This window comes from Nothobranchius furzeri, chromosome 9 (assembly GCF_043380555.1).
Source record: "Nothobranchius furzeri strain GRZ-AD chromosome 9, NfurGRZ-RIMD1, whole genome shotgun sequence".
Classification (NCBI taxonomy): Eukaryota; Metazoa; Chordata; class Actinopteri; order Cyprinodontiformes; family Nothobranchiidae; genus Nothobranchius; species Nothobranchius furzeri.
The window spans coordinates 25,720,383-25,849,627 of NC_091749.1; the positions used below are offsets into that span (position 1 = coordinate 25,720,383).

At 42.6% G+C, this 129,245-nt stretch overlaps 2 protein-coding genes and 1 long non-coding RNA gene across 3 annotated transcripts; 1 reads left to right on the forward strand and 2 right to left on the reverse strand.

Annotated features, from left to right (window-relative positions):
* Positions 1-25,468: 25,468 nt before the first annotated feature.
* On the reverse strand, positions 25,469-28,866 carry LOC107373641 (high choriolytic enzyme 1-like). Its single transcript, XM_054732579.2, has 2 exons — positions 28,740-28,866; positions 25,469-26,249 (listed from the first exon to the last, which is right to left on the reverse strand). The coding sequence occupies exons 1-2, from the start codon at positions 28,849-28,851 to the stop codon at positions 25,558-25,560; spliced, it is 804 nt and encodes a 267-aa protein (XP_054588554.1). The 5' UTR covers positions 28,852-28,866; the 3' UTR covers positions 25,469-25,557.
* A 19,586-nt stretch (positions 28,867-48,452) lies between these two features.
* LOC107381979 (solute carrier organic anion transporter family member 3A1) lies at positions 48,453-109,737 on the forward strand. The gene is made up of 10 exons (XM_054732577.2): positions 48,453-48,986; positions 50,863-51,322; positions 99,875-99,973; positions 100,071-100,337; positions 100,415-100,579; positions 101,818-102,016; positions 102,151-102,286; positions 102,388-102,560; positions 103,980-104,044; positions 104,259-109,737. The coding sequence occupies exons 1-10, from the start codon at positions 48,828-48,830 to the stop codon at positions 104,633-104,635; spliced, it is 2,100 nt and encodes a 699-aa protein (XP_054588552.1). The 5' UTR covers positions 48,453-48,827; the 3' UTR covers positions 104,636-109,737.
* Positions 67,888-72,821, reverse strand: LOC139071749 (uncharacterized). The gene is made up of 3 exons (XR_011521568.1): positions 72,187-72,821; positions 70,497-70,656; positions 67,888-69,380 (listed from the first exon to the last, which is right to left on the reverse strand). It is a non-coding gene; the product is annotated as an uncharacterized lncRNA (long non-coding RNA).
* Positions 109,738-129,245: the final 19,508 nt, after the last annotated feature.

Here is a 129,245-nt window from a genome sequence, read left to right on the forward strand (position 1 = left end):
ATTTTTGTTTTTAGTTTACACAATGCTTCTCTTCCTAGTAGATTAACTGGAGTTTGGTCTGAAATCAGAATTGGGATTACGATTTCACTGTCATCAACTGCTAGTCTTACTGGAGCTGTTAAGGGGTTTATTTGTTTTGCTCCCGAGAACCCTGTTGTCTTTACGCTTTTCTCAGACATGTGGAGATGAGTTGCATAATTTGATTTTATGCATGAGTAGGTTGCCCCAGTATCAACTAACATTGGGACCGATTTGCCTTCTATTTTAACATTGATCACTGGTTCTTTATTGGCGTTAGCTATTAAAATTGGTAAAGCTTTCACACTTGCACAGAGATAAGAAAAACACACTTCAAAGCAATTTGACACCAAAGCAACATTTTATGCCACACACTCAACACGCATAAACATTATTATTTATTTATTAATCATAATCTATATTTCTCATATTTCACATTAACCAGCTGGTAAAAATAGTTACCAAGCTTGTGCACTTCAGCATATATTTTTATTTATATATATGTCACTCTAAAAACTTATTATTTTAACTTCTGGTTTTCTGTTTAAAGACTAATCAGACCAAGATCACAGACTTTGAAATTTGTATAACATTAAACATCAAAATTTAGCACTGCAGTGAATAATATTGATTTGTTTTACACCGTTTTTAAAGCTTCTCCTAGGTTTTTCTCCTTTGTTTTTCTTTTTTCCTCCTCTAATTCTCTGGCGCCTGACACACCCCATTCATCTCACACACCCACTTCTCAACTCGCACACACGCTTATCTCCTCCACATACACACGCTTATCTCACACGCCTGTCCCACACACAAAACTTCTCTCACAAACACACACACACACAAACAATTTCTCCAGCACATGCAGAACTTGAGCTCCAGAGTTGTTTACAGCCACTTTGCTGCAAAATATGACGTCAACACATGCCTTTGCCAAAAACTCATGAAATTTACCAATCCCCGAGGATTCAACCGAATTACTGGCAAGCTTATCTGTCACAACTTCAGCGCTTTTTCTCAGATCCCAGTCTTAGCCCGGCTTCACCGAGGCACCCTACTGGATCTCAATTGTCGACCTTTTTCACTTGTCCTCCCTGGACTTTTTATCAGCTGTCAAATTCTATTCCAATTCTCGCTGTCCCAGCTTTTAATTTGTCACTTAAACTTTGTCCGTCATCAAAATGACTCAGCTGACTTCACACATGTGTGAATATTTATCACCGCTGTTCTGGACAAACGCCTCTTCTTGTTATTATAACTTCTAATTTATGAGAAGGTCATGTTTTTTCTCTCAGACCAGTTCTCAATCCACGGAATAACTCCAAAATTGAACAAAAACTGTTCTTACCTAGGGCCCAGAAGTTTAAATTCCGTGGACTGCGAAACGATCCGAAGAGCACGCCTCTTCTGTCCCTTCGTGGTCGCCAAATGTGGTTCTTTTTCCTTATCAAAAACAAGAGAGAGACAAGTTTTGTCCAAACTCAGCGTGGGGCGTTTATTTACACTACTCATCCATACATCACCAACACTTCATGGGGACAGCGTCCAGCTTCGATCTAGCACCTCGGCTGGAGATCCTTCCGCAAAAGCCCACGTTCTCCTACACCACGCAGCATCATATACTCTTCAACCCCCACCTCTGAGAAATGATGGGGTGCTACTTCCACCTCCTAATATGGTCAAAAGTAGTTGAGACTTACATAAGCTGGACAGATCAACATGTTTTGGAGCATGTACTCAGCAGCTGGGCTGCCTGATAAATGGCTGGTATTGATAAGCAACATGTCAACATGCACGTACAAAAAACACTGCTTTTAGCTCCTACATTACTCTCAGACTAACGGACAATGCGAACGTATGAACCAGGAGCTAGGAGCCATGCTGCGTTGTGTCTATTCCTCACACCCTTCCTCCTGGAGCACCCACTTTTGAATCCTCCCTTGGTTACCAACCCTCACTTTTTCCCCAGCAGGCCCCGGTTTCTTCATCCATTCCACAATTCCTCCGCGGTGCCAGGCGCGCCTGGTCTACCACTAGGGCGGCGCTGGATCGTACAGCACAACGGAACAAACAGTTGGCAGATCGCCGGCGGCACCCGTCTCCGGTCTATGCCCCTGGTCAGAGTGTCTGGTTGTCCTCAAAAGATATCCCTCTGAAAGCGACCACCCACAAGTTGTCCCTGCGATTCATTGGTCCCTTCAAGATCTTGGATGTCCCCACTCCCACCACTGTTCATTTGGACCTTCCCCACTCCCTACATGTGCATCCAGTCTTCCATTTGTCCCTGGTCAAGCCTGTGGTCTCCAGTCCACTCTGTCCCGCTCCTGCGCCCCCTCATCCGGCTCGTCTGTACAAAGGGTGGCTTAGTTACACTGTGAACAAGATCCTGGACTCTCGTCCCCGTGGCCGGGGAATCCAGTATCTCGTGGACTGGGAGGGGTACGGTCCCAAGGAACGGTCTTGGGTTCCTCGCTCCATCGAGGACCCGTCCCTGATCCAGGAGTTCGAGGCTGCTTCGGCTAGGATGCCAGGGGGCATCCATTGGGGGGGGGGGGGGGGGGGTTACTGTCATGAGCCGGGGTGAGTACTCTTCTCACTTTTCACAATCTCTGAGTGTTTGGTTGCAGGAGAGGGAATGACAGATGCACCTCGTCAGCTAATCAGCGGGTCTGCTTCATAAGGAGGATGATTACTACTGACAGGTAGTCTCTTGCCCTCGAAACTCGTCTCTAGTTTTTGTACTCTTGTGTGTGTCATTTCTGACCTCGACTAACCACTGGTGTTTATTTGGATCGCTCACCTCAGGTTTGGTTTATTTTCAGGATTTCCATCCAACTCCATAGGACCTCACACCGGCTCTGCTTCCTGGTTCACCATCTACCCGCCCGGACCGACCCGCTCTCCACTGCACCCCGCTCCCTCTCCAACCCCACATCGTCCTCTCGGAAACATCCTTTCTCACCTTCTCGGATTGCTCGCCATTCATCTCCTGGACTATTACCCCGGCTCATCCCCTCCCCAGCTCTTCAGGTCTCCTCGAACCCGTAAGTCCCTCCTTCAGTTTCCCTCATTGGACTACAACTCCCAGTACTCACCTCTGTTTGCTCTCCCCTCTAGACGCTGCTTCCCATTTTCCTCACCCGCTGGATCTCCAGTGCACCCTTAGTTCCTCGTTAAATAAAATATTTATTTTTTCCCGTCTCCTGATTCTGCATGTCTTGGGTTAGACATTTGCCCCAGAACATGACAACTAATTGTCATTTGTCACATGAAAGGAAAACAGAATAACTGAAGTTTTCCATAAAACTAAAGATGAGGGCTGTATAATGAATGAGTTTTGATGTAAATTCACTCCACAAATCCCAATAATGTTAAAGATACAAAAAAAAATCATGTTTGTCAGTCCATTGCTGCCTCTCACAGCTTTACGCTCAACCTTTAAAAATGCTCTTTAGTTCTTAAATATTTTATTTCCTCTGTGAAGAAACATGCATTTTGTTAACACAGCCTATCTTTTGTTTGCTATGCTGTTGACCAGCTTCCCTGTTTAATTACTTACCTCATTACTAAGAATAATCACTGCAGTACCAGTTTTTCCTTTTCATCCTTTCATTCTCAAACGATTCTCCAAAATCACAAAGACTAAACTAAAGCTCAGATAAAACCTCCCGATGAGCCAGGCATAAAAAAGAGACCAAATAATGAGTGAAAAGTGTACAAAACCATGAAGATAAATAAGTGAACCATCCTGAGAACTGTAGAGAGTGAAATTATGCAGGAAATTCAGTTGCAACACAAGTCTGGCGAATGAATTTAGACCTGCACTGTTATCTTTCTTTTTTTCTGCATATTCCCACAAATGATTAAACTTTTGAAGAAAGCTGCAGAGAAAATTGTAGATTTTTTTTGCTTTAGGATATGGCCTTTTGTTTTCACATAAAACTGTTTTAGTAAACGTTAGAGACACTTATTGAGACAGGTGCCGCAGCAGGAAGTAGAGCTGGTTCAAGCTCTTCTTCTACAGTTTAATGCAACAGAATCTAAAAGAAACATGTCCTTCTTTCGTAGAAGAAAAATAACCAAATATGGCTTGATGCAAAAATTTGTTTCCTATCTTTAGATTTTCTCTTTTGACTGAGATAATTTACTCTTACATGGAATCTAGTCAAATTAAATGTGTCAAATTAGAAATATATTTCAGCTTCTGGCCATTTCATATAACTAACTCTAACCACATCTCAAAACTGCCTTCTTTATTTACTTAATGTCCATGGATTCATCATTGAAGTCATCATAGCTGTCAGCAACTGTTTTGCTGCCATCTAGTGGGAACCATCTTTCATTTCTCCTGCACAAATAAGAACATCAGAGATGGTTGACTTCAACAGCTTTAAATTGTCATGTGTATCATTCAGGATTTTTATTTACATTTTTAGGGTTATTTTCAACTAACTAACCGACCGACTGACTAACAAAAATAATTATCTCATCTAGAATTATCTTTTCTGTGTGTAGTTTTTAGGCCATTTGTCTGTGTTGATGGAAATAGCTCGTCCCATCAGGTCTTCACAGTCACAGCAGAGTCTGCCAACTCTCCCCCCTTCATGGTGGGGAGCGTTGGCAGGCACACAGCTAAGAGGAGAGGTGCCAACAGGAAAGATGAAGACACATGGAAAAAACAGAGGCATCCTCTCACTGGGGTAAAGAGTTACACGAAATAATAAAATTACTACCACTCACACTATTGGAAGACAAATACTATTCTCAATGTGAAAGCTGATATTTGTCATTTAGAGCAGCAGATGGCAGTCCCCTTACACACATCACACTTCCACCAAGCAATAAGGTCTGAAGACCTTTTTATTACATTTTATTACAACTGTTTTCTTCTGTGCTATACAGTTTAACATTTATAGGAATGATAAAGATTGTTAAGTTATGCACTTAATGATTTCAGGACAATTATAGTTTACTGCTTATATGAAAAATTAAAAATCTCCTGTGGTGTGTGACGTACGCTGCTCAGCGCTGATTGGCTCAGTTAGAATTATCAAGGGGCGGGGTTGTTTAAATAGTAGAGTTCCCAGACCCGTTCTCCGCAGAATTAAACAGAGGAGGAGTCTGGCAGGCCAGGCTAGAAAATAACTACAATTCCAAAATGATCATTATTCCCTTCTTCATATGAGCAGTTTTACAAATTCACATTTCTAATTTGCAGAGAAGTAAACTAATAATAATATTAATAGTCAAATACAGAAGCCTGAGCCTTTAAGAGCAACTGCAGACAATTTCAGTTCAATTCAGTTTGTTTATATTGTGCCATGTCACAACACGACTAATTGCGAGGTACTTCACAAAGTCAACAGTCCAGTTGAAACTACTTATCAGTGCAGTCAGTTCAGTTCATGGAAAGTTTCCTACGTTAGGAAACCCAGCAGATTGAGTTGAGTCACTAACTTGTTGTGTCAGACTTTAAAGCAGGGGTCTGCAACCTTTTGGAGACCATGAGCTGCTTTTACACAGTGAAAGTATTAAATGAAAGTTTAGCTAGTTTCCAGGCTTCATCACGCTTTTTGATAAGAGAAATTAATTCCCGGGAGATCCAAGACAAATGACTGGCCTTAACTTTTACACTGACTCAGCGGGTATGTTCGTGAAGAACCTGCAGAAACTCAAGACGTCCACATTGTAAAAAAAAAAAAAAAAAAAAAAAAGTAAAAGTAAAATAGTGACGCTCATGTTTTGAAACAACTAAATGAAACTTATTTGTTTTTTAAATAATCGGATACTTTCAGATGATGAAATACAAATCTACTCTGTGTGAATAATTTGACATTTGTTTTTAGACTTTTTGCGCACATGAACAGCTAACCGGTTCCTGTTCAATCCCTGATGCTGTGTCCAGACCAGAGGATAAGCAGCAGTCAGTTTTCATAGTGTTCAGCTGTTTTGTAATAAATTTAATGTTTTTTAACCCTCGCGGGTCTCCATGACATCCTGGATTAGTGCAAACAACGAGTTGAGCTAAGGAGTTACTCCAGCATCAGGAGGATTTATTCTGGTAAATTGTCGGTTAAATATTTTCCAGAGTTATGTCAATAAATACACACAGCAGTAAAACTGTAGATTACTGAACTATTTTGGGACACATGATGGAGCTAAGACCAGCTGAAAACTCATCAGCTTAGAGCTCCCAGTGGAGCACAGAAATGAAATATTTAAGAAAAGTAAAACAAACTGTATCAATTTTGGTTCTGAAGATGAACAGAATCCTTCTCTATGTCCAAATCGTGTCGCAGGTCTTCTGAGTCAAACTGTCTTAAACATGTCTGCACCTCTGGTAGTGATATCCAGCTGGCGGGGTCGGAGTTCGGTTGAACTTCTCCGGTAATCCAATATCCGTTCTCGTCGCCGTTTCCCAGAGAAAAAACAAATCTGACCGACTAGTAGAGGCTTCAGAAGCTACATCTGATTGATGACACATTGTTCTCTGCTATAACGCTAACGCAGAAACACCAGAGTCAGGCGTTGTTTACTACAGCTGTTTCAGCAGAGCTCCATGTGAAACGTCACCAGCTGCCCAGGGCTTAGACCGGAAGTTAGTTTCTGTTTTTCCCTCGCCGGTCACAAACATCAGATTTTCTTACGATTCCAGACGTCAAAATCCAAAAAATCTTTTTCATCTGAGGTTTTAATACACATTCACACATGCTGTTCAAACGAATTTAGCCTCTGGCTGATATCTTTAAATGAGTGAGTGAACCCACCACCAAGGATAAACTCTGCTAACTTTAAAAATCAGCTGCTCTAAATAAGCATGAAGGTCAGAGAGGAGCTCTAGGATGGACATGGATAAAGGAACTGTAATGTAGAGGTAAAGTAGGGCAGGGCCAACGTTAGCAGCTGTCATACGGTCCATCTGAAATGTTTGACTTTCATTTAGCTTGTTATGTGACAGGTTAGAGCACAGTCTCATGTTAGAGTTTTGTCATGAGAACATTGAGATACCTCACATACTGATGGCATCTAAAAATTAACTTTTTTGTTTCAAAATAAAGAATAAATTTAATCACAATTGAAACGTACAATCCTAGAAAAACCTCGTCCAATCAATGGGCACGTCCTGTTCTCACTGATTGGATAGAAATCCTTCCATCAAACTGTGTGTGTGTCCGTGTGTGTGCGTGCACACAGGAGCATGTTGTGAACTGGTGTTGTGGTTTTGCACTGATGTAACCATCTTTACGCTGACAAAAATGTAACTAAGTAACTTTTACTTTCAGTACATTTTATTTACAATACTTTTTACTTTTACTTGAGTAAAAATGTAGGCAAGTACTTTTACTTGTACTTGAGTAAAAAATTATCAAAGTACTGGTACTCGTACTTAAGTAGGAAATTTTAGTACTCTTTCCACCTCTGCTGGTACATAATAACACCAATGAAATATTCAGTATGTGTTCAATATTTGTGCAATACCGGATTTACATGGTATGTCTGTCCTTACAGCATGCTGCATAGTTCTGGAACCCAAGTTTTTCATTTTTATTTGTAGTTTTTAGTGGTCGAAGGTTACAATAATAGCTTACTGCATATTTGTTATTATTTCTCTTCAAATTATTCTGGTGAGTGCTGGTGCTGCTGTAACAAGTGAATTTCCCCACTGTGGGGTCAATAAAGTCTCTTCTATTCTATTCTATTCTATTCTATTCTATATTAACAATCGCTCTCTGCTATGATTAATAATGTATCTTCCTTCAGTGCATGTAACAACTCTGGGGTGGTTTTTGATTAAAACATTTCATAAACAAGTTGATTCATGAGTCAAGTAGTTTTCATACCTCCGGATTTTAGCTAAAGTTAAGCTCAGCTTTCAGTAGGTGAGTCCAACAGGTTCCAGCCGAGAGCTGTTTTTATGTTTTGGTAACAATAACCAGCACAAATCATCACTTTGGAAAAGTCACACCAGGCAATCTAGAAATCTGATGGAGGACATGCAAGTGAAACTGGAAAAATGTAAATATTGTGTAAAAGTCCATCTATTTCAGTAATTCAACTTAGACTGAGAGACCAAGAGTGTGCCACCCCGATTATGTTGCCATGACATGTCGAGATGTGCAGCAAAACATGAAGTTACGAGTCACAAAAATATTGACTAAAGGAAAAAAACATGTTTCAAAAGTAAAACTTACTATCTGAATCAACTTCTTAAAATGAGTAACAAAGTATGTTTCCTTTTTCTGTTTGCCTCTATGTGTTTTTGTTATCAATTTCCTTAGTTTCTTTCTCGCTGCTCACAGCTTTGCTCTCACTACCACTTTGCACTTACACTTTCTGGCCTTCTCCTTTGCAATCCCTGAGTTTTTGGTTGCAATTCTGACACAACCCTTTCGGGTGGGTGGGACTTCTGAGAAGTCCTCGCCCATAGGACAGTGGTTTCTCTTGAGTGACAGTTCAGTGACCTGGAAGTGATGTAGCCTCGAAGACATTTTTTTCCCACCTGGTCAAGAACATGAATTTTGAGCCCCAAACACATTATTTATGCTGTTTGTGGTGTCTACTGAGGACCTAAAGTGAGTAATGATAATATATTTTATCATTTCTTAGTTAATCTGTAAGTTAAACCACTTTTTAAGTTGATTTTAACCAGATGTTAGCTCACTAGCTAGCTGCTAAGCAAGCCATTGTGCTAGCCTCAGGACAATGGTCTATTGTTCCAGAGAGACGTATTAAAAACTAATCTTTACATATTCATTACTGGTTTCATGGGATTAATTATTGCAGTTTATGTTAATAAGTTTGCTAATTTTTCAGGAACCTGTGGAACATCAGAGACTTTGCAGCTATTGGAGCTAACCTGTGTACTGCTAACTTGCTACAGAGGAAGCAGCAGAAAGCTGAGCTAACAGGCTGTTTTGCAGGTAAATACTCTTTTAGTGAAATTGCAGGATTTTTATGGTATAACTCAGACAGAATCCACATGAGCTATTGTGGGAAGACTTTTAAACTACATTTACATACAGATATATGCATTTTTTATGCCATGTTACTTGGATGGGCTAAACAAGTTCATAGTTTTGTCTGCTCCTTTTTCAGTGAAACAAATGGATTTTATCATATCATCATATCATCAGTGTTGCCAACTGTTTTTGACTGAAAGTAGCTGAAGTTCCCCCCAAAAGTCACTAGATGTCGCCAGATGACGTCACGTGCTTATTTACATATTGATGATGTCATCACGCCACATTAGTGTTCGTTTTCTCTATGGCATCTAATATATATATATATATATATATATATATATATATATATATATATATATATATATATATATATATATAATAGGACTAAAAGGGAGGAAAATAAATACTATGTTATATGTTAAAGTTATTAATTAGTATGATTAAAATGGCCCAAATTGCTTTGATATGTACAATAAATTCCAAAACTACCAATAAAGTGGCATTAAAACAGATATGGTGTGGTGATCCAAACAGTTCTGTTGTAGGATATAACTCAGACCTCCTGCTCTTCATTCTCACAGACATTTTCCTAAAAAGCTGTTTTTTTACACCTCATAGTTTCTCAACTTCTCTGTTGTGTATCCTCTCCATCGTGATAATAACGGCGCTCCGAGCAAAAGGGAGTGGGTGTCTCAAAGTATAACCATCCCTGTGTCACTGAAGGAAATTCAGATGAGCCACAGAGCTGCGTGTGTAAACGGGACGGTAGTTGAAACTCCCGATGACTTTATTTGCCAAATGCAGGAAAAACCAAAGTGTCTGACGGCTGCAGAACCAGAGATGGCAGGTTGACGCCCGCGCCGTCTCTAGTAGAAGCGTGAGCCTGCAGCAATATGAAAGCAGCAGACGTAAATCGGCGGTCTCCAGCTCTGCAGCTTCAGCGAATCAGACCGGCCGAAAACGGTTTATGATTGGTCAGTCCTCGTGCACATGCGCAGATTATCGTTCTCTTTCCTTACTCCCGGAAGAACGGTTCAGAGTGCAAACGGTTTCTTTGTTGCTAATCTGTAGGGAATATCTACATGAAAGTTCTACAGAAAGTAGCAACGGGTCCTGAGAAATGTCGCTAAGTTTGTCGCTAGGCGCTTTTTGGAAAAAAAGTCGTTGAGGGGGGTCAAAAAGTCGTTAGGAACAGTGACAAAGTCGCCAAGTTGGCAACACTGCATATCATACAACCCTATGTAAAGAGGACTTGATTATGACTTGAAAATTCAAAGTTAAGGACATGGGCTTGACTTGGACTTCCACATCATTGACTTTGGACTCGAGTTGGGCTTGATTGTCTTTGACTTGGACACGACTCGAGACTTGACTGGAAAGACTTGTGACTTACTTGTGACGTGCAAAGCAATGACTTGGTCACACCTCTGCAGCTTTCACACCCTGGTTTTCAACATCAGTCTAGCCATTTCTGCCCACCTTTGTTTGTTCCATCACATGTAGTTAATCCCATTCTGTTTAGTCAGTGGGAAGCAATCTTAGCTGTTTCATTTAAATTCCACAGCTTTTGGTTGTTGGTTGACTTGTTTCTTTTGTTCACCCTTCTAGTTTTATCTTCCAGTTTCATCTTAGTTTACTGTATAAAATTTTTGTCCCATTTATATCCAGTTTAGTTACTGGTCCCACTCTACTCATTTATCTTACCTGCCTCCCATTCAGTAATAACTCCTACACACCTGCTCCCTGATCACTCCTTTCTGTGTATTTAAACCCTGGTCTTGTCTTTCTGTTTGTTGTGTGTGTCTTGTCAGGTTTTGTTGTTACCTCTTGTGCTCTATAATCCTGAGTTTTGTGTCCTGCGTGTGCTCCCCAGGCTTTCTTGAGCCTTTTTGGATTTTGCTTCACTGGTCCAAAATTAAGACTTTTTATTTTTTCAACAACTCGGTCTCTGTGCCGTTCCTGTATACTGCACTTGGATCCTAACAACCTTCAAAATAGTTACATATATTCATGCTCTGAATGTTTTAGACTAAGATTTATTGTGGACAGCAATGAATGAAAATTTTGTTAATTGTTTGAAAGAAAAAAATATGTAGCCCCAACAACGACTGGTATCCCGGCACAATTTGTGGTTGATGATGCAACGGCCACTGTTCCAGTTTGGCACACAGAAGACTGTAGGGCACAATGCGAGTATTGGTATTGTGTCAGGTTTGGAAGGCTGAGCTGACGTGGAGCAAAAGTTTGCTTGTGGCGTGGCTGTGTGATCCAGATGTGGAGTTACTGGTGTTGGGTTGGACAGAGGACGCAACTTTAATCTAGGAACGGTGACGCAGCACTCGGAGAGAGCCGACACTGAGAGGCGGTTCCAGATAAACAAAAGAGCTGACTTACTGGTGGTAGGCAGCGTGGAAGGATGTCTTCCTTGGTTAGGATGTTCTGGAGAGCCTGAGAACTCGGTTCAGTGTTCGGAACAAACAACGGCTGAGTGACAATTCAGTGGTGGCACTTCCGTAAATAGACTCTGGGTGATGACGTCATCGGCCGACGGCCGCGCCGTTGATGAGGATACTGGGTAGTGTGGTTCTCAGGCTAGTTGAGTCCGTGAGGGGTGGTCAGGAGTCGGAGTTCGTGATATATTGGGCCTTGGGCAAAGTGCGCACTTGAGGATCGGGACACCCTATGCACTCTCACCCCTGAACAGTGTAGCGTAATGGTTCTTGGCTCTTTTATGTAAGATGAACCATTCTACATAATAATCTGGAATATTAATTTTAACAAATTAATAACCAAATGTTATAGAGATAAAAAGACTCAAAGGTTGTTTTCATCGATAAACTGACGATCATATCCGTTTGTCTGTGTTTCAGTTCAATGAAAAGGCAAGTTTAAATTTTAAGAGATTTATTTCTTCAATTTAAACTAACGATTTGAAATGACAATCATAGGAAAAACAGTCAACATTGGCAACCTTTTTGGACAATCGTTAACAGTTGAAATTTTAAGCTTGCTCAAATAGACCTTGTGTTGGATGTGCTAAGATTGAGGATGATGGAATTATGAATGCGTGCATGCAGGTGTCTGAGATTGCTTCAGGGAGAGGGAAGGTGAACTGAGTGAAAAATGATGTTTTGCAATTAAACTGAACTGAGTGAAAAATTATGTTTTGCAATTAAACTTTAGTTCTTATTAGAAAAACAGCATCAGAACGCTATCTGGTCATGTTCTGCCTCACCGCACTTAGGACCCTCTTTTAGATCCGGACCTCAGGAGGAGGTGTTCTCCAGATGACACCTTGACTGACAGAGAAGACAAAGGTGTGCGATGGTCCAGTCCAGAGTTGACCTCGGTACACATTGCTGAAGCGTTGGGCAGATGCGCTTTCTCATGTTTAAATTAACTCAGAAATCAAAAGACTCTGGGACGAGTCTGCGTTAGTGGGTTGCATTTCAGCTATTCTGTCTGGCTTGACAGAAATAGCGTGGTGGGAGAACAGGAGCCTGCAGGGCTCCTTTCCCCGTGGCGTTCGTTCCGCACTTCAGCTCTCTTCCGTTCTGCCTCCTTACCGCAAAACTTCTCTTCCCAAAGCAAACTTGTTGTGCGTCAGAGCAAATGTGTTTTGAAGTTACTGTGGATCCGGACCTGTATGAGCAGGTGTGAAGGTCATCGCTAAAAACATTATTTAATTAAGTATACTGATTCATTATAGTTCATTATGATTACCCAAAGCATAATAATCATTCATTTGATTAAAATACATTTATAATGAGCAAAGTGATCAAATGATTATTTAACATTAATAAAATAAAGAAAGCTTAAGACTGTTTTATTATGACTAGACTATGTGTGAAGTCCTTCTTGTGGAGAGCAGGTGTTCGGATGTTGTGGAGTCCTTCAGACTTGCTGGCGGCTTAGGTCTTAATCTGTGGGTGAAGGTGCTGCGTGACCCAGCTTTGACCCAGCCGGGCAAATACGACCTTTGGCACAGAACCCATACTTCCTCACGTTACAACAGGAACACGTAATTGAAGGAGCACAAGGGTAAAAGTGCAAGTATTGGGATTGTGCCTATACCTGGTGGATGCACGCTGGATCCTCCTCCAACACAAAGAATAGGAGAGCCTTTGGCGGCATAGGTTTGCGACCGAAACGAGTCTCGGCTCAGATCGGGATGTTCACCTGGAATTAAAACTTTCCACAGTTCACTGTTTTATTATTATTTGTTTGTTTGTTTTTTTTAGCTTCACTTATTCTTTGTGCGTTTTAGAGATATTGAGTACACCTCATGGAGTTTTTTTTAATATGGAGAATTGGAAAATTATGGAATGTTGCTGCAGGTAAAAAAGTGGAATTTCTTTTATGCAACAGGGTGAGCATCCTGTCACTGTATCCTGATTGATCATGCGGGCATATCCCTTTGGTTGACTGGATAGCGCGCATGACTCTCACCCGGGGATCAAATCCCCCGGGCCCTCGTTTCTCCACCTTGCCTCATTTACTATAACTGTCATGATCCTGAGTGATCTAACCATACTCACCTGTTGCCTGCCTACTCTTGTTTTCCTGTCTAATAATCTCCGCCTGTGCTCTCCGGGATATAAGCTTCCTCCAGCCTGAGCTCTATGCCAGTATGCGGGGGCTTGGTGGCCAGGTGTGGTCTGAATGTTATGAGGTGTCAGGTGGCGGCTTTGAGGGTGTGCACTGTGGCATTTCAGACGATCCTGGTGGCTGCCCTCTTTGTTGAGGCGAGGGACATATCTTTGGAGTTTCGGCGGGTCAAGTTGGGGTTCGGTTACCAGCTGAAGATCAAGGGCTTGGGGGAGTCTGCCCTTGCGATGGCTCTGTTGGGCCGTCATTAGGAGTTTGAGGGGTCGAGCTGGGGGGTGGGGGTGGATTCCCAAATCAACTAAGGGGGCAGACAGTGGGGTTGGGCTTCCTCGAGTGGCCTATGAGCTCCCACTTGGTTTGGACTGAGGTTCCGCCCTGGCTTTTGCCTGAGACTGTGGTGGATTTTTCTTTCTTAGCTCAGGGGCGCGGTGCTGGGAGGCAGGGGCGCCATAAAGGGGTGAAAGATTAGGAATATTCTAAGGGCCCACAGCTGTCAGGGGCCCAAAAAGTTTCAAAGTTCAATAAAAAAAAATTTAAGTTTAAAAATCACAAGTACTTTACTTTGCAGTATTTTTTCTCATTTAAGACATTAAACAATCTTTTAGTCTTTATGAAATGTATATTTATTCAGAGGTCCCTACTTTATTTTGACCAATCAATTTGAACCCCCCTACCCCCCACCCCACCCCCCACCCAACGGCATAAAATGGTACAGTCCACCTGGCCGAGGGACGCGTAGCAGCCAAGGCCAGCTCACGCGGCAGTCAGACAGCAGAGTGTGCCAAGGCTGCAGTAAAAATATGTCTGCAAAAACAAAGTCTGGGTCACAGAAAAGGAAAGAAATAAAGGAGAAAGAGGACAGGCAGAAGACAGGGCGTCAGTATGTCACACAGTTTTTCTCAAAGAAAGGTCTCAAAGAAAGGTGGGTTTAGTTAGTGAGTGGTTAAATTCAACCTGTTTGCTAGCTCTGATATCCACAGTGAGAGGAACTATGGGTGTGTCCGAATCCACAGGAAGGATGCTTATGAGTACGGGTCCTCGCCGGTCTAGCAAGGCCGGGCCCTTGAAGACCGCAAAAACCGGAAGTCAGCGGCTCTGAATTCGGACAGTCTAGCCTTCACCTCTACGGTGGCCCGTAGGTCCCGTCACAGCCGTGGCGGCAACTACACGCAAAGGAAAAATGCTAAAACTAGCGAAAATGGAGCAGGAATATTAAGGAGCTACAGCAGCTTCACGTCCATCAGCAGCGTTTGTTCACAACCGTTTTCAGGTAAAGTAACTTTGTTTATTCTAGAAGCTTTCAGAACTTACATGTTAACTTTAGATGGTTTTATGTATGTTTTAAGCGACAGAATAAACTTGTTAAACGTGCACAACACATTTCTACAGAGTATTATCATGTAGGTAATTAATATAAACCAAATGCATTATAAATGATGAATGCAGTAGGAAGTTTTGTAATGTAAATTGAACCTTAGAACTTATTTAGCATCAAATGGGGGTAAAACGTTTTTAAAAAACAGGCTTTTTAATAAAATAGCATTGAAGTGTTGTCAATGTGCATTTGTTTATTCAACTTAAGCCTAATAATGATTAGATCTGTCTTAAAAATGTAAATTCTCTGCTGCTTTTCTTTAAACTGATCAGAACCAGTGTACTGCAGGTTATGTTTTGTTTTACATTTTTCAATAAAAAAAACTCTTATTTAATCTGTTACAGGTCAGCATGCACTGTGCTGCACATCTGCCTCTGTGCTGGTGAAGTTGTGGGTCTGGAGGATGAGCCTGAGGAAGATGTGTGTGGAGGAGGTCAGTGGTGCTCTGTCCTGGAGGAGGTACCAGCAGACCACCACTACTGTTAACAGGCAAGTCATTCATAGAGTTGTAACAGCCGTCGTCTGAGCCAGCCCAGCAGATGGACGATGGAGTGGACAGTGAGAGGAAGCGTCCCAAAGCTCTCTCTGCAGACCGATGATGTTCCTCTGGCCAGAAACGTCCAGCCACGGGTCTGCTCCAGCCCTCCATCCACGTCTGGATCCTCCTGCAGCAGATCCAGCTGCACTGTTAAAGACTTCCTGCTCACTCAGTTGAAATAAATGATCCAGGAAGAGTCGCCCAGGTTAATCCTGCTTTAACCGTACATAACTGGTCCATACTGGTTTTGATCTGTAAATAAGTGTAACCTATTATAAATAATCTTGTCTCCTTACCATCTTTTCATTTTCTGTTCATGTAACATGTTCAAAAACATCTAATAAAATTGGTGATAAAATCAATGACCAGAAAGAGTTATCAGTTAGTATTTGTTTTAATAAACGTGTTCAAATATCAAACAGCTAAATATCATTAACATGATGACAGTAGAAGGCCTTTCTCCCAGGATGACAACCAGGTGAAGCCTCTCCTGATCCTGGACACCTGCAGTCCTAAACAGAGGAATCAGAGACCACAGGTAACAAAAAGGCAATAAACACATTTTTACATTTATCCACATGAGAAGATAAAAATTATATTCTTCACACAAACACGTTTTACTTCATTTTAACGTGTCAGCTGTGTAAATCCCTGAATGTAAAACTACTTTTCACAGAAGAACTTCTGTAGTTGTGTGTAAACAGCTTCACTCTTCACCTCTAAGCTTAATAAAAACGCTTCTTTGCTCCGTTGTCCTTAAAACAAATGAAAAGTTTAATTTGCTACACACACACACACACACACGGAAATAACTGGGACCCGCAAAACAAACACGTACTGGCTGATTTCTGCCTAAAATGTAATTTAAAAAAACAAATATACAAACGAAAATGTCTATAAACTGAACCGCTTTAAGCTTTTTAGGTTTCTACGGCTAGTTTTTAACAAACTTACGTTTAAAACTTTGTAGCTGTCCCCATTTTCTCTTCTTATTGAAAATCCACAGCCGGCGCGCAAAGCATGCTGGGATAGCCTTGTTCTGTGAGGATACAACAGACCCATCCTCAAAATGTGGGTGGAGCGAGGACGCATTTGAGGACGCGAGAATGAGTATTCTTGGAATTCGGACAGTACTCGTTGCTGCGCTGTGACGTCATCACACTCTTACAAGCATCCTTCCCGTGGATTCGGACACATACTATGTTTCATCTAATTATGGTAAATGGGTGTTTGTCCTTGTCCCTATAGAATCAGCAGCTGGTGATATGTCAGCAGGTGTCCCCTCACAACCCAATGAACCTGAAGAAGGTGAGCAATGTAGCGTGTTAGCTAGCAGCCTCATTTAAGGGGGTCTGTGGGAGTCACTTAAGGCTCTCTTCTCTATCAGTACTATTACAAAGGAATATAAAAAGGCTAATTTTGGTGATAAACACATTGATATATATAATTATCATTAAGTGGAAAAACAATCAGTAAAAATGTATGGTTTTGGATGCTGGGCTGGTTGAAGTATTGTTATTTAGTCTGTTAATGTAACATAAATTACTGTGAGATTATTACTGTGAAGCACCTTTTTGAAGGAACCATACAAGAAAAAAAAACCTCTTCATCTACTAAATACCTTGAAATGAAATGTTTTGAATCTGACTGAATTATGGGAGGTTTTACAAGATGTAATTTGTTTATGTAGCTTTTAGAACACAAACCAAAAATCAATCATTTCCAAATAATTCATCAGAGAGTAGAAATGAAACAAAAGCTGTTAATAATTGTAATAAATAAACAATATAACATTGAACACAATAAAATATGAAATCTAGCATTGATCGTTATTGAGCATTATTAATTGTATCACTGTAAATAATACATCATGCTGTGTACAATCAAGGCTGAATATATTTTAGCAGTTTTTTTGTTGTTGTTGAGAAAAATGGGTTTCTAGAGACTTATATACGTATTCATGCAAAGTTGTCCAGCTTTAAAATTTTATGTAACCCTAACTGACTCCGGTTTGAACTGTGTGCTTATTCATTTTGTGTCTATGATGAAGCCATGGAGACTTAATAAAGAAGTCACCTTGTGAGCAGTGAATCCTTAATTTTTGTCAGTCATACAGAAATACTTGATTTCAAGAGGAAAGACAGCTGAAAATGTAGTTATGTAAAGCTTTGACACAACATGGAAATTTAATTAGGTATCCAAATTTGAATTTTATCATCAAGTAAAATTTTAGAATAAATAAACACATTTTAAGGGAGTAATAGGGAAAAGGAGATTAACACCTTTCAGCATGTGTATTTCCTGCTTTTTCCAGCAGTGATATTGCTAATTCTGTTGAAGGAAATTCACTGTTTAATGAGAGCCAGCTAGTGAAAATGATATGTAAATAAGTAAGAATGCATGTAGACCTACATAATTAAGCAAAACTGAAACACTAATATAAAGTATATATATTACTTTTTTTTCTCCGTTCGAATCTGGTAGGGTGGAACCCCAGCTCCAGCTATGGACGAGCCCCCAGGGGGCCCAACTTGATATTTTTTCATGGGGCCCAAAATCTCTGGCAGCCCCCCTGCTGGGAAGGCTGGGGATTTAATGTTTTTTTGGGGGGACGGTTTGGGGTTATAAATCTTGGTGTTATCATTGACTCAGACCTGGGCTTCTCTGGACAAATTAAGGCTATAACTAAATCAGCGTTTTATCACCTCCATGAAATATCAAGAGTCAGAGTTTTCATGTCCAGACCAGACGTGGAGAAACTCATTAATGCTTTTATTTCCAGCCAGCGTGTACTACAATGGTCTCCTAACTGGTCTTCCCAAAAAAGCTGTGAAACCGCTTGTTCAGAATGCTGCTGCTAGAGTTTTAACAAGAACTAAGAGAACAGGAGCACATCACCCCTGTTCTTAGATCCCTACACTGGTTACCAGTAAACTACAGAATATATTTCAAAGTGCTTAAATCACTCAATGGCATGGAGCTAAAATACATGTCAGATCTCATTCCTGTATAGACACTAGGGCTGCAACTAACGATTATTTTCATAATCAATTAATCTGTTGATTATTTTTTCGATTAATCGATTAATCGGTTTGTTATTGTTTAGCTATTTAACCTATACAAGTGATGAATACATTTCAGTTAAGAAAAAGAAAAATATAAGAGAATTGTGCAGTTGACTGCAATCTATTTTATGGCACATGAACACAGTCAGCGGTGTAAAATGAGCTAAACAGTGCAAAATATCAGTCCAGAATAATTTTTTGGCATCAAAATATAAGAGGTAATAAGAGGTCCATAAAAAATATTGTAGCATCTAGAATAGAGTTTGTAAGTGGTATGCATTGCTGGGGGGTGAGTGTCTTGTTCCCCATGTAGTTGTCCATCGTTGCTTGTTTTTTTCTGCATAAGAAACACAAATAGACTGAAATAAGTACACATATAAAATAAAGCAGCACACACACTACAACACTAAATCAATATTACATTATTTGAATTAATTAACAATATACAGTGATCATTTATTTTGACAAAAATGTGTTGTGAGGCGTTTTACAGTGTTAGACAGTAAAACAGCCTTTTAATAGTAAAAAAAAATGACTTTCTGAATTTCTCCTGTATTTAAAAATTGAAAGCGTACAACTATGCCGCGTTATATTCACCTGGACACAGCTCGTCTGTATATTTTTCTCCGCGGAGTTGTCCTTTTTTGAACCGGACTTTCCTCTGCTGCATCAGCCCCCACATGTTTTTGTCTCAAATGTTCACTTAGGGACGTCGTGCTTCCGTGCCATGCTAGATGGTTTTTGCATATTTTGCAGGTCACCCGTCTTTTCATGGCATCTAGAGTGAAGTGCTCCCATACTCGTGAGGTTTTTGTCCGGGGTTTCTCTTGTTTTGTCGCTTCTATTTTTCATCCGTATTTCTTCTTGTTCTTCCATCTCTCACAGCAAGATGAGCGTCAGTAACGTGTTATGTCGTGAAAACCGAGGGCACTTATTGGCTCGTTTCTTCTTCTACGGCTCCACTGGTAGATCAGTGGCTCATTACTGCCACACACTGGCGGCAAATTTAACAGATTGTAACCGATGTCAGATTGTGGTAAAAATAGACTTTATGCGGTAAAATGTGATTATTAAACAACTAATCGATGACTAAAAAAGTTGTTAACTATTTTAATAATTGATTATAATCGATTAAATCGATTAGTTGTTTCAGCTCTAGACACCCAATAGGGCTCTGAGATCCTTAGGTGGCAATCAGTTGGTAGAACCACGGGTCAGAACCAAACAGGGTGAAGATGCTTTTAGCTATTATGCTGCTCACATATGGAATCAGCTCCCCCTGAACTTCAGATCTGCCCCAACTCTAGTGTTGTTTAAATCAAAACTTAAAACCCTAATGTACTCATCAGCCTTTGAATGAATTGTTTCTTATGCTCCATCGTCTCCACTGTAATTGCTTAACCTTAATTCTGTCTTTTCCTTTTAGCTCTAAATTATAATTTTATTTCTGTATATTTTAATTTGTGCTCTAATGTTCGTTGTTGTGCCATTTCATGCTAATTGTAAAGCACATTGAATTGCCCTGTGTTTGAAATGTGCCATATAAATAAAGATGCCTTGCCTTATTTGCAGTTGTTTACGGATGGCTAGAAGGACCCAAAGACTGGCAGGGTGGGGGTGCAGGATGGCTGTTCAGTATTCACGGCTGAGTTGGTGGCGATTATGTGTGTTCTGCATTGTGTAACGATTTGTAATTGGTTACTTTTAATAAATTGTCAATAGAATATAAAGGTATTCAGTAAAATATAATATTCCATAAAAATATGAATAATCAATAATATAGAGCCTTTTCAATTGATGATGAAACTAGGTAATGTGGGTATGCCAGGCAACCAACACTTTATAATAATTTGACAAAGAGACAAAATATAGTTTATAAAAATTTATTACTATATTAATGATGATGAAGGCAAATGAATTATGAATGATGATTCACAGTGATATTAAATGAGACAATGAATGAACTCTGATTAAACATGACCTTGTTTAAAGACTTTCACTAAGTGACTCAGAAAGGTGTGATTTCTGGGTTTGTAAACTGAATTTGGCTGTTTAATGTAAATTAACAAGTTATCAAATGAATTTTAACCACACCATTGGATAGTCTAGCAAGTGAGTGGGCTTCTGATGTATGTATCTGAAGATCGACTGGTCAAAAAATACTTTCCAAGTGACTTCTGGTGGACGGTTTCACATCTGATGAGCGAGTGGTGGATTGAGCAAATAATTGATTGATTCAAAAAGAGTGATGTTCTTTGAGCCAATTAAAATTATTCCACTGAAAAATCTGGTTGGTTCCCTACAAGATGGTCATTTAGCATGAACTGTGATCTTTGGCTGAGCTTGGAGCTCTGGCTGGAACTGGGAAAAATGGGAAGTGAAATCACTTTTAACCCTCCCAGGCTCAAAATAAGTTTTGATAAAGGGACGAACAACTAAGTCCTTCAGGAGTACTTCTGAGTTAAAAAATGCTCATGAAATACGTATGTGGATTAACCAGGTGGGTAGGTTTTAACGTTGCAAATCTGCAACGCCTGCCTCCAGAGGGTTAAGCAATGTTTGTTTATAAACTTTGACCAACCAGATCTGATCAATTTGAATAGAGCTCTCAAACACTTCCTTTCCTGAGACGCTTAGAAAGCTTCTTTAATTTAATGTATGAAGTAAATCTGTTAAACATTAACTTGTTAATTCACTGATAGACTCTTCTCATGCATACAAATGTGGAATGACCTACAAAGCACTACAAGAACAGAGGCTTCCTTTTCGACTTTCAAGAAACTCCTGAAGACCCTGCTCTTCAGAGAGCATCTTCTTAACTAGCACCCTCCCTGCACCAGTCCCCCCTCTCTACTGTCCACTCCTTGTTCCCTCCTCTCCATGATTCATCATGCTGCCTCACTGCCACCTACGACTGACTGGAAATTGTTTGTTGTTTTTGTTATTGTTGTTGTTAGCCTCAAGGGCAACATGCCGATTATAACTTGTAAGTCGCTTTGGACAAAAGCGTCTGCTAAAAACAAACATATTAATATGTGAATGTACCTGATAATACATCATTATTAAAACATCAAGTAGACTCATTTAGTGTATTTAGGATCTGAAATAAGTCATGGAATAATAAACATTTATGGTGATTAATTAATTAGTTAAAGCTTGTTTCCAGAGTATTTCTCTCATCCCATGGCACCATCTAGTGGCTGACAAGCATATCAAACAAAAACTCAGTTTCTCCGTTATTTTAAGATGGCGACTAGGGATGAGCGAGTACACCACTATCTGTATCTGTTCAACGAACTAAATTATCTGTATCTGTACTCGGAAGTGGGCGTGGTTTAACCGGAAGTGGGTGTGGTTTACATCAATATATTATTTTAAGTCTGAAATTGGTATGGATTGATCAAAAGTTGATATGTGTGTGGTTTATTTGAAAACTATTTACAGAGCGGCCTCAGAATAGAGATTAAATATTTTTGATCACAATAGTAAAGGAACTATTTCAAAACAAGTGTTTCAATAAAATCAGAACGTTAATATTTAAGTGCATGGATTAATACATCTGAACTCATGCAGTAGGAACTAGGAAATATGAAATGCTAGAACCAGACACAACTTTATATATATTTTTGAATTTTAATTTGATTAAACAGATTTTTTTCTTAACGTTCTTGGCATTTTCCCACACAAAGTTAAACAAAACAATGTTGATTGAGGTGTGTGTGTGTGTGTGTGTGTGTGTGTGTGTGTGTGTGTGTGTGTGTGTGTGTGAGAGAGAGAGAGAGAGAGAGAGATAGAGAGGGAGAGAGAGGGAGTTAAATAAAATAGAAAAACCCGACTGGAGCGGAGGTAGAGACACAGCACGTCAGCTCTGTCTTGTCAAATGCACCATGTAAGTTACGAAAAAAGTTACTTTAAATATTCAACCGAAAAAGAGGCGAGCTGAAGAAAACCTAGGGAAAACTGAAGAAACGTGAGCAACAGTGAAGCAATCACAGCGAGATTCGTTACTGTGTGTGTGTGCGTGGATGAGCCGGACGGACTGAGCTCCCCGCCGGCTAGAGAGTTTTGTGTGTAGGGAGGGGCGGGCGCTCTATGTGACTGGCCAATCACAGAGCGTGAAGACAGTCAGTTACCCAATGAGGATTTTCCTTCAGCACGATTACAGATATTTACGAGGTTTACTCGTGTCATGCTCGTATTCGTCAAAAATGCTTTATCCCTAATGGCGACTTAACGTTTCTGTTTATATATGTGCTTCTGTAGCCGACAAACTGAGCTAAAACACGCTGTTTTACAAGTATTATTCTCATGTCATGCTGTGTTCTCATATATTTATATTTTAGAGACTTTCTTGTCCGTGAAAAGTTCATCAACTCTGCATCAGCTGAGGTATTCCTTAAATTTGAAGCACGTAAGCGGTAGTCTAACGCTATTGGTTACTTCTGGTCGGCGCTCGGTTTCCGATTGCACGGAGCTCTGCGGGGCAGGGTGCGTGCTTAGGAAAAAAAACAAAAAAAAAAAAACCAGACGTATCGCTTACATTTTATCACAGTACATGATAAGATAATCGCTTTTACGGATTTCTGACAAATTTCTGAAAGGGGAAAACTCCGGAAAGCAGCTTTAATTATTAAATCCCTTTAGATAGAACGTTCATTGTTGATAACACAGAATTTGATTATAAACCTGTAGATTGAAAGATATTATTCTATGACACCAAAATAAGAATCATTTCATAAGGAGAGTAAAAGTCTCGACGTCCGTATTAGACCTTAGAGTTGCAGCTTCTTGTAAACTGCGGAGTTTACAAGACGACTCTCCCTTGCCCTGCCTCCAACATGCCTCCATCTAAAAGGCCAGGTTATCCAGAGTTATCTCTGTAGTTATGCTGCTATAGGCTTAGACTGCTGGAGGACATACTGACCACTTTCCACACTTGACTACTTTCTTCTACAACTTGCTCTTTCACTGCATTATTTCCTGCTACTTCAGCTGTTAACTTTATTTTTTCTCTGTTTTTCTCCCCAGAAGAAGCTACAGTGATGTTCTGCTGGGCTGTGGTGCCCTCATGGAGGGGGGCATTGGCTCGAACACTGTTGCTAACCACTTAAAAATGGTAAATGGAGTAGAAAGTGACGCCACCATCAGCGTCAGCTCTGAGGAAGTATGCAGCAGCGAACAAAACTGTCAGCAAGGTAAAGAGAAACCTTTCCTGTGTTTTAAAAAAGAACCAAAAATGGATTTGGAGGGAGAAAGTCAATCAGGGCCCTGGTGGCTTTCTTTAAAAAGCTTACCTGGGCAAGTGCCACTGTTTCTCATTGCTGCCACACCGAAGGCGAAGATGCAGGAGACAGGAGGAGTCCAAGACCCCACTTGACTGATACATTTACACACAAACACAGTCACACACTCCCACCCTCATACTCACACACAAACACATTCAACCTGAAGACACACAAGAATGTATGTCATACACCCACTCACGCTCCCCATACACACCCTACTCACTCTGGTCCTGGTACTGCTCCACAGAAGGCACAACCATTCCCAGACACCAGAGCTGGTCCCATTCTTACGGCAGTACTGATAAGAAGGCAACCACGCCAAATGCAAAGCAAAGCGACCTACCAGCCCAGATCTCAACTGGACAGCCAGCTCCCACTAGCAAACATGCTCTTTTGGGTTGGGTTAACAACTGTTAAAATGTGCCTAACCAAACCAAAATTCACCAGTAATTACATTTTATTTGCGCAGCACTCATCACAGATAGAAAATCACAAAGTGCTTCACATAGATAACAAAGCATAAAGTCCTAAAATCATAACGAGCTTAAAACTGAAATAGATTAACATCAGAACAACAAAGTCATAAAATTATAAAATATCATAAAACAAATGAAAGATTACAAATTTGAGTTAAAAATATGTACATAACAGATTTAGGTAAAAGCACGTCTAGAAGGTTCTGGTGTGTGGACCTGAGGGCTCGGGTTGGAGCATAAGGCTTTAACAGTTCAGTAATAAAGGAAGAAGCCTAATCATGTAGAGCCCTAAAAGTTATAGTCAGGATTCTAAAATGAACTCAAGTTAATGGGTAACCAGTGCAGAGACATTAGAATAGGAGTGATGTGTGCTCTTCTGTTTGCTCCAGTTAGGAGCCTCGCTGCAGAGTTCTGGACCAACTGAAGGAGGTCAAGGGCTTTTTTGTTAAAACATGTGAAGAGTGTGTTACAGTCATCTAGACGGGAGGAGATGAAGACATGGAGAACCATTTCAAGTTCATGTTTTGACACCAACCTTCACAGTTTGGAGACATTTCTTAAGGGATAAAAACAGTTTAGGACCAATGTTTTTGAGTGGCCTTCAAGAAACATTGATTGGTCAAAAACAACACCCAAATTCATCAAGTTTGACTTGACAGAAGAAGATAAATGACAAAGTTGTTGACTAATCAGGGGAACCATGCTCTCAAGGGTAATGATCAGACATTCATTCTTTTGAGTTTAACTGAGAGAAGCTATCTTCTAGCCAGCTGGTGATAGCTGATAGACACTCTAGTAATTCAGACAGTTTACAGAACTCAGAATCCTTAAAGGAGCAGCACAGCTGAATGTCATCTGCATATAGGTGATAAGAAACATTATGAAAAGAATCAAGTATCTGTCCAAGAGGGTGTATGTACAGTAGAAACAACAGTGGGCCCAAAACAGAGTCTTGGGGTACCCCACAAAACATATCAGTAGAATATGACATGATTTGGGCTATACAGACACTGTAGTTTCTGTTAGAAAGGTACGATCTAAACCAGTCTAGAACACTTCCAGCCGCCACTGGATTTGAGTGAACCAACGCCACATCTTTGTTGGCTCAGAACTTCTCATATAAACAAATACAAAGGAGACAAGTCAGTTTGCTGCAGATTTATTAAGATCTTTAGAAAATTTTCAGTAATGCATTCTGCTAGTTCAACATTTAACATTTTATTCATTTGTTGTTAGCAGTGATACAGCAGGTTGATCCTTTGGATGTCCCAGTAGGAAAACCCATTCCTCTGACCGATTGGGGCGTTGGGGTTGGGGATGGGGGTGATGGTGTCCCTTCCATAGCCGATGGAGAAAGCATCTCTTCCGTACTGCATGATGGAGCTGTAGTCATAGGGAGTGTTCAGGTTGTTGGTGTCTGCTTTGTAGAAGTTGTAAGCACTGCCTGGTGTGATGTTCTGCCAGTTGATCCTGACGTAGTTGTCTCGGTCACTCCTGACCTGCTCGTGCTGGAAGCCCAGAGCGTGGTTCATCTCATGCTGGGCAACTCCAGTGTAGAGGCAGCCAGCCCTGTTGAGAGATAGCTCCTGCACACCTCCCACTTTTCCCAGAGAGGAGTAGCATCCAGCTTTATTCACAATGTAGACATAGTCGCTCTCATAGGTACGAGGGACGTAGCGGATGCAGGTAGAGCGACCAAAGGCATTTGCAGCGCCCTGGATTATCTGTCTCTCATAATAGTTGAAGTCGTTGCTGATGACGTAGGGAACCCTCACTAAGCCATCTGGGCCTTTTCCCCACAGGCATTGGGCGTAGAAACACTTGATGGCATTTCTGTGTTTGGGAACCAACAGGTCTCCCTCAATCAGATCTTCATCAGAAAATTTATTGGCTCTCAGAATCCTGGTGCTGATGTCCACACGTTGTGTTTGTCTATGTTTGACCCCATCATGGACTTTGTCATCATCTTGGTGTCCTTTATTCTCTTGTTCATCATCTAGGTCTCCTTTATTCTTTTGTTCATCATCTTGTTCATCATCTAGGTCTCCTTTATTCTCTTGTTCATCATCTTGTTCTCCTTTATTCTCTTGTTCATCATCTTGTTCATCATCTTGGTCTCCTTTATTCTCTTGTTCATCATCTAGGTGTCCTTTATTCTCTTGTTCATCATCTTGTTCTCCTTTATTCTCTTGTTCATCATCTTGTTCTCCTTTATTCTCTTGTTCATCATCTTGTTCATCATCTAGGTCTCCTTTATTCTCTTGTTCATCTTCTTGTTCATCATCTTGGTCATCATCTTGTTCATCATCTTGGTCTCCTTTATTCTCTTGTTCATCATCTTGTTCTCCTTTATTCTCTTGTTCATCATCTTGTTCATCATCTAGGTCTCCTTTTTTCTCTTGTTCATCTTCTTGTTCATCATCTTGTTCATCATCTTGTTCATCATCTAGGTCTCCTTTATTCTCTTGTTCATCATCTTGTTCATCATCTAGGTCTCCTTTATTCTCTTGTTCATCTTCTTGTTCATCATCTTGGTCATCATCTTGTTCATCATCTTGGTCTCCTTTATTCTCTTGTTCATCTTCTTGTTCATCATCTTGGTCATCATCTTGTTCATCATCTTGTTCATCATCTAGGTGTCCTTTATTCTCTTGTTCATCTTCTTGTTCATCATCTTGTTCATCATCTTGTTCATCATCTAGGTGTCCTTTAGTCTCTTGTTCATCTTCTTGTTCATCATCTTGGTCATCATCTTGTTCATCATCTTGTTCATCATCTAGGTCTCCTTTATTCTCTTGTTCATCTTCTTGTTCATCATCTTGGTCATCATCTTGTTCATCATCTTGTTCATCTTCTTGTTCATCATCTTGTTCATCATCTTGTTCATCATCTAGGTGTCCTTTATTCTCTTGTTCATCTTCTTGTTCATCATCTTGTTCATCATCTAGGTGTCCTTTAGTCTCTTGTTCATCTTCTTGTTCATCATCTTGGTCATCATCTTGTTCATCATCTTGTTCATCATCTAGGTCTCCTTTATTCTCTTGTTCATCTTCTTGTTCATCATCTTGGTCATCATCTTGTTCATCATCTTGTTCATCTTCTTGTTCATCATCTTGTTCATCATCTAGGTGTCCTTTATTCTCTTGTTCATCTTCTTGTTCATCATCTTGTTCATCATCTTGTTCATCATCTAGGTGTCCTTTAGTCTCTTGTTCATCTTCTTGTTCATCGTCTTGATCATCATCTTGTTCATCATCTTGTTCATCATCTTGGTCATCATCTTGTTCATCATCTTGTTCATCTTCTTGTTCATCATCTTGTTCATCATCTAGGTGTCCTTTAGTCTCTTGTTCATCTTCTTGTTCATCGTCTTGGTCATCATCTTGTTCATCATCTTGTTCATCATCTTGTTCATCATCTTGTTCATCTTCTTGTTCATCATCTTGTTCATCATCTAGGTGTCCTTTATTCTCTTGTTCATCTTCTTGTTCATCATCTTGTTCATCATCTAGGTGTCCTTTAGTCTCTTGTTCATCTTCTTGTTCATCGTCTTGGTCATCATCTTGTTCATCATCTTGTTCATCATCTTGTTCATCTTCTTGTTCATCATCTTGTTCATCATCTAGGTGTCCTTTATTCTCTTGTTCATCTTCTTGTTCATCATCTTGTTCATCATCTAGGTGTCCTTTATTCTCTTGTTCATCTTCTTGTTCATCATCTTGGTCATCATCTTGTTCATCATCTTGTTCATCATCTAGGTGTCCTTTATTATCTTGTTCATCTTCTTGTTCATCATCTTGGTCATCATCTTGTTCATCATCTAGGTCTCCTTTATTCTCTTGTTCATCTTCTTGTTCATCATCTTGGTCATCATCTTGTTCATCATCTAGGTCTCCTTTATTCTCTTGTTCGTCAGCTTGGTCATCATCTTGTTCATCATGTAGGTGTCCTTTATTCTCTTGTTCATCATCTTGGTCATCATCTTGTTCATCTTCTTGTTCATCATCTTGGTCATCATCTTGTTCATCATCTAGGTGTCCTTTATTCTCTTGTTCATCATCTTGGTCATCATCTTGTTCATCATCTTGTTCATCTTCTTGTTCATCATCTTGGTCATCATCTTGTTCATCATCTAGGTCTCCTTTATTCTCTTGTTCGTCATCTTGGTCATCGTCTTGTTCATCATCTAGGTGTCCTTTATTCTCTTGTTCATCATCTTGGTCATCATCTTGTTCATCATCTTGTTCATCTTCTTGTTCATCTTCTTGTTCATCATCTTGGTCATCATCTAGGTCTCCTTTATTCTCTTGTTCATCTTCTTGTTCATCATCTTGTTCATCATCTAGGTGTCCTTTATTCTCTTGTTCATCATCTTGTTCATCATCTAGGCCTCCTTTAATCTCTCTTTCTCCATCTGGTTTGTCATCTAGGTCTCCTTTATACTCTCTGTCTCTTTCTTCATGGAGAGGAAGAGCATGAGAGAGGCCAAGCAAGAGCAGCAGCAGCAGGCTGGCAGAGGGAGACATCTCTAGGGTCCCTTTGGAGGCTGAGGAGCGTCTGTAGAGCTGCTGAGGAGAAACCCTTGAAGCAGGATGCCTGACTCCAGCCAGTCCAAGGTCTTTATACTGTCCAGTACAGGTGTGTCCGTAGCAGGATTATGGGTTGGGGTCCGCACTTCTGAGACCTAAAACAAACCTCCTTAGGGAGGACTCTGAAGACAAACCTGCTTTGTAAACATGGTTTGTTATGTCTGGCTGTTGAATAGTCTTTAGGAAAAAAGACCTTAAAATAAGCCACAGGTAGGCAACACGGTGAAATGTTCTAAATAATGTTTCTTTAGTTTTTTGAAAGAAATAAACTACACTGGATTGTTTAATTAATGCACAAATGTCTTTGAACAGAACTAGTCAACAATCTGTGTGTCAAATTGTTACAAATAGGACATTTTACTAGCTGACTGTTAGATTTCATTTATGTTACTAGACAGGAGTATATAACAGAAAATATAAAAAACAAGAAGAAAGAAAAATATCTCTAATAATAACACTTATCATTACCAGTAATGGTCATTAATATTTACATGTTTAAAAAGAGCATTGATACAATAATTAGTTAATTAACTCCATTTGCTGCATCCTACAAAAATGTTTCTTATAGCATGGTGTCAATATTTTTACAGCCCAGTCTGCAAATCCCCTTTGCAGCATATTTACATGATTAGATGTACATTAGATCTTTACAATAAATAAACACTAACTACACCCGCTGAATAAAGTTGGTGTTTCAGCACAATGCCCTCTTCGTTCCTGTACCCTCTGGATGGATGGATGGATGGATGGAATTTTATACTACCCAACACATTTTAATGCTAATGTACAGAATAAGCTTGAAACAAACTTGAATGGAGGATAGAGACAAACCTGCTTTGTTACCTCTGCTCATTGAATGTTTAACTTTCCTGGAATGGTCTTGTTTAGGTAGACTCGTAGGCTCTTAAGCTAACAAAAAGTCTTTAGCCTTCAGATAAACAACACACCTTCATATTCAAAGAAAGGCTTCACAGCTTTCAGAATTATTTTCTACTACTGTGCTATGTGTCTGGATAGATGGATACCATACTATATCATACCAGTTTATTTGTAACAGCGCATCTCAACAAAGCATGAGAGCTGACCAAAGCACCTTAGAAAGCCATAAAAAACTGTATTAAAACTGTTCAATAAAATATTCAGTCAAATCAAGAAGTAAAAACAAGGCACACCAGCAGAGGTGGTCCTAGACCGTTTGGTGCCCTAGGCAAGCTCAGGCAGTACAGAAATTTGTGATATCTGGGTTGTAAAATCAGTCTTACTGTAAGGTTTAACAAGCTATCAAGATATATATATATATATATATATATATATATATATATATATATATATATATATATATATATATATATATATATACATATATATATATATATATATATATATATATATACATATATATATATATATATATATATATATATACATATATATATATATATATATATATATATATATATATATATATATATATATATATATATATTTTAGGGGTGGGCCGTTATTGGCGTTAACGCGCTGCGGCAAAGCCAGACTCTTATCGCGCGATAAAAAAAATGACGCCGTTAATCTATTCTCAAAGTTGGGTTGGGATCTGGGTCTATACTAAGTAAACTATGATGACTTTCACATTGCGCGGATGGATACCTGGTTGGCGCGGATGTGTACTCAGCGCGAATCATCGTACGCATGGACGGACGCCTGGCTCGCGGAGTTTAATGTTCCCCATGCAGCCGAACAGTCGCACCGTCGCCACCAGCAGCGCTTCTCCCATCTCATCGCGCGGGACAAGTAAATAATTTATGTACTTTAACCAGAGTTTAATCCATAAATCCGACTTTCATTCTTTTTATTTTGTTTTGTTTACCTCCGACATTTCCAGCCGGGCTTTCCCCGGGCCACACTTCACCGTCCGCGGCCGAAGCAGCGCTCGGATGTGAGAAAACCGAGACAAGACTTTCTCAGACAGGTACGGTTTCCAACTAAGTTTAGCTCTTTTAGCAGCTGTTTATTGTGATAAAGTGTTTCTACAGGTCGTTGTTCATGTGGCTTCGACTCAAATTTACCTGTAATAATAAACGTTTTACTCATAAATTCTTATATTTCCATGCTTTTCGTTCTTTTTTAAACACAGAAACAGTTTTGTTTACCTGTTTGTAGCTACGGTTTCGCCGACAGCTGCCGGCTTCTTCAGGCTGACGCTGATGGTGGCGCGTCACTTCCTTCTCCGTTTATCTGCGGGCAGCAGAGGACGTTGTCGCCCTCTACTGCCCGCTCTCCCCTCTCCGACGATGCAGTCCCATGCGTGGTCCAGCGTGTAAACTCCGTCGTCCCTGTTCATGGTCCCACATCCACGTCTCCTTATCTCTATTGCTTCCTTGATCCATCTTTTGTATTTTTGTTGTTCAGTGGTTATGATCCGTGTGCTGTCCCAGTCCATTATATGGTTTTCTCTTAAGCAATGATCTGTTACGGCTGACTTTTTTATTGTACTTTCTGCTTCTTCTTTTGCTGCTCTTGTGTGTTTACGATTTGCCTCTTTGTCGCACTCCTTTCTGTGTTCTATTGTCCGTGTATTGAGTTGGCGTCCGGTTTCTCCTATGTATGTTTTATTGCATATTTTGCATGGGATTTCGTAGATGACTCCACATTTTTGTCCAGCTGATATTTTGTCTTTTGGGTGTACTAATCTGTTTCTAACTGTTGTGTATGGCTTTGTTGGTGTGTTTATGTTGTGTTTTTTCATTGTTGCTCTTATTTTTTCCGTTATGCCTCTGATGTATGGTAGGGTTATCACTGGTTTTGGTTCTTGTCTTTCTGGGTTTCTGGTTCTTTTTTTGGGTTGTTCTTTGCTTTCTGTTTTTGTTTGTTGTTTTCCTTTGTTTATTGCCCATGTCGGGTATCTGCAGGTCTTTAAAGCGTGTTGTATGTGTTTGTCCTCTTGTTTACGGTCTCTCTCTTCTGTTATTATGTTTGCTCGGTGATATAATGTTCTGATTACTGACATTTTGTGTATGGTGGGGTGTTCTGATGTCCATAATAGATATTGGTCTGTGTGTGTTGGTTTCCTGTATGTGTTTATGTTTAGGGTCCCGTCGGTCTGCCTGGTGATTTTCATGTCCATAAATGCTATGCTGCCTTCTGTTTCTAACTCATAAGTGAATTTTATGTTGCCCGTGTCGTCAATATTGTTTAAGTGTTGTGTTAGTGTTTCTGTTTGACCTATTGGTATGATTTCCAGTATGTCGTCTACGTAGCGTTTCCATAGTTTTATTTTGCAGTTTGGGGGGGCGGTGGCTATGGCTTTTTGTTCCAGGTCTTCCATGAAAAACTCGCACAGGGTGGCTGATAACGGGTTACCCATGGCGAAGCCTTCCAGTTGTTTGTATATTGTGTTGTCGTATGTGAAGTAAGTGGAGTTAGCTACCAGTGCTATCAGTTGTGCTATGTCGTCTGCTGTGAGGTTTGTTCTTTTGTGTAAAGTTTTGTCTTGTCTGATTCTGTTAACTACTATGTCTATGGTTTTTTGGGTTGGTGTTTTTGTGAACTGGGATGTGACGTCATGTGAGATGAGTATGTCGTTGTCTTCTATTGTAATTTCCTTTAGTTCTTTTGCCAATTCTATGCTATTTTTGCAGTGTTGGTCTGTATTTCCTAATAACGGGCTGATGATTCTGCTGATATCTTTTGCCATGTTGTATGTTGGTGTACCTATGCTGTCAACTATTGGTCTAAGTGGGGTGTTTTGTTTATGTATTTTTGGTGTTCCATATATTCTTGGTGTTATGTTTGCTGTAGGAATCCAGTGTTTGTACATTTTTTCTGTTATTTTGCCTTTTTCGTGCAGTGGCTTCAGTAATTTTTTCATGTTTTTCTTAATGTTTTCTGTTGGATCTTTTTTAAGTATTTCATATGTATTTTTGTCTTCTAGCATCTGTTTCATCTGTTGTTTATATTTTTCTCTGTCCATAACTACTGTGGTTCTTCCTTTATCTGCCGGTAGAATAATTATCTGTTCATTTTTGGATAAAGCTGTCATGGCTGATTGCTCTTCTTTTGTAATATTGCTGTGTTGAATTTGGCTGTTTTTTAATATCCCAACTACGTTATTTTTATTATTTTGTTTCTGTGTTTAAAAAAGAATGAAAAGCATGGATTTACAAAGACACAGCAAGAACACACCTAAGAAATTCTTATATTTATTTAGAAAAGTTGAGCTAGGATAACTCCCCTTGCCATTTTCAGAGGCAACAACAGCAACAGTTGGCTTCTGCTCATACAGGTGAGCTGTGGCATCATTTCCAGCTCTCGCTCCTATTCACCAGAGGCGATCCTACATGCAAACTAAAGGGGGGCATTGGAAGGGCACCCCAGAAATTTAACCCCCTCCCCAGGCCAGATAGTTTCTGTGTGTGTGTGTATGTATGTCTGTATGTATGTATGTATGTATGTGTGTGTGTGTGTGTGTGTGTGTGTGTGTGTGTGTGTGTGTGTGTGTGTGTGTGTGTGTGTGTGTGTGTGTGTGTGTATCTACTGTATATACTTTTTTTCTTTAGCAGGCCATATTGTGTAGAAGAGAAGAACTAGTTTGTCACCAGACAATGTGAACAAGCTGGTCTGCTTGAGTGACTGGTGGAAGAAGGAGAAATAGAGCTTGGACTGATTTACCAAATGCTACTAACTGTAAATAGTTAATCATGACCTATTCTGTTGACCTACAGTGCAGAATTTGTTGAACTGAATAAACAGCTATTAAACACAAATACTTATTGATCATTATTTATTTTCACCATCAGTTATCGTAGTAAAACTGCTTTATCAGTCTGTGATGCATTACTGAAACAAGAAATACTCCTCCATTCTCAACGACTTGCTTTTATTCATTATCTAGGTAGCACACACATATGCCTTTGGCAGAATTTGAATGTGCCATTTTAATCTAGATTAATCTAGATTAATTCCAAGATTACAGTGAGATTAATCTAGATTTAAAAAATTAATCAATGCCCACCACTAATATATATATATATATATATATATATATATATATATATATATATATATATATATATACATACATATATCGGGGAGCTTCAAGATAGTCAGCTGAAATGGTTTTCCAACAGTCTTGAAGGCACTCTAAATACCGTAAATCCTCTAATACAGGCCGGTATTCAATTAAAGGCCGGGTCTCCAATTTTGGCCGGTGTCGGAGTCGGCGGAGGCGAATAATGGCCGGTCTCTTATTGTGGCCGGTTGGAATGTGGTAACAAGCAAGTACGGGGGCGGTTGTGTCATCGTCTCACTTTTGATTTGCGAGTGATAGACCGCGAGGGTAACTTTAACCGTGCGGAGACGAAGAGGAGGCGAAAATTTGATATCAAGTTCAAAGAGAACGTGCGCTGCAGAACACTCTGGGGAGCAATAGGGGTTGTATGAACCAGTCGACTTCACTATAGTGACTTTTTATGCCTGTCGTCGACTAGTCGCTGTCACATTATAATTACCGGCAAGATGCAGCCCTCGGAAAAGACAGCAGCCTGCTGTCAGCAGGTGACAAGCTCCTGCGCTCGGGGGGGGGGGGGGTGGGGGGGGGGGGGGTGGTGGATATGGGGGGGGCAACGCGCCTTGCCAGAGTGTCGGTACTGACACGCGATCATTCATGTCGGTTCATTTCCTTTAATGTTTTCTGTCTTTTATTTGCGCCTGATGCGTTTTGCTGTGGAGCGGGGCGCATCAACTTGTCATCCGGTGACGCACCGATCACTGATGCGGCCGGCAAGCAGCAAGCACTCAGCTGATTTTGCGGTCGGTAATCTGCCTCCTGAGCATGGCCACAGTATCAATCAGGTGTTGCCAAATTATTTAACATGCGATCGTTCATGTCGGTTCATTTCCTTTGATGTTTTCTGTCTTTTATTTGCGCCTGATGCGTTTTGCTGTGGAGCGGGGTGCATCAACTTGTCATCCAGTGACGCACCAATCACTGATGCGGTCGGCAAGCAGCGAGCACTCCGCTTTTTTTGCGGTCAGTAGATCTTTTAGAACTGCAGTTCAAAGGTAACTCATAAGGTGAATATATATGAACCCAGGTAGCAGTTTTTCTTTAGGACTGAGAGGAGATGCAGGAAGATAATAAACAGACAGGACTAGAGCTGAAACAACTAATCGATTTAATCGATTATAATCGATTATTGAAATAGTTAACAACTTTTTTAGTCATCGATTAGTTGTTTAATAATCACATTTTACAGCATAAAGTCTATTTTTACCACAATCTGACATCGGTTACAATCTGTTAAATTTGCCGCCAGTGTGTGGCAGTAGTGAGCCACTGATCTACCAGTGGAGCCGTAGAAGAAGAAACGAGCCAATAAGTGCCCTCGGTTTTCATGACGTAACACGTTACTGACGCTCATCTTGCTGTGAGAGATGGCGGAACAAGAAGAAATACGGAAGAAAAATAGAAGCGACAAAACTGAAGAGAAACCCCGGACAAAAACCTCACGAGTATGGGAGCACTTCACTCTAGATGCCATGAAAAGACGGGTGACCTGCAAAATAACATCTAGCATAGCACGGAAGCACGACGTCCCTAAGTGAACATTTGAGACGAAAACATGTGGGGGCTGATGCAGCAGAGGAAGAGCCAGACCGGTAAGTAACAGAAAATAAGCTAAATATAGTGGTCCATCACTACACGCAGATCCAATTTGGGACTTAGTGTTTTAGCTGAGTTCGTTATAGTGGATGTTAAACATGTTTTTTTGCTGCGTCAGTCTACGGTGTTCTACTTCTGATTGACTAAATGCAATAGTGAATCTCCGTGTTGTGAATCATGCGCTTGCCAAATTTAGCACGTCTGTTTATAAGAATGTTCTCGTTAAGAGAAAAACGGCACAAACCCATAACTATGTTCCTCATTCAAAAAAGGACAACTCCGCGGAGAAAAATATACAGACGAGCTGTGTCCAGGTGAATATAATGCAGCATAGTTGTACGCTTTCAATTTTTAAATACAGGAGAAATTCAGAAAGTCCTTTTTTTTTACTATTAAAAGGCTGTTTTACTATCTAACAGTAAAACACCTCACAACACATTTTTGTCAAAATAAATGATCACTGTATATTGTTAATTAATTCAAATAATATAATATTGATTTAGTGTTGTAGTGTGTGTGCTGCTTTATTTTAATTGTGTACTTATTTCAGTCTATTTGTGTTTCTTATGCAGAAAAAAACAAGCAACGATGGACAACTACATGGGGAACAAGACACTCACCCTCCAGCAATTCTACATTATTTTTTATGGAATTTACCTCTTATATTTTGATGCCAAAAAATTATTCTGGACTGATTTTTTGCACTGTTTAGCTCATTTTACACCACTGACTGTGTTCATGTGCAATAAAATAGATTGCAGTCAACTGCACAATTCTCTTATGTTTTTCTTTTTCTTAACTGAAATGTATTCATCACTTGTATAGGTTAAACAGCTAAACAATAACAAACAGATTAATCGATTAATTGAAAAAATAATCGACAGATTAATCGATTATGAAAATAATCGTTAATTGCAGCCCTAGACAGGACACAAAAATAGTCAAATAAAAACAAGTTAGTTTTTGTACCTGGTGGTTGCAACAAACAGACACCATTGAAGGTAATCAGAAGTGAGGAACAGAAAATGAAATAATTATTTTAATGTTTAGAGCAGCAGGAACTCTGAGAGGCTGCAAGCGCATCAGTGAGTTTGCGGCCGCTGCGTGGGGGGAGGGGGGAGAGGGCTGAAGCAGGAACTACCGTTGTTAAAAGAAATGTGTTTAACTTTGTAAATGTGGGCTCAATATTAATTGTCAAAAACTCCAACGAACCATTAGTTCATTTTGCTCAAATAGAAATATAGGCCTGCCTCTAATACTGGCCCTCCTTCCAATAAAGGCCTGGAGCTTGATGAGCTTGAGTCAAATACAGGCCCGGGCCTGTATTAGAGGATTTACGGTATTCATAATTAAATGAAAAAGAAAATGTAGTTGTGTTGAATGTTGATTATCATTCAAAAATGAAAGTGGCGGAAAACAGCTTATCATGGACTGTTTTGAACCCTGCGATCAGAATGATGGGAAAACGTCTAGCACGACGGATGGATGGATGGATGGATGGATGGATAAAACTACATTTTTTAGTGATGCCATTTGAGTGGGTGGGCCCTGGTAAGAAGTAAGTGGGCCTGTGCCCACCCACAAGGGCGCAGATAGGATTTTCAAACTGGGGGATAAAAAGTTCCAATGTACCCTCCCCCAAACACACACACGCACGCACGTACACATACACAAACAACTGTAAGAGCCTTAACTAGAGCTCAAGTCAGTTTGTGTAATTTCATCCAATGGTTTACAAAAAAACCTAACACTATTATATAGGGATGCACCGATCAGGTTTTTTGCTGCCTATCACCGATACCGATATCAAAGAATGCTGATCACTGATACCGATCACGTGGATTGGCCAGAAATTTTCTACAACATTATAATGAGTGCTACAAACTACATCATCTGGGAATAAAGGAAATGTAACCTGTTTAACGCACAGTGTTTTGGAAAAGTAACTTTAATCTGACTACTGTTATGGAAATAGTAACGCGTTAGATTAGTAGTTACTAAAAAAAGTGGTCATATTAAGAGTAACGCGTTACTAAGCAACGCGTTACCGGCATCACTGATGTTCACAGACATCTGTTGAAGCTGATGATGATGTCTCTTCAGGCTGTTGGATTGGAGCACTGAGTCTGCTGGTGTTGGGTTCTTCTGTGAGAAAATAAACACACACACACACACACACACACACAAAGCAACTTAAGAACAGTGCCACTTTCCCATTCAATATTCCTCAGTCATGTGCCGTGATGCTTTTCATTATTTTTAATGTTTTTTATTTTATTGATCTTTTTTTTATCTGTTCTATAAAAACATGGATAAAATTATCAAAAACAGGTGGAAGTGAGCGCATCCATGGAGAATATTTGAAAAAACGTATGTCTCACTCTCAGGTGCTCTTCATCATCAAATAAATGTAGAATATGAGGAAGAAGATACGGTGATCTGAGGCACTCTGAGGATTTCATTTATTAAACAAGGAAACGTTTCTGTACGATCTTAATGCCCTGAAGATGACTCACTAATGTCAAAAAAATTAATGTCCATCCTTTTTTACAAATTTACAGCCTAACTGACAGTAACATCTTAAGGAGACAATTTCAGATGTGTATGTTCAGATTATTTAATATTCTCAATGCTAAATCAATGCTGCACTGATTGTGCCAAAAACAAGTGTCTGATGTGGATTTAAATAAATTAATTTTGCATATCGATATATGTGATAAGCCGTTTAATTTGAAAAAGTCTGTTTCTACTGCTGATTACAAATAGCCTAACAAGTAACTTACTCACCTGGTTCTAGATGCTGAGACTGTAGCTCAGTAAATGTTCTGCTGCTGCGTGATGCCTGGATAGAAGACACTGCAGCGTAAACAAGAAAGAGACGGCATAAGATGTCATACTGTGTTTAGGCAGTGTGATAGGCAGTTCTCACTCCACGCCGGGCCCGGCGGCAGCGGGGGATTCCCCGCCACGGCCGCGGCGGTGCCGCCCGCCCGATGTGTCAGACAAAGTTGAAATTTTGTTACACCCACACCTAACGTTCTTCTGATATGAAAATATGAAATTCATATTGTATGCTTACTTAAAACTTGAAACAAAGTTCATAAAAAGGCTGCAATCATACTCCAAAAAACGGTTAAAAAAAATCTTACATTCTTCATCATCACATTGAGGCTCAACAGGTGTAGAAGACAGTCCCGCCCCCCTGGTGTCAACAGGTGCCTGTTGTGGCTGCAGATATTGTCTCACTGCATCTGGACACGACGATTCAAAAGTAAAATTAATTGGTTAAAGTTACGAGAAATTGTGTTGTGTATGTAAACAGCTAGTGAGTGTCCGTCCGTGGCAGGAGAGGCAGTTAGCTACAATGGTAACGCAAAACGTTCCTTTGCCAAATTTAGAAAGTCTACATACCTCTGCTTTGGGCCCGTTTTTTTTTTCTTCTTCCACAATCCTTCGCTTTCGGAATGCTGATCCCGATGGCTTAAGTGTTCTTTTCATCGTAAAAGATATCAAAACTTTAAACGCGACGACAACAGGATGTCCTTCTACAGTGCTGCCCATGCACATGATCTACGGCACCCTTAACGGTCAAGTGCATCGGAGCGGTGGCCCAAGCGGGAGCTCGTCATGCAGCCAGATCATTAGAATTTAAATATTGTTGTTTTAATTTCATGTCATTTCAGAGGGAACTTTGAGTATGTAGAGAGTGCATTTCATATTACAAACATAAATTTAATAAACTTCTTTTATTAGTTTATTTATTTTTGCGCCCTATCCATCAGATGGCGCCCCAGGCGGCCGCCTGTGTCGCCTGTCGGCAAAGCCGGCCCTGGAAGCCACAACCCGCACAACCTTGAGGCGGATGAGCTACAACAGCAGAAGACCCACCGGGTACCACTCTTCTCCACTACAAATAGGAAAAAGAGGCTACAATTTGCACCAGCTCACCAAAATTTGACAATTCATGACATGATCATGCCCTGATCACTGTGTTTTCCTGTCTCCCTGCAGCAGCAGTAATCTAGCTGATTAATTCCACCTGCGCTGCTCCCTATTTAAGCACCTGGCTCCTGCTGCTCAGTGCGAGATTGTGTGCTGCCCTGTCACAGTCCTTCGAGCGTTTGAACCTGTCTGCCTGGCTGTTCGTTACTGACCTCTGCCTGCCTGACCACAGAGCCTGCCTGTTGCCCGACCTCAGTCTGTCTGACCATGGAATCCGTCTATTGCCTCAATTCCAGCCTGAATCTGAGTTCTCACCTTCATTGGCATCCCTCACCGCTGAACACCGCTGCTGTTTTCTGAAGTTCAGTCATTACAATCAGTAAGATCAGTCTAAAACAGTGGTTCCCAAACTTATTTAGCCGTGCACCCCCTTCTATGTCCCGACCATGTCGACGCACCCCCCAGCCCCCACATCAGGGCATGGCTATATATATATATATATATATATATATATATATATATATATATATATATATATATCAGACGTCAAGCTAAACAGACAGGGTTAACAAAAATATGATCGACCTTTTTCCCCATCACTTTCATTTTTTAAATAGTAATTAATAAACATTCGATACATTACAATTTCCTTTGATTTAATTTTAAGTAAATATTTAGAGTGCCCAGGTAGCACATAAACAATGCAATTTAACGGTTTTCTTAAAGTAGGAACATTTAACCTGTGCGGCCAGAGCGCTCTCCTTCCTTCTGCTCTGCGTAAACCTGAGCTGATCACCTACTTGTGCATAATCAAATGTCTATAGGGGAAAAGATATAGCCATGATGTTCACTTTTACCTCAGACCGACTTATTGCTGTCTTATGGTGTGGCTGAATCTGCGATCCGTTGCCACACGGACTGGAATAACAAATGCTGCAGTAACATGAGTTGTGGTCAGGTTCATGAGGAGTCACTGGCTGGAGCGGACTCGAATTTCATTCGTCTTCCCAAAATAGAAGCTAATATCTTAATATGACCTTGAATGAAAAATGTTGTTATAAAACATCTTAAAAGTTTTTATCGCAGAGGAGGCATCGCTCATTTCTGCCTTCAGTCTGACGGCATGCCGGAGTTGGCGCAGCGTGCGCGCTTATTGAATCTCTGTGTGTGTATGTGCGCGCTTGCGCGCGCGGCACAGCTCCATGGAGCTTGGTTTATGCTTGACGCATTCACTTTCCACTTGGTGATGCGGCTCGCGGATGGAACGCGCTTCACAACTAGCAGCGTTTAAGTCACCGCGTCTCGTTATAGGCGCTATTTAAACCAATGTTGTAAAATTACTTCTGCCCAGCCCAGATGTGCTCACTTGTGCATCGGTGAGCCGTGGTTCCGCTGGAACGCGTCTGACCTCTGACAGACGCACTCTGAACTTCAGATCTTCAGCGCGCTGTCAATAGCCTGAATGGGAATCATTTCTTGATTTATTTTGTTACATCCACAATGTTCTGTGTGTGAGGTTTACAATGTCAGAACACCTGCATGAGACAGGGTGTTAATTACAATCTGCCAGAATGACTCACCACCTTCAGGTTCCTCCAACACCGTTAACAATGATCAAATACGGAACATATCGGCGTGCGCAGGCCAGAGTGCTGAAGCTCGGCGCATTGTTATTATGAAGCTAGGGCACATGCGGAGGACACACACACACACACAAGCAAAATAATACTTGTTTTCAATTACATTTATTGTGCCCACTTATTTTTTCTTAGGCCCACCCACAAATGAGTTTCTGGCTACACTAATGGTGACATATGACAGACTTCTCTGAGCTCCGCAGCCATTACACTTTTCACCTTGCGCACCCCCTAGCGGCAGCTCGCGCACCCCCGGGGGTGCGCGCACCACACTTTGGGAGTCCCTGGTCTAAAAGATGTTAAAAACTGGCAGCAATTGAACCTTCTCACTTTAAATGACAAAAAGACGGAAATTGTCGTTTTTGGGGACCTTGGGCTGTTGCACGGGGTAAACAGTTTATTTGGCCCTTTAGAATCCTTTTGCGTGTCTCAGGCAAGACATCTTGGTTTTTTCATTGATGGCCATTTTACGCTTGATAAACAGATAAGTTCTGTTGTCCAGAGTGTGTTCTTTCATTTGCGTGTTCTTAGTAAAGTCAAGCTCTATTTACCAATTAAAGACTTTGAAAAGGTTATATACCTGCTAATCATGTCGAGATTAGACTACTGCAACTCTCTATATCATGGACTGGAGCAGTTGTCAATTCACCGCTTGCAGGTGGCTCAGAATGCGGCAGCTCGCTTGCTGACAGGTAGAAGGCGCAGGGATCACATAACTCCGATCTTACAAGCTCTTCACTGGCTCCCGATCAATTACAGGATTCAATTTAAAATGCTACTGATCTGTTTTAAGGCACAACACAATCAGGCTGTGTTCCCACCTCATCGTGTTTATTCTGAACCTTTCATATCTGATCGTAGTGTTTATTACTTTACTTATTATTTTTCTTGTTTTGCTGCTTATCATTTTCGTCTTGAGTTGCTTGATTTGTACCCTATTGGTGCTTATGACTACCGAGATGATCAACTTTCCTGGTTTTACCCCTTCCCTATTCCTTGAGTCGTGATTGATGTAGCTTTCGTGGATAATGGTGACAAGTTATGGAAGTGGATAAAATTCCTTATTATTTTTCTTATTTTTTATTTTCCTTATTTGGTTTGTTTTGTTTTGTTGCTTTCTTTTGTTTGGTTATCGTATTCGGATAAACAGGAGGGAATATGTTATGGAAATTTTATGTTTATTAATTCTTGATCATTGATACAATCAACTGAATGTAATATGTATTGCCCTTTGCCTCTTTGCATGCTCACTTATTCAGACACATCCACACAAGCCACTCACACACACACATTCTTGACTTCTTGACTTCTTTCTCTCTCTCTCTCTCTCTCTCTCTCTCTCTCTCTCTCTCTCTCTCTCTCTCTCTCTCTCACACACACACACACACACACATACACACACACACACACATATATGATCTCACTTTCATTCCTTTCTTATCTCTTGGTATAAATACACTCTGTGACCAGATGTTCGAGGCATTTTGCCTCATGCATATGCCCCAGTTATAACTGGTTGACTTGTTGTCTCATTGTCTCCTTTTCTCTTCGACTACAGGAAATGGGTTATTTATAGACATTGATAATATCCCTAACACATGTCATCTAATGTAGCATCACCCAGAGACTCAGACGCGCTCCCATGTATTTTAGACCCAATTTTTATGGTTATATGTTACAAAGACGCCAATATTATTCAGCAACTGGGCATCATTTAATTCATTTTCAACAACATTTTGATGCATTTTTCCAGGGATTAACAGTAAAAACTACACATTGTCTCTTTAACACTGTTATTACAAATAGAAGTAAATATAAACCATTCGGGAAAGAGTAACGTTGTTTATTCATTATGTTATTGTGTTTTTATCTTTGGTTTATGAATAATAAGAAGAATACCTTTATTTGTCCCTCAGTTGGGAAATTAAATCATTGCAACGGCTCAGGCTCAGCAGGATAGCAGCAGCCGCAGCACACTAGATATCACGCAAGAGTATATAACAATTGTAAATTGAGATCATTATTGCACATAACAAGAGTAGTAGTATTGCACATGTCTTGAAAGATGATATTTGTCGTGGAATGTTACAGATATATGGGTTAGCAGTGGCTATTATAGAGTCTAACAGCGGCAGGAAGGAAAGGCCTGCTGTATCTCTTCTTCACACAGCTAGGGTGGATCAGTCCATCACTGAAGCTGCTCTCCAGAGCAGACAGGGCATCCTGCAGTGGGTATAACTCCTAAGTCAGCATGAATATGAGTTTTGCCAGCACCCTCTTGTCCCCCACTTCTCGTACTAAGTCCAGAGGACAGCCCAGGTCAGAGATGTACTTCTTTATCAACCTGTCCAGCTTCTTCCTCTCCCTCTGCCCCACCATCAGCCCCACAATCACCACCAACATAGGCAAGTTAGGTAAAGTGTCTTGCCAAAGGACACAACAGCGGAATTCCCTGCAAGGGCTGGGATCGATCCGACAACCTTCTGATTACTGGACAACCAGCTCAGCCTCCTGAGCTGCTGCTTCTCTGTTAGGCAGAAGCCAACAAGTTTGAGAAGCTAGAAGTTCATTAAAAAACTTCTAGTGAGTCACTATTTTACCCAAAAATCCACCTGATCACTGGCCTTCACACAGTATCATACCATATAAATTGGAGTTTTAAACCAAAATATTTGGACATCAAAGGTTTTGATGGAGAATAAAACTCTTCACTGTTTATGCTCCTGCTTGATGTTTGTGCACTCCTTTCTCAGACTTGTGATAGAGAGGTATCTTAAAATAATGTCTTTAGTGAGCTCTCACTGCATCCGCAGGCACTATGGCTGACCCTAAATCAGAGGTGCAACTCTGAAGGACTATGTGAGAAATGGATGCTGTACCTGCTGAGTTCACACTTCTTCTGATAGATTATTCTGCTTCAGTTGCTGTCGGATTGTTCCTGAGTCTTAATTGTTCACAGACTGCTGGGAGCCCAACGCAACAGGTAAAGGGACCTTGATGCTTAGATCTCATCTATTTTCCAGTTAGATTAAAACTCTGTTTTATGGCTGTCTCAGTATGGATTTTATTTAATGCGCTTGACACATACTGGAGGGAGGAGATGGACACGGTGTTGGGTATTTTTATATTTGTACCTTTTTGAGGCCTAAAAGATGCCCATTTTGTGTTAACACTTCATGAATCTCTGTGTTTGCCAACTGTGGCTGTTCATGAAAGGTTGAGCAAGGATGTTGATTGTGGGTTTCCAACTGAAAACTGTACCTCTGTAACCTGAGAAGGCCCCGCCTTCTCCCCCATCCTTTGCTGAATAAAGCCCCTGGGAAACTGAGGAGACTTGGGAGTGATGGGGGGAAAGCCTCGGAGGAGGTTTTTCCCTGCGTTAACTCTCCTTTATTTTGGGGACTTAGGGTAAAATGTCTTCCATCTTGTCAAGAGTGTTAATTTCAGGTTCCAGGGTTATGGAGATTAAATATTACCCCACATTTAATAAACTAACATTTTGGTGGAGAATGCGGGCATGCAGAGCTGGTGAGCTGAAGGATTTCCCCAGGAACAGAGGGGGGCTGGTTAGCTCCATGGAGGGGCTTCTGCGCCCAGCTCTCGCATGACGATTCATGGATAATCAATCTACTCTCTCTCTCTGTGTCGTCCTTTAAGGTAATATGGGATAAATCTAAAATTACCTATCACACGGAGATCACTGCAACACTTTCTTCTCTTTTTTATCTTTCACCATAATGGGTTTCAGCTCATTTTAAAGTGTTGTTATTAGCTGTCATGTAGCTCATCAGCCAAGGAAGTGGACTTGCTCACAGTTTAGCCAAAGTAGTACCTAAAAATCCTCACGGACACTTAACTATCAATAGAAGACTCATGAACTACTTGGGAGTTCTGCTTCAACAACCATGGAGAATCAGAAAAAACATGTACAAACACTGAAGCAGCAACATTAGTGAAAAAAATTATTTGTATCGTTCTCTAAACCAGTGGTTCCCAATGTGGAGTCTACGACCCACCAAGGGGTCTCCACAAGATTGTAGGGGGGCTTCACAATGTAGCCTGTGCTGCAGTTGTGAAGTTACCAAGACTAGATTTGAATTATAAATAGGTCTGGGCAATATGGAAAATTATCCTGATATTTTTCACATGGATATCCGCTCACCGGCCACTTTATTGGGTACACCTGTCCAACTGCTGGCTAATGCAAATGACTAATCAGCCAATCACATGGTGGCAACGCAATGCATTTTGGATTGTTGACATGGTCAGGACGATCCACTGCAGTTCAAACCGAGCTTCAGATTGGAGAAAAAAAGGAGATTTAAATTACTTTGAAAGTGGCATGGTTGTTGGTGCCAGACAGGCTTTTCTGTGTATTTCAGAAACTGTTGATCTTCTGGGATAGCCACCCACAACCATCTCTTGGGTTTACAGAGAATATATATATATATATATATATATATATATATATATATATGTATATATATATATATATATATATATATATATATATATATATATATATATATATATATATATATAGGAGGGGGTGGGTGCGACGATGGAGGAATTAGCTGGACACCCTCCCCCTCAGGGAGCAAAAGTCTGCCTTTAACCAGGTCCAGCACACCCCCGATGGTTCGTAAAAAGTCCAGTCCGAGGATGCAGGAGTCCTGCACATCAGCCACCCAAGCAGTATAGGGCACTTTGAGGCCCCCCACCTTAAAGTGGAACATTCCTCTACCTCTCATGGGGGCCAGGGCCCCTGTGACAGTCCTCAGTTGCACCTCTGTTCTTTGCACTGCAGCTCCAGGGGGAACAACATCAGGCCGGACCAGCGTTGCACTGGATCCGGTGTCCAGCAGTGCTGTACAGGGCACCCCTTATATCATAACGGGTATATGACAGAAGTCCCCCACCCTGGTCCACCCAACATCAATGACCGTTCTTGGTGAAGGTGACAGCAGATCGCCGGCAGTGTGTGCGATGATTTCACCGGCCCGTGTACCCTCCTCTACACTGGCCCCTGACCGTTTCCCGGTAGTCCTGTGAGCCTGGGGCACTGCCTGATGAGGTGACCAACCTGCCCGCATCCCCAGCAGTTCTGTGGTTTGCGTCGGGAGCCACCACGAGTGGTGGGTGGCTGAGAGACAGTCAACTCTGCTGTCTCAGGTAGGTCCTCACCACTGGCATGTCCTTGACTACCCCGGTGGCTCCCATCAGCATCTCACTCTCCACCGCCGACTCCAAGGCAGCGCTGAATGTGGCTGGGCATGCAAGCTGAGTCTGAACACGGAGGTCTGCAGGGCTGAGGGCCTGCAGGAACTGGTCCCGGGCGAGTTCTGTCTGGACTGCAAGCGGTACGTTGACATATGCCCGTCTGCAGCGGCACTCGATGTCATGGGCCAGAATACACAGTGGTTCCCCTGGCAGCCTGCGTCTGCTATGGCAACACATTCTCACACCCAAGGTGTCAAAATATGACGCGTGTGACCAAGTGTCAATATATGATGATTCGGGACGCCCCAGCGCGTCAGGAGACGACGATCAGGGACAAACTGCTGACGCATCGTCCCAGAGTGTCAGTATCCGACGCTGGTGGTGAGACGGACATTAGAACTATTTGTGAACAACTTAACCTTCCCCTCACCCCAATCCTAACCTTAAGGTCACAGTTTATGGACCTTAAGGTTAGGATTGGGGTGAGGGGAAGGTTAGTCAAATAATGTCCGTGTGACCGCGCGCGTCAGTGACGCCAGCGGAGCCACGTGACCCAGCGTGTCCCTGATCGTCGTCTCCTGACGCTCTGGGGCGTCCCGAATCGTCATATTTTGACGCCTTGGGTGTGAGAATGTGTTGGATCGCACAGGCTGTTCATGCTGACCAAACCATCTCTGCAGCGCCCCCACCAGAGCGTCATAGTCCCCTCTCTCCTCCTCGCTTAGTAACAGCAAACAAGCAGCTGCATCCTCACATAAACACAGAGCCAGTTGTAGTGCTTTATGCTCTCTGGTCCAGCCAGCGGCTGCAGCTAACAGTCCAAACTGAGCTATAAACACCTCCCACGATGTTTTCCCGGTAACCTTCGGTGTTTTAATGCCTGCTGCAACGTGTCGGCTCTGGGCGCCGCCATCTACGTTTATGTCCTGAGGCGGCGAATCACAAGGGGAAGCCCCAATCCCGCAAAAACTGTGGTCACAGCGCTCAGAGCTCCCGAGTCTAGCAGAACTGGGTGAAAAACCAGCTTCAGCTGCGAGGCGCAGTGCTGTCTCCCTTAAGCTTGTTTTATGCTTGACGCATTCACCTTCCGCTTGGTGATGCGGCTCGCAGATGGAATGCACTTCACAACTCGCAGCGTTTATGGTTCATGCGGCTTGTCTCTGCGGTGAGCCAATATTCTCCCAAACTTAATGGGGCAGCATGGAGCTCTACAGCATGCATCCAACACTACACCATAGTAGAAGTAAAAATTACTGTTTACAACATGGCATTCCAGCATTTTTAACAGCATCCTCGTCTTTTCCGAGCTATTTCTCTCCAAGAATTATTAACATGTTGATCACGGACCGGTGATCTCTGAGAGATGAATCATACAAATGTCTCCATCTGCGTGGTTAGAAATTTTCCTAGGTGCGCGTTGTGGAAATTTTGGGCAGTGCGGAGGCGCGGTGGAGGGGCATGGTTGTTAAAATGACGCAATTTCGCCGCGCGGACCTCGCGGACGCGTCAAGCATGAACCAACCTTTACTGCTCGAATCGCTGGTTGGAGCTGAGCATCCATCGACCCCTCCTCTTTCTTTATCTTGTCCGACCACATAGCCGCTGTGTTAGTGCAGAGTCAGCTAGCAACTTCCTGTGCCAATTCGGTCCATAGTTCGCTTCTGACACCAGTGTAACACTCACTGAAGCTCAGGAGGCAGGTGTTCTCCCTTTCACAACTGTATTACTTCACCCAGCTTTGTAGAACCACAGGAACTTTTTGGCCGTCCCCACGCCTACATTAACGAGAGCTCACTCACCAACATGCTCCTTTACCCTTGACGGTGCAAACCCCCCCCCCCCCCCCCCCCCCCCCCACACACACACACACACACACACTCGAGCAGCTCCTCCCTTAAAGGGGCAGTACTCACTTTATCACAGATTGTTTACAACAATCCATAACAACTGGTAACTCTTATAGGAACACAGGGGGGTTATTCAAACATCATTACGATATATATGAAGTCATCACTGTCAGGTTTTAGCATTTTTCCTTCTTAGTGAAGCAGAGATTTTCAGTATGGTACCTCGGCTTTATGGATCGTGTGGGGGAGGGGGCTGCAACACTAACAGAACTGAGCTGCATCATGAACCTGGCACACAAACCCAAATCGGTTCCGAGATGCAGCATCCCGGATGTGAGGGAACGGCGCACCGCTACGCTGCAGACTCCGTCATCCCGACACGCTTCGCCTACGTATTTAAACCTAATGAGTGTGACTTTCACAGGCCACGGGCAGACTGTCTGACGGACTGCGCGTAAATCTGACTAGACAGCGGCGCTGTGACTCAACATTTCTGCCGTGATTCCGATCTTCTTCTGCAGTGGGACCACCCGTTACTCGGTACCAGATGTTCTCCGCCAGACCAGACCTGCTCCGTTTGATGCCGACCGGAGCCTGAGCAGAAGGATGCAGGTTAAAACCCAGATCTGCTCGGAGAGGAACAGCTCGGACGACCCGGAGCAGGATGATAACGAGAAAAAGATCTCTTGTTTTTCCAACATTAAGCTTTTCCTGCTGGCGGAGTGCGCGCTCATGTTGGCACAGGGCACTGTGGGCGCATATCTGGTGAGTTGGATGTTGCTCTGACGGCTCAGGCGCACAGCTGATGCCATATTATTCCGATCAGATAGAGTCAGGTCCTCCAGTAAACCGGGGACACTGTGCACTCACTGATGGATGAGCTGCTGCGTGTCATCCATCAGGTCCTGCGGGCTGCATGAACCGCGTCACCGCGATGGTCGGATTTTTTTCCGTTTATGTGGCTGGGCAGCTGAAACGAAAGGGTTCTCCAACCTGCCAGTATGCTCCGCACTCAAATATCTCAAAAATCATGCAGGGGGCCTTTGACACTGGTAGGCCCAGAAGATGACGTGATCTCCACACGAGGAGACAATAGTGTGTTTTCTAGTTAACCAGATTTCCTGTTTGTGCTGCACACAATAGCAATATATTTAGATCAGAGAGATGTAATTACTGACAAATGCAGCAACAGAATGATAATTATGACCTAAGTCGTTATGAAATAAAAGATTCATTTTTCCATCAGAGTGGTATGGGCATGATGTGTAATACCTCAGAGTAAAAGAAAAATTTAAAATAATTGAACCTGAAGTGTCTGAATCAGAGAGATGCTGACATGCAGGTAGTGTGTCAACATTTGACAACCAGAGTTCTCAGGTGGACTTTGGTTTTCCCACAGTGGGAGTCTTTAATTTTTCTATTCAATTCCCTTTATTCAAAAGCTCACATCAGGTCCAGACTTAGGCCTGCTCCATCTGTTAGGCTCTCTTGAATTGCATTAAAATCTGATTTACTTTATTTCAAACTTCTAATTAGTTATGTTTGTCCTGAACGGACACCAAGAGACACCATTATTATCAAGTAATGATAAATGACCCGCACTTGTATAGCGCCTCTCAGAGTAAGGACTCCAAAGCGCTTTACACTACAGTGTATCATTCATCCATTCACACACACATTCATACACTGGTGGGGATGAGAGGCGAGGCTGCCGAGCACAGGCGCCACCGGTCCCTCTGACCACCAGCAGCAGGCAAGGTGGGTTGTGTCTTGTCCAAGGACACAACAGCAGAATTCTCTGTCCGGAGCCGCGATCGAACCTGCAACCTTCCGATTACTGGACAACCCGCTCAACCTGTTGAGCTACTGCTGCTACTGCTGCCCCCAGTACAGCAGGATGGGTGGCAGTAGGAAGAGAAGTCTGGCCACAGCCCAATAACATATCTCAGCTATGGGTGTTGTCTTTCACCCAACCAATGGAGCGCTGTGATTGGTATAACACAAGGCTGTTCCTGCCCGCTGAGGCTCCAAGGCTGAGGTGTGGCTAGACCAACCTGCAGCTCTAGACCAGTGGTACTCTCTTTGTGGCCCCCAGACCCTAAAAACAAGGGGGACTGCCATACTGCGATGCTGTGAGCCACGCTTACTCTACTCTTTATAATCAATGTCAGCAAGCTATCAAAAATGTGTAGGTAATGAAATGACCATGAGTGTATATCACTTTTTTACAAGATAATTTTCTATTGCTTTAACCCTTCCACTGTCCTAATAGGTGTGACCCCGCGAGGAAAGTTGACCACTGAGCAGGATTGATGGTTTATCCCTTGGGTCCACGTGGCAGGGGTGAGGGTCACCCCTGGTGGTCAACTTTCCTCGCGGGGTCACCCATAAAGACAGTGGGAGGGTTAATAGGATTTAGGGGATTTTGAAGCTCAGGAGTGGCTATCTTTTCTTTTTAAATGTATTTAAAGCAGCTTTTGGCCAAATGAGTTTGTGTTTGTTGTGTAATTAGATTATATTTATGAAGCTTTTCTTGTATATCCATAAAAACACCTCATAAAGTAAAATATGTGACATGAAGTCTTTGGCCAGAAGCTGTAACCATCATTATTTGTCTCATGCACCTGTCTTTTGTTTCCAGGTAAGTGTTCTGACCACTCTGGAAAGACGTTTCAACCTCCAGAGTGCCGATGTGGGTGTCATTGCTAGCAGCTTTGAAATCGGCAACTTGGCCCTCATCCTGTTCGTCAGCTACTTTGGGGCCAAGGCCCACCGGCCTCGTCTGATTGGCTGTGGTGGGATTGTCATGGCGTTGGGGGCACTGCTTTCAGCTCTGCCAGAGTTTCTGACTCATCAGTACGAGTACGAGGCAGGGGACTCATGGCATGCTGAGGACGGCAGGGACATCTGCTCAAACAAATCCAGGTCAGAAAATCGAGACTCTGGGTTTAACTGCAGCAACCGCTCCAACACCAACATGATGTACCTTCTGCTGATCGGAGCCCAGGTTCTGCTCGGTATTGGGGCCACGCCCGTCCAGCCTTTAGGAGTGTCTTACATTGATGACCATGTCCATAAGAAGGACTCTTCATTGTATATAGGTGAGTCATGCAGAAACACAAACTGAATGATTGTGAAGTACCAAAAACCAGTTAACTAGAGATTTACATCACATCCATCCATCCATCCATCAACCTTATTCTCTATTAATTTCTGAGTATGTCTTTCAACTACCACACCATATTTTAGCTTAGTGTTAATAAAGCGGACAGACCTAAAGCCACTTTTGTGGTTTACCAAGAAAAGTGGGCTGTGGCAGCCATCTTGAATTGTGCTGGCTCTGGGGCTCTGTCCCAATACTCGCACTGCATGTCCAAAAATACACACCAGCACCGTAACCAGTTAACAATATTTTTCGACAGACATGTAATGCATCTTCTTAACAGTGAAACGTGATAGTAATCATATATGTACACAATAATGAAATATGTAATATTTCATTAATCATACTTGAAAATACACATTTTCAAGAAGAGCACTTGAGTTTTTGTTCTGCCTTCTTCTCAAAATTCCCACGCTGCAGTGGATTATGGTTAATGATGCAGACTTCAACTAAATGTGGATCAAGGGTGCTAAAAGGGGGCGTTGCTAAGGACACCCTACGCACTCACACCCCTGGACGAAAACGTGGAATTGAGGGGCGCAAGGGTGGGAGTGCGAGTATTGGGACAGGGCCTTGGTGTTCATGAAATTATTATAGAAAAACACCTTCTTCCTTTTCCTGTTCTATAGCAGGTGGATTTACCGTGAGAAAGAACCATGAGGTTAACCTAGAAATCTTGACAGAAAGTAGCCAAAGCAAACTTATGCCAATTATAGCACTCTTATCGGTTTGGTGGGCAGGGTGATGCAATGGAGCGGAACAACTAAGATGGATACGGTCATTTGAAACTGCTTTGGCATCAACTTAGACTATATAGACTTGGACTTAAGAGCAGATAGAGGTACTTAGGTCCTTTACTTAGAACAAGGATGTATTTGCATCTTCTTCCACAGTGCCCCGTTGACCTTTGTCCAATAGCATGCAGACAGAGTTTGAAAGACAACCATAGATGTTGCCCCACGACTAAGCTCTGCCTAAGGGTCATGTGGCCAGACCATATGTATTCACATAGGATGGCTTGCCAGGCCACCATAAGGTGGAAGTAGAATCCAAGGTAAAAGGACTACCCCTTAGTGGTTGACTGCAGTATAAATCCCGCCCCCTAAATGCACACAGATGAGACATGTTCCTGGCTTGAAAAATGAAATTATACCTTGAGTAATATTTTCCAGGTGGTAACTCATGAGGGTGCATGCAGGCGTGCAGATAGGGTGGGGGACGGGGGGATCTGTCCCCCCCAGATTCAGATCGACCCTGATCCGTCCCCCCCAACTAAGGCCAGAAAGAAAACAAAATCGGAGGTTAAGCACTTGAAGCTCCTTTTTCCAATTACATTGAATGCAGCATTATTGGGTATTTTTTTTTTATATGTTCCTTTTTGAGCCAAAGCTCATTGGTATCTCTGGAATGTGGTATCGTGATGTCTGTAACTTGAGAAGGCCCGCCTTCTCTGTCCTGTTGGTCAGTAAAACCCCTGGGAAACTGAGGACTGGGGGAGAGACGTGGGGCCAGCTTCGGAGGGGGTTTTCCCTGCGTCGTCTCTCCACTGTTTGGGGACTCGGGGTACAATGAAATCCTCTTTGTGTGTGTTTATTTCAGGTTCAAGGGTCATGGATAGGGCTGCAACTAATGATTATTTTCATAATCGATTAATCTGTCAATTATTTTTTCGATTAATCGATTAATCGGTTTGTTATTGTTTAGCTATTTAACCTATACAAGTGATGAATACATTTCAGTTAAGAAAAAGAAAAACATAAGAGAATTGTGCAGTTGACTGCAATCTATTTTATTGCACATGAACACAGTGAGTGGTGTAAAATGAGCTAAACAGTGCAAAATATCAGTCCAGAATAATTTTCTGGCATCAAAATATAAGAGTTAAATTCCATAAAAAATAATGTAGAATTGCTGGAGGGTGAGTGTCTTGTTCCCCATGTAGTTGTCCATCGTTGCATGTTTTTTCTGCATAAGAAACACAAATAGACTGAAATAAGTACACATATAAAATAAAGCAGCACACACACTACAACACTAAATCAATATTATATTATTTGAATTAATTAACAATATACAGTGATCATTTATTTCGACAAAAATTTGTTGTGAGGCGTTTTACAGCGTTAGATAGTAAAACAGCCTTTTAATAGTAAAAAAATTACTTTCTGAATTTCTCCTGTATTTAAAAATTGAAAGTGTACAACTATGCCGCGTTATATTCACCTGGACACAGCTCGTCTGTATATTTTTCTCCGCGGAGTTGTCCTTTTTTGAATGAAGTACATAGTTATGGGTTTGTGCCGTTTTTCTCTTAACGAGAACATTCTTATAAACAGACGTGCTAAATTTGGCAAGCGCATGATACACAACACGGAGGAGATTCACGATTGCATCTAATCAATCAGAAGTAGAACACCGTAGACTGATGCGGCAAAAAAACATGTTTAACATCCACTATAACGAACTCAGCTAAAACACTAAGTCCCAAATTTGATCTGCGTGTAGTGATGGACCACTATATTTAGCTTGTTTATTTTCTGTTACTTACCGGGCTGGCGCTTCCTCTGCTGCATCAGCCCCCACATGTTTTCGTCTCAAATGTTCACTTAGGGACGTCGTGCTTCCGTGCCATGCTAGATGGTTTTTGCATATTTTGCAGGTCACCCGTCTTTTCATGGCATCTAGAGTGAAGTGCTCCCATACTCGTGAGGTTTTTGTCCGGGGTTTCTCTTCAGTTTTGTCGCTTCTATTTTCTTCCGTATTTCTTCTTGTTCTGCCATCTCTCACAGCAAGATGCGCGTCAGTAACGTGTTACGTCATGAAAACCGAGGGCACTTATTGGCTCGTTTCTTCTTCTACGGCTCCACTGGTAGATCAGTGGCTCATTACTGCCACACACTGGCGGCAAATTTAACAGCTTGTAACCGATGTCAGATTGTGGTAAAAATAGACTTTATGCGGTAAAATGTGATTATTAAACAACTAATCGATGACTAAAAAAGTTGTTAACTATTTTAATAATCGATTGTAATCGATTAAATCGATTAGTTGTTTCAGCTCTAGTCATGGAAAATACGAATAATCAATCTACTCTCTCTGTGTGTGTCGTCCTTTAAGGTAATTTGGGATAAATGAAAAATTACCTATCAAGCATGACGTAAACAAACACCGACTCCAGAGGCGCCAAAGTGGTTGCTGCTAGTTTGCAGGATGAAGCGAAAAAGGCGAACAACAATTACTGCGTATTTAAAAAAGACCAACCGTGTAAGTAGGCGGGACTGATCTGTCTGTTTATGCATGTTGGTTCTAGTTTCAGTACATCGTTGTCAGTGTTGGGACTTACTCGTTAAAAGCGCCAAAGCCTCATTGCTGACTTTAACAAGTCTCATCTACAAATATGATCCCTCATGAAGTTACTACCTTACACCAGAGGATAGTGGAGATGTGTAACCTTCAGGCTGAGCAAAGTTTGGGAGTTTTTAGAGTATGAAAAACATTTCCCGCCGAGATGCTCCCAGTCGGAGAGAGGAGGAGATGTGCGCAACATGAAGAGTGCAAATATTAGATAAAACGTATAATTGCCGGCAGGTCTGGTCTTTGTTGACTGATCACTTTGTCTGGTCATGACTGACTCTGATTATGAAGCAGAATATTGACTGATGAAGAAATTCACTCATCCAGCCAGGAAGATTGACGCTGCTGCAGCATCAGACAGCTGGTGCTGCATGAGAGGTGTGTGGAGTTTACAAGCTCCAAACGTTGGGTTTGATGTTTGTTTAACCTTCTCTGGGACGTGATGGATGTAGAAATGATGGTTAAAACACCGCTAACGTGACAGACATAGCGACAATGTAAAAAAAAAGCCGTAAAAAGAGGCAGATGCCGATGCGTTAGATATGGAAGTCAAGTGTGCCACATAGTCATAAAAAAAGTAAAATATACAATTTTGAAAGAGATTTATATATTTATATATAAATTAAAACTTTCCAAATATAATTAAAATTTCTAAATAACGCAAAAATACGAAGGAACATCTGTTGGTGAGGCTGAAAAGTTTGGGAACTACTGCTCTAAGTGATAAGTGAATTTTGTTTTTTAAATATATTTTATGTGCAGTTTTTTAGGGCTTTTATGTTTTCTGTAAAGATTGGTATGCTGAAAATCATTTGTTTTGCATAAAGCATGAGGTTTTGGTTAGTAATTGATTGGGAGAATAACAAATGACTGAATTAAATAGTGGGGCGCGTCTGTCAGTATGCCTCACGCAGCTGTGGCTACATCGTAGCTCATCCCCATCAGTGTGTGAATGGATGAATGATACACTGTGGTGTAAAGCACTTTGGAGTCCTTACTCTGAGAGGCGCTATACAAGTGCGGATCATTTATCATTTATAGTGTTGATCAGGCAGAGTTTTGTTGCCAGCGTTCCACTGCATAATGGCTTCAAACACGTATATAAAAGTGAGTTTTTACGTAAACCATTGGATGAAATTACACAAACTGACTGAGCTCTAGTTAAGGCGCTTGCAATAGTTTGTGTATGTGTACATGTGTGTGTGTGTGTGTGCGTGTGTGTGTGTGCGTGTGTGTGTGTGTGTGTGTGTGTGTGTGTGTGTGTGTGTGTGTGTGTGTGTGTGTGTGTGTGTGTGTGCGTGTGCGTGTGTGTGCGTGTGTGTGTGTGTATGTGTTTGGGGGAGGGTACATTGGAATTTTGTCCCCCCCAGTTTGGAAATCCTATCTGCGCCCCTGGATGCATGAAGTTTCTGCTTTCATGTTGAATGTTGTGAAAGAAGCTTGTTTCCTGATTTTATCAGGATGACACAACGCTTGTCTTTAATGTTGTTGCGTAGAGGAATGGAATTAAACTAAAATACCCCATTTGTTCTACTTGTGGTGACAATATAACTCTGTTCTGAATGTCTTATAAAAATGTACATTGATGCTGTGATTTAGACGCTGTTGCAGAACTTGTTTGATGCTGCCAGTGCTGAACAAGTATGATCTTCTGGGATTTTAAAGGTAGTGGTTTTACTTTCTCAGGGGAATATAGATCCAAAAAGGTTCAAGAGCTTGTCTGGGTTTGAACCATGTTGCAGTGTTACCAACAGCAGGAGACTGGAATGGTGGGACTTTAACATTTGGTATGAAGTTTTTAATCCATTCAATTTGTTTTCCAAACTCAATTCTCACAAAATGTGTTTTCCTGATTTCCACCTCATGTGGAGGGTTATGGCGACATGGAATGGGTCAGCTGACGGTGAGGCTAATGCTACTTCCTGTCTGACCTGATGAGGCTAATTGTTGGTTCAGGTTGTCTCTGACAGCACTTACTAAGTTTTACCAAATCATAGAGAAAACTTGGGCATTGCCTTGCTGTAAATGTGCTGAGAGTTGAATTTGGAAGTGACGGACACCTGCTGCAGAGCTCCTCAGCTCACAGTCCCTTTCTTCCCTCACACGTCCCTTCCGACATACTATACAGGAGAAGGGTGCATGTCTCTCATTTCAGCATCAAATTCATTTTACACTCAAATCCATTTTTTTAGTAATCCAGTTTGTGTTTTCTATGTTGTTGAAATCACAAGGCATAACATTTCACAATTTGAATAATTTGCAGTTTTTTCTAAATGTCAACAGATGCTTTTATCCAAAACACCCTACATTTGTGGATATAGCAATGCAGTGAATCTACCTAACACTCGTGTTTTTGATCTGTGGATGGAAACCCAGAAATTGAGCAGAAATTTTGCAGCTGGGTTTTGAACCTTCAACCTTTTTCCTACAAGGCAACAGTGCCACTATGCTGCAATGGTTCTGGTTAACACCACAACAGCAGCGTGTACATGCAGCATGCCATAGTCCTAAACATAATGATGCCTCATATTTTACTGGTAGTTTCCTGTTTTTCAGAATCAACTTTTATTGTCAGCGCCCCAGCGACCTGAAGCATAGAAGTTTGTCTCCGCAGTACATTACAGGGTTACATTACCTTCTATCTCTAACCCATTCACTTTGGTCTTCTCTCTTGATCTCCACATTCTCATCTAAGGAATCACTGCTCATGTCTCCATTTTGCAGAGGTAGAGATGGCTCACTGTGAAAATACAAATAGAGTAGGAATCTGTAGCAGCAAAGTGGGGGGTGAAACTGCAAGTTCTTTCCTGCATGCTGTCAAATAGCGAAATGCTCTAGAACGAACGAAGCACTTTTCTGCAAACGTCAGCAAACATTCACAGACCAGCAGAAGAGGACTGTGAGCGGTAGTAGCAACCAGGAGGTTGACATTACATGCATAAAATGGTGTCCATCAAAATTGCCAAGGAAACAGTCAAGAGACAGGCTTTGCGCCATTTCTGTTCTTGCTGCTCAGCAACCTGTGATTAGCTGATCTGGGCAGATGGAGAAAATGAAAGACAGGAGGTGAAAAATCCTGAGCTTCTATTAAAATAAGTTCAGTAAATGGATTAAATGTATAGTTTTCTTTGTATTAAAATTGTAAGTTTGAGAAGAAAAATGAAGATTAACAGCAGGGATCATTGTGTCACTGTCGCTCTCCAGCATAGAAGCACAATGGGAGCTTGTCACAACACAGATCACACATCAGTAAATTGGACTCTGCATGTCCAAAATGGTTTAAATTAAGGCAACTGGACTTCTTTGGTTTCTTGTAGACATTTCACTTCTCATCCGAGGAGTTTTGTCGATTCTGACTGGAATATGGGAGAGTCAAGCTTATAAACTGTAGCTGTTTATTGTTATTTAATGAGCAGAAACTACTCTGAGTACCCCGCCTCTCCATCCGCTGATGAGTCGTTGGCCTCTATTGAGAGGGAGTCGTTGTGTTGATTAGATGCAGGAAGGTGTGACCTAGACTGAAACTGTTTAGGAATGAGATTCAAAGCTGCATTTATAGGTGCTGGAAAGGTGAAATCTAAGCCCCTCCCCTATTTAACGTGGGTTTTTGACATAGATAGCTTCTTTTACTCCTCTCTCAAACCATCTATCTTCTCTGGCCAGAATGTGTTTGTTATCTTCAAAAGTGTGTCCCTTGTCCTTCAGGTGTAGGTGGACTGCAGAGTCTTGACCTGAAGAGGTAGCTCTCCTGTGTTGTGCCATGCGCTTGTGTAATTGTTGTTTAGTTTCCTCGATGTAAAGATCTGGACAGTGCTGCATGAACGACGCCACTGAGCTTCTGTTTGGGTCTTTTGTCTTTTGGATGGACCCGTTTCTGTCTGAGGGTGTTGTTGGGTTTAAAGTTTACTGGGATGTTGTGACTGGAGAAGATTCTTCTAAGTTTCTCTTAGACTCCTGCCACAGATGGGATGATGGTGCCTTTGCGCCTTTTCTTTGCTGGCTGCTGCTTTGGATGCTTTTCCAGACTTCTTTGTAGATTTCACAAAGGCCAGTTAGGGTTTCTGCGATTTTGTAGAACTTTCTTGATGTGTTTCTCTTCCTTTTGTTTTCCTTCAGTCTTTGTGGGAATGATCTCGGCCCGATGGTGTAAAGTCCTGATGACAGACATTTTGTGCTCCAGTGTGTGATGTGAGTCAAAATTCAGATACTGGTCTGTGTGAGTAGGCTTCCTGTAGACCCCAATGCTGAGGCTTCCATCTTAATAATTTATAAATTAGTTATCTTAAAAAAGAAATCTGTGTCTTTTCACCCCCAGTCATTTGTATTCTCTGATTTTCTTTAATTGTTTGCCAGCTGAGGCCGAGCAGGACAGGAGCAAAGGGACGATTTTGTTTTGTCTGTTAGGATTTTGGATTGAACTGCATGCTGGTGCTGTTGTAGCACCATTGTCTCAAGGTTACATGTCTAAAACATGATTACAACCATTTTGCATGAAGTTAGCATTTTCTCCTCATGCCTGGGTTTCTCTGGGTACTCTGTTGTCCGCTAACATGCGAGAAACACGCTGGATTGATGAACTGGTGGAGACTAAACATTTTCAAGGTGTGCATGTGTGTAGGACCTGTTTTGAACCTTGATTTAAGCAAGTTACATCCTGTTGAGATTAAAAACCTTTTATTCATAGGACATACAATTGTTTATACAGACAATGTTTATAACCATACCATACCATAGTTTATTTATATAGCACGTTTAAAACGCAGCATGGGAGCTGCCCAAAGTGCTGCACAGGCTAAAACAAAACGCGACCATTCTAAGGAACTAAAACAGAAGATAAAAATACCAGTCAAAAGCAGATAAAACATGATGAATACTAAGAACACATTAAAACAATGACACAATAAAACACTAAAACAAGTCACTGTCTAAAAGCCAAATCGTAAAAGTGGGTCTTTAAATGAGATTTAAAAACTGCCAGTGATGGAGCCTGCCGAACTCTAATCGGCAACGAGTTCCACAGCTTTGGAGCAGCATGCACAAATGCTCGTTCACCCCGCGATTTGTATCGCATCTGCGGCGTACACAGCAGCAAAAGGTCAGCCGACCTCAACGTGAGCGTGGGCACATATGGAGTGAGCAGGTCAGAGAGATAGGGAGGTGCCAGGTCGTTGAGTGATTTAAATACAAAGGTCAATAACTTAAACTGAACTGTGAAAATGACAGGGAGCCAGTGAAGATGTTCCAGGACAGGCTATGTTGGCTTTGTGTCTCTGTCTGCCTCTGCTGTTGAACCGTGGACTTACAGGAGTTTGTATTTTTGAAGCCTTCCCCAATGCACAAAAAAATTGTTTTTTAGTATCAAATAACTGACCCAGCACATGCAGAAATAAGAAAAACAAATATTTATTTGGTAACGTGAATTAAAGGTTTGCCGTTCAAAGCAGAGGTGAGGGAGTATGAGGTAGGGTCTGAGAAAACAGTCAGTTACTGAGGGCAGAGTAAAGAGGCGTGAGAGGTCTATTTGGCTAGAGGTAGGGCTGTTGCAGTTGAGGAATTCCCCCTGCGGTGATTCAGGGTGGCTTAATATTGCGGTGTGCGATATTATTGCAGCACTTTTTTTTATTGCAGTACTATCTAAACATAATGTTTACACATTTAAAAAAGATTTAAAATTGCCGTGCCTTCTTTTATAACACGTTACTGAATGCAGATCAAAGGGCAGTAACAACACAGATCGCAGTAACGTTTGTTTCTCCGACAGTCGGAGTCCGACTGAACTTAAAACAACAAAATTCAGGAGAAGGTTAAGCTTTTAAATGCAAATTTGGCTGCAGCATCTAACAAATAAGAAACAAGTCCCCATTTTGTTTAGTTGTTTAAAATCAAGCACAAAAAATTACATGTACCGGGCGCGGGGGGGGGGGGGGGGACTATCATTTCACTTTCACACACGAATGACGGTGATTTATAGCTCGGTCACGTCCTTGTTACCCACAAGGAAAACCAGCATGTTAACCATATACGGTTTGAGAGAGGATCTGAGAGAGGTGGCAACATTTCCAGCAACACTGAAAACCCTCTCGGATGGTGCGCTCGTTGCACTAACGCACACGTACTTGCGTGCGGCTGGCGAGCAAAGGGAATCTCTCCCGGTTGTTGCTCCACCATGTCAGGGGGGTTTCTTTAGGGTGGATGCATTCCTCCTGCAGGTAGCGAGTGAGCTCCAGCTCGGCTCAAACTCTCTTCGGGACGGTTGCAGAAGCAGTGCTTGTCCGGGACTTCAGCAGGTCTCTGAGCGTTTATTATTATTTTTTTGCCGCTGGTGGCAGCTCTGTCTCGGCCAAGGACTCTGGCTGCGCAGCAGCTGACGTACTGAAAACCAAAGTGCTCCCAAAGGAGCGAAGTAACGTTTCGTTTTGATACCAGTGCAGCCATCCTTCTCAACATGCATCATTGAGTTGAACCAAGTTCAGTAATCGCGGTGGCCCATGATGCAGCGCGGTGGGTTTCTTCATATTGCGATATTTCATTTTTGCGGTTACCGTGACAGCCTTAGCTAGAGGCCTTACTGCTGTGATGGGAGGGGGGGATCCTGACTGGGGTGAGCAGTGAGAGATGAGATCTAAATCCAGGTAGGGAGCCATGTGAGCAGAGGGAGAGCAGGTCGGTCAGAGGGCCATCAGAGACTTGACTCAGGGTGGTAGTTCAGAGGAGGTATTGCAGAGGTGAAGAAATGGAGATGAGTTCTGTCGACGATCCTGCAGACAGGGTAAATGAGCCCATCTCTGAAGAATCGAGCAGGGGGTGGTGGAGTCAGAGAGAGGCACAAGGGACTCGAGACAACAGGGTTGACAAGGGACACATGGAACACAGGGTGCACTTTAAGGGATGATGAGAGATCAAGACCAACAGTGGAGGGACTAACCACAGAAGTGATGGTAGTGTCCTATGGATCGCAGAGCTAATTTCCTGGATGCGGCCATCAGGTAGTAAGTAAGTAAATTTTATTTATATTGCACTTATCACAAACATAGAATCACAAAGTGCTTCACATAGATCAAAACAAAATAAAACAAAGTCATAAAAGTCTTCTTCTTCCGGCTTTTGGAGAGTACAGACGCTTTTTTTTCTCCTCTCCCTCCCTCCTCATCCCAAGGGTCTTTGTCCTGTCTTGTGTGCACGGCGCTTTCTGCATTTTTTCTGGAAACTGGAAATTATTAAAAATGGATCTGGTCAGTTGGTCTCTCAAAGCTATTGACAAAATTTTTTCAACGATGAGAACGGGAGAAGGGGCTCACAGATGCCCCTCTGGGACAGAGCCAGCTGGGCATATCATGGACTCCTGGAAACAGTGGAACCTGATATGCTTCTCTCAACTGTAGAGGATTCTGAAGATGTCGATATTCGTTGTTTTGGTGTCGGGATTCCTGCTGTTTGGCCTGAGCGGTTACCTGGCTTACCAGAAAATTAACGAGCTTTCAAGGAATATTGGCTCAATCCCGGAGCTCAGGGATGGAATGCATCGCGCTGTGAATGCACTCATATAATTGTCGAGATGAGTCGTAAGCTTGGAACTTTGGCTGAGATTCAGGCTCTGGCACAGAAGGTTGATTCCATCAAGGAGCGAGTTGACGGATCAGCATGGATTGGGATAGATTAATTATGCCATTATTGGATTTAGAGGGGTTGATGACCAACAGAACACTAAGCAGAGAGGAAATCATCTCTCTGTCCCCAAAACAATTTTTATCTGAATCTGGTGCCCTTGAGCCTGTGAGGCTGAAGTGTAAACTCCCCCACAGAAGAATTGTGGAATGCTGCCGTCGCTATGGAAACTCTTTCTCCCTCTCCCAGCCTGGGCGGGACTGTGACAGGTGAAGGCCGTGGAACCGTATCCAAGAGTCAGTGTGCCCTCTAACCCATTATCTCCCTCCCCTGTCCAAACGGAGGTGATGAGCGCTGCTCCATGCGGCTGCACGCACTGAAGTGAGGAGAGTCCCAACCCTACCTCCCCACCTAGTGAACACTTGTGTTGTGTAATGTCCAAAGTCTGTGTGCACATCTGTCTGAGGTGTTTTTTTGCAAAGCTACCCTCTCTGTTGAGGGTAACGCTGAAGTGCCTTTTTTTCCCTCCCCCGACTCTATCCTCATATAAACCCTGTTGATCTATAACGGTAGCGCGACTTGGGTTGCAAATGACCACAGTCACCAATTCTTGTCATGTGTCTATGTATGTTTGTCTGATCTCAGAATTGTGTGTACTGAAACTAATTTCCCTCTGGGATTAATAAAGTATCTTTGAACTGAATTGAATTGAAATCATAATGATCTCAAAACAAAAATAGATTAACATCAGAAAAAAAGAAAGTCATGAAATTATAAAAAATTTTACTGGATTAATGAATTTATTTATTTTTCTGGACCACCAGAACCTGGTTTTATTGTATTCTAGTTGAAGTTTGTTAGCACCAGGCTTTCTCCCAGGCTACATTTGTATCTGCTGTAGCTGCTGTCGGTTGTTGTGGGTGTGAAAGATGAAGCTGCTCTTTAGCTGTGTGGACTCTAATGTGAAAGCCTGACTGTGATTGGATTATTGATCGCTTCTCCTCGCTTGACTGATACGCTGAAGCAACTGAGCTTTCTGCTCTTTGTATCTCAGTGAGAGGCCAACAAAGAAGTATCTATTCATCCTTTTTTCTGTGCATGTAGCCCCAAATAGCTTCAGCTTTACGTGCAATCACAGTTTAGGATGGGTGATGGCATCTCAGTAATAAAAACTGGTAAATTTGTCTCGCTGGCTTAAAATGAGCCTCCAAGCAACAAACAGTACACAAGCAGGGTGGTGAACATTAACCCACAGGCCAAAGACTGTTCCTCTTTTATGTTTGGAGACTTTCTCAGATTTATTTTACGGAAATAAAAATAATGAAAACCAAATAACAATGAGAATGTAAAAGTAGAAATGATACCATACATCTGTAGATGTAGGCACAGTGAGTCAACCGTTGGTCTGGACTAGAGGACAGAGTGATGCAGAAACCACACACTGAATTGCCATCAGAACTGTAGTTATGAGTCCAGCTCTGAGCGACCAGGCCAGCTTCTCTGCCCTCGCATCATATCTCAGCCTCTATTCATCTCTGTAATGCGTGTAATGAAGCGGTGTGAAGCTTTAAGCAGAGAGTCCACTGCAGCAAAATGTTTAGACTCACTGGGGTTATTACTCTTCCACTGTAGGGCAGCAGGGGGAGGAATGGACACTGAGTCAGCACACACTGTCCGTTCAGCCCAGTCCAGGCTGCTTTATGTGAACACCTTTGCCAAGATATGAAGGGCCAGCGATTGAACTGTGCCATAATGTGAGTCTGAGCGTGAAATTATTCATGTAGAGGAAGAGTGACCAGGTAGAGGAGTCGTGTTCAACAAGAATGACCTCTTTTTTACTGCACAGAACAAAGCATTCGTTATGGCTCTGAAATCATCGGCATTATTTAAAATGTTCTCCACAGAATATTTACAAACTCCATAAAATCCATCAATAACTTCAAGACCTCTTTGGTGGGAAACCTATATGATGTGTGAAGTAGAACGTCTGTATACACAGAATAAAAATACTCTTAAAGAGAAAACTAGTAAAGCAGAGGGTGTGCTACAAATTTCTATGTCTGGCAGCATTTACTGACTCAAGCTCAGCTCTGGATAGCTGAACTATGAGAGTGACAGGGCGTTAATAGAAATGTACCTTCAGTTTGTTTGATTGGCAGAATTTTCATTACTTGTTAAGTAAATATATCTGATGACTAAATTAAAACGTCTTCAGTTTCATATTATTTATATTGTGTCACAAAACATGGATGCAGAGACACAGCTTGCAGTATATAGAGGAGAGGTGGAACCTAAAAGGTTTTCAAAGTGTGCGTGTGTGTGTGTGTGTGTGTGTGTGTGTGTGTGTGCATGTGCAAGCATTTATATACTTGTGAGACACCTTGACTTTTAACCTGTAACGTGGGGACATTTTGTGAGGACACTTTTGTCCAAAGCGACTTACAAGTGATAATCGGCATGTTGCCCATGAGGCTAACAACAACAATAACACCAAAAACAACAACAGCAAACAATTTCCTGTCAGTCGTAGGTGGCAGCATGATGAATCAGAAGGAGTGGACGGTAGAGAGGGGGGACGGGTGCAGGGAGGGTGCTAGTTTAGAAGATGCTCTCTGAAGAGCAGGGTCTTCAGGAGTTTATTGAAAGTCAAAAAGGAAGCTCCTGTTCTGGTAGTGCTTGGTAGGTCATTCCACATTTGTGGAACGATACATGAGAAGAGTCTGGATTGTCCTGAGCGTGGTGTAGGCACTGCTAGCCGACGATCCTGTGATGACCAGAGCGGCCGGGCCGAGACACATGTCTTTCCTTTCAGGTAGGGTGTGAATTAACTTTTAGTTTAGGTTAAGGTTAGGAATAGAACTCCATCGAAAAGTGCATCAAAAATTGAACACCAATACCTCTGTAGCTTCGGGCACGACCAAAACATGTGAAGAAGTGTAGCGGGTGATCGTCTGCAACGTTCACATGTCAGGTCCAAGTCTAGTTTAGTTTTGGATAGTCTGCCCTTCGACAAATGCAAATGGTGTACCACTTGCAAATCACACAAATCAAGGATCTGTGAATGATCTGTACAGTCTTGTGCCAGACTATCTCTGATAGTCCAACACTCAGTTCCAGCTCCCATTTATGTTTCAAAGCATCCAGGCTGGTCCAGTGGTGAGAGCTGAGCTGAGTGTAAAGTTTACTCAAAATTCTCCTAGTAGGTAGTCTGAAATGTCATTGAGAAGAGTCTGAGGTGGAGAAAACATTTAGAGTTGGATCTGAAAAGTGTTTCAGTTGTAAATACCTATAGAACTGTGATTTGTGGATAGGAAATTTGACCATCAGTTGTTTGAAGGAGGCAAATGTCCCATCCACATATACAGATGCTGTTCATAAAATAAATCATGACAGTGGAAATTCAGTTCAGTACTCCCATTCAAAAAGTGAAACATGTATACTAGATTCATTCATTACTCACAGACTGATACATTTAAAATGTTTATTTCTTTAATGTTGATGATTATAACTGACCATAAAACAGCGAAAACAACCTGAACATGCATCTCTGTCAGCTGTGGAGTTGGGCTCGGTTCTGGATGGCACACCCCACCCCCCTCCCCTGTGCTGGCTTTTGCCGCCTCCATAACACAGGGGGAAAACCCCGGATGTAAAAAAAAAAAAAAAGTTACACAACTGATCCTAGATCAGTCAAAACTGCCAAAACCGCAGCTTTGACGGTCACGTGATCGTGCTGTTTGAAATCACAATTTTGGTCCAAAAAGGGGGGGGTTATGTGGCGGCGGTGATCGGGCCAGTGAAAACTCTGCTGGTGATTGATTCAGCTCCGGGGGTGTAAACCACGGGAAGTGCAGCAGGAGGGAGAGGAGCGAAAAATCACTGCTAGCTGTGGGGTGGCCCAACACAGCCTCAGTGACAATACTAATGATGATGGCTGGGTTAGTTTGGGAGAATAGGAACAGTATTCCAAGTGGTTCAAGCATTTTGATGAGCCAGTTGGATACTGTGGAGACAGGGATCTGTCAAATTCAGAACCCATTGATTTTCTGTCAGTTTTTTGTATGAGGAATTCTGGACCCTCATCACAACTGAAACTAACCAATGTGGTCACCAGTATTTAGAGAGGGAGTAACTGAAATCTAGATCCAGATATAATGACTGGTATGATATAACTGTCCCAGAAATGAAAGTGTTCACTGCCATTCAGTTCTGCATGGGGCTTGTGAAAAAGCCTGAGATTGAGGATTATGTATGTGTGTATGTATGTATGCGTGTATGTATTTATGTATGCGTGTATGTATTTATGTATGTATGTATATATATATATATATATATATATATATATATGTGTGTGTGTGTGTGTGTGTGTGTGTGTGTGTGTGTGTGTGTGTGTGTAATACACAAAATAAACCAGAGAAGGGATGAGTGAAATGTGTTCATGACAATGAAGCACCAAAAACAATGTTCTTGATTGATACGCAGTAAGCATAACAAAATACCAATAAAGTAATAAATTTTATATATATACATACATAGTTATAAATGTCTAAATAGGAATATGTATATATGTATCATAAACAATAACAACACTAAGAAAATAAGACAAAAACAATAAAAATCTGCAAATGTGATGCAATCCAATATGGCTGCCACCTGATTACGTCATAATATGCAAATTTTGTGAGTGAATTTGTTCCTATCACAAAATTTGGCTCATACTGAAGATTTTTCTAATTTACAATATTGCTCTATCTCTAACCAGATTTAAGCTACAAGCTCTTTAAATAGTGATATACAAAATTCATATTTTACTGAAAAAACTATGGCGCCTAAAGGGTCAAGCTGCTATATCAGCCTTAGTTAATGTCGCAAAGTTCGTTAAGTTCGATGTTCGTCTTTTTCAGTAGCATCAGTGGTGTACAAAAGGCCCCATAGTTTTGAGTTCTCCTTTCTATTCTGTTCAGTTGTTCACCTGTAGTTGCTTAGAGTGACCTGTAGATGTCACCCCACCACTTTGGATGGGAGAGGTTTTGGATAGGTGGATACGTGGGTGAAATCTATATGAGTGTGTTTGCTCCCGATTATCAGCAGAGAAGTGGTCATTTCGTGAGAAGTGTGCGTTACTGAACAACGTAAGTCTGTGATGTATGAAGATGTGCGGATAAAATGTGTTTGTGACTAGTTGAAGTTAGAGGGAAGTGAAGATGTTTCTGTTTGTGTCGCTAGCGAGTGCTAAGCTAAGCTAAGTTAGGCTAGCTCTCCTGCCGTGTGATTGGGGATAATTGTGTGCTGAGTTAGCTCAGTGGGTTTATATATGGGATGTGGGTAATATCTGGTTTATGGTAGCAAAGGGGATGTTAGTTTCTTTCCTACCTGTGTTTCTGTTGATGTACTCTGAGTTACTATTATGAACATGTAGTGATGTACTATTTTCTTTCTGTTCATTACAGAGACCACACACACACACATACACACACACACACAGACACACACCTGTACCTAAACTTGTATGTAACACCTGCTCCTCCGACAAGCCTCCCTTACGAAAAAGAAGTATACTTTAAGTATATAATTTCAAGTATACTTAAGTGTACAGAAGTTTATTTGCATACTTGTTCTTAAAGTTTACTTAGAAGTATACTCCTTGGGACTAAATTGGGCCACTAAAAGTATACTTGAAGTATACTGCAAGTATACTTCAAAGTAATAATTTAAGTTTATTTGTAGTGTACTTCTGATATAATTGAGTATACTTTTCTCTTTGAAAGTATACTTAAAGTAACCTCACAAGTGTACTTGGGAGTGTACTTCAGATATAATTGAGTATACTTTTCTCCTTGAAAGTATACTTATAAGTTTACTTGTAGTGTACTTCTGATATAATTGAGTATACTTTTCTCCTTGGAAGTGTACTTAAAAGTAACAATATAAGTTTACTTGTAGTGTACTCCTGATATAGTTGAGTATACTTTTCTCCTTGAAAGTATACTTATAAGTTTACTTGTAGCGTACTTCTGATATAATTGAGTGTACTTTTCTCTTTGAAAGTATACTTAAAGTAACCTCACAAGTGTACTTGGAGTGTACTTCAGATATAATTGAGTATACTTTTCTCCTTGAAAGTATACTTATAAGTTTACTTGTAGTGTACTTCTGATATAATTGAGTAAACTTTTCTCCTTGGAAGTATACTTACAAGTTTACTTGTAGTGTACTTCTGATATAATCGAGTATACTTTTCTCCTTGGAAGTATACTTAAAAGTAACAATATAAGTTTACTTGTAGTGTACTCCTGATATAGTTGAGTATACTTTTCTCATTGAAAGTATACTTAAAAGTAACAGTATAAGTTTACTTCTAATAAAATTGAGTAAACTTTTGCCCTTGAAAGTATACCTAAAAATAAACTTTAAGTAACATTATAAGTTTACTTGTAGTGTACTTCTGAAATAATTGAGTATACTTTTCTCTTTGAATGTATACTTAAGATTATACTTAAAGTAATAATATATGTTTACTTGTAGTGTACTTCTTATATAATTGAGTATACTTACAGTTTTGAAAGTACACTTTACAGTAAACTTGACGTAATATTCTTTTAGTACATTTATGTATCTCTATTTTTTCTATAAACACATACTGCAAGTAACATTTAACATCTGCTATTTGCTTACTACCAATGCATTTAATTTCCACTATTTACTGATACTTCGTCTTTATGCAGAGAAAAAAGTAAATGAAATAGCTAAGTCATGTTGTTTAAATTTATTAAACAGAGAGAATTAGAACAGAACAAAAACAGACCTGTTTACCAGGATTAATCAAAGATGAGAACGCAAACTGTTCTGAACATGACGCCTTAATTCTGTCCATTTTGAAAGACTTTTTAAAAATGCCTTTAAAAAAATCAGTCCATTTTATGGATCCACTTGCTTGGTTGTTGATGCCTTTTTGAAGTTTTCATTGTTGCATTTCTTTCGTATTATTTTTCTTACATCTTGAACGCGCAGAGATGGAAACTTCAACTGAGCATGCCCTGTGAACACACAAAGCAAAAAAAATGAACACTTGAACTGTTAGGTGAACACCACAAAATCTTTACAGTTCATACACTGTAAACCTCAATAAGTAGGCAGAACTCAAAAAAATGTAAGGCAATCAGTTGCCTCATATTTTCTGAGTTTATAAACTCAGATGTTTGAGTATATCAGACCATAAATAAATTTAAATATTTGGAGTTTATATTAAATATATTTTCAAATTATGATCAAATTAAAGTTACCGATTAAGCCAACTCAAACAGAAAATAAAACAAAATTTGAAAGAAACAATTACAAACGCACACTTTTGAAAACTGGACAACAGCAGTGTGTAGTCTTTCTTTGAGTAGGTGGTTTAAAGCAACACCAGGATGCACATCAATTCAACATTAACAAAATATGAATTACACTAACCACTATCAAGTAAGTCAGTGAGTACTTTATGCCATTTGGCATAAAACCAGTTGAGTATTGAATCGGATTAGCCTATGGGCTAATCCGATTCAATTATTCAGCTAAACTAAAGCCACAAATGAGAGTTGCCAGACTCAGAACGGCTGGACGAACAGAGAAAAGGTAAAACTCAACTGTTCCTCCCACTGTCTTTATGGGTGACCCCGCAAGGAAAGTTGACCATTGAGCAGGGTTGATGGTTTATCCCTTGAGGTCCACGTGGCAGGGGTGAGGTGGTGCTCACTCCTCACCCCTGCCACGTGGACCCAAGGGATGAACCATCAACCCTGCTCAATGGTCAACTTTCCTCGCGGGGTCCTACCCATTAGGACAGAGGGAGGGTTAACTCAAGGAGAAGTGGAAAATGAACATATTTGCCCAAATGGTGGTGTGTTACTTTAACATCAACAATTAAAGAGCAGTCAAATAGTAAATTACATTGTGGATGTGGACAATGCTCTAACAGAGTGAGCCATCTGAATCCACCACTCTTTCAGATTTTGAGTTACACATGTAACATCAGGTCATTTTTGACTCTGCAGCGTGGGTGATAGTTTAGACTCATCAAGACCAAGTAAGATTTTCTGCGTGAACTCAAATGTGTTGGTCAGTCCCTTCGGATAATCTAGATGTAAGGCATAGATGAGGCCGAACATTACCAGGAAGGCATCAGGAAGGCTGGAGATGTTGACAATCACATCACCCTCTAGGATAACAGATTCTCACTGGGTCGTACGTAACTGGACTCTAAGCATCATCTGTGATGGTTGTCAGGAGGACAACTGCTGCATCCCTGAGGTCCGGCTCATTGGTATCATCCTTACAAAAATGAAAGGGAGATCATACACTAATCACATTTGAACTGAAACTCTGACTGTGGCCATTTTTATTTCAGTAGATTGTCATGTAAATAACAATAAATGCAGTCTGGTAGACTCCTGTTTAGGGCTGGGCAACATGTCAAAGATTTATCGTTATCCAAGTTCTTGTCTCTCATCCAGATAATTTTTCCCATGTCAATAAATTTGATAATAAAAAAATGAAAAGATGTGTAAGTTGGCCACATTTATGTCCCTTTAAGAAGCTGTAGCACCTTGAGTCATGTAAAATTTTAGTCAATGTAATACATGAGACAGCCCCATCTAGTGGACAAATATTGTTGCTACGCATTCCTGTAGTTATCGTCTACTTATCGTTATCGAGGTGAGATCTTCAATATATGGTGATATTGATTTTAGGCCATATCGCCCAGCCCTACTCCCGTTCATTCTGTTGCTTTGTGCTCTCATTTACGAATAAAGTGAGATGGCTTCCGTGTGTGCCAGTGTTACGCTAATGAAAGCCACTTGAATTCTTTGCAGTGACTGTTGATTTTTCTCAGTGCCTTAAAGCCTGCCACACATGAGGGCCATCTGCTGAGCAAACGGCCTTGAATGACCGCTTGCTCAGCAGATACCTCGCCATGTGCGCCTGATTTTCACAGAGTTTTCCGCCTCACGAGACGCTGAGGTGAATATCTGACCAGTTAAGATACTTTTCGCCTCACAGGGGTAAAAACTCACCGTGTGCACATTACTGAGCTGCTGGTTGAGCTGAAATATTCTAGTGGACAACCAAAGCACGTTCTCCGCTCACATGACCCCAAGATGGCAGCCCCCTGTCTGCATGTCAGAAAAGAAACAACACAGAGACAGAGCTGGAAACGGAGGAAATGCCTATCCTTTTTTGTTGATGAAACGTCGCCGCCACCGGCATTTGAAGGTTAGGAAAATATGGGTACAGTAGCTGGAAAGATGGACCAGGCAAGGAGTTTATGCCAGTTTGCTCCAAGAGACGCACCTGGAAGACCCAGAATCCTTCTGAAAGGGTAATGGAAACAGTGGGCCCATCGATCCACAAGGTACCATTTTGTTTATTTTTCAGACACGCAGACAAGGTAAGGGGCTGCATCTGAATACATCTTGGGGTCATGTGAGCGGAGAAAGTGCTTTGATTGGCCACTAGAATATTTCAGCTCAGCCAGCAGCTCAGTAGTGCACACATGGTGAGTTTTTACCCCTGTGAGGCGCAAAATATCTAACTGGTCAGATATTCACCTCAGCGTCTCGTGAGGCAGAAAACTCAGTGAAAATCAGGCGCACACAGCGAGCAATCTGCTGAGCAAACAGTCATTCGAGGCCGTTTGCTCAGCTGATTGCTCTCGTGTGTGGCAGGCTTAAACATCTTGCCAAGGGCTTGTAGTTGAAACAATAGCACATTTTCCAAAATGTTCATGTGTGTTGTCCTTGTGTTGTCTTTATGCATAAATAAATAGAATGATTTGTTCAAATTTACAATACTGGGACTTACCACACATGTCCTCAAAAATCCAGAGGTTTCCTCACGTAGATAGACAGGAAGGGCATGGAGAACAGTGGTACGCCTTGTGTGGACATCATGTAATTCCTAAGAAGATTATTAAGAGTGTAAATACTGTCAAGTTTTTACTTAATGCCAAACTGCTCTGACCAATTTTCCAAGACAGTGATATCTGCATCTAAATCCAATGATAAACTGCTGAATTCAAAAGTTAATTTGAAGTGTTTAACATTACATAATACGGAGGGGTATTAGGGCCACTGAAGAAGAAAAAATTCTTAAAATAAATAAAGTCAGAACTCTGACATTTATCTCAGTATTCAATTGTTTCCTTCAGTGGCCCTAATACTGCCTTATTGCCTAAGAGTATTAGAGTAACTGAAGAAAAAGAAAAGAATTGAGAAAAAAAGTCAGATAATTTCAAAATTCTGGGATTAAAGTCAGAATTCTGACTTTTTTCATGAACCTAAAACCAAACAAACAAAAAACTATTTAGGAATTTTTTTGTTTAAAAAAATCAAAACAAACGAACAAAAAAAAGCCTGAATTTTAAGATTTAAGTCAGAATTCTGATCCCCCCCCTCATAATCTTCCCCAATTTCCCTTTTTTTTTGTTTTAGGTACCAGTCAGAACTCTGAGATTAAACTCAGATTTATGACCTATTTTCTCAGAATTCTACATTTTTTTTCCATCAGTGGCTCTAATACTCATAGCATAAAGGCATTACCTGTAAATTGTATATTCACCAGTTTTAAAAGACAAATCTGTATTAGGGCTGTCGCGGTAACCGCAAGAAGAAAATATCGCGATATTAAGAAACCCACCGCGCTGCAGGACGTGCCACCGCCATTACCGCACTTGATTAAATCTCACGACAGCGCATGCTGAGAGGTAAAGTCCGTGCTGATTGAGGAGATAGTACACATGGAAGATGGAGGGAGCGGTGTCAGTGCGTCAGCTGCAGCCCAGCCAGAGACCTTGGAGCAGGCAGTGCTGCCACCAGCGGCAAAGAAAAAAACGCTTGGAGACCTGCTGAAGTCACAGACAAGCACGTCATCTGTAACCGTCCCGAAGAGAGTTAGAGCCGAGCTGGAGCTCACTTGCTACCTGCAGGAGGAACCCATTGACCCTAATGAAAACCCTCTGACATGGTGGCGCAACAAACATGGGAGATTTCTATTGCTCTCCAAAGTCGCACGTAAGTACATGTGTATTTGCGCAACAAGCGCACCATCCGAGAGGGTTTTTAGTGTCGCTGGAAATGTTGTCACCCCTCTCAGATCCTCTCTCAAACCGCATAAGGTTAACATGCTGGTTTTCCTTGTGCATAACAAGGACATGACTGAGTTATGTTATTCTTGTGTGTGAAAGTGAAATGACAGTGCCTAGGACATCTCATTTTGTATACTTTATTTTAAACTACAAAACAAAACGGGCACTTTTTTATTTCTGTTATATGTGCAGCCAAATTTGCATTTCAAAGTTAAACCTCCTGAATGTTGTTTTTAAGTTCAGTCAGAAAATGCCGTAACTGCCCTTCGATCTGCATTCAATAAAGTGTTAAAAATGGCCATGTATTTTTTCTAACATTTTTTAAATATGTAAGCACAATGTTTCAAAGGAAATATTGACATGAGTTTAGTAATCAACAAACAAATTTGCTAAGTACATAAATAAAAACGGGGTGCAATAATATCGCATACCGCAATATTGAGCTGCCCTGACTCACCGCAGGGGGAATTCCTCAACCGCGACAGCCCTAATCTGTATACATATATACATACATACATATATAGTCATGTTATTTAGGATGTGCCATCAAAAATGCAGATTGTGAGAATTACTCACCAGTGGTCTCACTTGTATGAACCTCTTGGGGGTCAACAGTAGCATGCCATCAATCTTGTGTGCAGAGAGTGGGGTTGGATCATTGAAGTCTGACTGCAGATTCATAGACAGGCTTCCCGGTGTGGCTTACAGCTCATAGGAATGCACATCTACACCAGGAAGCATATTCAGTAGAGAAAACAAACATTGTGAATCACAAGGTAGATCTGTGTTAGTCTGCAAAATTTAGGCAGTCCTCCACTATATATGAAGCTAAATCATCTAAATTATATATATATATATGTGTGTGTGTGTGTGTGTGTGTGTGTGTGTGTGTGTGTGTGTGTGTGTGTGTGTGTGTGTGTGTGTGTGTGTGTGTGTGTGTGAGGAGATTCAAGTGTAATTTGACTTATCCACACAAAGCTAAAAACATAACATTTAAAGAAAAGAATCTGGAGTAACAGTGTACATTAAGGACAAAATTACAACACTAAAATACTGTGAAATTAATAGAAACAGCGTTCTGCGGTTCAAGATATGTGCAACTGAGCACTATTTAATTTGATGATAAAAACATTAACAAAATTTGTATGTCTATGCGTGTATTAAATAAAACTTTTCACAAAAACTGACAAACTCCCGCGAGCTAACTGAACTTACCGTTTTTTTTTTTTGTCCTCAGAACATCACCTTTTAAAAAAACTATGGAGGGGACAAAAAAGGAGGGAAGGAGGGAACATAGCATGAGATACAGCACCGCTTCGTCTCTTGCGGTCACAATCCTCTTCTACGGTTAATAAACCAGGCTGCTTGCAAAGCTATCGCATGGGTGCTACGGGGGAAATAGTTTACAACACAGACTGATTTTTTCATCGCTGTACAAGAGACCACTGCTCATTTACTTTTAATAAGTGGACGTTTAAGTTTGACTTGGTGGCGCTGAGCTCCCGCTTTTATTTTTTTCTCAGAACGTCACGTTTAAAAAATTACGATGGAGGGGACAAAAATGGAGGGAATAAGTCTCTAGAAGTCTAATAAAAAAGTATCTAAAGTAATGCTAACCTTTAATAATGAGATAGCGCTGCTCATTTAATTTAATAAACGGACTTTAGTCGCACACAAAGTTAATAACACAGCTAACTCATGCAATGACTTAGCATATTAGCTTGCTACGTGGCCAACATTACTCACCATGTCCGTCTTAAAAACATTTACAACATTTAAGCAACTTTTATGGCGGCTACTTACATTTAGCTCAGTGGTGCAGAACCAGTGACAAGTGCAGAACAGAAGCGCGACCTCCAACGGTTAATGCGACCTCCGGCGGTTAATGCACCTCCGACCCTCGCTCTTCTCCTCCGTCTGCTGAGAAGCTTCGCCTTCGAGAGCTGACTGAGCAAATGCTACAAAATAAAAGCACTTCCTGTGCGTGTAATTTCACAATAATTCGTAATTTCATGCTTAATATGATATTTAGTACAGACAGACAGAGTAGTTATTTCAAAATAAGGCAAAGTTTCAAGCAAGGATAAACTTAATATGGAGGAAGTGATTATGTTAAACAGAAAGGACATGTCAAAAAGGACTGATTTCAAAATATATAAAGCTTTACAACAGGATTTGATTGTGAAGAATATAGATATTAAAGAAAAATGGGAACTGGAAGTGAACATAATGATAACAGATGAGGAATGGGAGGAAACACTTGAAGCAGGCCATTAACTAATAGTCCGTCTTGGAGGGAATTTGAATGGAAGGTGAAGATGCAAGCTTTAAAACTCCACTTATCATGTCTAAATAGTAATGTTTCAAATTTATGTTGGAGAAAATGCGGGCTAGTGGGAGACTTTTCACATATACTTTTGGACTGCCCTAAATTCATACCATTCTGGGAAGGTGTTAAGGAGAAATTGAAAGAACCTTGAAGGTGAAATTACAATTTAAGTTAAAATGGTTTGTACTGGGAATGCTGTACCAAAAATCGTACACACATAATGGAGACATACGTAATCAGAATTCTGCTTATGACTGCCAATAAGTGTATTACAGTTTTATGGCTGGACACAGAACCCCCAAGGGTGGCACAGTGGAGAGACAGAGTTAGACAGGTCTACAAAATGGAACAAATTAATGCAAGACTATGACTGGGACTAGGGAAATTTGAAAAAAAAATGGGAACCAATAAAACAAATGTCAGAAAGATAGTACTCTCATGTGAAAATTATTATTATTAATTTTTATTTTTTTTATTTATGTATTTTTGTCTTTTGGGTGAGTTATTTAGCTAGATCAAAGTAAAATGTAGAATGCAGTAGAGAGCAGATAAGATGAATACAGAGAAAGCTTGTCAGAACTATATGTACTGATTGGTGATTTGGTTAAGCTGGATAGATCTTATGAACACAAGGAAATTCGAACTTTGTTCAGGGAAACACTGCCCTGGAGAAGGGAAGAAGAAACTCAAATGCATCTCCATGTAAATGTTGTTCTAATTCAAAAATAAAAAGTTCCATATATATATATATATATATATATATATATATATATATATATATATATATATATATATATATATATACTTATATATATATACTTATAAATATATATATAAATATATATAAGTATATATATATAAGTATATTTAAATATATATATAAGTATATATATATATATATTAAGTATACTTATACATTACTTGGTGAAATATACTTCTGATAGAGTCAAGTACAAGTATAGTCTAAATGTAAGTAAACTTTAATGTAAGTATGTATTAAAGTATACTTAGTAGTATTTAAAAAATGTACTCGGATAACTATACTTCTAATAAGTACATTGAAAGTAAACTTGGAAGTATACTGTATTCATTTTTAGTATACTTCAAGTATACTTCAGTGTACTTCTTTTTCGTAAGGGCTGTTACCTTTGACTGTGTGGAGGCAATACAAGAGTTTAAACATCCTGGGCGTCTTCCGTGTCTTCTTCCTGAATCGCCATCCGGGCCTAGAGTAGTGTTCTGGCCAACACTCCGGGGAGTGGCAGCTGCAAACCTGAATCAACACCTTACAGTCCGAGAGGGTGCTCGCTGCAGAACCACAAAGGCGGAGCTGCACCATAAGGTGGAGCTGCACCAGAGTCAGCCCCGCCCATTCACGCAAACTCAGCTTACCCACTGACTTCCGTTTTTGTTTTCAACTTTATCGCAAACTGACCTGACCCACATGAATTACGGCTGTTACTAGTTTACAGTCGTTAATGCTATGTTCTATGTTCCAATTAAACAAGATAAATATAACTTGCTACATGGCAAAGACTGAATATATCTCGAAATGAAAAGCTTTCTCTTAGCGAATATCTGCCTACAGCCGGTCTAACAGAAGTGCTGTATAACAGCATAGCAGACTTTCGAATGGGCTCTGGTAGTCTAGTGGCGAGATTGCCTGAATTAACTTTTGCTTTCCCCTCAGCTGATGCTGGTTCGATTCTCGGTGGGGTCGTCAGCAATCTATTTAGCCAGCTGAAACATTTAATTTGTTTATATTTTAGTTGTAATGTTTATTTTCAGCAAAATAATTATGTCTCTAAAAGTTCTTTGAATTTGGTCGTTCCTAAACAGCATTTTAGTTGAAACTCTGCTCACAAATGGACTCACACTGGCTAAATAAACGAATAAATAAATAAAAAAACACATTAATCATTATATGTTAAACGGTATATCAGTAAATTGTTGTAAACATAGTACTGGCAAGTGTAGCTAGAAATGAAGAAAAGAGGTTGTACACTACCTAAAACTTACACTAATGGGAGGCGAACCTGCGCAAAACTGCATGTCAACCTGATTCCACAACCACTACATCAGCACATCTGTTATCACTCACGCGGCGTTACATCTAATTGTGCTTCTCAGTGTGTCTCTGAGATGGGATGTATGGTTTATTGGCGGTGTCTCAGCAGAAGTCATTTCAGAAATAATTTGTCAGAAAATTCACAGAATATCCAGATTTGAGAACCAAGACCAGACCCGCTTCGGGGGAGGAGACCAAATTGAAGCTGAGATGGGAGGAAAATGCATGAATGAGGCTAAAAATGGCTTTGGCATGTTTCTTATGAGGAAATGACAATATAACATGATTAAAAGTTCCAAAAGTTAGATTTTTAATTATATGGAACCTTTACAAAAACTGCTCAATTAACTTCTCAACTCCGTCCTCAATCTTGCATTTTTTAGCTATAACACCCTCTTTGATTCCAGAATGCTATCAAGTCTGACAACTGGAAGGAATTGGACTGACTCTGATGGAATGGGCGGGGCTGATTCTGGAATGGGCGGGGCTGACTCTGGTGCGGCTCCACCTTCTGGTGCAGCTCCGCCTTTGTGGTTCTGCAGCGAGCACCACTTGTACAGTCCTCCCCTTCCGGGTTATCTACCCAACACTAGTGGTCCTTTGAGCTGGATGTTAGCTGCTTCTACCCTAACAAGATGGATGACATTCAGAACTTCTCAGCTCTTGGTGCGCGCCCACGGCGTAATGTACGTCGTCCCCTACGTTATGAAGCTTATGAGACTGACTTCCCCTGGCTTGGTGCACGTTACCGGGAGGAAAATGAGATGGGAGGTGACACCCGTTCTTCCCACCATCCGCCGTCTGACCCCTCTGAAAACCGCTCATACAGCCAAATCACACCAATGAGAGCAGAGTTGGAGGATGTACAACGTGAAAGGTTCCTGTTACAGCAATCACATGACCAGATGAGAGCTGGGCTGGCTGATTTCCAGGCACTTCATGCTAGTTTGCTGCAGCTGTTGGACCGTGCAGAGAGTCTGCAGCTCAATCCACAGACCAGAAGCCCTGCTGTTCATCCCCAGCCACCCCCTACTGAGGAGGAAGAGGACTGGCCCCTACCACCTCCTCCGGTTGCGTTCACGGAGGAACCTGTCCCCAGTCAAAGCCCAGTCACAGACCGCATCGACACGATGATGAAAGAGCTTCAGGCTCTAAAGAGGGAGTCTATGACTGCGCAGGAGGGCCGGATCATTCCCCCACCTGAATCTAAGCCGAGGTTCACGTCTCCTCAGCTAAGGCCCACCTACCCTCCAGCGCCGCCTCCAAGTGGACACCTCCCTCCATTGCAACCACTGCCAGCTCCGACTCCGTCCCCATCCACTCCTTTCTCCGCCTCACAGATGCATAGACCATTTGGTTTGGCTGTGGCCCCGGATATGAACTACAGGGGGCCTCGTCCAAACATTCCCAAGCTCACACGTCGTGATCCAGGAGAATTCGCCCGACTGAAGATGGCGCTAGAGAACTTACTGCCCTCGGAGAGTTCAGAGCTCTTCAAGTACCACGTCTTGTTAAATCACCTCAACTTAGAGGAAGCGAAGTTGATAGCGGATGCTTATATCCATTCTGCCACGCCCTTCAGTGACACCATGCATGCTCTTAATGACCGGCTTGGACAGCCCCATCAGCTCGCCCTGCGGAGTATTGCTGCTGTCATGGACTCACCTGACATCCGCCCAGGGGATGCAGTCGCCTTTGAGCGATTCTCTCTCCACATCCAGTCGCTCGTGGGCATGCTGAAGACTTTGGGCACAGATGGGGAGGTCGAACTCCAGTGTGGCTCCCATGTGGCTCGACTCCTGGGTAAACTCCCTCCAGAACAAAGAGCTGATTTCCGTCGGTGCATGTACAGCCATTCTGGTCAGGCATACACTCTGGACGACCTGTCTACCTGGTTAAAGTACGAATCCTGGTGTCAGGGCTATGACGGTTCACCCACTTCAATGATCACCAAGGAGAAACGTGATGTCAGACCAAGTAGGCGCCCTGTTGCGGTTCTTCACGGTGCAGAGACCTCACCCAGGTCAGTAGGTACCACTCCAAACAAAGCTAGGCAGCAGCCCTACTGTGCCTTCTGTGATAACCGTGCTCATCACCTGAGTCAGTGTCCAGAGATTGTTAAGCTGAGTCGAGAACAGCTCACACACTGGATAAAGACCAACAAGAGGTGCTGGCGTTGCGCTCGCTCCCATCAGGCAGCCCAGTGCACCCTCAAGAAACCCTGCAGCCTGTGTCAGGGTCGTCATTTGCAGGTCCTTCATGACGTTAATTCCAAGCCATTACAGACCTTAGGCCCAGCGTCTACTCCCCCACGAGAAAGTGGGAATCCTACAGGCGTCCTGTACCTCGACCGTCCTACAGAGAGCAGCCAAGTTCTGTTAAAGGTTGTCCCAGTCATTCTTCACCATAATGGCAAGACCTTGAGCACTCACGCAGCTTTGGATGATGGATCAGAGAGGACTATGCTGCTGCCTACCGCTGCCCAGATCCTTGACCTTCAAGGCATTCGAGAGACCCTTCCATTGCGCACTATCAGACAAGATGTGCAAACTCTGCATGGCTCATGTGTCTCATTCGAGATCTCTGCAGGTGGCAAACCTAAGCTGAGGTACAAGGTCCGCAACGCCTTCACCGCTACCTGTATCGACCTAGCCGAGCGCAGCTATCCTGTGGAGTCCTTGCAGCGGAAGTACAGACACCTCAGAGGCCTGCCTCTCCAGGCCTTTAAGAAGGTCAAACCCCTCCTTCTCATTGGCAGTGACCACCCACAGCTCATCACTCCAACTGAAGCTGTTCGTCTCGGTCCACCGGGTGGTCCCGCTGCTATGCGCACCAGGTTAGGGTGGACACTACAGGGCCCCTCCAGCCTTATCGGTTCCTCTTCGCTGCCACAACAGTGCCTATTCACGACCGCCATCCCTCCTCAGATGAGTGAGTTACTCAAGCATGTGGAGAAGTTATGGCAGGTAGATGTCGTCCCAGTACCAGAAGGCAAAGTGGTTACTCGGTCAAAAGAAGATAACTATGTAGTTAACCTGCTGGAGCAGAAGACAGTTCGTGTGGATGTTGAGGGCATCCACCGCTATGCCACCCCCCTCCTTCGCCGCCAGAACATGCCACACCTTAAAGCTAGCCCTAACGTAGTCGTTCCCAGTCTGAGGAGTGTGGAGAGAAGGCTCCAGAAAGATCCAGAGCGGGCTAAGATCTACGGCGCGGAAATAGAGAAGTTGGTCCAGGCCGGTTCGGTGGTTAAGGTGGCCCCCTCTGAGATTGCTCCAGCAGATGAGTCATGGTACATCCCTCACCACCTTGTTAGTCACAATGGCAAAGATCGCCTTGTGTTCAACTGTTCGTTCCAGTTCCAAGGCCAAGCCCTCAACGACCATCTTCTACCTGGGCCGACCCTGAGCGCCTCGCTCCTTGGTGTCCTCCTTCGCTTTCGTGAGCATGCCGTAGCCATTAGTGGTGACATAAAGGGTATGTTCCACCAGAGTCGCCTCCTTCCCGAAGAGTGTTCCCTTCTGCAGTTTGTGTGGCGGGATCTGCACCCTGAGGCACCCGTGGATTCAGCCCAGAACCCCGCGGATGATATAACCCGTGGGAAGACCCTTTTGGACCTGGCCAGACCCAACACATGGAGTCAAGGGCCTCCTTTCCTGCTCCTAAGTCCAGAGCAGTGGCCTCCAGAGCCGAGCCGCACCCTGGCTGAGCCACCAGGCTCATCTGAGCTCCGCAAAGAGACCTTTTATGGAGTTTCTACCACCTTTGACCCCGCCACCTCGAACTTCAGCGGATATGACACCTGGGCGGAGCTGCTGGAGGCGGTTATTACACAGCTGCATGGGGCGGCCAGAGGCGGGGGAACTTCATCAGCTCAGGACTATATTCAAGCGGAGAAGCACGTTTTGAGAGAAGCTCAAAGGGAGAGCTTTCCTGAGGAGTATCGGCTTCTTAAAAAGGGGAAGTCTGTCCGTCGCAGTAGTCGTCTCCTCGCACTGTCCCCTGAGTTTGACCGTGAAGATGAGGTTATCCGTGTAGGGGGACGTCTCCGCCGCTCTGAAGATCTTGCATTTACCAACTCGCACCCCTTAGTTTTGGATCCGACACATCCGGTCACCAGCTTGCTCATTCAGGATGTCGACAGTCGTCTGCATCATCCAGGGCCAGAGAGAGTTTTCGCGGAGATTCGGCACACTCATTGGATCCTGAGAGGCAGGGAAGCGGTTAGGTGTTTCCAGAGGACCTGTCTTGAGTGTCGCAGATGGAAAGCCCGACCAGCGGTTCCCAAGATGGCTGACCTGCCAGTGGCGCGCCTTCGCCTTTACAAACCTGCCTTTTATTCGACAGGTATGGACTGCTATGGACCCTTTGAGGTCAAAATCGGGCGCCGTGTGGAGAAAAGGTGGGGCATCATTTTTAAGTGCCTTACTATCAGAGCGGTCCACCTTGATGTCCTGACCTCCATCGACACAGATGCCTTCCTAATGGCACTTCGTCGGTTCGTTGCCAGGAGAGGGACCCCAGCTGAGTTGTACTCAGACCAGGGAACCAACTTCCGTGGAGGAGAAAGGGAACTCCAAGTAGCTTTCACGGCCATGACCGCTGACCTGCAGAAGCTCCTGGCTCCCCAGAAGATCATCTTCCACTTCAATCCACCAGCGGCTCCTCATTTTGGGGGAGTGTGGGAGCGGGAGATTAGATCTGTCAAGACGGCGCTCTACACTACAGTAGGATCTCAACCCGTACAAGAGGAGGTCCTCCGTACGGTCCTTGTGGAGGTGGAGGGCATCTTAAACTCCAAACCACTAGGTTATGTCCCGTCCGACATCAGTGATCCTGATCCAGTGACCCCCAACTGTTTCCTGATGGGGCGCTTCCTCAAGTCATTTACCCTAAAGAAGAGCTCCTGAGTCGCCGCAGATGGAAACACTCTCAGGTGCTGGCTGACCACTTCTGGTCTCGATTCATCCGACTGTACCTTCCGAGCCTACAGCTTCGCCCAAAATGGCAGCCATCCCCGCGGACGTCACCGAAGGTTCGGTGGTGATGATCATAGATCCTCAGCTACCCCGCGCTTCCTGGCTCCTGGGTCGCATCTCCAAGGTCCACCCCAGTCCCGATGGGCACATCAGGTCTGCTGACGTCAAGGTGGGAGACAGGACCTTCACCCGACCTGTGGTAAGGCTGGTGGTATTGCCTGCCCTCCCGGACGAAGACAAAGGACAGTCACAGTGACTTTATTAGAGAAGTTACCTTTTGTTGTGAGCAAATGTACTTCATACATTTGGGGGGCGGCTGTACAAAAGGCCCCATAGTTTTGAGTTCTCCTTTCTATTCTGTTCAGTTGTTCACCTGTAGTTGCTTAGAGTGACCTGTAGATGTCACCCCACCACTTTGGATGGGAGAGGTTTTGGATAGGTGGATACGTGGGTGAAATCTATATGAGTGTGTTTGCTCCCGATTATCAGCAGAGAAGTGGTCATTTCGTGAGAAGTGTGCGTTACTGAACAACGTAAGTCTGTGATGTATGAAGATGTGCGGATAAAATGTGTTTGTGACTAGTTGAAGTTAGAGGGAAGTGAAGATGTTTCTGTTTGTGTCGCTAGCGAGTGCTAAGCTAAGCTAAGTTAGGCTAGCTCTCCTGCCGTGTGATTGGGGATAATTGTGTGCTGAGTTAGCTCAGTGGGTTTATATATGGGATGTGGGTAATATCTGGTTTATGGTAGCAAAGGGGATGTTAGTTTCTTTCCTACCTGTGTTTCTGTTGATGTACTCTGAGTTACTATTATGAACATGTAGTGATGTACTATTTTCTTTCTGTTCATTACAGAGACCACACACACACACACACACACACACAGACACACACCTGTACCTAAACTTGTATGTAACACCTGCTCCTCCGACAAGCCTGTTACCTTTGACTGTGTGGAGGCAATACAAGAGTTTAAACATCCTGGGCGTCTTCCGTGTCTTCTTCCTGAATCGCCATCCGGGCCTAGAGTAGTGTTCTGGCCGACACTCCGGGGAGTGGCAGCTGCAAACCTGAACCAACACCTTACAGTCCTCCCCTTCCGGGTTATCTACCCAACAAGTGGGGTCTGTATTCCTATTGCCATTATAGTCCAGTATTACACACATTTGTTGAGATATTTGCAATATCAATAGCAGAGCAGTTTCACAAGCGAAGTCCAAACATTTACTATTGTGTTTTGTTCTTTCAGATACTTTTTAACAGACAAATTTGTCCCTCATCCCTCTCCACCTCTCCATGCACTCGTCACCTCTTAACCCACGTTTCCTGTCATTTCCATCCACGGATAAAATGTTTGTTGCGTATCTTTACAATCCTCCAGTCACGGGTGAAAAAACAATCATATGTTTAGAGTTTTTTCACAATGCTTTCTTTAAGCTGCTCCATGTCTGCTACTAGATATCCTCGACGCTCTTCATTTTTTTGAGGGTGCTGTTGTTGCATTTCCTGCAATGAGAGAAACCATGATGCACCCATCTGACATACAAATGTTGCTGTGCCAGTGCGACCAGCTGATTGGCTGCTTTGGATGTCTATGCCCATGCCCCTCTGTCACCATTGGTCTGGCTTTGTGTGGCCTGTCATGATCATGAGTGGCGGCACCATAAAAGGCTGTTTGGTGCAACTCCAAAGAAGTTGAGACTGATCAGAGAGATCTACTTGACAACTCCTGCATGTGTGGCAGTTGGTGAGGCCTTTTGGAGGCTGATTTTAACATACAGAAATGCTCTTATCTCCCGCAATGTGTCCAGACCTCCTAATGTTACGTGCCGGGTCGTGGAGGTGCTGTTAACAAATTCAAAGGAAGCAGTGACCAATCACAAGCTTGTGTTCGCTACCTCATTTGACAAATATTTAGAAAAGTGGGCTTGACTCTTGGAGAGCCCTCGTAACTACGGATAATGGTGTTGCGTGTTTCCACACCGATGCAGAAGCTTAAACTCGGCTTTAGGCGTCGAGTGTTCTACAAATTTCTAGTTGCAAACCACTTTTAGAAGAACTTCTGGTCTAGAGCCCCATTACCCGAGCTAAACACTAGCCACCATCTAATTTATTTATTTGTTTCTTACTTTTTTTTTTTTTCAGATTTCAATTTTTATTTTTATTTTTTAAAGGATCCGGTTACTGTATCTGCAGGCTTGGAGTCATTTCTCCTTTGATTACTTTGTTCTCAGCTAGACGAGGAACGCGTTTCTGTGAGCTGATCATGTTTTTATTATAGATATATAAAATTATGATGCTCTGATGTTTTCATGACCTCAGACTAATCCATAACCAAGATGCAGCGAGCTTAATCTCTTCACTTATCATCTTTGTTGCATCGCCACGTTACCACAGAAACAGCTACAATCGAGGAGTAAATTCATTTTGTGCTGCTGAATGTCAGCATAACCTTGAAAGCTTCTGAAATCCATCAGCTCCTTTATAAGTGACTTTATGCATCAGCTGAGCTGATAACAGCAGGAGTGTTTAGCATCCTCACAGCAGCAGCCATTGCCAGGGCTGATCTCAGATCAGTCACCTTCTGCTTCTAAAGAGCTATGGCAGAATAAAACACGGTTGTAATGTAACTATAGTTTTCATGTTAGTATTTTGTACATAGGAAACAGCATAACAGTGGTCAGTTGAAAGTTTTGGTGACTTCACTGTGATGACTACTAGGGCTGCTCGATTATGGCAAAAATAATAATCACAATTATTATGACTGAAATTGAGATCACGATTATTTAGGACGATTTTTCTATTTATGTTGATTTTATTTGTTTTTATTCAGTCATAAAACTGCTCAGGGCACAATCAGGACAAAAATAAATAAGAAACAAGATGATCACTAAAATAACTCCTGATTAAAAGACCAATATACTTATAGCTCATAGTCTATGACCCAAGGGCTAATGACCTTGGTTTAACTCATTTAAGTCTAACCAGTACAGACCCAAATACCAACATCTTGCAAATACTGACAGCAAGAATTATACAGTGGCATTTATAACAAATAAACGCAAATAAATTGATGTTCACAAAATGTTGCATAACATTTATTGAGTCGTGTCAAGGTGCTGTAGGAGAGTACACTAGCACCGTGTCCTCAGAGAGATTAGTTATTTTTTATCAGCGTGAGGAAGTTATTTCTACCTTATTTATAAACGATTTATTTACAAGTCCATCAGTTAATGTAATAATTGTCCCAACCACAGCTGCACCCCCACCCCCAACCCGGTCTCAGCAATCGGGGCAAGCTGCACATGTGTTTAGCACGCTGCACGCACACATTTAGCTGTTTTTAGCGGCTCAGGAGTCCGCAGGTACGGGGTGTGTGTCACTCACTCTGGTTACTCCAACAGGGGCTCCGAGAGCTGTTTCTTTAGCGACTGACACGTCACTACATCATTCCCTTTCCTAATGTCCTGAAGAACGGTCCGGAGCGCAGGCGGAGTGTTTAGCTAACCTGCAAGAAATGTCGACGACAGTTATCCAGAAAGTAGCTAAGCGTTACCAGAGATGTTTCTGAGGTGTTCGCTAGGTACTTTTAAGATTTAAAAACTCAAGAAGGGGGTCTGAGAAGCTGTTACAAATAGCGTCAAAGTCGCCAAGTTGGCAACACCCTAGGAGGAGCGCTTCATTTGCAACTCAGGACAGCGCAAGTGGGAGGAGCAAATAACCGGCTTGTTTTGTTTTTTATAATCGTTAAAAACTCAGATCGTAATCTTGATTAAAATTCGATTAATTGAGCAGCCCTAATGACTACAGCATCAGATCAAATGGGTAAACGAGTTGGGCGTACTGTGACACTGCTGGTCCCAGGTCAGTGGGGATGTGGTAATCTATGGATATTGTTGAATAACTGCCCTGAGATCTGCTAGCTAGTCTCTGGGTCTGACTAGACATCCAAACAGATCCCACACGATCAGGGACCCTGTGCGGCTCCAGAAGGACTTCTTCACAAACCAGGAGGTCTGTAGACATGAATAGATGGGAGAGCTGAGGTCAGAAAACAACTCACAATGCCTTCATTTATACTATAGACTACAGCAGATTGACTGAATAAAGAAGTGAATGAGACTTAAAGAACAACGCCATACAAACAATCAGACATGGAGATGGTTGTGTGATCATCTGGGTCTGCTGTGCTGCTTCAGGACCAACCAGTTATGAGGTTAAAGGGTCGGTAAGGTTTTCAGAGCTCTGCATAAAAAGTTAAAATCTTACCTCACCAGTTGTGTGTCTGATGTGTTATTGCTGTCTCTTAAGACTCCATCAATCCTGAACATTTCAACTACATTTCAACTAGTTTCTGCACATCGTTGTTTCTGCTTTAATCATTTCTAGTCCATGGTGCTACAGGATTCAGTGGACCAGTCAGACCCATTACTGTTGAACACTGGTGTACCGTAGATCAGATCCGTTGGAGATCAACATTTAAGATGTAGATTAGATATACTGTGTTTGACAGTGATCCGACCTCTGTCTGTCAGCAGAAGATGTTGGAGGCTGTTCATTGGTTGGTTGGTGAATTGGCCCAGCCACGATTGTCTGTGTCATCTGACTTCAGCCCATCCCCGACAGGAGTGGTTCTGCTGAACTGAGGTCAGTTGATAAAGCGAGCTGGGAAAGGCAACTATAGACCCAGTTCAACATCAGGACCCCTCGCTGTTCTGTCGGGTTGGTAAAGCTCCCCAATCTTATGAAAACTAGAACATTTGACAAACTGAGGAAGTCCAGTAACTACTGGCGTGTTACTGGAATACCATATTTATTTCTTCTTATATGTTATAGCTTTTGGTTAGTAGTACTTCAAACACATGAAAACAGGCTGTTGGAATGGTTTAGAAAACACAACATGTAGCTAGAAAGATTCAAAATTCAAGCACATAATCTGTAGCTGTGATGCCTACCCGAGACACCTGAGATTTGTGCAAAATGAACTATCAAGTTAACTTGGTAGTTACTGTTGGTTTTATACTGAATGTGCTCTACTAAACAATGTGCAGCTACATGTTTAACACAAGGCTACTCGAGGAGCTGCACTTGTGATAACTAAATGACTGTCACGAGTAGGTTTAGGACCCAAGATGCAGATACCAGATGAATGAGGCAGAGGTGGAAGATGAAATAAAAATCATTTAGGAGTAATCCAAGAAAGCAGGGAGCCAAAAACCAAATATCCAAATGACTAAAACCAGAGATCCAAAAACATTGAGACACAGGCCCTGTCCACACGTAGCCGGGGATCTGCCAAAATGTAGATATTTTTCTACGTTTTGGCATGTCATCCACACAAAAACTGAGTTTTTTCACACGAAAACGGATCTTTTTAAAAACTCCGGCCAAAGTGAAGATCTGCGTTTTCTCCGTTTTGGGTGTCTGCGTGTCGACAGACAAAACCGGAGTTTTAAGGTCTGCAACGTCACTTTACGCGACAAAAAATGCTGACATCACGTGTGCGACCTGTGTTTACACTAGCCGTCAGCATGGACACCCTCAGAGCTGCGCTCGCTTTATCAATTGTCCAAGCGCTTTTTGCTTGTTTGTTTTTGCAAGCGGAATTACTGCTCCTTGCTGAAGACCACAGACGAAGGACGAGGTTAACAACGGGGGAAGTACTGCCGTCTACAGGTCTGGCATGTCCTTAACAACGTATTTATCCGGGTAAATGTGCATAGTGTTGTTTTTTTTAACGAGGTGGTGTGGATGCAAGTTTTTGGAGGGTCGGATATTCGTTTAAAAAAAAAAACGGCTACGTGTGGACTAGGCCACAGACAGGGTTTTATACACTGGGGAGGATGAGAGGGCAGGGCGTCGACTTCGGGACTGGAGGCCTCTTTGTCAGGCTGGACCGGAGCCTCTGATGGTTGCATGAGCTCAGACTTGGGTTGCAGAGCAGGGGCCTCTTGGACAGGCGGCACAACTCTGGCCTCTGGAGACTGCTGGTGACGTCTACCACGAGCACGGCTCCTCGGAGGTGCAGGGATGACGCCGGCAACGCCAAATGGACCTGGTGGAGGTGCGGTTGCTCAGCCCATCGGAGGTCCCGCGATGGCGCCGGCTGACACAGAGGGAGATGAGGATTGACAGCCCACTGGAGATGGAGAGGTGGCGCTGTCCGGACCGGGTGAATGAGAAGTGGTGGTTTGGCCCATCAGAGGTGCTGCGATGGCGCCGGCTGAAGCAGAAAAAGATGAGTGACCGCCCACCGGAGATGGAGAGGTGGCACTATCCAGACTGGGTGAGGGTAGGGAGGTTTGGCAAATCAGAGTAGTGGAAATGTGGATGGAAGGTGGTGGTGGTGTGGAGCCGAAGGACAATAACAGGTCCTTCGCGAAGGGCCAAAAGGAGACCTCTTCTATGGGGTGAAGGTCCAGGTAGCTGACGGCCCGCCGCAGGGCTTTGCCTCCCAGGCAAAGCACCATGAATGACACCTTATTGAATTCTGATGAATTCAAGTCCAGGCAGCCAGCACAGTCCTGAATAAATGTCCAGCAGGTCGCAGGATCTCCATAGTACCTGTACATCTGGAGTCTCTGCTGGGTCCTGGGTGGTTGGTTCATTCTGTCGCGAGTAGGTTTAGGAGGAAGTTTAGGAACCAAGATGCAGATACCAGATGAATGAGGCAGAGGTGGAAGATGAAATAAAAATCCTTTATTTAGGAGTAATCCAAGAAGGCAGGGAGCCAAAAACCAAAGATCCAAATGACTTAAACTAGAGATCCAAAAACACAAGAGAACTAGAGACACTAGAAGCTAGAGAGCAAACGAGACGAGACTGACACGAACAATGAACCAGCAAAACAGTGAGACACAGACACTGGGGAGGATGAGAGGGAGATGAGCTGCAGGTGTGTAGGGAGAGAAATCAGGTGAACTCAATTACTAATCAGGGAGAGGGCAGTGAGTTGAAGAGGAAGAAAATAAGATGACCTAAGATTAAAGACAAAACCTAAAAACAAGAAGAGCAAAATAACTAACTAATAATCTGAGAAAGGAGAACTAAAGAACCGGTGGGGGGAAAGAAACACATTAAAAGAGAATAATAGATGAACAGCTGAAACTAATGGAAAACACTACATAAAGAAAAACTACAGGGGCGTGACTAAGGGGATCACGGGAGCACAGGACCTGGAGGGGGATACCCGGTGGGGGGTGGGGGGGGTGGGGGGGGTGGGGGGGGGGTTGGCTAGAGGGGCTGCAGATCTGGGGACACATGAGGAACACAAAGAGACGCATGAGAGAGACGTAGACAAGGACACAAGAGGGCGCTAGTAGACACAAAAGGAGAACCTAGAGACGGATGGAGAACACAAGGAGACACATGAGGGAAGACTCAGACGCAGACCATGACAGACTGTTTCATGTTCCAGTGCAATTTTTGAATTAGAGTGTTACTGGTTTTGCAAACCAATTCTAATATATACAGGTAATATTTTCTTTTCAATTAAATTGCGATGTGACAAAAGGAGATTTTCTAATCGCAAAGGCTGCGATTTGACTGGCAGCGAGTGGTTAGCACTGTAGCGTTATGGATTTATGCTCTTTTATTTGAAAGAGAAACCATGCTACGTATTAATTCGGAATATTAATTTTAATAAATCAATAACCAAATTTTATATTGTTCAGAAGACTCAAAGGTTGTTTTCATCCATAAACTGCCGATAATATCTGAGTGTCTGTGTTTCAGTTCAATGAGGAAACAAGTTTGAAGGATTAAAAGTTTTAATTCTTCAAATTAAACTAATGATTTTGAAAATTGACAAACAGGAAATAACAATCACATTGGCAACTTTGTGGGACAATCTTTTAACAGTTGATATGCTGTTCTTGCTCAAATAGACCTTCTGGTGAATTTATGAAGATTGAGAATGTTGTGACATGAATGCGTGTGTGAGTCTGATTTTGCTTCAGGAAGAAACAGGTGTCTGAGTGAAGTGATGGTTTGGATAAACTTAGGTCTTATCAGAGAACTGCATCAAACGCTAAAAACCGTGCTCTGTCTCACCGAACTCTTGTGGACCCTCTTTCGGATCCGGGCCGTGGAGGATGTTGTGGTTCATCCAGATGACACCGGCGGCTGACAGGAGACGTAGGTGTCGAACGGAACCGGTCCAGAGTTGCCCTCGGTACACGTGGATGGTAGAGCGTTTTATCGATGCGCTTTCTTAAGTTAATTCACTCAGAAATCAAAAGACTCGGTAATGAGTCTTCGTTAGAAGTCGCGATTCAGCTATTCTGCCTGGCTTGGCAGAAACAGCGTGAAAGGGGGGAAGAACGAGCCAACAGGCTCTGCCCCCCCTTTGGTTTTCAGGTCTGTTCTCTCTCGTTGTCCAACACGAACTGAATCAAAAGACTCAAAACTTACCAAAAACCTTTCTCTTCTCAAAGCAAACGTGCGTCATCAAATGTGTCTGGAGTTTACTGTGAGCAGGTGTGTGTGGATGTGTGTGAATGTTTGTGCTTGAGTGTGTGTGAAGGTCAGTAACAAACATTCTCAACATTATTTAAGAATGGATTCATTAAACCATTATAATTACCCCAAAGCATAAGAACCATTCATTTGATTAAATACATTTATAATGAGCAAAATGATAATGGTTATTTTTAACATTAAAATCAAGAAAAAGAAGTTTAAACTTTATGTTTTGACTTGGTCTGGGTACAACTCATGTAAACACATCTTCTGGTAGACTGCAGGTGGCAGATGTTATGGTTTCCTCCCAGACTCGCTGGCGTTCAGGTCTTAATCTGTGGGTGAAAGTTCTCAGCGACCCAGCTTTGACACAGCTGAGTCCAACACCACCATTGTGACAGAAAACCCATATTTCCTCACGTTACATTCCCCCCTTTTGTGACGACATGGAGGTCAAGCAGAGGCCACCTGACGTCACAACCACAATAACGTGATGTACTCGTAAAGGTAGACATCCCAGATGAAGGCAGGAACGATGAAGCGTCACCACAGGTCTCGTGTAGAAGGGAGTCTATCCTGATCAGATGATTAAGGCCAAAACTGTTGCAATCATTGTAAAGTAATCCACTTAGGAATCTTGAAAGCAGAGCTATTTCAATAGCAGTTAATTTTCATCAGCAATAATGCAAAGGTATGCAAAGGATAAGCAGCTCGTGTGCCACACGGAGCTGGGCAGGTGATGTATTCCCCAGGCGTAGTCCAGGCGAAGTCCAGCGCAGACCTCGACCCATCTCGAACCACGACCGAAGCCCCATGCGACAGGAAACCAGTTGAAGGATGGTGAAGACGACCCCTCTGATGGGATGTAGTCCATACGAGCTCGGAGAAGGAGACAAAGTGAGACAGCCCACACGATAGATAGCATTTGATGCAAAACAAAGAAATCAATCAAAACCTATCTATGGGTGCCTCTGGGAAAATGTGGATGCCTTTTGTGAATTATCTAAAGAAGAAATGTACTGCACCCTGTTCTACGTGTCATGTAAAAACGTGATGCAGGGAAAACACAAATAAAAGAAAGTAAATCCTAACTGATATGTGAAACTCAGCAGGCTGCATTAATTAAAGGCATATATATAAAGGAAATAATCATGAAAATGAAGGGCAAATTGGCTTCTGGCCCTTTAAGGGAAATAGTAACAAAATAAAATTAACTTTGTAATCAAATATAAACATGCTACACAAAGCACTAATAAAAAGATAGAGATGTAAATCAGTTCTAAAAATGTAAATCAGTAGGTTAGTAATCCCTAAAGATGTGAGTTAGTAACAGGACCCTGGCTGGAGGCAGGTAACCTGAAAAAAAAACTCAAAGGATATCACATTTGTTAAAAATTCATCCCACAAACGAGAGAATTTGTAACGGTCCACCAGTCAGTGGAAAAGAATCCGGTCAGAATAGTCGGTCAGAATAGAGTTTTGAATCTGGTATTGCGGACCCACAGAGACACGAGTTTGGACGTATCTGTGGGAGCAGGCTCATAAGCGATTTGGTTATCAAACTGTTTGTATCTTGTGTTACGAACCCACAGGGAAACTTGTTTGAATTTACCTGAGTGTCCCGTTTGGAACTGGAGCGAAGCTGATGGTTTAGCTGTTAGATCAGAACCTGATTTTACCTGCTCAAAGTTGTGTTGCAGCTTTACGGAGGCGACTTTGTTGTGATCAGAAATAGTAGTGAACTGGAAATGCGAAAATGATGCTCGCAAAGCAGGAGGAGGCTCCCCACCCCCCTTTTGTTTCTCAAACTTATGCCGTGTCTGTGAGACTGGAGAAGCATAACAAAGAACAGTTCTTAAGCTCTTAAAAGCCCTAATACCAAGAAGATGCACATTGTCACCTGAATCGTGCTGAAAGAGTAGGTGTTCAGATGTCCAAAGACCTGGAGGTGTTGGACTTGGAGGTTCTGAAAAGGAGTGATCCAAGGATGGTTGTGTCACGGGTGTCAAAGCAAACCTAGCTATGTTTAGAATCAGATACAGACATGATGCTAGCTTTAGGAACATGGTCTGTCCTGAAAACTGAAGCCAAGAATACTTTATTCCCAAGAATGATGGAGGTTCCCACACTGAATCAGAAAAACCCGGTTTAACCAGAGTATTTACAGACTGACCAGAACTCCGCCCCGTAGAAGGTGCAGCACCTAACTCCGGGTCGGAGGTCAATGTTGTCAGCTGAATTGGTGGAAGGTCAGTGTCGATTTCTGCAATGACCCGCCCGCTCGGAGGAGGCGTTCCCCCGAACCGGTTGAAGTCCGCAACGGAAAACTCAGAGCCACTCAGCACCCCCCCTTTGTCAGGAGGGGCCCCGAGCATAGCATCACTGCACGCACCTACACCTCCCGGGCCGGGTTGCCTTCCCGAGCCCGTGAGAGAGGTGCGCACAGCAACCACCGAGCCACCTTTAATATCGCCACTGACCACAGGACTGCTGGAAACCGCAGGGTTTTCTGTGTCGTCGCGGTCACCTGTAAGAGAAATCACAGGAAAGAGGGCACAGAGGCCCGAGACTAAGTCACACCCCTGTGAAAGGAGAAAGGAATTGGCCACCGTATTAGCAGAGGTCACAAACTGAAAAGTGACAAGGTCATTCACATAAAGGTCAAGATGTCCGGGCACAAACCCCTTAAATGGCATGGTAGCTCCGTCCGGAGACCACAAGTGTTTCACGGCGGCTGACGTTTCCATCACGCCCCGATATAGAAGCTGGTTTGTGCATGAGGCGGACTGACGAGTAAAACAGACCTCTGACTGAAGCGGTGGGTCACAGCCTGAAGATTTCACACCCATGCTGGAGAGATGTTCAGCCTTTAACATGGATGACAGAGGAGAAGCATTAGGAAACAAAGGGTTAAGCACAACCTGTTTGTCAGAGAGGTCAACCATAGGCTCAAGAGATTTATTCATCTTAAAAGCAGCAGAGAAAGTGTTGTTTATTTCAAACCTTGATGTTGATGGTGGGTTTTTGACCCCCTGGAAGAAATAAAAGTAAAGAAAAAGCGTTATGACTGTAAACAGCATGTTGCACGAATTCACGTCATGAATTGCAGACCAGAACCACCTCCGACCCAGTGCAGCTGGCACCGAACCGCAGCCACTAGTCCCCACTGCTCCCGACCGGCGGCACCCGCCTAAAACGGGCCCGTTCGGGCGGGGGGGGGGGACCAGCGATGCTCGGCCGGTGAGCAGTCTCCTGCGTCTTGGCATGTTCTGGAAGCAGAACGTCAGAGAACCTTACACCAGGTGTAACAGTGCAAGAAAGATTTTGTCGTGTCTCGTCCATCTCCCATTAAGTTCAGAGCAACTCGCGTTTTTACCTTCTGAGCCGACGTAAAACTCCGGGCAGATTCCTTAATATGTCTCACACAAACAAGGACTGTCCGTAGCCTACTTAACTTTATGACACAGGGTAAAACAAGGAATTGTTGATAGAGAAATGAATACACACAACTTCACAAGATGGAAGAAAAAGGCATGGATCCGAGCGATGGAGGCTGTGAAAGCCGACCCGTCCACCGGTCCAAAATAAAAAAAAAAAAAAAAAAAAATAACAAACCCTACGCTGCCGTGTTGGTGTCAGACGGACAAACGTAGCAAAATGTAGATTCTACACACCGTAGCGATTTACAAGAACCACCGCCAATGCGGGTTTTGTGAGGACACAGACTGACTGTGTCAGAAATGGTATGACAATCTAACGGGACGCGTTCCCTTTTTGTCTAACTGTGGTGCTAGCTTAGCTCTCCGGCCAGGTCTAGCGTTCTTTGTCTGTAGCGACCAGACTTAAATTTTCCCGATTAACAAGTAGACATCTCGCCCCGCTTGTAATACGGACTTCAAAAAAACGTACGCAATCTGAATGCAGTAACGCGTGACGGCCATAACCCGGCTTACGACGTTTACCGTGCAATCAAGCAACAGTAGGTGCCTACGGGCATTCCGTTCAGATTGTTTCTATAAGTCGCTCATGCAATGGAGATATTTTCCACAATAGCTCGCCCACAGTGTCAACACACTGAGACAAAAGGTGTCCGAGAAGTTAGTCTCGGTTCGGAGGTTCGGAGACTTTAGTGATAATTTTAGGAACTGAGGATAAGCTGCACACGGTAGCTCACCCAGCAATGGTCCGAGCGGAAACGTAGCTCTCCGACCTGAGGTTAGATTAGAGACGCGGCGGCGCGTCAAAATGGACAGAATTTAGTCAAAAGCACAACTCACACGTCCGCTCCGAAGGCGAAGATGGGATAAATCAAAGTTAGGTCTGTAATTTGCGGTCAATTTGAGATCAGAGATCTTCCCGGTCAAGTTTCCACCAGGACGCCTCCCGGAAGAGTGACTTCAGCGGAACAATTTCCGGTTAATTTCAAAATAAGACATCAAAGTGAAACACAGAGAAAAGCGTTGTTTGTAGCTTTTAGATGTAAGAAATCAGATAAATCGCAGATATAGAAGTCTGGATATGCTCGCCATTGAATGTAGCGTTATGGATTTATGCTCTTTTATTTGAAAGAGAAACCATGCTACGTATTAATTCGGAATATTAATTTTAATAAATCAATAACCAAATTTTATATTGTTCAGAAGACTCAAAGGTTGTTTTCATCCATAAACTGCCGATAATATCTGAGTGTCTGTGTTTCAGTTCAATGAGGAAACAAGTTTGAAGGATTAAAAGTTTTAATTCTTCAAATTAAACTAATGATTTTGAAAATTGACAAACAGGAAATAACAATCACATTGGCAACTTTGTGGGACAATCTTTTAACAGTTGATATGCTGTTCTTGCTCAAATAGACCTTCTGGTGAATTTATGAAGATTGAGAATGTTGTGACATGAATGCGTGTGTGAGTCTGATTTTGCTTCAAGAAGAAACAGGTGTCTGAGTGAAGTGATGGTTTGGATAAACTTAGGTCTTATCAGAGAACTGCATCAAACGCTAAAAACCGTGCTCTGTCTCACCGAACTCTTGTGGACCCTCTTTCGGATCCGGGCCGTGGAGGATGTTGTGGTTCATCCAGATGACACCGGCGGCTGACAGGAGACATAGGTGTCGAACGGAACCGGTCCAGAGTTGCCCTCGGTACACGTGGATGGTAGAGCGTTTTATCGATGCGCTTTCTTAAGTTAATTCACTCAGAAATCAAAAGACTCGGTAATGAGTCTTCGTTAGAAGTCGCGATTCAGCTATTCTGCCTGGCTTGGCAGAAACAGCGTGAAAGGGGGGAAGAACGAGCCAGCCGGCTCTGCCCCCCCTTTGGTTTTCAGGTCTGTTCTCTCTCGTTGTCCAACACGAACTGAATCAAAAGACTCAAAACTTACCAAAAACCTTTCTCTTCTCAAAGCAAACGTGCGTCATCAAATGTGTCTGGAGTTTACTGTGAGCAGGTGTGTGTGGATGTGTGTGAATGTTTGTGCTTGAGTGTGTGTGAAGGTCAGTAACAAACATTCTCAACATTATTTAAGAATGGATTCATTAAACCATTATAATTACCCCAAAGCATAAGAACCATTCATTTGATTAAATACATTTATAATGAGCAAAATGATAATGGTTATTTTTAACATTAAAATCAAGAAAAAGAAGTTTAAACTTTATGTTTTGACTTGGTCTGGGTACAACTCATGTAAACACATCTTCTGGTAGACTGCAGGTGGCAGATGTTATGGTTTCCTCCCAGACTCGCTGGCGTTCAGGTCTTAATCTGTGGGTGAAAGTTCTCAGCGACCCAGCTTTGACACAGCTGAGTCCAACACCACCATTGTGACAGAAAACCCATATTTCCTCACGTTACAGCACAATGCTAATATACATGGAAAAACCCATAGGGATGCTAATGCTAATATTGCTGATTGCATTCTTACAAATTATGAATTAGGAACATGCCAAATGATTACATTTGGAGTCTAATGAAAAGCAAAACCTGCCATTAATCAAATAAGACAATGCAAGGCAAGGCAGCTTTATTTGTATAGCACCTTACAACAGTATAAAACTGACCAGTGCTTCACAGAAATTTAAACATTAAAAAGCAATAAACAACATAAAAGTACACTAAAAACTAAAGCTTAAGAACTAACACTAAAAAGACTCTCATGCTGAGTTAAAAGCCAAATCTTAAAATTTGGTTTTAAAAAGAGATTTAAAACCAGACAGCGAAGAGGCCAACCTAATGCTCAATGGCAGCGCATTCCAGAGCCCAGGTGAAAGCCCTGTCACCTCAGAGCTTACGTCTTGTTTTTGGGACTTCCTGGAGCATCCTATCAGCCGACCTCAGACACCGTGCAGGGGAGTAAAAACCAGTAGCTCATAGAGGTAATCTGGAACAAGACCATGCAAAGCTTTAAAAGCCCATAAAAACACCTTGCACTGATTCTAAAACGAACAGGCAACCAGTGCAGTGAGGCCAGGACAGGAGTAACATGCTCCATCTTTTTGTCCCAGTGAGCAGCCGTGCAGCAGCCTTCTGCACCAGCTGAAGATGAGAGAGGTGGGATTGTGAAACACCAAGTACAAAAAATTACAGTAAACAAGTCTTGATGTATTAAAAGCATGAATTACTCTTTCAAAATCCTTTTTTGACAGCAAGTTTTTTACCTTGGCGATCCTTCTTAATTGATAAAAACTAGATTTAGTCACCGCACTGATCTGCCTGTCCAAGACAAGATCTCCATCCTGTACAACATCCAGGGAAGTCACACTCAGTTTCACGAATGGAGTGAGCTGACCGAGGTCCACTGCACCCACCCTAGACAAAGTATTTGGACCAAAAACTACAACCTCTGTCTCTTTATCATTAAACAGAAGAAAGTTAGAGAACATCCAATGCCTAACCTCAACAAGACAATCTAAAAGAGACTGCAAAGCATGATTGTGGCCCCTCTGAAAAGGCACGTATACCTAAATAAGTACAGACATTTTAGTAAAGCCAGAAAACTGTTAGAGACTTCAACTCCACTGAGTTTTGGCTAGCAGCTATGGATGTAACTGAACTACGGAAGCTCTGCATGGACAAGACGTCAAAAACTCTAAACACTGAAGACTTCAATAAATGTGACACACTTCTTTCCTGCATATAAATTTTCACAGGTGATGCAAATACCTAAGCTCCTTCAAGGGATGTACTCCTGGCTGCAAAGCATTGCACCTTCAAAACAAAATGTTGCCTTTACTTGTGAGTGTTTATGTTTATGTAGACAAATAAACTTGTTGATTAAATGTAGATAAATATGCAAATAAACTTATTCAGTAAGGTTTCATAGATTTTTTTGCTTCTGCTAGTTGAAAAATGAGAAAAGCCCCTTGAGAAAATAATCGTAAATTAAATCGCAGTTGCAGTATTGAAGAAGAAAAGATCGCAATTAGGTGACTTTCCAGAATCGTTCAGCCCTAATATTTCCCTAATATTTTCACAGGCAGGATGTGCCTCATGGGACCTCAGAGGAGCCACTCTCATTCAAAATGCTTCATGTTGTTTTTTATTATCGCCACTGGGTGCCACTGTTTCTCACTTTCGCTGCAGCAACTTTATGTCTCCCAAATGTCAAAAACAGTCTTATTCCAGGCAAGAGGGTTTTAGAAGATCTGATGTTTGACTTGATCTCCATGCTGGATCGCCTCTCAGATCTCTCCGCTGATCCTCTGAGGTTTCATGTTTTCAGTCTTTGGCTGAAATGATCATCAGGATCTTTGCACAGTCTTGTGTCCTGGAGGTCAAAGAGACTTCTTTAGATGTTATCTGATCATAAGTGACTTTCCATCAACAGAAGACATTGCCCCTTAGTGTGAAAGCACACATTCAGATGGTGCTGTGGATTCACCCACTCATGTTTCTAAACCACTGAGGGGTTGCAGGGAACTGCTGTCCATCTACAGAAGTCACAGGGCAGGGGCAGGGGCAGGGGACATCCTGGACAGATCTCATCACAGGGACACATAGAGACAAACAACTAGCCATAAACTCGTTCACACAAAGAGACAATGTTGATTTAGCGATTATGGGTTATGTTTTTGGTCTGTGGGAGGAAAGGAAACCCACAGGAAATACCTGGAGAGAACTTGCGCATGGATGAGAACATGCTAACTCCAGGCTGTAAGTCTGCTGCTGGGATTCAAACCAGCAACTTCCAGCTGCAAGGCAATAGTGCTAGCTGCTGCACCACCATGCATATGTGCAAATGTGTAAAGAAAGACTTAATGTTTATTAATTTTAGTCATTTCTTTCAGAGCAACTCCTTTTTGAGAGAGCAGGTGGTACCAAAACACCTGATGGCATAATCCATATTTACCGCATGAAGGCAGTTTGATCCAGTATCTGATCAGCTGGTTGTGAGCAGAAGTTGAGAGGGCTGATCCTGGAACAGCAGCCAGAGGGTTATGCTGCCCTCTGGTGGAACATGAAGTGATTGCTGCACCAACTTTCTGATTTGTTTGGACTATTTTCTGCTATTAAAAACACGTATTTGACCAGTTAACCTCAGTTTTAACCGTTTATTCTTCCACTGTTTGTCTTTCAGGTATCTTGTTTTCCACACTGGTGTTCGGCCCGGCTTGTGGCTTCATCCTCGGTTCGGTTTGTACCAAAGTCTACGTTGATGCCGTCTTCATCGACACCAGTAAGCTGTTGAATTTATTAAAAAGATATCTACTCACACACACACACACTGCTGCGCTCACACAGTCAGAGCTCATGTTTATTGACCTCCCCACCAGGTAAGCTGGACATCACCCCGGATGATCCCCGTTGGATTGGGGCGTGGTGGGGGGGCTTCCTCCTTTGCAGTGCCTTACTCTTCCTGTCGGCCCTCTTCATGTTTGGCTTCCCCCAAGAGTTGGATGAGCAGGACACCGTTGGAGGTGAGAGTGAACAGGCCATGCTGCCTTCCTCCTTGTCCCAGGAGAGCCAGGACTCTAAATCCAACGGAGCCTTCCGGGGCTTTGATATCAACAGTGGACTCTCCGTCTGGGAGCATCTCAGAGGTAAAAACAACAGCTGGTGTTTACAACAGGACTTGTATTTGTGAGATCAATTCATTTCTCTATGGTCCCTCCCTCAGTGATCCCTCGGGTAACCAGACACCTCCTCTCCAACCCCGTGTTCAGCTGCATCACGCTGGCCGCCTGTATGGAGATAGCTGTGGTTGCTGGTTTTGCCGCTTTTCTGGGTAAATACCTGGAGCAGCAGTTCAACCTCACCACCTCCTCAGCCAATCAGCTGTTAGGTATGGTGGAAGTCTTCTTCATTCGCAGTTCATAGATTTTTTTTGATGACATCTATAAAAATAAGAAATGAGAATAATATGTTAACTGGCTATTTCTATTGAAAACATTTTATTACAGGCCATTGAAACTGTTTTAATGAGACAGCCCAAAGTCAAATTCTGTATATATTTCTCTTTAATATTAAAGAGTACTATTTACAAATCTAGATGAATGTCAACTATAGCAGACACTCTGGAGTGAGCATTCTAAATACCGGTAATAAGAAATCTGGACACAGGAGTGGAAAATGAAAACATTTGTTACAGACCAGAATCATAAAGTTATGAGCTTGTTATGCATCAAGTGGACCAGAAAAAGACAATTTTACTGTCTTTAACATAGGAAGTACTACTACTAGTGTGTGTGTGTGTGTGTGTGTGTGTGTGTGTGTGTGTGTGTGTGTGTGTGTGTGTGTGTGTGTGTGTGTGTGTGTGTGTGTGTGTGTGTGTGTGTGTGTGTGTGTGTGTGTGTGTGTGTGTGTGTGTGTGTGTGTGCTCTGTCTTCTCAATCCCCAGTGAGTCGTGGAGGATGGCTGCTTATACTGAGCCAGGATCCTCTGGAGGTTTCTTCCTGTTAAAAGGGAGTTTTCCTCTCCACTGTCGCTGAATGCTTGCTTAATATGAGGATTGGACCAGCATAAACCAGCTAAACCAGCACCAAACCAGCATGGACCAGCAAAGACTAACAAGGAAGTCATGCTGGTCTTTGCTGGTTTTTCCAGCAGGGTGGCGATCCATGACTTAAACAGTTTTTACAAATTTTATAAAAATGAAGACATCAAGAAGGTTTTTTTACACCACTTTAATATAACTAATTAAATTTATCTTTTAAGAACCACAAAGTTTTGTAACCTGGGTTCCTTTTAAAATCCTTGTCATCCTTGTCGTGTAAGATGTCAGAGCTGGTTCGCTGAACAATGAGAATCATTCTTTTCCCCTCCAGTTTTAACCCAACATGCTGGGTCACATTAGTTTGACCCAGTGGTGGGTTAAACTGACCCAACCTTAAGATTTTCAGGCTCGACCCAACAGTTGGGTTAGCAAAATAACCCAACCTTTTTAAGAGTGCACCCTTTGAAATGTGGAGCCCCTAAATTTTGACACAGTCTGAATTTATGGGATGTTTCCAACCAAGTAAAATCAAAAACAAACTTGAAGCGGACATTTGTTGCCTTTGCCTACGGTCTACCCATCTTCAGGTATGACTGCCATCCCCTGCGCCTGTCTGGGCATCTTCCTCGGGGGGCTCCTGGTGAAGAAGCTGAACCTTTCGGCTCTGGGTGCCGTCCGCATGGCCATGCTGGTCAACCTGGTGTCCACCGCCTGCTACATCTCTTTCCTCTTCTTGGGCTGTGACACAGGACCTGTTGCCGGGGTCACCGTGGCCTACAGCAACGAGTGAGACCGATAACACAGTTTTGTTCTTCTGCAGATTCATGCAGGATCAAAATAGTAGGATTACAAGGAGGAAAAAGTCAGTGTGTTTGTTTCCTGGTATGTTTGTTTGATGCGATGTTTGACTGCTTCTGTAGGACTCTGCGGTCCTGGCAGCAGCCCGAGTCTGCCTGCATCAGTAACTGTAACTGTTACACTGCTTCAGTGAGTCCCGTTTGTGGATCCAACGGCATCACTTACATGTCAGCGTGCTTCGCCGGCTGCACCAAACCGGTGAGGGAAGCCGTTTCCTTAACCTTCTCAGCCCTAAAGAGAAGAAGGTCGGGTCAGATCCGTGTAACCTTGGTGTCTCTATGATCTTGTGTTTGTTTCAGAACCTGAGCAGCTGCGCGTGTGTGTCCAGCTCCGGCGAGGATGCTGTGGCTTTACCGGGAAAGTGCCCAAGTCCCGGCTGTCAGCAGGCCTTTCTCACCTTCCTGTGTATTATCTGTGTGTGCAGCATGATTGGAGCCATGGCTCAGACTCCCTCTGTCATCATCCTCATCAGGTACAGCTTTGGCACGCCCACAAGAAGGAGCTGTTGGTATTTCTAGCTGAATGAGTCATAAACGCATTCTGAATGTCATCACAGACGCAATATAGGGCAACTCTGCAGGTTTGGCTTGCTTTTAGCACCCCCTAGAGTCTGTTATTGTAAAATCAGAAGTAAAACTTATCTCCTCAACTTACATTTGTCTTTTTAACACCTTAGTCTAACTGCTGAAAAGTCTTCTCAGCCTTCATTCAGCTCCGCTTTTGCTAAGTCCACTAGGGATCAGCGTGAGTGACATTTCATTAACCCTGTAAAGAGTCATTTTAGCTCACACTGGCACAAGAACATGATTTAAAAATAGGAAAAAGTTGCACAGTGTGCCTTTGACAAAGGAAAGACAGCAGCTGTGTTCTGTTCGGTGGACGTTCTGCTCGTTCACCACAATGCACATCTGCAGAAAGTTAAGAGTACAAAAGTTTTAAAAATCATCATATGGGTAAAAAAAAAAACCTCTGGGGAGAAATATGTGGGAGTGTTTCAAAATATGTAGTTTGAGGTGAAGCTATTTGTGAGCAGAAGTTAGCAGCAGAAAGTCCCCAAATCTGAAACTTTCCATTTTAAAAATGTCTCCACTAAACAGCAAAGCAATAAAAGAGGGTAAGAAGCAGCCAAACGTGGGAGTAATCCTACGTCTGCAAGGCATTTGTGTCTTCACTTCCCATGAACATTTTGAAGACTTGTTTTTAGATTTCAAACATGTACAAACAGAAATCCAGAGTTTTTTCTCAGAAAACACCATCTAGAGGCTGAAAAATGTATTTCACCTTTAAGCCCCTCTACCTACCTCGGTTTGCACAGCTGAAGCAACGCCTCTCATTCATGAATGTACATCTCCAGCTGGCCAACAGATCTAAAACACACTGTTTTACAATTATTATAATCACATTATGCTGTTTATTCAGCCTCTGCATCTGTCTAAGTACATCCTCAGACGCTGACCCATGCTCTGTGACTAAGAGCTGCACGAAAGGGGAAGTCTACCTCTATTGGCTAATGCTGAGCAGTGCTCACTTTAAATTGCATGTGGCTCTGTGGGGCGGGGGGCAGGCTTAGCAAAAGGAAAAAAGATGCATTGTCTACATTAAATAGTACAAGTTCAGACTATCCCTTTTACGGAGGTCTAAAAAATCAAACATAATTCCTGAAAGGGGGAAAACTCCAGATTGTTGCTTTAAGGCGTTAGAATAGACAGACAGACCCGTGTTGGTAGGGTTAAAACATCAGCACTGGGATAAAGTGATTTCTTCTGTTGTTGCTTTTTTCCACAATTAAACGTCCTAAATCATCAAACCTCTGTCAGCTGTGAGCCTTTAACAAACAAACCGAGACGAACACATCTGTTATTGATCCATTCATTCTTCCTTTCCTCCTCAGAACTGTGAGCCCAGAGCTTAAATCGTACGCTCTCGGAGTTTTGTTCCTGCTCTTAAGGCTGATAGGTGAGAAGCGTCCTCTACACCACCTTCACCTTGCATTTGTGTTGTGATGTCACACAGTCTGAACTAAGTTGTGTTTTTCTTCGGCTTGAGCTGCTGTTGCTCAGTAGATGCTAATGTCAGGGCGATTTCCAGCTGGAATTTCAGCTCAAACTCTTTTTGACTTATTGACCTATCCCCCCCCCCCCCCCCCCCCCCCCCCCCCCCGCGCGTCCAGGCTTCATCCCTCCTCCTCTGATTTTCGGGATGGGCATCGACTCCACCTGTTTGTTCTGGAGCTCAGTCTGCGGAGAGAAGGGGGCCTGCATGCTGTACGACAACGTGGCCTACAGGCACTTGTACGTCAGCATCGCCATCGTCCTCAAGTCGTCGGCGTTCGTCCTGTATGCCACCACATGGCAGTGTCTAAGGAAGAACTACAGGAGGTACATCAAGAACAGCGATGGGTACCTGACGCCCACCGAACTCTTTGCCTCCAACGTGACTCTGGACAATTTAGGCAAGGAGATTACCCAGAATCCGGCCAACAGGACAAAATTCATATACAATCTGGAGGACCAGGAGACAAGTGACAACATGGAGTCCGTTTTATAGTGCAACCAGGAGATATTCATGTCGGTGTTGCATCTGTCTGTGGCATCGTCTGCTTTAAGGGTTGTAGATTATTTCCTCCCAAACATCAAACCTAACTTAACACACGGAGAGATGCTTCACAAAGTGCTCCGTCCAAGTTTGTAATGAGAATCATAGCTGGCTTAGAGAGTTGACCTGAGGTCATGTGTCCCCTCTGACAGTTACATAAGATTGATGGCATCAAAAGCATCAAATATGGTCATTTGTATAACTTCAAGGGGATATAGTACATCAGGTTGAGACTGCTACAACTTTACCAGATGAGTTGCTTCCTTCAGTGTTTCTCAGGCGCGGAAAGAAAACACAAAAATTACTCCTAACATACTTTTGTCACTTTGACGTAGTGCAGTCCAGACCGTTCTAGTAACTAGATACCAGCCTGATGGGAGCCCGTCTCTCCAGTCAGCTTCCACTCAGATCAAAACTAGTTTATGACTAAAAAACTAAACAGTCTGGAGCATTGGCAAGCACTTTGTCTTAATACTAAATTCACGAGTGTTGTAAAGTGACAAAAATGGAATGCTGGAATGCTAAGGGGTTAATCAATATTTGACCTTTTCCAGGCAAATTTTGTTCCTCATTTCTGTGTAAAAGTTATGAATGATTAGTTTGCGACCTGTAGATGGAGCCCTGAACAGCCAGAAGGCCTAAAGCCTGGTTTATGCTTCTCCGTCAGCTCCACAAGGGACAGACACGCACGGATTGACAGAAGCGTGTTGCTCTCATACTTCTTCGTCTCCTGGAGAGTGTTGCAAAGCAATTCCTCGGCAGGACAACAGAGGGCGTAGCGCTGTTCTGTGGTATCCTGTCATGTATCGGTCCAAGATAGTGTGTTTATATTGTGTTTTTTGTGTATATAAGAGACTTTTAACACGGACATATTTGTCTCTCATTCTCCCACCTCTTCATGCGCTCCTCACCTCTAAACCCACATTTCCAGTCATTTCCGTCCACAAATAAAACGCTTGCTGCGCATCTTTTCACTCCTCCAGTCACCGGAGGATGAAACGTTCATATTTTTAGAGTTTTTTCGCGAGGTATTCTTCAAGCTTCTCCGTGTCTGCCGCTAGTTATCCTCGGTTCTCTTTGCAATGGCGGCGCTGTAAACAACAGCGGCGTCCTGACCAATCACAAGCTTGCGTAATCCGTCTCGTTCGATGGATGTTTAAAAAAGTGGGCTCGACTCCGTACGTACTTGCGTGCCCTACGCAAGGACGGATAATGGCGTTGCGTGTCTCCGCACTGACGCAGACGGAGAAGCATAAATCAGGCTTTACAGCCAGGTGAAGCAGTGATGTGGACCCAGAATCTGGTGGTTTCCTTGGGCCAAACCTTTAATTATGCAGGGAGGACTGATTACTGGTTGGTGTCAAGGTTTAAATACTAACATTGCTTTGAAGTTTAGAACACGTGTAGTCTTGTACTAGCCGTTAGCTCATCAGTCCTGTAGGATGATGTCTGTAAAGTGAGATGCACGTATTGCTGAGTGAGGGCAGTTGGGCTGGTGGATCACAAGAGGGAAATGAATAGAAAAGACAACTAATAAAAAATGGACAATGAAAGGTCCAAACTAAAACTCACCACATTCTGGGGACAGTTAAGGAAGCTGTCAATAAACTGATAAAAATGTTGCCTAAACACAAAGAAACAGAGATCATAACCAATGGAATAAAGCAAAGAAAAGCTCCACATCACCATGCCGAGGCTGTTCAGGAGAAGAGTTGTAATTATTTATCACTTTTACACAGAAACACACCTCAGGAATGTCCTGTTATAGTAGGGAACTAATAATCAGTGGAAAATAATCCCCTTAGTCAATTTCATCCATGCAGGAAAAAATGCACATTTTACCAGGCAGAATTCAAACTTTAAACTAGACGTACCTAAAAACCAGCCAACAACAATCAGAACTGTGCATCAGCCTTCTGAACCAGGAACGCTGCACTTAACCGATTTACTTTAAATCTTTGGACTCTTGCTCAAAGTGAAGTATCGTGCTGCAGACCCTTTAGGACAACCACAACCTGGACATTTTGCTTAGATGGTTTCCAAACCACAGGTCTGACTCACCACCAAAATAATGTCACGGGAAACGTAACGCCGTAAGCAAATCGATTAACTTCAGGGTGTGATTGCCCCTGCATGGATCACACAGCAGCACGACGTTAAGCAGGGGGCTGTTTTGATGGGAGAGTCCTCAGCCAGGAGAGAGAACCTGAAGGTACTCCAGACACCAGCTGGGAGCTGTCGGTGTCACAAATTAACACGCATGCTGTGGATGCATGCAAATAAAAATCAGTATGAGGTGACAGAGCTGCTCAGGCTCTGTGGTTAAACACGTTAGAGGCCTCTGACTTCTGTTTATGGCTAGAGAAGAGCTTTATAATGCATACTGCATTGAGATGTTGACGGTTAATATTTTATTATGCCGACTCATAATCACTCACACTGAAGTGATTCTTGTTATTTTTCTTTATTGAAGTTTACATCCTGCACATATAGATGATATAACCCGGCTTATTCTGTGAGATTGTTACATGGTTTTTTCACATCAAAAGCTCGTTAATGCCACAGATCTGATTTGCTAAATGTTGAAAGCCTTCAGCGTGTGAAGGCCGTCAGAAGATGGATTTAAAGTTAAGAGTGGTCCTTTGCTTGCAACAGTATGGATGCAAGAGCTCTGTGGTTAGGAGAAGGTCCATCCTGGTTCTGTCCGCCTCTACAAAGGATTCTTCTTTTGGGTTTGCTTCATACATAAACTAGAGAGTAGAAACAGGAGCTTTTTGTTTTAGATGAGTTTCTAATCCTGCCAGCAAACGCACATGATTCCCGCAACACTGAAAGCTCGTCAGGGTGTTTTGGTGGGTAATGAGGTTAACAGGAGGCGGTAATGAGCTGACTTTGAAGGTGCTGGCAGGAGGAGTTTTGCTTCCTGAAACGGCCATGCTGATTTCACAGCTCAAAACAAACCCCTGAAAATATTCAAATGTTCCTTTGAGCTCACAAAGTCCTACCGTTGGGTTTTGGAGGGGTATGCCACTTTCTGTGTTTCGAGTTTCTACCAAAGTATTTATTGCAAACATTTCTATAACTGGAATCTAAAAATGAAAACATCTTAGAAGTGAAAATAGAGACACGGAGAGATTTGTTGGTATGGTTGAGTTTTGGACAGAAAGCTCCGGAAAAGTTTCAAACTGACTGAAGTAACGATGATTAAAGATTCCCTGAGAGAATCAGCTAATGATAATCAGACCTAGCTTTTGATTTGTGGTTTACCAGAAAAAACATTTAAGGGGCCTTCTCATGGAAAATCCACTTTTTTGAGCTTTTTACCATGTGATATTGTTATTTCCTCATGAAAACAACCCCCAAACCCGTTTTGGGCTACATTCATGCATTTTCCCGTATCAGCAGCACGTTTAGAGTTTTAGTTAGAAAATTCCAAAAAGTCTGAAAGAAAACTAATTGCGTCATCGGGCATTTCTCCTCTTATGGTGGTTTTGGTTCCTAAACCTGGATATTTTGTGAATATTCTGACAAATTCTGCATTGAGGATAAATCCGCCGTAAAAACGCACCCTGTCCACAAAGATTCATGTGATGGCCAGCACAGGACCAGTGTTAGGCGACTATTGTTTTTCAGCAGATTTGGTGCACACACCGCCGCCGCTTCTCAGACCTAAAAGTTTCCAACATCATAGATGAGCTTCAGACGGCAGGTTTTGTTGTCCTATTTCCTGATATTTGGACATCTCACCCTGGATTGGATACTAGCAACGTGGATGTTTTATCTCCACAAATTATACAAGCCAGGAGCTTCTGCTGTGTGGTGGTATTGCTAATGCTAACGATTAGCTTCAACTAGCCGAGACGTTCGCTGCTGTTTCCTGGACATTAAAACAACAACAGCCTTCCCCGTTGTGAGTCAAAATGAGTGAGTCTATGAATAGCTGAACATCATCCTCCCCTAACCCTCCCTCCAGCCGACATACAGCATCATATTCAGAATATTGGCGCCGGTGTCGGTACAGGATCGGCTCGGGGTCCTTCGACTGCAGATGACGTTAAAGTAGTTGATTGGCTGAACATGAAGCTTACGGAAGTTACGTTATCACGTCATGATTTTGATTGGTCAGAACAAATTAGCGGTTGTAGTCCTGTAGTTCAAAAATCAACACTTTTTGGAGAAAATATGTTTGAATTTCTAAAGGAAATGTAAAATGTAAGCAAATGATAAACGGTGACCCTCAACAGTTCTTGTTGTTGATGAAATGGGGCAAAATAAAATATAAGAACTTTATTGAAAGGCACCAAGCAATATTTTGAGTCAAAGAATGTATTTAGATAACAACTAAGGAAATACACAGACGAACTCCACATTAATACAAACAGATATGGCTTCACGTATAAGAACTGTTCTGTTTTTTGTCAGTCCGATGTTGGTTTCATGCAGTTTCACATTCTTTACAAAACAAAGATAATATGGTGTTTTATTAACAAATTACAATTATAAAGAAACCATTTAGGTGTTAACAAACAAGAATTTATTAACAAAACTGCTGATGTCTTTCCAAAACGTATGTGTGAACGCCGAGTAAATTTGCAGTCATGTGACGTCATCAGCAGTCGAAGGACCCCGAGCCGATCCTGCACCCGAGCAGATCCTGTACCGACAACGGCACGCACATCTAACTATGAAACCCAAGACCAAATCACACGGTCCCAGCACCCGGGCCCTCCAAAATGTTCTCAATAATGATTCAAACAGCACTGTGACTGTTTTAGTCCCTTTAGAGGAGCAAACTGACTAATTACAAGGGTGAAGACACCTTTGATGCTGATTATGACACACCTCATCAACTTGTCTCTATGGTCTAGTTATTTCCACTCTTCCCGCAATCATAGATACCATACTATACCGTACCATACCAGTTTATTCATCAAGCACGTTTAAAAACAGCATGTGAGCTGACCAAAGCACCTCACAGGTCATGGTAATTATACTAGACCAACAAGCCATTACAACAAAGAATAAAACAGTAAATATACAACAAAGGACATCCAATAAGCCAATTGAAATAGTCAGTGAAACCAGATAAAATACTAATAAAACGATAACAAAAGGCTAAAATATTGCATAGTGGAGATGCATGAATCAATATAACATAAAAAAACAACCTAAAAGTTAAAGTGACAGTGTGTATTTTCCCTGGCGATAGGGGGCAGTACATCCCTAAATCACTGCAAACAAGCAGTATTTTTGTGTTCAAATAAGATCTTACCAACAGATGGCCATTAGGGTCAAAAATCCCTGGGAACACAACCTCCAGCAAAATAACAAGATCATCAGACTTCCTTTCGTCACTGGCAATGAGTGAAGAGGTAAATGTGTAACACAAAGTTTATTAATGGTGAAAGTTTTGTAACCGTTTGTTACAAATAAGTAAATGCATTTTGTCCTCACGGGCTTCCGTAGAAGGAAACATGGCATGCAATATGGCGTCGCCCAGAGACTTAGAACCGCTCAATGTATTTTAGAACAGATTTTTAAACAACTGGGCATCTTTAAATTAAATTACAACATCTCAATAGATATTTCCAGAGATTAATGGTAAAAACTAAACAATGTCACTTTAAAAAGTAAAACATGACCCAGTTCATGATTTAAAAGAGAGATCATAAAAGTGGGTTTTAAAAATTGCAACTGTAGGTGATTGGCAGATTGTGATGGGCATTGTGGGTTTACAGAGAAGCAGGCGATCAGCCGACCGCTGTGGGCGCATTGGCACATATGGCTTAAGCTCATTATTTTAGTGCGGGCCAATTGCATTTGTTTTTAAGTTACAGGTCAAACTGGAAAAAATGAGAATATAGTGCCAAAGTCAATTTTTGTCAGTTATCCAACTTAGACAGAGAGACCATCTAAAGGCTCAGGAACCATTTGTAGATGTTTTAGATGCATTAGCTGATTAGAGTGTGACACTTTCATCAGCTGTAAGCCATAATCATCACAATTATAACAAATAAAGGCAGAAATATCTGGGTTTGCATGAAATGAGTCTATCTTAGTTTCACCTTTAAGTTGAATTACCGAAATTAAAACACTTTTGCACTACATTCTCATTCTTTTACCTGTATTCTGTTGAACCACAATTCAAAAACGGCATCTGATCTTTATTAGTTGATATTCATGAAAATATTTACAATTTTTTTATTTGCTCACTTTCAAATAATTCCAGGTTTTTCCTTCAGTATCAACAATTTAATTCAGATGAAGTGGTCAAAACACAGCAACAGTAGTTTCCTGTTTATGACCAGACCTAAACCTAACCAGAGTCTGAGTGTAAATATACCAGGATACTTCAGAGAAATATGAATTATTGAAGATGTTCTTAGTTTCTTCCATCAGCTGATGCATATAAGGAAAACAAAACAGTAGGAAGCACAGGTGAGTTGGAAAACTAAAAAGATAGTTTACCTCGAACAGGTGTTGTCTCAGATATCATCATGACGAGTCCTAGTGTTTTGTTGGTAGCAGTGCCAAAGTGACACCTTCAAAGTGTTCTGCTCTCTGTTACCTTCCCGCAGCGACCCCCACATTTCAAGTGTGTCCTAAAACGTGTAGAAACTATTGTACATGAGACTAAAGAGCAGCACCGTGTGACACTTAATAACTGTTAATATTTAGGACTTTTCTACCTGTGCAGGTCATGTCTTTGCTGCGCATTGCAGTCAACACTTAGAAGTGACACTGATGTTGGGCGTGCCTTGTACAAACAAAACCGTGATGCAGAAAATCAGCCAGACTTCAGTCGCAGTTCTCCTCTGAGTTGTTTCTGACAGCAGATGTGTGCCATATCAACAGCAACACTCAACAATAATTAAAGAAGTAAATAAGAACAATGTAAAAAAGCAGCAGATACATCGTAGGCGTGTCAGATGTGCTGGCGGCAGGTGCAACTGCACTCGCTTGACTTTTCCTTTTGACCTGCGGCCATGGGACTGTTTTCTCTTGGAGCTTACACGTGCTTGAGACGTTTGCCTTGTGATGAGAAAATAATTTTAGAGTAGAAATGTTTTTTACATCCTGATTTTCTCATTAATCTCTTGATGGCCTTGCTTGGTGGTTGACTTTACAGTGGAACTTTAGTGATAGATTATTGGCATATGAAGAGTTTACTACCCAAATATTTTATCAGAAATGTTCCATTTCACTGTTTTATTTTAGATATGGTCATAGATTTTATTATTGTGAGTTCAAGAGTAGAAAACTCTTCATAATCAAGTGATCGTTGGTTTGAGCATCAGCATGTTGCCTTTGATTTAAGTGAAACCTTGAGCTAACCATGTTGGCGATGGTTTACAATCAGCATGTCTGCTTATATTCCAGCTGGTATTCAGTGTTGACTTTGAAGACTGTTTGCAGGAGATCTGTAAAAAGCAGAAGTGTGCTGAAATAAGAAAATATTGCCTATATTTTCAAAGCTTCAATTAATATTTTTAGATACTCCCTCTGATTTCTCTGAAGCTATTTTCTTTTATTTCGTGAGTTTATATTTAAAAGCTTTAATTTCTGTATATATTTGAGATGAAAAGATGATTGTATGTTTATTGTAAATACATTAAATATAATATTTTCCTTTTCAGTGTTGACCTTTTTTCCCCCCAGTGATTAGCAACAAAGCTGTGATGCTTTTCATGAAGCATTTATTGTAACTGGTCTGCACAGTGGTGGTTAGAGCTGTTGCCTTGTAGCAAGAAGGTCCTGGGTTCGCTTCCCAGCCTGGGATCTTTCTGCATGGAGTTTGCATGTTCTCCCTGTGCATGCGTGGGTTCTCTCCGGGTACTCCGGCTTCCTTCCACAGTCCACAAACATGACTTTTAGGTTGATTGGTCTGTCTAAATTGTCCTTAGGTGTGTGTGTGTGTGTGTGTGTGTGTGTGTGTGTGTGTGTGTGTGTGTGTGTGTGTGTGTGTGTGTGTGTGTGTGTGTGTGTGTGATTGTATGTCCTGTGTGTCTCTATGTTGCCCTGTGATGGACTGGCACTCTGTCGAGGGTGTACCCCACCTAATTGCCCATTGACCGCACCAGCCCCCCCGCGACCCTACATGGACAAGCGGGTTCAGAAAATGGATGGATTTATTTGAGCCCATGAGGGTTATAAAACCAAAATGGTTCAACTTCATGACACTTTTTGAATGGATTTGCTGAAATAAATCAACTTTGTTATGATATTCTAATTTTATGACCAACACCTGTATACTGAAAATTAATTATGCAAATCCCTTTATTACAAAAACATAATTAAATGAGAGGCAATTAGACACAACACCAAGGTAAACCCTCATGGTCCTCATTTACTTATGTTTTTAGCATAAAAGAATATTCGCTCATACTTGTACTGCATGCACCAGAACTGGGAGGGGCTTTTGCAGCGTGCAGTCAACAATGGCGCCCCCAAGGGGTGACCCTAGAAAATTGCTCCCCTCTGATCAGGTGAACCTGATATGGAATGAAGCAACCAGCAAACTCATCTTTTGCTGTGCCAGAGAAGGAAAGGAGGCTCCCATGAATTAATTTTAATTCCTTTCCGAAGGAGGGAAAAGTTTATTCCACACACAAAAGGAAAAGAGGTAATCTAACACAGGGAAGAACAGCTTAGACTAAATAGGAAAAGTTCTTATCAAAAAACCCGAGATTCTAGCAGGTCAGAGAACAAGCTCTCTCTGTGTTTACACACACTTCTCTGCCCCAACAGCAACAACAAACCACACCGATCAGAACCCCAAACACTTTTTATTCCACCCCTCCCACCTTCATGCATCATCATTTTTCCTCATTCTGCCAGGCTGTTTCTTTTTTTATTACTGTCTCAAATCAAAGATCAACTTCTTAGCAGAAAGACTCATATTTTATTTTTGCAGCACAAAAACTCCCCCTCCACCTTTGCAGGCCCATTCTCTTCAAATGTGATCTTTGTGGTTTAACACTTCTTCGCCTAGCAAGCAGGGAGCCCCCCTTTTCTTTCCTTCCAGCCTTTTTCACACATGCAGTTCGTTTTAGATTCCTTGCTCTGGTGTCTGAGAAGTCAGGCATGCCGTCTCGGTTCCGGCAAACCCAGTCAGCTTGCTCCTCCACAGAACTGAGTGTAGGAGAGGGGGGTCAGTGGGGCTGGAGGTCAGAGGTTTCCACACACAGAGAGGAGCTTGTCTCAGACTCAAATCATGTTATTAGCGAGTCTGCCCCGAGTCTCCTCTCAACACTTATAAACATGTTTAACTTAAAAAACCCAGTTCCATCTTTCCTTTCTCCTCCTCCTCCTTAATAGTATTATTCCCAGGAGGACAAAAATAAAGATTATTCTTTTTAAGGCTTGGTTAAGATAAGGAGGCTAAAATGTACTTGTCTATGTGGTTAAAAACACAAAAGCAGCAGAAACAGCTCTGAGACATTGGAGTGCAGCAACTCCTCTGCTCCCTTCTTTTCTAAATGCTGTTGAAAACAAGTGTAGTTCTGTTGTTTGCCAGCAGATGGCAGAAAATCCCCATTCTCCCAAGGCAACAATACATTTGGAAGTGTTTCTACTATAGCAACTATAAAGGTTTATTTAGACATAGAACAGTTTAAAAATGAACTGCATTTCTGTTTGGTTTTTGGTTATATAATTCATAAACTTTTAATTTAATTGCATTTAATCTGACATTTGATTTGACTGACGCCCACACACTGTGTCTATAGGGGATTTGTATGTATTATTTAGGTCAACTGCATGAAACATGATGACTCAGCCCTCTGGTTTTTGGGATTAGGGATATTTCCTGCTGTCTGCTGGACCAAAACTGTTAGTACAGGCAGTGTTGATGATGCTAAACAAGACAAAACTAAAGAGCACTTCCTGCAGATTCCTGCAAAATAAACAATAGCACTTAAATTTAATGTGGGTTTTAAAGTAGTGTTAATCTAAAAAAAAGGGAAATCGGGTCTAAAAAATGGGAAATTGGGTCTAAAATACCATACCAAGTTCATTTATAAAGCACATTTTAAAACAACAGGACAGTTGACCAAAGTCCTGTACAGTGAGGAACAGGGAAGCTCCATAATATAAGACAGAATTAAACAGCCAAAAGATGAGATCAAAACATGTTAAAACATTCACAATAGTGGAGATACAAAAGCAATGAATAGTTTTTCTTAGTCGTTTTGATGCATTTCTCACAACAGTGTTAAAGTTTGCACCACTGCTAAGGTGTTGAACAATTAGTGCAAACTGTGGTAGATAACCTGCAAACGCAAGTCAGTAGCTCAAAACGGGTAGTTCATGCTTCAAAAGCAAGTCATCAAAATGAATGATTTGTTCTTCTAAAGCAAGTATTTATGCCAATGAAAGTGTCAGCGTGGTCAAAATGACAAGTTATGACACCAGCATATTTTAACAATCGAGTCTAAAGGTTTGGTCATATTTTCACTGTGACAGATTACTCTGGAAAATCTTTCAAAGCCAAGACAGCATTATATACCATGCATGACTTTAAGGAAACTAGAAGTAAATAAAAATCAAGACACTGAATATGCACTTTACGTTATACTGTGTATGTCCAACTGTTCCAGCGTTGTGCAACTGGACAAAAACATGTACAACAAATATAAACTGCCTTTGACTCAGTAAACTTCATTGCAGTAGTTTTGAAATTGAAACAGTGCTGCAGATTAATCATGGACATCTAGATGCTCCCGTCTCTGTGGCCATATATTTCCATTGACATCACAGCAAATGCGAGCTCTGTCAACGCACAGAGGAAAGTATCTTTTTGAATGCTGAATCCACCCTCTGCAGGACTCTGCTGTGATGTCATCCATCACAAGCTGCATCCATGGCTGCTAGCAGGGTCATCTGGGTATGGGTACACCAGTCATACCTTCCACCTCCAGGAAGAGACAAACTCCTCAACTGGATTTTGGAATGAAGAGTAGGGAGGAAGATACTACACAAACATCCAGTCTTGCTGCAAGCCACTACCTGACCACAACAGAGTGATGGGCGCTTACATCATCCCAAACTACTACATACTTTGTCTGATTCTCACCAGGCTCATTCCTTTCATTCTCAATTCAATAAAGAGCATCCAAAAAAGTCAAAAGGTGTTTTGTATTGTGCGGACCAAAACGGGTAACATGGATGATGACGCCATTTTGTGAGATTGCGGCACACATTGTAATATTCCCTCCACGTTGGCCTGGAACATCATTGGTGGCTCTTTCTCCAATGCAGTTTCCTCCATGCCATCTGCCTTTTGACAGATCGATTGATTCATCAAGATTAATGAATGTGTGCAGTGGTTCCCTGGCCTCCAGTTCCAGGATACGCTTTACAGAGGGTGAGAAAAAAAAAGTCAGTATAACAGCATTTGTACAGTATATACTGTAAATATAGTTACAGTAACATGCATGACACTGTAATGCAAGTGCTGTGCATAGCAATATATAAAGGTTTTACAGTAAAGCACTACAATAAACAGAGTACAGCATGCATACAAGTTTCACCTGTGCATACTTGTGACGGAGCTCCTTCACTCTGTCACTGTTCCATTCAAACTGTACATCGTACAGCTGTTTCATGTACATTTCATTCCATCTCAGGACTCTGTCTATTGTAGTAATTGATAATGATTGAATATTTTCTTTTATTTATTTATTTAATTTATTATTTATTTATTTATTTTTAACCGTGTCCTGTCTGGCTGTGAAGCAAACAGAATTGATGTCTGAATGCTGGTAACAAGCCTTACAGATTTACTCTCAGGTGGAACATCAAAGTGTCTGCTTTTAATGTCCCGCCTGATACTTAAAACGTTATTATTATTGTTTTTGAATGCTTTGTAATTCCGACCAGACACGGAGTCAGAGGTGAAAGAGAAAGGAAAAGACAAAAGGTGGGGAGAGGCGGGGGGGGGGGGGGGGGGGGGGGGGTCCACAAAAATAAACAATAATTAACAAGAGTCTGCTTCTAGACCTGCAGAAAGAGAAAGAATAGAAGAAAAAATGGGACACACAACAATACATCAGGAGAAAGCTATCACCGCGTTAACCTGATGATGAAATATAAAATCAACAATGTTTAAATGAACAATCACACAATAATAAATTATAGTGCATTTAGTGGCAACGACAGCCTTAAGACATGTGTTGAACGTGCCCAAGCCCATACTTTTGAGAGCACCATGTGAGCACCTGTGTGTGTACACGCACTTGTTTATGTAAGGTTTATCTATAGGAGCATCCAATAGAGAGTGTGAGGGACCACCCCCGCCGGGGACCCAGCAGAGCCCAGGGACCAAGACCCCACCAGGCAGCCACCGGGATTGACCAGGCAGGCGCCAAAGATCTTAAACCCCCTGACCCGGGAGCCACGAACACTCAGGCAGACCAAGTCACCACACCCCACACCAGGTGTGGCAGGGGGAGGGGAGACAAAGATCTATATCATAAAAAGAAGTCCCAGGAGAAGAGAGGAGTCAAAGGCCCCACCTGACATATACAGTCATACACAAACACAGTCACACACTCCCTCCCTCATGTTCACACATGCACATACAACCAAAGACTTACAAAAATGCATGCCGGACACCCACTCATGCTCCCCATACACACCCTATTCACTCTGGTCCCGGTACTGCTGCACATTGGGTACAACCATCACCGGTTACCAGAGTTTGACCCTTTCTGCTGGAGTGCTGATGACCAGGCTCCCCCACCCAACGCTGAGCACAGCAACCCACCACCCCAGATCGCAACCGGACGGCCAGATCTCCCCACTAGCCTCCACCCCCAGGAAGCCAAGCGACAACAGAGGTGTGCTAAGACCCCTAGTCTCCCTCTGCCTGCTCCAATATAGTGTTGTGTGTTGAGGAGGTGTATTCCATGGCTGTGGTGAGCGGGCATTGCGGGCATTGTCTGGCCTATGCCAGCTGATGCCACCACACCACCCCACTTGCACCCACAGCCCTCGGTGTCTAAGTGCAGTTTAAAATTGGAAGTGGGCACCGGCACTCGGGAGGAGGCTGAGAAATCCCCCTGCCAAGTGCCGTTGAATGTGCTCACTCCCAAGGCCCTAAGTGTGTGTTTGCGTGGAATGTCTTCGGTGGAAGTGTATAAGGTGCAAATTAAATTGGGGGGCAGGTTGCCACAGGAATGTGGAAATGGAGTCCATACCCGCACTCCCTGACTTGTCCACCCCCAAGGTCCTATGTGCATGTTTGTGTGATGATGTGAGGGAGCAGGAGGAGAAAAATATGCGGGGATGGGGAGGAATGGCTGGTTGGGCTTAGCCCTACAGGGAGCCAGCTCCCCAACTGGCCCCAGTAGGCACCTCTTTTGTCCAATTGCCACCCAGGGCATGGAGACCCCAGCCCATCCTGCCAGGGCCCAAAGCAGCAGCATTGCAGAGCCTCACGGAGCCCAAGGGCACCAAACCAGCCCCATCCCAGCAGAATATCTATGCCCATCCCTGCATTTGCACAACTTCCAGAATATGTAAGACATAGGACATCCAGGTAAGGTTGGGCCCTCCCCCTCCTGGGCCTCCCCCTCCCCTGTGATGAGACAGCAGAGGAGCCAAGGTCTACCTGAGGCCACCGAAACCGGGCCAGGCACTGTTGCATGTGCCCACCTCCTTCCCGGCAGCATACATGCCAGGACCCAACCCCCAAGGCCCTGCCCAGATCCCCGCTCCAGGTCCAGATGGGTTTCCAGCAGAGTTCTACAAAGAATTCTGGATCATTCTGGCTCCAACACTTTTCAGAATGGTGAGGGAAATCGAAGAGAGCGGCAGATTACAGCCAAACATTAATTTAGCCAATATTAGTCTCTTGTTAAAACCAGGCAAAGACCCTGCATTTCCTACCAGCTATCGCCCAATTTCTCTTATTAATGTTGATCTCAAAATAATTTATAAAGCCCTGGCAAAAAGATTAGAGAAGGTAACCCCCTTCATAATACACCCTGACCAAACTGGTTTCATTAAGGGTAGACAGTCATCCACAAACTTGCGTAGATTACTTCATTTGATAGATTTCTCTTACAGTAGAAACATAGAAACAGTGGCGGTTCTACATCGAATTACTCCCCGGGCGAGGCCCCCTTTGAGCGTCCCCCCCCCCGCCACCACCACCACCACCACCACCACACCACACCACCTGCATGAACACACGCATGTTTTCTACAAACAGACATGTTTTATTAGAACGACTATTGAACATTCATTTTTCTAAGTTGCACATATTTACATTAATTACTATGAAGTTGTCAGAATGTAAAGCACTATACATTATATACTGTAGCAAAATATATAGAATCAAATATACAAAAAAAACTATAACTAAATATTAAGAATATATGAACATAATAGATAATAAATATTCTAAATTGCAAAAATATTTCACACATAACAAACTAAAGATAATCACTACAGCATTGCACTTAGAATAGAAAACACAAACTAAAATTAAAACCTAACCTTGATGCAACGTCATCAATAATGTCATCATATGAAATCTGCTCCCCTACTGAGTGATTGATACTAATCAGAGCCAGGTTAGTGAGCCGCCCCTGAAACATAGGTGACCTCAGGTATGACTTGATCAAGTTTTGAAAAGCTCCTCTCAGCTTGAGCCACAGTGACTGGCAGAGCAGTCCAAAAGTTGGGGTAGATCTCCAATAGATCTCATGATCCAAAATATTTTAGAATTGCCTCTGAAATTGTAATTTAAACTGACATTAAAAACTGTAGACTACCAAAAATGCCAACTTTTACAGAACAAATCATGTAAAAAATAATCAGTGCAGCCATCTGCAATAAATAAACAGGATAATTAGAGGTGACTGGGGAGTTTTCTTCTGCTTGTACAGTTGTTTTATTTATTATTATGTGAACATGATCAACATGTGTTTGTTGTTGTTCAGGCAGGCCACAGGCTGCAGCGAGCATTTAACAAATCCTAGTTTGAATCAGTAAAAAACGATTCAAGGACTTTTTTCAAACCATTTGAATATTCGTTTAAATATTTCAGCCCTATTAGCTCTGTTAGCAATTAGTTGACCGCATTTAACCATTAAAATCCCAGTTAACTGGTTCAAAAAATTGAAAACATGCATCATGAGAGCTACATACCTTTATCTTTCTGCTCTTTTTTCTTTTTTTTCCCCTGAAAGGGGGCACCTGGTGGTTTTAGCCTTTTTATGTTCATCTCTTCTGTTTGGCTCCTGACTCAGTAAGTTTCCTTTAGTCAGGACTAAACAATTTGACCTTGTTGGGGGGGTGACCACAAAATCGTTTTGTTTTTCCTTTTTTTATTCGGCCATTTCACACAATTCAGAGAAACCTGAAAGAATGATAGGCCTGTGTTTATGATATTATGAATGAAATATGGAAGAACGTTAAGATGTGATTGGCTTTAGCCATGTTAATACAGTTGATTCAGCCCCTGCACGCTCATTTCATTTGGGAAAGACGCAGAGGTGAATTCCCCCGCCGCATCCCTCCCCTTCCTGTTCTTCATAGACACACGGAGCACGTGAACGTTCTCAGTCAGCAGGAGCGCCTGCAGCTGCAGGGGGCGCCAACCTGCTGTTTCCAATCCAGACACTGTCATATGACAGATAATAGAAAACCTCGGTGTGGCGCAGATTTCCTTTTTTTTTTACTCCGCGCTTGTGCGCCCCTTTTGTGTCATGAAAAAATGCCGCCCCGGGCAACTGCCCTGTCTGCCCGTGCCTAAAACCGCTACTGCATAGAAACTAGTATATTATCTCTAGATGCAGAAAAGGCTTTTGATAGAGTTAACTGGAAGGTCTTATTTGCAACTTTACATAAATTTGGTTTTGGGAACTTCTTCATAAACTGGCTACAAACATTATACAATTCACCAACAGCACGTGTCAGGACAAACGACCGAATATCAGCTAGCTTCTGTCTTCAGAGGGGGACCAGGCAGGGATGCCCACTCTCCCCCTCACTGTTTGCTATCTTTATTGAACCACTAGCAGCAGCAATAAGGCAAACAACAGATATTAAAGGGATAGAGTGTACAAAAATATAGAACATAAGATCAGTCTTTATGCAGATGATGTTTTACTCTTTCTCCAGAATTTTCAATCCTCTCTCTCCCATTCAATAGAACTGATAAACTCTTTTTCAAGAGTTTCAGATTACTCTATAAACTGGTTAGAATCCACAGTTCTACCAATTAATTTCTCATTTGTCAATTTGCTTAATACACAGTTGGAGTCAGGGAACATCACATACCTGGGAATTAATGTCTCTCCCAAGCTGGCAGATCTAACCAAACTAAACTACATCCCACTTTTAAAGAAAGTGGAAGATGATCTTGCAAGATGGAAATCCTTACCGATATCACTCATGGGGAGGGTTGCTACAATTAAAATGATGGTCTTACCCAGAATAAATTACTTATTCTCGATGATCCCAAACAAACCACCAGCCAACTGGTTTAAATCTCTGATTGAATATTTTCTAATAAATTGTCATTCTCCAGAACAGCTCTTTGCATTTCTCACAGTCTTAAAGCATTGTTTGCAACCACCATTGCACAAATGCTTTCCTCCTGCTGTGTATTCAAGTGGGGACCGATCTTCTATCTCTTCTAGGTTGTCTTGCAATTATTTTGAGGTGCAGAAAAGAAAAAAAAAAACAATGTAAGCATGCTAAATATTTACAGTACTGTAATACAATACTCTTTTCTTTACTGTATTACACTACAGCACACTATGCCACACCAAATCTGATCTACAGTTATAGTAAATTGTAAGTCTACATGTAAAAGGTTACAGTGCAAGCCTCTTGCATGACTATGAAAGTGCAGAGCTAATTAGTTCATGTGAATAACCCTAAATTACAGTACGCTCACCTGTTCTCGCGATGAAATGTCTGAATAATCAAACCAACAGTGCTTCTCCCAACATTTAGCTGCACCCTTAGACCAGCCCAGCCATTGAGAGGCCGTGATTTACCACGTGTTGCCCTGATTTAATCAGGAATCTGTTAACGTGGCTGGCCTCTTCTACCTCTTCTTCCCCAAATGTGTCCCCTTTCTCCATGCATCCATGTGTAACTTCAAAATCCATTACTTCATTCTTTTTTTACACAGATTAGCAAAAAAAATGTTTTTTACTTACATGTTTCGGCTAGTAACTCTGGCCGGTGTTGGTGGCGTCACTTCCGTTTATCCTAAACACATTCTTTCGTTCTTTTTTAAACACAGAAACAGTTTTGTTTACCTGTTTGTAGCTACAGTTTCGCCGACGGCTGCCGGCTTCTTCAGGCTGACGCTGATGGTGGCGCGTCACTTCCTTCTCCGTTTATCTGCGGGCAGCAGAGGATGTTGTCGCCCTCTACTGCCCGCTCTCCCCTCTCCGACGATGCAGTCCCATGCGTGGTCCAGCGTGTAAACTCCGTCGTCCCTGTTCATGGTCCCACATCCACGTCTCCTTATCTCTATTGCTTCATTGATCCATCTTTTGTATTTTTGTTGTTCGGTGGTTATGATCCGTGTGTTGTCCCACTGGACCACGCATGGGACTGCATCGTCGGAGAGGGGAGAGCGGGCAGTAGAGGGCGACAACGTCCTCTGCTGCCCGCAGATAAATGGAGAAGGAAGTGACGCGCCACCATCAGCATCAGCCTGAAGAAGCCGGCAGCCATCGGCGAAACTGTAGCTACAAACAGGTAAACAAAACTGTTTCTGTGTTTAAAAAAAAAAACGAAAGAATGGATTTAGAAAGACACAGCAAGAACACACCTAAGATGTTATCCTAAACACGTTTTTTTATTTTTTTTTACTAAACTGTGCAAAAAGAACAAAGCAATGGATAATCAAGAGCACTTAATGTGGATTTAAAATTTGTGGTAACAGCATAGTTAAGCTCAATGTATACTTAGTCTGCATTGGGACTGAGCCATTATGTGTTAACACAAAAGCCCTCCAACTGGCTCACAGAGGGTTACAGAGATATGACCAAATTTTTAACAATCCGTTGAAAGAGACCCAAGCTTGTGATTGGTCTGGACGCCGCTTCCTGTAAATTTGTCAAAAACACCGTCTTTGCCGCTTCAAAAAATAAAAAGATATTTAGCGGCAAACGCAGAGCAGATTAAAGAACGCATCGTGGGAAAAGTATGAAAATATGAACATTTATTCACCTGTGACTGAAGGAGTACAAAGATATGCAGCAAGCGTTTTATTCGTAGACGGAAAAGACGAGAAACGTGCAGATTGCATGAAGTAAGTAAGTAGGTAAGTAATTTTATTTGTATAGCACTCATCACAGACAGAAAATTACAAAGTGCTTCACATACATAGATCAAAACAAAAGTTATCATAAAGCCATAAAATCATAATGAGCTTAAAATAGAAATAATTTGAAATCAGAAAAATTAAGTCATAAAACTATAAAATACCATAAAACAAATGAAAGATGATTACAAATTTGAGTTAAAAATAAGATAAAAAAAGATTTTGTGATGAAGAGGAGGAGGGGAATGTGGGACAAACTTGTCCATGTTCAAAAGCCTCTGAAGCACATTAATACGATGTAAACACCAAAGTAAATACATTATTGTGGACCGGATACATGACTGTAGTGATGGCAGGGTATCTCAGAATAGCGCCCTCTGTTGTCCTGGTGGGAAATTGTTTCGCAGCAACAGAGAACAGGAGACAGAGAAGTCTGAGAGCAAAACGTCTGTGTGTGTGTGTGTGTGTGTGTGTGTGTGTGTGTGTGTGTGTGTGTGTGTGTGTGTGTGTGTGTGTGTGTCCCTCGCAGAGTTGATGGAGACGTATAAATTAGGCTGAAAAAACAGGAAAGCCAGAACATCCTCACTATTTAAGCTACTCAACTACTAAAACTCAACAAATCTGTTTTAATTATCTACATTCAACATCAACGAGCTACAGCTGGAGCTATTAGCAGCTAGCTACAAAACAGATTATTTTCTTTGAAGCTTTATTATTATACGGAGGCTAAATATTCTCTATAAAAATGACTTAAAAGAACAAAAGTGTGGTACACTGGAAAATTGGGCACCCAAGGATGTTTTAACCCTAATGGCCTTCCGTTAGTAAGGTTGTGTTCAAACATAAAAGTACTTCGTGCTTGCCATGATTTAGTTATATACAGCCACCTATTGTCAGGGAAATTACACAACGTTACGGCCACCTGGTTTTATGCGTTTAGAAAAGTTATTGTACTTAAGTTTGTTTGAGCGTACAGCCCCACTCTCCATGTTCTTCAGCCTGCAGCCCAAAGCCCAATCCCAATACTCGCACTTCCACCTTCACATCCTTAAATTGTGTAATCCTGACAAGGGGTGCGAGTGCGTAGGGTGTCCTGATTCTCAAGTGACAGCATGTTTCAAGGCAAACAAAAAGAGGACATGACAGCTACAAGTAAGTAAATCCCATTCATTACTAAATAGAAATAGCATTGAATGCTTGTTGGAGTTTGGATTGAAGAAGGTTAATTTTATTAAGGCGCGTTGATTGACAAATGATACTAAACTGATCTTTGACTCATTGAAAATTTATATTGTTGTCATGACTCCCATCCTTCACCCTCCTCCACTTCCTCATTATACCTTCATTCAGCTCACCTGGTTCCTCTCACCAAGCTCCAGCCAAGCCCTGCTTTCCCCAGCAACCTGTCAGCTTCAATCAGCTCCATTCATTCCACCTGCTCCTGTAATCAGCCTCATCCCATTCACCTGCTTCCCCTGCTATAAAAGAACCAGCCATCCAGTCAACAGATGCCAGATTATTACAGCCTTGCCAGTAGTTCTCCAGCCATCCACCCTGCCTGATCTTTGCCTCTGGACCTTGTTTTTTGCCTGACCCCTGCCTTGCTCTCTGCCTGCCACTTTGACCTTAGCCTGCCTCTGAACCTGCCTCAGCCTTGCCCTCCAGGTACCTCTGCATTAAATAAAGACTTTTTAATATATTTTTACTGTGTTGGCGTCTTCACGGGTCTTCTGAACTCGGTTCATGACAGAATAATCTGGCCAAAAATCTGACCCAACGCTGACACAGCACTTGGAGTATTTTTTTTCTTCTTTTTTTTCATCGTACCTGTCATGGAGGATCTCACGCTCCTGGAGTTTATGGAGCTAGAGAAGGAGCAGGAGTCACCGTTCTGGGGAACGCGGCTGGCCATCAGGCCAGAGCCACGCAGAGGCTCCACTCCTCTGTCCAGGCCTGCTGCAAACGTCTTGTGCAGCGGGTTCATGACCACGCCGCTCCAGCCTCAAACCCCTCCTGTCAGGTCACGACGGCGGCGGTCCCGGAGGTTTTCTGGAGCTGATAAGAGGGTTAATCCTTCTCCCGTGCTTGTGTCGGCGGGTTCCACGGACGGCACCTCATGTTCTGCTTCTGGACCGGTCCCGACGGAGGAGATTGTTCAGGGGATGATGCAGATGGTCGAGGAGGCTGTGTGGGAGGTCTTTGCCAAGCCAACCTGCCCCCACTTACGTCTGCGGGCGGCTGATAGGTTAAATGTCATCTTCTCCACCCATCCAGAGTTGATAGCAGTCCCAGCACTTGGTAATTACTACCTTTATGTCCGGAGGGTATATGGGTCTGCACTGAAGGATGTCGCCATGGAGGGTCTGACCTGCTGTGAGAAGTGGTCACCTTCCCCAGAACCCTCCAACGTGTCGCATCCTGCTCCGGCGGTGGTCCCGGTGGACGCATCGCATCCTGCTCCGGCGGTGGTCCCGGTGGACGCATCGCGTCCTGCTCCGGCGGTGGTCCCGGTGGACGCATCGCATCCTGCTCCGGCGGTGGTCCCGGTGGACGCATCGCATCCTGCTCCGGCGGTGGTCCCGGTGGACGCATCGCATCCTGCTCTGGCGGTGGTCCTGGTGGACGCATCGCATCCTGCTCCGGCGGTGGTCCCGGTGGACGAATCGCATCCTGCTCCGGCGGTGGTCCCGGTGGACGAATCGCATCCTGCTCCGGCGGTGGTCCCGGTGGACGAATCGCATCCTGCTCCGGCGGTGGTCCGGGAGGACCCATCGCATCCTGCTCCGGCGGTGGTCCGGGAGGACCCATCGCATCCTGCTCCGGCGGTGGTCCGGGAGGACCCATCGCACCCTGCTCCGGCGGTGGTCCGGGAGGACGCATCGCATCCTGCTCCGGCGGTGGTCTCGGAGGACGCATCGCATCCTGCCCTGGCGGTGGTCTCGGAGGACGCATCGCATCCTGCTCTGGCGGTAGTCCAGGAGGACATATCGCATCTTGCTTCGACGGATGAGGTCCAAGGGGCTCCGGCCCAGCCTGTCCAAGGGGCTCCGGCCCAGCCTGTCCAAGGGGCTCCGGCCCAGCCTGTCCAAGGGGCTCCGGTGAAACCTTTCCACGAGCCTCCAGTCCAAGGGTCGACACCTCCAGGCTCTGAAGAGGACCTCTCCTGCCCCTGCTCTGAAGAGGACCTCTCCTGCCCCTGCTCTGAAGAGGACCTCTCCTGCCCCTGCTCTGAAGAAGACCTCTCCTGCCCCTGCTCTGAAGAGGACCTCTCCTGCCCCTGCTCTGAAGAGGACCCCTCCTGCCCCTGCTCTGAAGAGGACCCCTCCTGCTCCTGCTCTGAAGAGGACCCCTCCTGCTCTCAAGTTCCCCAGTCTCAAGTTCCCCAGTCTCAAGTCCCAGAGTCTGTGTCCCCTCAAGTCCCAGAGTCTGTGTCCCCTCGTAGTCTTAGTCTTAGTCTTGGTCCAGTGTCCTCTGTCACCACACTCCCACGGTCCCGGCTCCTGGTTCCCCGTCGCCGGCCCCCCAGACTCCCACGGTCCCGGCTCCTGCTTCCCCGTCGCCGGCCCCCCAGACTCCCACGGTCCCGGCTCCTGGTTCCCCGTCGCCGGCCCCCCAGACTCCCACGGTCCCGGCTCCTGGTTCCCCGTCGCCGGCCCTCCAGACTCCCACGGTCCCGGCTCCTGGTTCCCCGTCGCCGGTCCCCCAGACTCCCACGGTCCCGGCTCCTGGTTCCCCGTCGCCGACCCCCCAGACTCCCACTGTCTCGGCTCCTGGTTCCCCGTCGCCGGCCCCCCAGACCCTTCCGGCCCTCCTTCCTGGTCCCCCCTCCTCCTGCCCTGCTCTGGCCCTCCTTCCTGGTCCCCCTCCTCCCACCCTAATCTGGTTTCCTGTGGGCGTCTGGTATCTGCCCTTGAGGGGGGGGTTCTGTCATGACTCCCATCCTTCACCCTCCTCCACTTCCTCATTATACCTTCATTCAGCTCATCTGGTTCCTCTCACCAAGCTCCAGCCAAGCCCTGCTTTCCCCAGCAACCTGTCAGCTTCAATCAGCTCCATTCATTCCACCTGCTCCTGTAATCAGCCTCATCCCATTCACCTGCTTCCCCTGCTATAAAAGAACCAGCCATCCAGTCAACAGATGCCAGATTATTACAGCCTTGCCAGTAGTTCTCCAGCCATCCACCCTGCCTGATCTTTGCCTCTGGACCTTGTTTTTTGCCTGACCCCTGCCTTGCTCTCTGCCTGCCACTTTGACCTTAGCCTGCCTCTGAACCTGCCTCAGCCTTGCCCTCCAGGTACCTCTGCATTAAATAAAGACTTTTTAATATATTTTTTACTGTGTTGGCGTCTTCACGGGTCTTCTGAACTCGGTTCATGACAATTGTGGCCTTTTGAGACTGTACCCGAGGCGCTTAACATTATTCACACACTTGGACATTGACACACTGCCAGTGATGGTGTGCTACTATGTGGCCACAGCCACCCTGGGGCCGTCTGACAGAGGCAAGGTTGCCATTTGCACCACTGGCCCCTCTGATCACCACCAACACAGGAAAAAACAGACGACAGTAAACCTGCTATAATGGAGCGTGGTTGGCTTAGCCTGCATAGCATCTTTTTGCTACAGCTATGGTTTTTCTAGATTTCTAGGCTAGATGTTTACCCCTCCACATTGAGACTGGAAATGAATTAAGTTAAACTGCCTCTTAACAGGAAGAGGATTGGAACTATGAGACTTAAAAAGTAAAACAAGAATTAACTCTTGGCTTTTATTAAACAAGCTAATTCACAGCTATCATCAAGTAAGTCAGCCCTATTCAATAGGTGGCCCAAGGGCCAGAACTGGCCCATCAGTCATTTTGAACTGGCCCATTGCCCAAATACCTCTTAGTAAATTTTATGATTAATCGTTGCAACTTAATTGTAAGTGCAACAGTTAACATTTCCTGACACTAGACGGCATGGAGCTCCGCCGTCTACGCTGCTGGTGGAAAACTAGTCACATCCAAATGGGACGCAAGGTTGAAAGTGAAAATAGAAAATTGTTAGGGATGCATCAATACCACATTTTTCCAAACTAATACGATACCGATACTTGGATCTGAGTACTCGCTGATTACCAATACTTCGACCAAACAAAAAAAAGCAATGAATTGGAATACAGGTTTAATTTTCTTCTCTGCTTTCAACAGGAAACGACTGTGAGGTAGATAAAAAATAAAATATATTAATAGAGATGATCACAAAACTAAAATATTATGTGAATAGAAATGACAAGTTACAGTGAAGCCACTTTCAGGCAACTGCATTGGTATTGATTAACTTTTACCAAGCCAAAAATACAGGGGGAAAACCTATGTGCCTTGTCCGTCATGCCATTTTTTTTTATAAATAACGAATACGAGGGTCAACAGACAAAAATAAAGAAACCGACTCTAAACTACCAGCAAAGCTGTGTGATTTTCACTTGGAAAGCTACAACAACATCTCACTGAATTGCGTGCATACTGACTAAAAAGGTAAGACAACGGTACAATACAAGAGATGAACATGGAGATGAGCAGCCCACTGGAAAAAGCCTTATGACAATCTGGCCCAACAAACAAATCTAATTGAATACCCTGATGTAAGTCATTCTAAATGTGATTTAAAGCTAAGACCAACAAAGCTAACACTGTCGTACATACTGTACATCAGAATCACCTGTTCAACAGCTCGTCAGGCACTCCAGAAGCCTGTTGATATCAGGTGTGTTGAAGCAGGGAAAACATTAAAACATGTGGGACATTAGTGATGCCACTTTCCTATGTTAGCATAGAAACATTTTATCCAAGTACAGACTAGGTAAAGCCCCTATTGTTGTTGAGATGTTGCACTTTGGATCAACCCACTGAGTGATCAACTTTGCTGAGAAATGGAGACAGAACTTTTTAGGCCTGGTTCCAATGGTAGGATAATCATGCCAATCTATTCTCCTCTTCTGACAATCTTAAGGACTGATTACCATGAATATAATGTTATCAGATGCGTAGTGGGGTGTGTTAGGGGTGCTCTGGTCTGCTCAGGGGACATTAAATATGTTGGATTGGATTTTCCTGATTTTAGGGACAAATAAGCTACCTGCTGAATGAGATCTGAAGCCAATCAGAAAGTGAGATGCTGGAAGCTCTCTCCTCCACCGCATTTATTCACTCAAAGGTCACTTTTGATCTCTAGAGGTGTTGTGAGATTTCCTGTCTGACCAGAAATTGCCCGACTATTAAA

Bases quoted from the DNA above. Each gene is read 5' to 3' on its own strand.
- LOC107373641 (XM_054732579.2), bottom strand. From the start codon at position 28,851: ATGTCTCCCTCTGCCAGCCTGCTGCTGCTGCTCTTGCTTGGCCTCTCT. The intron at 26,250-28,739 runs ATGGAGAAAGAG...ATAGACAAACAC, and splicing joins AGACCTAGATGACAAACCAG to AACGTGTGGACATCAGCACC.
- LOC107381979 (XM_054732577.2), top strand. From the start codon at position 48,828: ATGCAGGTTAAAACCCAGATCTGCTCGGAGAGGAACAGCTCGGACGAC. The intron at 48,987-50,862 runs GTGAGTTGGATG...TTTTGTTTCCAG, and splicing joins GCACTGTGGGCGCATATCTG to GTAAGTGTTCTGACCACTCT. The intron at 51,323-99,874 runs GTGAGTCATGCA...TTTGTCTTTCAG, and splicing joins GGACTCTTCATTGTATATAG to GTATCTTGTTTTCCACACTG.